At 35.7% G+C, this 144,179-nt stretch overlaps 1 pseudogene; it reads right to left on the bottom strand.

Moving 5' to 3' along the window:
- Positions 1 to 254: 254 nt before the first annotated feature.
- Positions 255 to 81,860, bottom strand: LOC109050621 (annotated as a pseudogene).
- Positions 81,861 to 144,179: the final 62,319 nt, after the last annotated feature.

Genomic DNA, 144,179 nt, shown 5'->3' on the forward strand with positions numbered 1-144,179 from the left:
CACAAGCAGGTTTTTCAGGACATTTGGTCTCTCCTGCACACACACAAGCACCAACACATGCGAGTGTGTGTCTGAGGGGAATCCTGGCCCTGATAAAGGAAACAGATTCGTCCTTATAAATACGCCCCCATCCTTTTTTCCCGCTCTACTCTTGTAATAATTGAATTTTGTGTTGTCTATTTGTAGAACCCTGCCATGCACAGCAGGCCAATTTACCCTTATCCTGCCTTCACTGATAGTTACATTTATTTTCCAGTCATGTTTCCCTCTCTCTGCAGGATAAGTAGTTTATTGAAATGGAGCGGCTCATCTCCAGAGTTTCCCTGACCTGATTCCTCTCGCTGACACGCTTTCATTCAGCCACTGGCTGTCCCGATCAGCCATATTCAAATTCCTCACCTCCCATTGGTCCTGCTGCGTGTGGCTCTTGAGGATGATTTGCCAGTCGTCAGAGTGGGCGTGTGCGCAGTGGTGGAGAGTGAGGATGACGGGACGGGTCAACAGGGCACCCACGGGACCGCAGCTGACCACAGTGCTGAGCACGGCCCTCCCCGTCACTGACCCGCTGGCCCTGAGAGAGACAGACACATTTAAAGGGACAGTTCACTCAACAATTAAAATTCTGTCATTTACTCGCCCTCAAGTTGTTCCAGACTCGTATGAGTTTCTTTCTTGTGTGGAACACAAAAGAAGATATTTTGGGAAGAATGTTGGTAACCAAACAGTTGGACGGCAGCCCATTGACTTCCATTTCATTTTTTCCCCTAATATGGAAGTCAATGGCAACCAGCAGCAACTGTTTTGGATACCAACATTCTTCCAAAATATCTTCTTTTTGTGTTCCACACAAGAAAGAAACTCATACAAGTCTGGAACAATGAACTATCCCTTTAAGACTTTTGCCTACTTTTCCCAATTTCAGCTTCTGTTCTCTCTGAAATCACTGCAGATGTTACAGTAACAGACACAATGAACCAGAACTGCTTGAAATTTTCAAGTTAATAATAAATTACATCAAGTTGAACAATAAAACATTTAAATATTTATGAAGAACAAACCTGTGCTCTACATTTCAACACTCTCAGAAAAAAGGTACAAAAGGTGCTGTCACTGGGGAAGTACGGTACTTTAAAGTACAAAAGCTAAGTACATCTTTGGATCTTATTTACCCCTAAAGTACATTTTAGTACCTTAAACATACCTATTAGTACTTTAAAAGTACATGCTGTATTAGTAACTAAATGGTACATAGTACCTAAATTTACATGAAAAACAATTGCTTTTCTAAGATGCTTCCGCAGAATGTATGTATTTATTTTTTTAAATTGTTTTATTGACATTTTTATTCATGCATATTGTTTATGCAGAGCTGGATAGGTTGCTGAAGTTTTCTTTCCCTATCATATTCATTACTTTTAACAATTTTGTTTTTACCTCATGCTCTCAGTCCTTTGTATGGTCACAAACATCTCATAGACACGACCTTGAGGAATCGCACCAGCTGGAACCAACAAACTCACACCTGAAACACATATTACAGAGAGACTGATTCAGAGACACACCGCACACCTCCTGCTGACTAGTTTCAAGCATCAACTTGATTTTCTGTCCTTACTGAAAACAAAAATGTTGTGAAGCAACAAAATCTCAGCCAACCAGAACATACATAATGTTAAATATGCAATATGGAGCAGGATTTTGGGCCAGTGAGATTCTACTGAGGGCGGGGCCACTCGGCACAACATGAAAAAAGTGATGCCATTACAAGTAGTGGCTTATTAGGACTCAGACTCAAAATTCAGATGAATGTACTTTCATGATAGAAAGAATTAAAATAAAATACCAGAATGAAAGACAACAATAGATAGAATGACAAACAGAACAATATATAGAAAAGGAGAAATGATAGAATGATAGATTAGAATGACGGATGGATGGACAGATAAAAATGATTAGAATGATGAATAGAACGCCAGCCAGAACAACAGTACTACAGATAGAACGATAGAGAATGATAGCTAGCTAGCTAGCAAGATAGATAGATGGTGAATTCATATAATGTCAGTGGAGTGTTATGAGTCATTTTCTGCAGTTTTATGAAGTGGATTACTAGCTTGCCGTCCTCTGGATTCATTCATCACTGTCACTGAAGGTGTTCATTCCTCATCACACGAATGCGAGATTGTGAATGTGACATTTCCATCTCATCTTACTGAAACCCGTTACAGCCATACGCCTTAATTAGACTAATGAAGGACTATCAACACAATCAATTAATCATCATAAATTATATCACACAGCGATTTGTAAATATGCTGGACACTCAGCAAGGACCAGAGTGTGATTGTGCATAAATCATACATAAATAAGTGGTGTGTGTGTGTGTGTGTGTGTGTGTGTGTGTGTGTCCATTCTTACCTGAGTTGGGTATGATTAGATGACCACTGCCCAGGGAATTAAACGACCCTAATGCCGTACACGTGGGGTCTCGTGCGCGTGCCAGTATGTTTGATTGCGCAGGGACCATTGTGTTGCTGTCCAGAAGAAGAGAGTGTGTGACTTTGGGGGACAGGTGGCAGAGAGGTCAGAGGTCACGTCCTCCTGAGGTGTCACCGTGCCAGAGGAGTTGTAGACTTTGATCTTGAGGGTCGGGAAAGCGGCAGCGGCTCCAGCAGAGGGGAGCTGGTCATGGGGATTTTGTCTGAGATGTCATGGAGGGCCATATACTGGACCGCGATATATCGCCGCCGCTGTGGACAGATCAGGGGTTTTGCGGCCAGCAAATCCGCTGCAAACAGACACACATTTGAATAATTATTTTTTTAAATATCACTAATTATATTGGAAATAGATCTGTCAGCTTTTAAATACATTACTGTTTTAAAAGTTTTGGGTCAGTAAGATTATTAATGTATTTAATGTTTTTGAAAGAATCTTTTGTGAAATAAGTTTTGTGGAAACGGATACACTTTTTTTTGATTATTTGATGGTTAGAAGGTTAGAATTTATTTTTTATTTTGATATAGAAATCTTTTGTTAATTTCTTAACGGTCACCTTTAAATCAAGTTAATGCATCCCTTGTTAATGAAAGTACTAATTAAAGTTCTAATTTCAAAATTCATTCAAAATTCATTAAAGAAAAAACGCCAATCAGAGCTCAACAGTGATCCACTAATGATGGTTGATTGTCTCAAAGGTTGATTGACCTGGAACTTTTATACTTGAATACCATTCTTCATATTTAAATCAGCGTACCATTTTTTTGTTTCTTGTTTCTTGTTTCTACCATGGGATATATGTAATATGAATTCTGAGTTTATATTTTGCAATTATATTTTCCACAATGGAATAAAAAATAAAAAAAAGACAAAAAGAATTGCAAAGACAAGAAAGTCAGAATTGTAAGATTTCCTGATAATGCTCAAAGTTCACTTCAAAAGGAGATGTTTTATTTAACAGAAATCACTTTCCAAAAACTACTATGAACGACTCGTTTGGACTACAACGCATATTTTCCGGGATTTGTGATATCACAAATACCGACGAATGGGATGAGAATTGGTTGAGCTGCACTAGAGAGAGCAACGAGTGTTATACAGTATCACTATGTCGGAGACATGCTAGCTTTCCCAAGAAAGACGAACTTAGAGTGGTTACAATCATCCAGGTTTAAATCATGCTCAAATTGATTTGATACTGACACAATATTTACACTGAAGTTTGTAAGGGATCTTAGTCATAGTAAGGGGCATGACATTTCCCAACCAGGCGCCGAGTGCTGCCAATCACAACACACACTGACCCAGCTAACCAATCACAGCACCTTTTGTATTTCAGAAGGTGGGTCTTCATTTTTTACAGGAACTATTCGAGCCGTTCATGCCAGACTGGGGAGAGAGGTGTTGTAATAATGTAAAATATGTGAAAAACAATAAAGACTTTGTAAAAGAGCAACCCCTTTAAGGACCAGTTATCATTATTAACTAGTTGCTTATTAGCATGCATATTACTGGCATATTGGCTGTTTATTAGTAGTTACTGTATAAAGCACATAATAATGTCTTATTCTGCATGACCATGTTTTAGATCCCTTAATCTTACCCCATACCTAAACTTAATACTACCTTACTAACTATTAATAAGATGCAAATTAGGAGTGTGTTAAGGCAAATCTCTAAATCTAATCTCTAATCTAATCTTTTTATTTTTTATCCCATGGTGGAAACAAGCTTCCATAATTTTCATATGAAATAACCAATTTCACAAGAGCATTTCATCTGCACACTCTAAACCACAAATAATTCATTACATTATATAATAATTTCCAGAGAAGTGACAATTTTTAAACATGTGAGATCAAAATGCATAATTTGGCATAATTTGAATGTAAACAGCTAATAAATACCGTTTGTTGCATGTAACAGAGCAGCTTGACGACTCTGTGAAACATTTTTTTTGTGCTCCATAAAGTCATAGGGGTTTAGAACGGCATGAAGGTGGGCAAATGACATTTTTAACTGACCTATTCCTTGTATGTATTTCTGTTGTTTGCTATTTTGAAATGAAATCACTGTGTTTGTGTGTGTGTGAGAGAGAGCTTGTAAAGGACTCTTATAGCCAGCGGCTGGTAATCTCCATACTGATTGCTCATTAACATTCAACTTCCCACAGTGACTAAACAGAGGATTGTCACTTTGCACACCAGCTCTCTTTCTCTCCCCGCTTACTCAGGTGTGAGCATTTCTCACCATGAGCACCGTTCACACTCCTGACACACGTTTAAGCCATTCATCACGCAGCGATCGTTGAGAAAGTGTAAACAGCACTGCATTGCATCACACCTGTAGAAGTAAACGCGTCCAAACCCGGGAGGGATCTTCACCAGAGCAAAACTGACAGATGTGAATGTCTCGCTTTACCATCAAAACATCCCCTACCTCTGTATTTATCAACTCATTCACCGACGCCCTCTGCAGCGTCTCCACACGGTGCTTTCACCCTGACAGGGTGCCATTTACACCTACAGCTCGCTTCATGTTTAATTAAAGAGAAAACGAGCGGGAAAAGAGGAGAAAAGCGAGACAATACGAGAGTGAGCAGAACGACGATTCTTCATTAATGATAACCTGTTCAGGTGGGAGAGTGACAGGCATTCTAAAGTTCCTCAGAGAAAATGTCACCTGTGTCTCTCTCACACACACCTCACAATTTAACACCGGAACACTGCCTTCCACTCCGTTCACCACTTGATTGGAATTTTAATCATTCTTGTGTCTCATGGTGACACACATACAACAACACACTCCCACAGCTCCTCTCTGAAACTGTTGCATTGACTGAGAGCCGCAGTAAGAGAGATTGTGTCTGAATAACGCGTTTGAATGTTTTACCAAAGCAATAATCCACTCCAGGATGTGCGTTATAGTGACTTGCATGATTTCAGTGCCTAAAATCCCTTTCAATCTGGTAAAAACAGCAATATGAAAAATAAAAATATAAAAATACACAGATGTTCAAAATTGGTCACATTTGTTATTAAAGGCAAAGTTCACACAAAAACTGATATTCTGTTATCACTTTGTCACCTTCATGTCATTACAAACTTGTAAAGACTTTTTTTCCTCTGCAAAACATAAAAGAAGATATTTTTAATAACGTTGGGGTCAAAATGAAAATGAACTTCATTGACACATTGCAATATACTGCACTTTGCAGAGGAAAGTAACTCTGCTAATAATTCAGAAATTGAAGTTCCAAATTCTATATAATAAACATGTATGGTTTATTTATGTACAGTACACACATACATTTATTCTGCTCACCAAGGCTACATTTATTTGATCAAAAATACAGTAAAAACAGTAATATTATGAAATTGTATAAAAATTTAAAATAACAATAGGTTACTGTCCATAACCCTGGTTCTCTGAAACATCGAGTGGAGAGATCCACCTATGGTAAGGGCATCCGTGCCTGACCTCTGCAGAAGTGTCCAATTGCACCAAGTCTGGCTTGACAGACAGGAATGTGTGCCCAATGGCAGGTAAGGGACTGCCCCTTCACCGAGTGCATAAAGTCCCAGCACACGCTACCTTTCCACAGTGAGCATATTCGCTTCTCGTGCAGCAAGCGGGGTAAACTTGGTGGATCTCTCCACTTGATGTTTCAGAGAACCGGGGATACAAACAGTAACCTATCGGTCTCTTTCATCATCTCCTGTTTGAGATCCACCTATGGGAGATATGGATAGTCCTGTCAATGTAAACCCGCAGGGCATGAACAGGACACAAAGCATTCAGCCCCTGATCCTCTGTAGAGGAGAATGGAGGAGGGTGAAAAACTAAAAGCTCAAGCACCTCACATGTGAAAGCTGGGAAGCATTTAGGAATAAAGGCCGGGTTAGGCCTGAGAAAAACCTCATCTCCACTGAGAGAGAAATTAGTGCACAAGGGGTGAACAGAGGGTGTGTGCAAATCACAGACACGTTTGGCTGATGCCAAGGCCAGGAGCAGAGCTGTCTGGAAAGACAGAAGCTTCAAGGGAATATTTCCCAGGGGATGGGCTGTTTAGACAAAGCCTCCAGCACCATGGAGAGGTCCCATCCTTGAACTGATTTTCTATTGACTGGAAGAGAGCGCCGGGCGCCCTTCATAAATCTACAAATAAGGGGGCGTCACCCCACCGTAGTGCTATCAAACCCAACATGACATGCAGCGATAGACGCTAAGTAGACCTTAATAGTGGAGAAATATTTACCACCATCGATAAGGTCTTGCAAAAAACCCCAAAATGTCAACAATATGATATGATATCAGCTGACGCCCCTCGCACCACTCCTCAAACACATGCAACTTGCAATTCTAAAGGGAGCATGTAGAGGAGGATCTAGCATTCTACATGGTAGCAACAACAAGAGGTGGGAGCCCTAATGAGTTTAAGTTTTTGCCCTCTCATGGGCCTGGCCCAGAGAGCTACCCTGTCTGGGAGCGGGTGGTATATTTCCCTGTTCGCTTGAGACAGGAGGTACATGTGTAAAGGGAGAGCAATGGCTATGCATACAGAAGAGGAACTATCTCTGCCGGCCATGAAGATATGGGCCACCTGGTTGTGATCAAAATCAGAGTCAGGCTCTGTTCTTTTATCCTGACCAGAGCAGGAGATATCAGGTAGAGCAGAGGCAAAGCGTAGAGCAGCACATTGAGTCATGAAAGGGCCCACCTCATCCCGTAGCGAGTAGAACATAGGAAAATGGGCATTTTGGATTTGAGGACATGAGGATTTATATGCGGCCTAGTGAACTGATGCAAAAAAACAATCCATTTTGTTCAGCAATACCAGCTTTGGAGGGGCGGGCAGCCTGCCCTGGACAGTGCTAAGATGCCTGGCGAACGAGGGGATCTCCCAAGCCCAGCACCACCATATCCTTAACTTCGCGGCCTACAAGACTACAAGACAAGAAGTGTTTCAGGTTAAGTGGATTGCTCCAGTATTGCCTTGTGTGCTTTGCACATGCTGGGAGGATGGGCAAGAGATGTTTCCTCGGGCCGGGAGGGGGTCCCAGCAGCTTCCCGTCATAAATATCCCTCTCCTGGTCAGTGTCGTTCTGTGGAGCCGGCCACTCAATGTCAAAGCTGAGAAGGCCCGCGTCGTCATCATCACTGGAACCGGCTAGTTCATCTGCAAACTGGAGGTAGCCTGCGAAGATATCCTCTTCGGGGAATGCCAGATTGGGCAGGTCGGCCCAGGCGAGATATGTAGTGCCCAGGGAGGCCCCCGGTAGCACGTCGTCATCGCCATCTGAATCGGAAAGTCGAGCTCGATGCACTGGGTCATAGCAACTTTAAGATGGTGCCACAGGAGCTTTTTAGGTAACCTAAGGCAATGACTGCAATTTTCGGGGTTCTCCAAGACCTCTTTGGCATGTTTGAGGCCCCGGCAGACCACACAGAATGGGTGAAGTTCCTTAGAGATGATAAGCATGCCACACGCAGCCGGGCAGGCCTGTGATCCCCAGAATAAGCAGCCGATTTCGAGAGTGACATTCTTGTAAAAAAGTGAGAAAACTCTGTGGCGGGCCGCTGTAGAAACACGAGTAGGCGAGAGGGAAAACAACAATAGGCGGCCAGCCTAAAAACAACAGATAGTGTGGGCGGCTCAGGATGAAACACAACTGACCTACTGGCTGAATAATGACTGTCACGTCTGGCGGAGGTTGATCTGTAGAAATCTCCTCCTGAAGACACGCAAGTAAACAGTGTAAATCCAACCAAGCTATATGTAAGTGGGACTTTTACGTGCTCGGGTGAAGGGGCGGTCCCATACCTGCCATTGGGCACGTGCTCCTGTCTATCAAGCAAGACTTGGTGCAATTGGATGCTTCTGCAGTGGTCAGGCATGGATGCCCATCCCATAGGTGGATCTCAAACACGAGATGATGAATGAGAACTGTTTTCTATTTGAATATAATTTAGGTTTTATTTTATTCCTGTGATGCAAAGCTGAATTTTCGGCATCATTTATAGTGTATTATTTTTATATTGTTCCTTCAGAAAACATTCTAATACGCTGCTGATTGCTGCTCAAGAAACATTTCTTTTTTTAAAACAGTTGTGCTGCTTCATATTTTTTGAGGACATTATTAATATCTTTTGCTGTCACTTTCGGACAATTTAAACTTTATATTGCTAACCAATCAGAGCTCAGCAGTGATCCACTAATGAAGGTTGAGCATCTCACCTGAGCGTGCTTGTTTGATGCTGACAGGCTGGAATCCTCCGTTCAGCACAGACGAGTCAATGATGTCAGAGTGAAAACGCCGATGAGTTCTGCGGTACACGAGCAGTGCCACAATAGAATAGACGATCAGACACATGACCACCGCCATGACGATCCCCACATACAGCGCCACCTCATCTCCACCCGGCGCAGCTGCACGACATACAAACACAGGTTACGGTCAGAATGAAGACTAGCCTATACATACTGCATACTATGTACAATGTTCCCTCTAAGCTGTGCACGTCGCGACTGAAATAATTTGCTGTGCACAGGATAGATGCAAAAAACTGAGTTGGGAAAGCCTAAATTATTAATACTACACTTATTAAACCCAAAACTGAAATAATAAATAAAGCTATAACATAGCTTTTATAAGCTTTATAAAAAATAAAAATAACAAAAAACACAATTAAATAAATAATAAAAAAATAACAATTACATACATACTGATAATTACGTATTAAAATATAAATATTATATAAATAAAAAACTAAAAACTTACTACTACTATTACTACAACATAAACTAAAGTTCAAATGAAAACTAAAAATATAAAAAAGAAAAATAATTCAAAAAAATAATATAATAAATATTCTACAAAAGTATATAAAATTAAAAAACTTAATTACAATTTCTTGCGTAGCAAAAATTAGCATACGGTGCACAGTATACTGTATATACTGTATAGTGCTGAAAAACTAAATATTAGTATGCTAGTACGCTACAACAAACAGCCATACAAGTGCACTTATTTGCCAAGACATTTTTCATTTTTATTTAGTTTCACTTGAAGTACTAAAACAACTAAAACTAACAAAAATGAATAAAAACTCTATATACATACTATAAACATTTTTTTTAAATACAAATTACAAAAACACACGAAATGACTTAAACCTAAAATTTTAAATAACCTCTAAAATCTAAAAATAAATACATAATAAATTAAATCCATTTTAAAAATTAACGAAAACTATAAAATGATACTAAAGTAAAGACTGTTTCACCTACCATTTTTAACACAGCATATACTGCAGTATTCTGATTCAAATGACAAATCATTATAGCAATATGGGTTAAAGGTCACGTCTGAGAATGGCCTTTATAACAATGGCATTAATCAGTATAGAAACCCCCTGCATCAATCATTAGAAGGAGTTTTCACAGTAAGAGAGAGAAAATTAGACTGCCAACTAAAAAAAAAAAAAAAACGCCTGAAAATAGACTACGACGAGAGAAGAGAATCCAGTCCTTTAATTTAATGAGGCTATAAATTATTACATGCCATATTGCTCATCTTCCTGGAAATCAGCCTCATTCTTCACCAGACTGAAGGAAAATAATAGTGACCATGTTCATCCGACCTCTTTTCCTGTGGATTTTCTCTCTCTATACGTGTGTGTGTGTTTCTGAATTTGTGTTTGTATGTGGAGATTAAAAGGGGATCAGGGCCGAAATGATACCGCGGCTCTGAAACATCAAAGAGAGAAGCAGCCAAAATCGTCACAGTCTCTGATGTTTAAAGTGTGTGTGTGAATGTGTGGTTAAATCCCCTCTTCCATATCTATTGGCTGTGTAAAGCACTCGCTGGCGCTCATCACTCATTAGTCGCAGCGAGACCACAACAAAGGTACACAGATTAAAACTGCACTCATGCTTCACACATCTGGACTTATCATCAGGATGACATTAACAGCAGCATGTCTTAAAGACAGACTAGACGCAGGGTTATGAATATTCATTAGGATCCTTCACAGACTAAGCCTATTGGTTAGACCACACTGATCCACCTTACCAGCAGAGGGCGCCAAAATGATGGAAAAAATACTTAGTTGACTTGTATAGTGCTTTTTCACATTGTTTCAAAGCAGTGTTACAGGAAAGAATGATATTAATGTTTATAATACTTCAATATCTTGATGTCTTATAGTTGTATTTAGCAGATTAGAGCTGGGCGATAATATTGTTACATTTTGTGATGATACAAGTAATCAAGCTGTTAAGATTTTAGGTAATATATAATAATATAGGTACTATATAGACTTTTACAATAATATATACGCATGTAACATTTGTTTGCTGACACTGAATATATAACTTAATTATAATATAGATCATATATAATACAGAACTGTAAATTTCTTTTTAGAAATTGGCTGTGCAAAATGTCCAGGTTGTGTTATGTTGTAATGCATTAGCAACTTAACTTAAATTTAAAATAACTAGTCTACCCAGTAAATCCCACAAATCTTTGATAGTGAATCAAAATTATTTTTCTGTGTGTGTTTACAGTCAAAGCAGCCGCTGGAGTCTGTGTCACAGCGGGCGGTTGCACTAAACACAGTGCTGCACACGCAACCTCTCATCATCTCTCATGTCGTTTCCTTGTTTTTCCTCAGTGACCTCAGTATCATCTCTCCTCTGCAGTATTGATTTGCTTACACCTATAATTAATTTACAATTAGTGGTTAAAATTGATCACAGCTGTGTCCTAATGACTAATATTATTCAATTACTGACTGTGACCAAATATGATTGTCATTAGTTATTTCTCTCATTAACCATTAAGCGCTGATCTTTGCGAGTGTGTGTGTGTGTGTGTAATACTGATATGCAATGGACGAATAATACAATGACTTTCACGCAGAGTTGACTTGTTAACTGTCACCCCCGTCCCGTATACAGGGACACCTACGTTTACTTCACTAAATCCTTACCTAATCATGACAAACTATATATCGTTGGAAAGGTCTAAGACTCCTAAATAGATATTTTACCAATGTTTTTGTTAAAAATTATGTAGGAAAAGTAATAGATTAATTTATGACAAGAGTGCACCCTCAAAAATCTACATCATAACAGGAGTTCTGACCTTGTCAAAAAAAAGTCTTCTTCGTTGCCTTTTTCTCTATCACACTTTAGAAATAATCATGATATATGATATATCAACTGAAAACTTAAAATCTCAAAGTTCATCCTTTAAAACCCATTTTAAAATCAGACATTGCATTACCACAAAAATGGTACATCAATATCATGTTATAAAATGTTTTTGTTCATGAATTATAAAAATTTTAGTTTGGAAAGTGCACTTTCAAGTCTATGTTCAAAAATGTGAGTGACAGTTAAGGGGTTAAAGGAATTTCTATACACATAATTATTAATGTAATTTCTAAATTGCCACCCAAATCAGTTAACAAAAGATTTTTAAAAACAAAAACCGAAGTTTACAATAGTTCCACTTGTTAATTACATTAGTTACCATGAACTAATGATGAAAAATACTTTTAAAGCATTTATTAATCATAGTATTAATTTAACCATTTATTAAGATTATTAAACTCAAAAGTTGTATTTCTATTAACTAACGCCAATGAATATTAATAAAAACTGTAACAAATGTATTGTCATTGTTAGTTAATGTTATTAAAGGAATAGTTCACCCCAAAATGAAGATTTGGATTACTTGTGGATTATTGTGATGTTTTTATCAGCTGTTTGGACTCTCATTCTGACGGCACCCATTCACTGCAGAGGATGCATCGGTGAGCAAGTTATGTGATGTTACATTTCTTTAAATTTACATTTAATCATTTAGCAGACGCTTTTATCCAAAGCGACTTACAAATGAAGAGCACTCTTAAACTCTGTTCTGATAAAGAAACAATCTCATTTACATTTTGGATGGTCTGGGAGTGAGTAAATTTTCAGCAAATTAGCATTTAAAAAAAAAAAAAAAAAACTGAAGGACTGATGGACTCTCATTCCGACAGCCACCCATTCACTGCAGAGGATCCAATAGTGAGCAAGTGATGCAATGCTACATTTCTCCAAATCTGTTTTTGATAAAGTGTTATGTTAACATGCTAGAGTCCTGCATTCCAGCCCAGGCCCGTGCTCCATCTTTTTTATGCCCCTCGGGCCGGGCTTCGGGCCAATTTCACGTCATAGTTCAGACGCTGGCCAGGCCTCGGGTCTGTTTAAGGCTTTGGCTTATTTTTATATTTTAGACACCTATCAGTTAGTGATGAAAAAAATTGCCACACTGGTGGAAACCACATGAGACCTTGCTACCACAACTTTCAAGAGCAGCTCGACGGTGTTTAGTGTCCCACAGCAGCAGCAGCAGCATGTAAGGTGCATGCCATCAGCGCAGATGAAGAGTTCTGCACTCAAATGCACGTAATAGGCTAATGCTTGGCTCAAATCATCGGCAAAAGTAATTACCATAAATATGTCTGGGGGAAATAGTAAGGAGATATTTGAATTATTTATATGAAAGAGTTTTTGTTTTTTATTTGTTTTATTTTATTAAGTAGTAATTTAAAGCTTTCTATAGATATATTTATTATGTCTGTGAGGCATGTATTCGCTGAGTTTTGGTTCATTTTTGTGAAGTGCTCCTGTTCAAGACGAGATGGTAGAAAGCGCATCATGACTATTTTCTTTTTTTTATAAAAGCACAACAATTTGTTGATATTGTGAGTGCACACAAATAAAAGACCCTTTACAGTTACGAATGATGTATTACTCTTACCTTTATGAGCAAAAATGGTGGCGTATCCACTGAAAAAAGTCCAAGTGATTGCGCTAGCGCCTTTAATGTCCTGCAAAGCGCACTTTAGCTTCCACTCTCTGCACAATATTGGATATACTGCACATTTATCTAGGTTTAACGTTTAAACATCGTTAAATGCTTGAACTGTTTTATATCTATAGATTTTCTTTTAGGCAAGTCGTGATAATTTGAGAAGTCTAAACTGATCAAACATAGTTTCACTGTCTGCCGCTGGCCGTTTGGTCGTTAATTTAAAGAACAAAAACTTATGTTTAATGAAAAAAAAAAAATGCTCCAAATGTTTTTCTAAATTAACTTGAAACTAAATTGAAAAAAATGAAACTAAATATAATCACTTGTCCATTAAATAAAAAACTGAGCTATTTTAATGGCTGAAACAGTAGTATAAGCTGTTTTGGGAGAAGGGGGAAAAAGACGGGCTCGGGACGGTAATTCTGATAAGCTGTGGGACACGGGGAAGGGTTTGTGATGTTAGGCTTGTCTGGTTATACAACAGTGCTGTGTGAAAGGAACTGGACTGGACAACTTTCTGTGATGTCATACAGTGCGACTTCAGTAGTTTACAAATGTGTGGATATAATCTGTGTGTCAGCTGAAGGTTTTAGATTCAGCCTGTTTTCCATCAGAGGTGCTGCTTCAAAGTCTCAATTTTAAATCTGGGGATGGAAAAACAGTAACCTTATTGCTTAAATGTGATCATTATAGCTACTTTAAATGGCTATGATTTAATTAATCAAACATGAGCATGGCATGTTTCAAAATAAAAACGCAGTTAGCAATCATCAAATAGCTCACATATACGCCAACTTTTGTTTCAATCTACTGATGATGAATAATGAATATATTGCGTAATTTATGGTGTTTAAATCATACCTGTAAACTCACATTTCGGCCAGGAAAGTTCTGATGGCATATTCTTTTCGTATAGTTTATTTTATGTAAAGGCTATAATTCTGCTGTTCCACAAGCGCCACCTTCTGGCAAAGAGTGAATGTGCATATTCACTTACATTCACATTTTACGCAAAACAGTGTTTAAAATGTTAACTAGCATATTAATAATAATAAAAAAAAAAAAAGAAATTTGACATATGTAATTATAAGGAAGCAAAAAATAAAAATAATAAAAATAAAAATGAAAAACAAAAATCTGGGGATAGGGGGGCTACCGTAATGCTGTAGCCCAGGGGCCTCTGGATATCTTAAAGTGCCCCTGGGCCTGAGGGTGAGTAAATTTTCAGCAAATTAACTTTTTTTTGGGGGTGAATTATTCCTTAAATGCATTAACTAATGTTAACCACTAGGGCCTTCTTGTAAAGTGTTTTCATCAAATCTTTGTGTGTCTGAGTGTTTAGACAAATACACGTCCATGTCCGAATATGCATATGTGAGTGTGTGCAGCAGAAGGGTTGTTTCTATGCAGGAGCACGCTTGACTTATAAACACTATTGATTGTATGAAGGAAGTGATTAAAGTGGAAGGACAGTGTGCAGATGCTGAGGGGGGTTAATGAGGGGAAGGAAGTTTGATCGTCTGGCAACCTGTCCAACCTGTGAGTCTGCGAGCGGAAGAGCCTTCTGCTGATCAGATTCCCTCTGCATCAATCCACAGGTGTTTTATTGAGCGCACACACTCAGACTTATAACACACACACACACACACACACACACACACACACACACACACACACACACACACACACACACACACACACACACACACACACAGAAAGTTAAAGTCTCATCTTCTTAGTAGAGCGCAGTATCTCTCATTTGCAACCTTACAAAAAAAGAAAAATTATTATAAAATAAAACATTATTACCCCGGAAAATATTATATATCCATATATTTTGGTATAAACATGTTTGGTGTCAGTAAGATTTTATTTTATTTTTTAAGAAATTAATAATTTTATTACTATTTTTTTCAATTCTTGAGTAGCACATTAGCATGTTATTTCTGAAAGATCAGAAAATTCAGCTTTGATCACAGCAATTGATTATATTTTTTAATATATAATTCAAATATTAAACAAATATTTAAATTGTAATAACATTTAACAATATTAATGTTTTTACTGCATTTTAAATCTTCTTATAGACCCCATACTTTTGATATTAATTGAAATGAATTGAATATTAGAAATTGAAAAAAACTTACTGCTTATTTTTTTTAATCTTTTAATCTGTCAAAAGGACTGAAAGCAATAAATTATCTATAAATGTTTTAAAAAATAATCAGTGATGGATATAAATGCAAAAGCTATTTAGTAATATAAAAACATATTAAATTAGTGATGATATTCCTTTGATGTACACACATTTTTTTTTAGATGAACTGGGTTAACATAATTATATTAATTATTTACATTTACATGTTTTCACTTAGACGCTTTTATTCAAAGTGACTTACAAATGAGTTTTATATAAGCAACTAATTCAAACAGGGAAAAATACTACACTACAGCATTTTAATAAATGCCAGAGTAAAACAACAGAATTATTAGAGTTAACTAAAAACTAAACCCATAAGAAAAATGTTCCCTGGAATAAAAATAAACATTAAATGAAAATAAATATTAAAAAATATGAAATATATTTTATTTCAACTATATACTTGATGAATTAAAATATTTTACAATGAAAAATAATAAATAAATAAAAACGAAAATAGACAAAAACTACAAAAACGTGCAACAAAAATTTCTAAAACTTTCAGTAAATTAATTATGTAAACAAATTAGAAGCTAGTTAGCCAGTCCAGTTCTCCAAGAAGAAATGTGAAATTGAATTATACAGAAATTAATTATAATCAACATTTTTTTTGTGTCATTTTAGATGGAGTCTTGCTTGCTCCATGAACAATACATGAAATACTACCTTACAGTTCGGCCAAAAAAAGTTTTTAGGATCAGCTTTTGTGTCAGAAGCATGGCTACGATGCCTTAAACTGCTGTCTAAAAACCTTAATTTTGCAAGAGTAAAAATAATATTGTTAGCATCTCCAAGACTTTATGAGCAATATGTTTGGATGACTCAGACTGAAAAGGCTCATTTTTAAACCAATGTGCTTTGTAGCACAACATTTCCTGTTGGCTCCGACGTGAAGCACGCCCGCGTTTTATCGGAGCGATCTCCTCTGCGTTTCGTCCCTCTTTAAATCTCGGCATCATATGCCTTGAGTCATTTAACTCAATTCACCCGAGAAACACTCATACAAGCTCAAACACGAGCTTTGATGATAAAAGTGGCAAGCTACTAAACGCAGCCATTAAAATGTGTCTGGAAGATTAAACGTTTTCTTTGAACATGAGCACGAGTGAAAGAGGGAGGGAGAGCGAGATCGTGGCTGCCAACTGCAGAAAATGTTTAATAAATAATACAGCTTCAGGAGAAAAGAGATAACATTGTCCCATCATACACACACACACACACACACACACACACACACACACACACACACACGCACGCACTCACACACACACACACGCAATGACTGAAAAACACACACACACACACACACACACACACACACACACACACAGAGAGCACTAAAGCATCACTGATTGTTCAACAGAAGTACAGGCCTAAAATAAAGTGCCTGAAACATACTCACAAATATGCAAACACCAGAGCTTAGCCAATGCATTGTGTGCACTGTGTACATATTTAACGTGTTTTCGTTATGGTTACACAACAATGCATGATTGTGTAGCTAAAAGTGCTCTTGCATATGTTTCAATCCTCTGAATGAAATTTTCTGTCTATCTGTCTGTCTGTATGTCTGTCTGTCTGTCTGTCTAGGAGGTCCCTCCTCAGGGGGATGTGCCAGGGAGGGGATGTCACGAGCAGCATGAGTTCCGAAAACCAGGTTCGGGTGGGCCAGTAAGGCGTAACCAACAGGACCTGTTTCACGTCCTCCCTGAACTTGCACAGTGTCTGTGCGAGCAGGCTCACTGGACTTGCGTGGAGCCCAAGACCAGCTGTGTGCCAGTGCATCCGTGCCCAGGGGGGCCTGGGTCAGGCAGTGGGAGGACTCGTGGGAAGCAAACAGGACCACCTGACCTTTCCCAAATCGACTCCAGATCAGCTGTACCATCTGGGGATGGAGTCGCCATTCTCCAGGAGAAGTGAGCTGTCATGAGAGCCTGTCGGCTACACGATTGAGCTCCCCCGGAATGTGGACCGGCGAGCAGCGACTTGAGCTGCGTCTGACTCCGGAGGAGGAGATGGCGGGTGAGTTGAGACATGCGCCGTGATCATAGACCACCCTGTTGGTTGAAGTACGAAACACCTGCAGTGTTGTCCGTGTGGACCAACACGTGCTTTTCCAGCAGCAGTGGCTGGAACTCCCGCAAGGCTAGATGCAATGCCAGCAACTCCAGACAGTTGATGTGCCAAAGCAGTCAAGGTCCTGTCCAGGACCCCGAAGTTGCGTGCCCATTGCATGTACACCCCAGCCCGTATTGGAGGCATCTGTCATGACAAAGACATGCCGGGCACTTGTTCTAAGGGCACCCTGGCCCATAGAAAAGCAAGGTCCGTCCAGGGGCTGAATAGGCGGCGACATATCGGTTTGATGGTGACACGATGTGTACCACGGCGCAATACCCATCTCAGGACTCGGGAGTGTAAAAAACCAGTGCTGAAGTGGTCTCATATGAAGCAACTCAAAGCGGCGTGACTGCGGGATGCTATATGCCCCAGGAGCCCTCTGAAAATGTTTCAGTGGTACCACTGTTCTGCCTCTGAAGGAACTTGGGCAGTTCAGCACCTGATATGGGCGAGTTCATTGGTGAGACATGCTGTGTCACCAATGAAGACATACCGAGATAAGAGATCCTCTGCACAGGGGAGAGCTTGATCTTCTTTCGGTTGACCTGAAGTTCCAACTGACTGAGGTGCTGAGAGAAGCACCAGGTCCCTGTGATCGCACAACTCCCTACTCGCGACCTGGCCATGATGAGCGTCGAGAGTTGAGGATCTGGATGCCCACTTCCCATAATGGGGCAAGGGCACCCTCCGGGACTTTCGTAAAGACACGGGGGGGCAGGGAGCACTGAAAAGGGAGGACCTTTTACTGCCATGCCCCACCCTCGAACGCAAACCGTAGGAACGGTCTGTGATGAGGAAGCATCAAGACGTGAAGGTACGCGTCCTTCAGGTCGATCGCTGCAAACCAGTCCTGGGCTTGAATGCATTTGATAATATGTTTCTGCATCAGCATCTTTGAATGGGAGCTTGTGAAGGGCCCGATTCAAGACTCGCAGATCCAAGACAAGCCGAAGGCCACCGCTTTTTCTTGCGTACGATAAAGTTAAGGGCTGTACTGTAAATCCCCTTCCTCATCTTGGCTGGAGGGACCGGCTCGATTGCATCCTTTGCCAACAGGACAGCAATCTCCTCGCGCAAGACAAAGGTGACCGGGACTGCCACCGAAATCTCGAGAACGGCATTGAACTTGGGAGGTCGCCAGGTGAACTGAATCACGTAGCCCAGTCGACGGGACAGGTTGGTCTATGCAAGCCATGCCCCCAAGCTCTGTAACAGTGGCACCAAAGGGACAGCCGACATACCTGCAGTGGTGCAGAATTGTTTTTCTGAGTTTTATTATTGTATGTATTATTTTAAATATTATTTTAATTTATAAAGTTATTTTAATTATTTATATTTTTATAAATGAAATAAAAAATAAGTAAAATAACTTTATAAATTAAAATAATATTTATAATAATCATACTATTTTTGAAAACAAACCATTTCAGTTCTCTAATTATCAACATTACTGTATTTTAAAATAATAATAATAATAATAATAATAATAATAAAACATTTTGGAAACTAAATTTACAACAGAAACATGATGCAATACATGTATATGAGCTACAGTATGATTTCTTCTTGCAAAATAAATTAATAAATAATTACACACAAAAAAATCATTGGCTTTGCTTTTTCCTATTTTTACCAAATGATTGTGCCTTGACATTTCTGTGGTCTCACCCCTGACTGCACAGACTACCTGTACACCTGCTGACGGGTTACTGTCATGACCTTTACACTCTGCTTTAGAAATGAACCTGCAACCGTCATGTTAGCAGCCAGGTTAATAACCACTGGGCCCACTGTTTATCTTCAAACTTGGAGCTGAAAGTACCTTTCATATTCTCAAAAGTAAGGACATCATAATAAAGAGCAGAAAGACAACATAAAAACAAAGCAGATAAAAGGATGGTAAAATATAGTAAAATCACAGACAAGAAGCAGGCTGACTGATGTTATGACTGATGAGTTGTTTTCATGAAGAACAGAGCACTGCGGTGGCTCGTAATGAAAGCCTGAATCATGGTTGTTTGATATTCGCCTGGGTTCATTTCTCAGGGTTTCATGTTCATAAACAAACATTTTGCTTATAATCCATTTTGAAGAATCCCTAGAACAAGTCAAATCTCACATCTGAAGTCAAACATACAGATGCTCTTTAAGGGCAAATGTCTTGAGGAAGACGCCATCACAATCTTCATCAGCGTATTATCTGCAGAACAGATGTTTAAAGCGGACAGGGTACAGTAAAGAACCTTGCAATATCACACGAGAAAACACAAGGTAATCACAGCGTGCTGATATACAGCCATCTCTCATGGCTATGAGTGTGATATTGTGTTTATACTACAGTTTAATGAATACATAAGAAAACAACAACGGAGTGTCTTTAAAAACGCTCTTTTGTGCGGAACTACTTCCTTCTGCCACAGGTTCAAATCTCAGTTTGACAGTTTAACAGCTGAGCTCAAGCCTCCGTTACTAATTCAGAAACGTCCCTTTAGTACTAACGAAGGAACAATGAGTTGCTTCATTAAAAGCTTTTTGTATTAAAGCTCACTGTATTATGTGGAGTCGGGTATTATGAGAGAGAGATGGACTGAGTGAGTGTGATTACCTGCATCTGATACAGCATTCATTCTTCAGCTCCATCTCATAGATAAAACATTAGTCTGAATGTCCGCTGAGGAAAGCCATATCTGTGTCGTACTATCCTTTCATCTGTTCAGGGTGATTTCCGAGGACAGTGCTGCTCACTGCATTTTTTTTAACTGCGTCTTACGAGCCGTTGTTAAAAGTAAAAGTAACTTCATTGTTTACAACATTGTTTCATTCTCTTTCAATATAAAAGTCTTTACTGCCAACTCATAAAAACAGTCTCTTGTCACCATATAATAAATCAGAAAATAAATAAACTAAAATCATAAAATATAATGATGAAATTTTTCCCTTTGCCAAAACTGTTTGCTTTGGAACAAATAATAGATTAATGAGACCAAAGACTGCTTGTTATCTTGTGTTTTTAACCACAATAGAGACATCAGAGCCAGCGGCAAATTCCAGAAGATCTGGGCAAGATCTGCTCTCAGCGGGTTCATTATCGCTGAACGGTTCGAGTTCTGTTATCATTAGAATATTGCACTCCTGGAAAAGGCTCTCTGCCAATCACATTCAAGGACCAAAAAGGAATGTTGTATCAGAGTGAATTTTGATTTTATGTTTTTAATTTAATATATTTAATATATAAAATTTTATATAACAGTTTCATTGATTATTTGAAAAAAATGTAAACGTAAAAATTACAATATATTCTCAGTAATATGATATATTTTAGTGATTTAAAAAACAGTAAATAGAATCACAAATACATAAAATTTATATTTATATTTACAAAAATTACTTACAATACAAACATTTTGCTTGTGTAATGTGTATGCATTTTAGTTCATGTATTTCATTATACAGTACATACTGTAATTATACATATCTTTTATTTTACACAAAGGGAAAGGAACAACACACACACACACACACACACACACACACACACACACACACACACACACACACACACACACACACACACACACACACACACACTAATTTACATATAATTCACACTGCTGTGAAAAAAAAGGCCCTGGAAATTTCTAAAGAACGTAAATGGGTTTAAATTTTTCATTTCACATTGTCGTCTTTAAAGAGAATTACCGAGTTGCTACAGGTCATACTGCTAGACCAGAGAGAGTTCTCTTGTTTCAAACAGCACACAGACTTCAGCCGAGCCTGAATTTACTCCAGAGACATTGTGTGAGTGTGGTAAAGAGTGAGATGGTGGGGAGAAAGAATGTGTGTAAATGTTTTGTTTTTGTTTGGATGTGTGTCAAAAAGATAATAAAGTGATGATAAAGTGATGGAGAAAAAGAAGCAAAACAGCAAATCAAAGGACACTGTGGAACTTTCACTCCCGCAGACGGTGAGGAACAGGGAGCAAGCAGAAGAAGCCGAAGACACTGCGAGACAACAGATACGGAGCCGAAAAACCAAAGCAAGAAAATGAAAGACAAAATAGACACTCACATGTAAACCCCTTCTCTCCTGTTCCTTTAGGCTGAACTGAGAGCTGATATACTAGAACCTTCAGAGAGAGGAAGGGGGTATTAGGCAAAATAATGTGAATGTAAAACAAAAAGAGTGAGATGTGATTTGGTGATGTGAGAACTGAGATTGAGAGACTGAGATAGCAGGAGAAACTGGACATGCAGACTGTAATTCCTGGCTGCATCTAACAAACGGGCTCCCCAGGTCAGATGGTAATCAGATAAATATTTAGTTACCACATTTTGACATTTATTTAGTTTTAGTTTGAAACTGTAACTACAAGCTTCTCATTTTTAAAGTACAGTCAAGTTATTAATGATAAGCTATTTATTTAACTGTATATTAAGCTGATATAATTATTATTTTTTTGCCATATTCAGTCATATGTACACCAGTATACAAAAGTTTGGGGACATAAAGATAAAAAAAGAAAAAGAAATGAATACTTTTATATTCAGCAATGTATTAAATTGATCAAAAGTGACAGTAAAGACATTTATAACATTGCATAAGATTACTATTTCAAATAACTGTTGTTGTTCTTTTGAACATTCTTTTAATCAAAAGATCCTGAAAAACAAATCTATTGTGGTTTCCACAAAAATATTAAAGAGCACCAACTGTTTTTTTTTTTTTTTTTTTGTTTGTTTGTTGATTTTTTGTCAAATGTCAAATGTTTCTTTCACAGCAAATCAGCAAATAAGAATGATTTCTGAAGGATCATGTGACTGAAGTCTGAGTAATGATGCTGAAAATTTAGCTATCCATCACAGGAATAAACTGCATTTTAATATATTTTCAAAAAGAAAACAGTCAGTTTTTTTTTTTTTTATTTTATTTAAGGATATTGCTGTTTTTTTTTTTTTTTTGATTATAATATTTAATAGATGTTGCTCCTTTTTTATCAAAAGAGACTTCTCTTTCAAAAACATTACAAAATCCTACCGGCGCCAGTATTTTATATGGATATTTTATATGATAGAGTATAAATAAATAAATTAGTAGTATTCGTATTAATGAAATCATACAAAATCAATTATTAAAATCAGTTAAAAATGAATTTAACAAAATGTTTCACTTACAAATAAGAACACAAATAAGGATTTGAAATACAATACACTTTTTTCCATCCAAACAAACCAATTTACTGAAATCAGTTGGATTTCCAAACTCTATCTGAGCAATCAAATACATCAAACTACAGATTACTAAAAAAAAGTACTGAAAAGAAGATAAACAACATGTTAATATAAATGAAAATTTGTTTAAAACTAAAATTTTCCCCTAAAATTTTTACGGGATAGATAGCTTGTAACACCGTTTTCTATCTGGTCTCACCCCTGGCAAGGACGTGCTCAAATTTTCCTGCTGTCTAAGCAGGTAGTTACTATTTGAAATAGAGTAAGACAGAGAGCTGAGAGAGTTTAGTTGAGTGGGGTTAAATGGATTGTGCCTGCTCAACTTTTAAGGGGAAGAACTTTTAAAGTTTTAAAGTTAGTGAGGAAGTGCCTGCGGGGAGAGAGAGAAAGAGAGAGAGAGAGAGAGAGAGAGAGAGAGAGAGAGAGAGACAGACAGACATGAGATCCATTACACAACACCAAACAGAGGAGTTTCACATCCACTGCCTGTCTTTCTCTCTCTCTCTTTCTATCACTGCTCGCTGCTCTCAACACCATACAAACAAATTAAACTGCCACGCTGATGGCTTGTGATTACACACATTCATGTCACCTGTCTGTTTCCTAAAGATTCTCACTGTGTCCACTGTGACAGTGATTGAAACACATGAAAGGCCATGTTAATGTGCCTCATTATGTACAGGAGCAATAAAACAAATTATCTAAAAGCTTTATAGTAAACCAGAAACAATATTTGCAATCAATTTAACATTTTAATGTGACATATATCAGAGGTGTCATGTTATATGGTATTAAACTCCCTGCTGCTATGAATAAAATGATGACAACAGAGTTAAAAACCAATAGACCACATGGCATGGGTGACATCAGCTGAAAATGAAATGAAATGAAATAAATATAATAAAAAAAAGAAAAAAAATTGAAATCAAATAAAATCAAATAAGTAGGATTCCAAAAATGCCCCCCCCCCACCCCCCGGTTCATTATTCATTATTAATTTTATTATTCAATTATGAATTATTCACAACAATGTTGTTATTGAAAAACCTAAAACTACAGTATTAAAAATATTTTTAATTGAAATAAAATCTGTTAATTGAAATAAAATTACACTAAACTAAACTAAAATATAAATATTAGAACATAAACTTGAACTTAAACGACGAATTTGAAATGTTTCCTTGTCAACTAACTGTACTAAGTACTAAGATTACGAAAATAAAATTAAAATGATATAATATAATATAAATTAAAGCTAAATAGAATAAAGAAAATCACAAAAAATACATTTACTTAAACTTAACTAAAATAAAATAAAATAAAAACAGAAATAAAAGCTAATTGAAAAATGATAATTACTATAATAATATATAAATAAACAATTAGAATTGCCTTCAACTCAATAAAAAAGTGTTAAAGTACTAAAATCACTGAATCAAAAAGCTAAAATACAAATTAAAGCTTAATAGATTAAAAAATGACAAAAGCACATAACAAAGTTACTAAAGTTACCACAACTTAACTAAAATTCAAATAAAAACTAAAAAAACTAAAAAAAAAAAAAAAAATGTTTCTGTTATTATCTTGTTATTTTAGTATTGTTTATATACTTTCTAGTATATATATATATGTATAATAGTGTATAAAAATAGATAATAACAGAAACACCACACCAGGAACATGTCTTAAGAAAGTAAATAGACTAAAAAAATTCTGACATCATGCTGACTGTAAAGGAATCCAGCCTGACTATGTGTGTGTTTGTGTGTGTATAAGTGTGTGTGTGTGTAAGTGCACACTCACTTTGTAGTGCAGAGTCCATCAGTGCAGTTCTGTGACTGTAGTGTGACTCCGTCACCATCCCCTTCCCTCCATTCTGAGGCGCAGGAGCTTTACACTCTCTCTTCCTCCACTGCGTGCACTCAGTGTTACACGCCGACCACTTGCTCCAGTCAGCCCACACACCGTCAACTAAACACACACACACACACACACACACACACACACTACACACACACACACACACGCACACACGACGACACGCACACACCCACACACACACACACCAGAAACAACGAACGGAAGTTAGAAGAAACAATTAGAAATTTCTTCAGCTGTTATATGATGCCCGATTACTTTTTATTAAAGAGGCTATGATTGTATGAGGTTTTATTTAATTCCGTGTCCATTAATACATTAGTCAAGGTAGTTTTAAAAATGTTAATATTTCACATCATGAATATTACACACAGAATTTAACTGAAAAAATGGTATATAAATAAATAAAAAAAAACTCCATGTGAACTGCGTCATGCATATTGCAATTGAACTGAAATATAAATCAATATTAATGCAACATATTTATAATAAATTATAAATACAAAAATAAAATCCATACAATATAGATCAAATAAATAAGATCATACAATAATAAATAATAAAGTAAAAAACAACAAAACAAAAAAAACTAATACTAAATAAAATGGCATGACTATGGGACAACAAAATGTGAACTGTAAATAAATAAATACATACATAGATACATTACATAAATAAATTAATTAATTACCTAAAAATTCCCCTGCATGAGACTGCCTCATGCCCACATGCACACTGCAAATAATAATAATAATAATAATAATAATATGTTTTATATAATAAAACTAAATAAAATAAAAAAATATCTAATTCAGCTAAATAAAAAACAAAACACATATTAAAAAATGACAATAAAACCCTCCACCATGGACCATTTCATGCCATTTTGCACATAAAAAATAAATAAAATAAAAATTAAAAAACATAAAATAAAATACAAATCAAATAACCATGATAGCAGGGTCCCTTTCTGCTCTGGTCTAGAACGCCTGGTTTCTGTTACGCCTGTCTCGGGGTTCACTCACAGGAGATCGGGAAGGCTCGTAGTATGTGGGTCAGTCATTAGCATGTGAGACGTGGCATCTCACCCCTGCTGCCTGCAGATGCTTTAATCTCACCTGCTGCACAGCAAACTGACTCTCACAGGCAGGATGGGATGGAAATGTCTCGTCCCATTAGGGGCCCCTAGGGGCCAAAAGTATAGGGGAAGTGTCTGGCCGTGAAAGCTGAACTGATGGGGGGGGGCCTGGAATAAGATGCATTTGTCTTGATCGCTATCAAGAGGTGAAGAACTCAAACTGGGACTGGAAAAGTATTTTAAGTTTTATGAAAGGAATTCCCCCTCACTTGTAATTCAATAGTCACACTGGCGAATTTTCCATCATTCTGTTTATTGGAAGAATTCTTCATTTGGAAGTCACTTTGGTTGAAAGTAACTGCCAAATGAATAGCATGTCAATGGAGGAACAAAATCCTGAACACAATACTTTATTGTGTTTCCTTCACGTTTAATAACTGACCGCCCTCACTGTACGTTTACGTAATGTCGGACAATATCGGAATAAGTTTCCAGAGTAGTATCCTGATTACAAACTCAGATCTTTATGAAAACCTCCCATTTGTGATTGAGTGTTTGTTTGTTCATTGCAATGAAAGCTGAAAATAAAATAAATATAAATATTAATTGAAAACTGAAGATTAGAAATGTTGCTCTGGCAACTAAAAGAAATTAAGATGAACTAAAATGACTAAAACTAAATCTAAAATAAAAATAAAGCTAAATAGAAATATATATAAAAAAAAACTAATAAATACAACAAAATCACATAACAAAATTACCAAAACGTAAAATAAAATTAAAGTGAAAACTGAAAACAAAAATATGAAAATAGAAGAGAGATAATTAAATCTAAATGAAAAACGTAAAATAAAAATATGAATAAATACTATATTAGCATATAAATAATACTAAAATAACACTTATGATTATTGTGACTTCATATAAAAATGTAGTGATGTTATATTTTATATATATATATATTTTTTATATTTTTCATACTGTTTGATATGTCACTTTATTATAGCCAATGATATCTGTTGCACATTTTTAGTTTTTATATATTTTCAAAGCTAACACAGGAATGAATTAATGCATGTGATTAAGATGGCATGTTTATTTAAAATAAATCTAAATGTTTTTTTTTTTTACGTCAAAACCCCCAAAGGATAGAATATTCGTATAATGGAATAATCATTATCAATTTAGTTACAATATTTATTAGGGTAATAAATGACAAACAATAAATGAAACTATATTCATGAATTATTAATACATACAATGTAATGTCACATATTACTTTATTAAATACTATTCATTACTATGACGTCATTTAATTTATTTATTTTTAATACGAAATAAATTATTTAAAATGTTTCCAATATTATTGAATAACTATGGACACTATTTATTTATTTCAATATGAGATAAATATTTTTTAATTTATTAAATAATGTTAAATTACTATGACATTATTTTAAACAGAAACAAGACTGTTAGAGATGATTACAATTTCACAACTCACTTATGTCCCAGCTGAATGCTCAACACACAGGTATATGCACTTCTGTCCCTCACAGCTTTGTTTTCATTCACGTCAAATTGTTTTCGTTCTCGTTTATGTTGAATTGGTACTTGTTTATGTTGAGTTGTAGGTGATTTTTTTTGGATGGCCTGTCCGTCAGCACGGCGAGCCCCCCGTTCAGAGGCGGCGGGATTGGTGCATGCTCCGGGTTCTCTTCTGAAGCCCCCGCCCACATTGACTGCTGCAGGTTTGACCACTCTGTCCAGGTGTCAGGTGGACCAGCCGCCGTTCAAAAACACACACAGACCACGATCACATCTCTCACATCATTTCACACTCGCTTTCTTCTCATACAATGATTTCAGCCCAAATCAATATTTCATGTCTATTTACTTTTTTATATGGTAATCAGCCGTGTTATGCCCTGTATTATTACACTGCATATAAACCCATTATTTTGTGATAATGAACAACCGGCTGTACATGATCCTGTACTGATATACAATCAGTCACTGCAGGTAATATTCCAATTACTGCTGATTTCAAAGAGGTTTAATTTAAATTTTTGCAAACAAAGCTTGAGGTTTATCGGGCTATTAATGGCTGGAACACAAACTCTTTCATCTAAAAGCCACTTTCTGTTATTCAGAATGAAGTTTTTCTATACTGTTTTGCACTTTTTGTGTGGTGTTGCGGCAGTGTTAATATTGTTGACTCCATATGATTTGTCGCATACATTTTCATTGAATTATGCATGCTTTCTTGGTTCACCTTGAAAAGCGTTTGCGAAAACGAAATAAATATAAATGTATTAATAATTTTCTGTACTATTTACTACTAGTCAACGAAAGATTTTTCATTTCTCACACATCGCGAGAGTGATGAAGAAAGTTGCTCCCCGGAAAAGATGCAGACAATTATCCCATGCATTTATAATGTAATACACAGACAAACAATAAATAAAAGCTATATTTATGCAACAATATCGTTCAAAAGTTTGGGGTCGGTTAAGAGTTTTTAATATTTTTAAAAGTATTTTATGCTCGCCAAGGCTTGAGCGTTTATTTGTTCTAAAAACGGTTCAGTAAAAACAGTTATATTATGAAATATTATTACAATTTTAAAAATAACTGTTTTCTATTGAAATATATTTTAATGTGTAATTTATTTGGTGTGGAAAAACAAGACAAGATTTTTTTTTTTAAACATAAATGTTTTTATTGTTACCTTTTGATCACATTTAATGTATCCTTGCTGGAGGAAAGTAAAAATCCTTTACGGGACCTGAAACTTTGAACTAGTGCTGGGCAAACGATTAATCGCGATTTATCCTAAATAAAAGTGTTTTGTGTAGCACCATATATGTGAGTGTACTGTGTATATTATGTATATAAAAGACACACACATACAGTATATATTTTTGAAAAATATTTACATGTATATATTTATATTCATATAATTGATATGTAAATATATTTAATATATAAACATAAACATATTTTTCTTAAATATATACAGTGGCATGTGTGTGTATTTATATATACATAATAAGTATATATACAGTACACACACATATATTATGTATGGTCACAATTTTTTTTTATTTTAGATGCGATTAATCTGATTAATCGTTGCGGGCCATAAGCGTTGCACAGCACTACTTTGAACAATAGTGTGTTAATGAATATTATATTATATTATATTATATATAGTATATTATATCTATATTATATTATATTAATTAGAGTATATTATATTATATTCTATATCCATTGTTTTCATATTTTAATACAAAATGTATAACAAATTTCATAAAAAAAATTATGTTAAATACAAATGTTAAGTAATTCCAACGTGGTAAGTAAAATGAGTGTCAGCCATCATGTGATGCTCTTTGTAACATCTCACATCATTCAGGAAAACACGATTATCAGATTTTGTTCATGTATCTCCTGTTTTTCTGTCATTCAAATAAGAGAGATGCAGACCAAATATTGTGAGAGGCAATAAATGGACAAGAGAACTGTGCTGTGAGCAGCTGTGTTTGGTATGTGAGAGTCTATATTCCAGCTGAAGGATCCTTTTACCTTTACCCCCTCACACACACACACACACACACACACACACACACACACACGCACACACACACACACACACACACACACACACACACACACAGCTGAGAGTGTTTAACTTCTTGTGTTGTCGAGAGGTGATGCTTCTTCCCATTTGAGTCTCCGGAGGACATACCACAGGGCTCTTAAACTCTTAAAATGTGTCAATCCCTCTGCTGCTTACTTAACTTACCGCACTCCCCTCACACACTTTCCACAGCTCTGTGTGTGTGTGTGTGTGTGTGTGTGTGTGTGTGTGTGTGTGTGTGTGTGTGTGTCTTTGAGTTCGTGTGAGGGAGTAGATTAGCTATAAGCAGATTCCTCCTTTTCCTTCCCATCTTTCTCATTTCAGAGTTTTTATGGCCATACAGCCAAATAGAACGGGACTCTGTCTCTCGCTCCCTGGTTTCTGACCATGAAAAATCAACCGCAGAATAGATTTTTACATTTTCTGAAGCCATTTGCAAAACTCACCACCAGCACGATGCTATGGTGTTTTAAACTGTTTCTAAATGGTTTCTAAGGTGCTCTGAGTGGTTGCTAGGGCGTTGCTAAGTACCTGTTATGGAAAATTTGGGTGGTTGTTGACAGTGTTGTTATAATTGGATAAACCTAAATAGAAATACAAAACAAAAACTAGTAACCATGACAAAAGGACATCACAAAATTAGAAAACCTAAACCCAAAATTGGAATGATTAAACTGCAGAGTGTTGTTATTGTAAACTAAACTGGAACTCCAAAATATTTAAAAATCAATTTGATAATTAAATGTAAGCTTAGGGGGCTGGAAAAAAAAAAAAAAAGAAAATTATGAATGTTGCCCTGGCAAATAAGTGAAATAAACTAGGTTGAAGTACTAAAATTACTAAAAATAAAACTGAAAATAAAAAGATAAATAAAAATAAAAATAATAAAAATGACAAAATACACTAACTGCTAAAACTAACAAACAATCACACACACAATACCAATACAAAAATTGCCTACCATGCAGGCATGGTTAAAATAATAAAAACTATAAAACAATCAATAAATAGTAAATCACTAAGTTATCTGTGGTTCTTTATAGAATTGAGAAGCAGAATGGCTGCAGGCACAAAAGAGTGTTTATATCTGTTGGTTCTGAATTTTGGGAGTTTAAAGCATAATCCCGATGGCAACATCTGAAATTCAACCTGTAAGGGATGAGAATTATCTAACAGGATAGATTCAACCCTTCTTAACATCTGCTTCTGATAAAGTTCCTCCAGACCTTTCTGCATAGAACCTGTGATGCTGCTGCTCACCTTAATTAACCTTGAAAGGGGAGTTTTTTTTGTTTTACAGTGATGGACCCATACCAGCGACGATTAAGGAGAAAGGTAACAATCGGACTCAACAAAAGACCTTATAAAAAAAGGGTCAACAGGGTCTTATCCACATTAAACATTGCCAGCTTCCTCAGGCAATACAGGCGCTGCTGGCCTTTCTTGCAAAGCAAGATTTGAGTCAAATTGTAAGAGATTGTTACGTGGAAGACAATTACTTCCCAAAGTTGTTTGGGATTTGTTCAAATCCTTAAAAGGATAGTTCACTGTAAAATTAATAAATATATATTCTTTTTGTGTTTCAGAGAAGAAAGAAAGTCAGATTTGGAACAACATGAGAGGGTAAGTAAATGAAAATGCATGAATGTAAATGAGCAAATGACAGAATTTTCATTTTTGGCTCAACTATCCCTTTAAGTAGGCACAACAATGTTTTAGCAAACACCACTAAATACCACACCACTTAAAACCCACAGTAAAATCACTCACACACACACTGACACACTTGTGTTTTGAGCCAAAGCTAACGAAACACCCAGCATTAGCGAGCTGATCTCAAGCGTGACACTCGCTCAGGAAAGACCAAAACCCCAAAACACTGAGTCACTAAATCCACTCTGATGAGGAGGGAGAGGATGACAGGAACAAGCACTGGAGAAAAATGATTTCTTAGGCATCAGATACCATATGACATGCCATCCCCCCCCCCCCCCCCCACACACACACACACGCAGTCCTGCCTTCAGAGACCTTTAAACAGTGAAGATTACCAATGAAAACAGGGCAGGACACCAAAGCAGCCAAAATCCCATGAGGGGTGAAAATGCTCATCTTCACAATAGTCACAGCTCTTTCTCTGATCAATGCACCCTAACTAGGGATTTTGCGTACCCATAGACTAATTGTAAAGGTAAAGGTAAGTCATTTTTTTTATTTTGTCTCAGTGTATCCAATTGAGAATTCCTGTTAAATGCCAAATCAATTTCCTAATCTGAATTTGAAAACCGGACACAGAATTGCAGGAGACAGGTTGCCGACAGAATCCTTGAATGATAGCCTGAAAAGTTCAAAAGATATTTTTGTGTACAATAAAACAAACAAACAAAACTTTATAGGTTTAAAGGGGACGGATAGATAGATAGATAGATAGATAGATAGATAGATAGATAGATAGATAGATAGATAGATAGATAGATAGATAGATAGATATGATGATAGACAGATGATAGATAGATAGATAGATAGAATATATATTATAGTAGGATAGATAGATAGATAGATGGATAGACAGCCACGGACAGACAAGACGGCAGACGGACGGACGGACGGACGGACAGAAAAGACACGATAGACAGATAGATAGATAGATGGATAGACAGACAGACGGACAGACGGACAGACGGACGGACGGACCGACAGATAGATAGATAGATAGATAGATAGATAGATAGATAGATAGATAGATAGACAGATAGATAGATGGATAGATAGATGGATAGACAGACAGACGGATAGACGGACCACGGACGGACGGAACGGACTGGGATAGACAGACAGATAGACAGATAGATAGATGGATGGATGGATGGACGGACGGTCAACAGACGGGACGGACGGACGGACGACGGGACCATTATTTTTTAAAGTTTTAAAATTTTTTAGGTTAAATTTTGGAAATTTAATTGATTCTTTGTTGATTGAAGTTTTTATTTTTAACTTTTTGATTGGGTGGTTGGTGAATAAATAGATGGATGATGAAACAATGGATGGACAAGAAGACAGATAGACAGAACAGATAGATAGATAGATAGATAGATAGATAGATAGATTGATGGATAGACAGCGATCTATGACAGACAGATACATAGAACTATGATCAGATAGATAGATAGATAGATAGATAGATAGATAGATAGATAGATAGATAGATAGATAGACAGACAGATAGATAGATAGATAGATAGATAGATAGATGGATGGATGGATGGATGGATGGATGGATGGATGGATGATGGATTGGATGGACGGACAAATAGATGGACGGACGGACGGACGGACGGACAGATAGATAGATAGATAGATAGATAGATAGATAGATAGATAGATAGATAGATAGATAGATAGAATGACAGAATGACAGAACGATAGATAGAATGATAGATAGAACGATAGATGGGATTAATGGATAGATAGATAGATAGATAGATAGATAGATAGATAGATAGATACATAGATAGATAGATAGATAGATAGCTAGGTAGATGATAGATAGATAGATAGATAGATAGTAGAGATAGATAGATTAGATAGATAGATAGATACATAGATATATAGATAGATAGATAGATAGATAGATAGATAGATAGATAGATAGATATATAGATAGATAGATAGATAGATACATAGATATATAGATAGATAGATAGATAGATAGATAGATAGATAGATAGATAGATAGATAGATAGATAGATAGATAGATAGATAGATAGATAGATAGATAGATAGATAGATAGATAGATAGATAGATCGGATGAATAGATAGAATGACAGAATGACAGAACGATAGATAGAATGATAGATAGAACGATAGATGGGATGAATGGATGGATGGATGGATAGCTTCACTGAACTTTTAAAAGTTTGGAGTAAAACAGATTTCATGCTTTGAGATCTAGGTCAGAAAGAAATTGAGTGGCTCTGCCTTTTCAAATGCAAAAAACAGACCATTTCGATCTTTCAAAAATGATGACAAGCTATTAAAGGTTCAGTGGTGCGGAGAGACGTGCTCGACTCTGGCTCTGACTGAGTGTTTTACAGATGGCAGGAGTAATTGATATGTGTGTGAGTGCAGTGACAACGCATGACAGACGCTAAAAACACAAACACGCATGCACTCACAGAGCTCCTGTCAGAGTGATCATCAGCGGGTGGCAATCACTATTTTTCACATGTAGAAGTTGTTTGCATGTGTGTGGTCTGTGCGATTGTGCTTGTTGAGTTTGAGATACTCTGTAAAACTCCATGATAAGATTGACAGACTGCGTTTGCATTCATTAGCGAGGTAAGATGTAAACTTTTAAAGTGTCATTAAAGAACAAACTTCAGCACAAACAACATCCTGAGAACTTTCTGATTTTTTCAAGGTGAAACTATCTATCTAAAATATGAATAAGAACAATAATTATCAAAAAGTGATGACATTTGTATTGTAAATGTGTATATTTATATATATATAATATATATATATATATATATCTATATATATATATATAGTGTTAATTATTATTAATTAATAATTTATTTTATATCTAATCTATTATACAATTTTAATCTAGCCTTTTGGCAAATCATGCTTTAAGGTTGTACCATAAACTAACGACTTTTGGTAAAAAAAAAAAAAAAAAAAACCACACACACAAACACACACATATATATCTTCTGGGGTTACGCATGTAACAAAAGATTTCTATTTTGAATAAATGCTGTTCTTTTAAACTTTTTATTCATCAAATAATCCTGAAAAAGTATCACCTGTTCCAAAAAAATATGAAGCAGCAAAACAGTTTCCAACATTGATAATAAATCAGCATATTATAATGATTTCTGAAGGATCATGTGACACTAAAGACTGGAGTAATGATGCTGAAAATTCTGAATATATTATATATATATATATATATATATATATATATATATATTTATATAATTTTTTTTTTTTTAATGAATAATGTTCTACCCTGACTTTTTTTTCAATAGGAAATACATTAATGCAAAAAAAGAAATCTGTCAAGGGAGAAATCTGCAGAATTCTGTAAAAGATTTAAAAATATTTTAATACAAATAAAATCATTGAGGAGGCAGGTATGTGTGCAACTTTAATGTGAGCAATGGGTGAAATTCTGAAGGGCTTTTTGCAAAAATTGTGTGCATGAGACGCTATGAGTCACCGCTGTAACACATCTGAACAGACCATACAGCAATTTATCACAGCTGGACCTGGTATTATGAGGGATATTAAGTACGATGGAGAGTACTGAAGGAAACGCTTCCAACGCTGCAAAGAAAAGTGGTGAAAGCACTTTCCACAAATTGGGTACAAATTATGACTTGACTCTTTAAAAAAAGTCAGTTTTGATTCTTTTCTAAACAAAGGGAAAGTGAAAGGAGGTGCTTTACCTTCAGAAAATGGCATTCATATCCACCTCAGGAGGTCAAGCTGCAATTTTTCATGTGCTTTAATTATATACTCAACAGTAAAATTCATGTAAATTGAATGAGATTATTCACTTCCTGACAAGCTGTATAAAGCATCAGAATTATGTTGATTGCTGTGTGTCACAATTTTATGGAATAAAAGTAGTATTTTATGATGTTCATTTTATGTTTGACAGCATTATTTTAGTACTGAGATACTTTTTTAAATATTTTTTAAAAAAATTTTTATTCTGTTTCAGATAATGTTTATTTTATGTAACAGATTTTTTATGATTTTAATTTTAGTTATCTATAATAACACAATAGTTTACCTAACATATGCAATCATCTTCTCCCAAAGACTAAGAGATTTGTTGCGATTACTAATTTCATACCCTATGTTCTAAGTAAAATAACAGTTAGAGAAAAATATAATATGTATAAATCCAATATAGATAATGTAAAAGAGATGTAAACAACAATCAATCAAATTAATAAACAATCAAATTCCAGTACGCAAATGAGGCAAGCACTGTAACAAGCAAGTCAAATGGAAATTTTCCAAATGTATTGCTACAATTCTATTTAAAGTTACAAAATGTCAGTATGTCATACAGTATGAAAAACAAAGCTGGAGAGCACACCTAAGACTAAAATTATCTACAAAAAGCTTTTGAATGGAGTTTGTACAAGCTCTTTTTGTTAAATTAATTGCTTAAAGGTGTTGAAAAGAGTTGAAAAAGAAGTGCTGTAAAAGATGCATTCACACCATGTCGAAATTACCGTAATTATGAGTTTCTAGCTAGTGAATAAAATGGTTCTTTCATGTCCTCCTCAAACTTATAATTACAAGCTGGAAACTTTTTAATGAATTTTATGAAAGCTCTTCTCCCACTTGACTGTGGTCAAGCCTCCCAAAAAAAAAAAAAAAAAAAAAATTTTTAAATGGGCATGAAATTAAAACTGTATCTATTTCCTAAAAGCACATTATAGATCCTATTGTGCATGTGTTTAATTTTTAATTTTAATGGTTAAATTGTTAATCAAAATGTCCTAACCATATCTTTTGGTGACACTGACAGATTCTCTCCTGACGGATGCAGGCATCCTCCAATCATTTAGTCTGCTTTAAACTCTGCCACACCCACATCTCAACATCCAATCAACAACCTACACATAGAACCAAGGCCCTGCCCTACACTTTTTCTCTTTTGATAATCCATACATCACTTTACAGAAGAAAAGATCTGTCACTACTTCAGTTTCATTGTGACTTTAATCCAAGAAACATTTTTACCTTTTCAAAAATGTTTAAAAAGTTTAAACAAACCATACAACAAATGTGATAAACTGATCAATTATTGACAAATTTATCATTCAATTAATCGTTGAATAAACAAATCAAAAAGTGTAAATTCTGAATGGTGTATTTCTACCATAAAAAGTAGATAGTCCAGCAAATGCTCAAAACCATATACATCATAGTATTAAAATGCAAATGTCACAAAAATAACAATATAAAAAATTCTATGTATATTCTATTCTATTATTTATTCAGAAATCACATAACAAAATAAACATTAAAAATCATTCAAGGAGTGTGGCTGAGAATATAAAGTGTGTGAAGTGCATGTTGAAATTTATAGTTAATATTTCAATAATTTAACAACACATTCACTTCACGGTTATCTGGAGTCAGTTACATGAAGGTAAACAAATTAAAAATATTTTTGTTGTTATCAGTTTTTATTGTAAAATTTATTTAAATTTTACAAATGTCAAAATAAAATATTAATGTAATATTATTTTTTATTTTAATATTATTACTATCAATTAATGTAATTATATTATATAATCATATTATATTATATAATTACAATTATTATTAATATTATAGGCTATGTTAATTCAATTTAATATGAACTTACTTTAATTTTAATGTAAATAGGTGAGAAAGTTGCAACAAAGGCCTGCACACTATGAAGCTGGAAAAAAAGCAAATGAAAGAAAAAGAAAAGAAAAGAAAAGATTCCTTCTTCAGTGTCTAATCTTTTTTTTTTTTTTTTTTATCTCCTAATTGTTTTTACCTCATATTTACTTTTTTGTTGTATTTTTTCACCCTCATAGTTTGCAGCCTTCTTAAATTTTTTTCTATTTGTATTGTTATGGCTATGCTTTTTGGACTTTTTTTAGACATGGTTTTTGATTTCATGCTTTTTATTTTATGTAAAATTAATTAATTTTCAACACTCATTTTACATTTTATTTTAATTAATTATTAGATTTCTATTTCATGTCTGCTGAAACCTTCACTGTATCACGGCACATTTTTCCATGAACACAAGTAACACTAAACTCACCATAAACAATCACTGTAGCCGTGGTGCTTCGTCTCTTAGCAACGATGTTCTTAGCGACACAGGTGTAATTAGCGGTGTCAGAAAGCCGAGCCTGTTTGATGATCAGATTATGATCGATAGTGATGTAGAAATTCCGATCGTCTGCAGGATCGATAATCTCTTCGTTCTTCAGCCATTCCACCTGCACAGAGACAGAAAGATGAAATCCATACGGCTACACCTGATGTGCCATTCAGGGACTCGCAATATCAGGACGTCCTCATGCAATCGTTTTAATTAGCTTTAAAGCTAACTCCTCAGGGCAAGACTGACTCAGAGCTTGAGCAGTTTTGTAAAACGATAGCACACATTTTGTAGAAAAAGAACATTGTAGAGACATTAAAAGGAAATTGCATGCAGGCAAAAGACTTGAAGATATTTTTAGACACAGTGTTTAATCAGAAAAAGTGGCCTGCTAATATCTCAAGATAGCATAGAGGAGAAACAGGAAGTGGCTGGTGGATTAGCTTGAAGAGCATCTTGAAGACGTCACAAAATCAAAGGACTTTGAACAGCAGGCAGTTCATTACACAACTGCCTAAAAAACATAACTGACCAATCACATCTCGACCAACCAGCTGTTGCGACTGTCATTTTCTTACACATTTTTTAATGCAAGGAGGATCTGTGTTTTGAAAAGAATTTTACAGAATTTATGAGATATACTGCAGTAAATAAATACACAATTAAAAAGTGAGAAAAAAAAAGATTTTGCCTTTAATTCTGATTAACATTTTTTTAATTAAATTATTCAAAATAATTATAATAAGCACATAAACTTTTCTGTGGATTTTTTTAGCAATGCTATTGCTATTCGAGTGTAATACTGAATGAAACATATATACTGTGTGTGTGTGTGTATACTGTAATGGGGCTGACGAGTCGTGAGACATGCGGATCCATGTGTGAGCTTTTATTACACAGAGACGTGGTCATAACAGGCATGGGTCAAACACTGGCAAACAGGTATATATAGGGGAAGACACCAGAATATTCCTAGGGCAAGCGTGGGTCTTCGATGAACGAACAATATCCAGAGGGCTAAGCAAGAGAGGTGATCCAGTATCCAGAGCAAAGGGGTCAAAACACGAGTAACAGGGCAAGGCAAGAAAAAGACTAAACTATGAAAACTAGAAACTAAGATAAGACTATGAAAACTAGAAACTGAAACAAGACTATGAAAACAAACACGGAATGGCTTCTGTATCGCTAGATAAGGGATATACGCAGAACAATACTCGGCAGTGTGTGAGAGAAAGTCCAATGCTTATAAAGCATGTCTGATGAATGTGCTGTGTGTGTGTAATTGGTGGCAGTTGTGTGTGATAGTCATCAGGTGAATGTGATTGGTGCAGTGGAAGATGGAAAATGTAGTCCAGGGTGTACTGTGGATGATGACCTCTGGTGGTGAATAAACGGAAGTTCAATGACCAGATCATGACATATACATATATTGTATACACACACATAATTAAAATTGACACTTTTATTGATTAAATCAATCAAAAATTAGATTACAGACTTTTACACTGTCACAAAATGTATACTCATCAAAAAATCCAAAAAAAGGACCACGGTTTCCACAAAAATATGAAGTAGCACAACTGTTTTCAACACTGATAAGCAGCAAATCAGAATATTAAAATGATTTCTGAAGGATCATGTGACACTGAAGACTGGAGTAATGATGCTGAAAAATCAGCTTTACATCACAGGAATAAATTCAATTTTAAAATATATTCAATTAGAATACTGATATATGAAATGGTTATTTTATTTGAGAATATAACTGTTCTTACTGTATTTTTGATTAAATAAATGCAGCCTTGATGAGCAGAAGAGACACTATACTTTCTCCTGACAATTTTCTACACTGAGTTAACACCAGTGCATTCTGGGATTGTTTAATGAATGCAGCTCTGCCTCAGAATTGGTCCGAAATGATGTTTCTTACAGGGTGGCATCATTATCCTGCCTACAGTTTGGAACAGCCAAGTCAATGATGCCTTTAAATGCTGCCTAGTTAGGTAGCTCACTAAGTTTACAACAGAGATAGACATGTCTCCACTTACAGAAAATGTTGAGAAGTCTTCAGTGCTGCCGCTCAGCAAGAACATAGCATTCGCATTACAAGCTCCTCGATATACAGTACATCTGATGCATTAACGCAACAGTATATCAATCAGGCGAGCGAGACACAGATGTGTGTGTTTGTGTGTGTAAATGTGTCACAGCAGTGTACCTGAAGGCTGCTGAGAGCTCGTCTGGAGGGAATAGGGTAAAAATATCACCCTCTCATTGGCTCAGCAGGAGGGAAACTCACCCAATCAGCTGCTCATGCTCTCCAGCTGTGACAAACACATTAGCACTCGTGCGTGCATGCACACTTCCCTATACATTTTACCTCATAACATCTAGCAAAGGTAACCCAAATCCCAGCTGTCAAAACCTTCAGATTTCTGTATTGAGAGCTATTGTCACTTCAACATACGTGCACATCTTTCCACAACAGCATTATCAGAAAATGAACGCCTTCACGGCCCCAGGTTCTCTCTCTCTCTCACACACACACACACACACACACACACACACACACACACACACACACACACACACACACACACACACACACACACACACTCTCTCTTGTATGTGATAGCTGTTATCAATATGCTTGTATTATCATCCCGCTGTGCTTGTTAGCGAGCATATTGTTGTATACAACACCTGTTTCAAACATTCATCTGCAACTCCGCCCGATTCAAGCTCTGTAAACAGTGTACACAGTCCTGCAGATGTAAAACATGAGCTCACACGTACAGCAGTGGAAAACAATACTAAGAAAAAAGTTGATGCACGTTAAATGAATGACACATATTTCAGATTCTGATCTATCTATAGATCGCTAATCAAATATACTAGTAAATATACAAAATATACTATAAAGTAAATGAGCAACACTGATCATGTGACTGTTTTTACAGACCGGGGTTATTATTTTTAACTACAGACTAAACTAAAACCAAGTGCTGAGTGAGGCAGCATTTCTCATAATTTGTTTATTTTAAGTTAAATAATAACTAAAACTAAAAATGAAAACTTAATAAAAAAACTTTGCAAACATGACTAAAAGTATGTTTTTCACTATTAAGAACCTTTTCTGGAATAGAAAGGTTCCATGGATTTTAAAGGTTCTTCATGAGAACAAAGATGCAGTAAAGAAACTTCATTTTTGACCGTGTGTAAAGTATGAATTTCTTTACAAAACATGTATTTACTTTGTATTTATTATATAAGACGCACGCATATATGGGAACTCCACATAATTTGGTGTTTGTGGTCAAAAATGACCTGCCTTTTTAAAACTACTAGTAAATTGTGCTACTGTATATTATCACCAAATCTTGGATTCAGTCTTTTTGTCAAATGTATTTATTTTAATAAACACACGTTTTGTATTTTGGATTGAGGTGCAAAGGTGCAGAAATGAGGTGCATACACAACAAGCTGAAAAAAAAAAAGAAACTGAATCCAAGATTTGGCAATAGTTATTTTTTAGGCTGGTCATTTTTGACCAGGACCACCACATGTGTGGATGGTGGGGGAAAATCCCAAAAAAGTAAAAAAAAAAAAAAAGAAATGTTTTTGGTAAGTTGTTATACCCTGCGTCAATACGTTTTATTTACTTTTACTAGTTTTTACTAGAGGGTTAAACTGAAGGAGGGAGCTGAATCTTATTTAGAGACCAGACTTTGCACATGCAAACACCACTCAAAATGTCTTCAAAAGACACAATAATGTAGTTTTGATTACTTTACTACTACTCTAAAATGTGTAAAATAACAAAACTCACTGAGTGAAAAGTGTGTCCAACTTTCGATGAGTTGTGTATACGCTCACCCGTGTGTAAACTGCATGTTTGTAGTGCTCTCTCTATGAGCGTGACTGACATTTGGTCCTTATCTCTCGCAGCCGTGTCTCTGTGAAGCTCACATTCAGCCCAATCATGGCTGTTTCTGGACGGCCTGATTTCTGTCTGCAGGGACTCGTCTGCTGAACAGGATGAAAGAGGCAGAGAGACGCTCTTCACGCACCTGCTCATTTTCTCCTGTTGGTGTTTACCGCCAGAACAGAGTTCCTGTACCCGCCGGGCAAACGCAGAATCAACAACCAAACACACACAAACACACAGGCTGAGAGCAAAACCAATCAGGATGTTTTGTGAAATATTTCAATATCTCTCAGATAACTGGTTTTTCTCCGTGCCAAAATAGATGTGTATTTATGCATCCGTGTGTGTAGGTGATGGATATTTGATTTTTAAAATAAACACCATCAAAGAGAAGTTTTTATTTAGGACGGAATATATTGATCTGAAGGTTGAGAAACTATTGAATGTGTAAATGTGCAAGTGTGTGCATCTGAAGGTTTAAACAACATTAATTGCATTACTTGGAAGTAGGGATGCACCAATACCGAACTGCGCTCCTGTACTCATACTCATTAAAATGCTCTGATACCAAAAAACGAAATGTGCTAGGCTATACGTGTCTCTCTCATTGTGCACACATTGCGCATGTTTTGCTTGCTTGACATTAAATGCATTATATTAGCTTTGGCGTATAAGTCACAAAAAACAAAAAACATAACTTATATTTCAGAAGATATTTCCATTGCTATTACAAGATTTATGTATAACCAGTGGTTACCTGCATTATTACAGGACAACATCTTGTGATTACAGTACTGTGCCGCTGTAATGGAGCAGCTCTAATGTGCACTGAGCTATTAAATTAAAAGATGAAGGTAAAAATGAACAGTGAAAAAAAGCTTGTACAATACATTTTAATGGGCATAATTAAGTGTGAAAATAACTGAAGGAAATTTCTAATTTACTAAATAAAGCCAACTAACATTATTTATATTCTTTTGATTTCTGTACTCAGTATTATTATTATTATTATTATTATTATTATTATTATTATTATTATTACAAATGCAATGAAAATACAGGTACCGGTATTGGCAAGTACCAAAAATAAAAGTATCAGTATTGGACTCATTCTGGAATAAGCGGTATCCGTGCATTGCTACTCAGAGGTAATAGAAACACTGCTGTAGTTTTACTGTTTTAACAAGTCTCATACGACTCATACGAAACAAGAAATATCAAGGCATTGAATTATGAACAATTATGATGAAATATATAAGCTTAATAGAAATGCCCAAGTCTGTCTGTCTGTCTGTCTGTCTATCTATCTATCTATCTATCTATCTATCTATCTATCTGTCTATCTATCTATCTATCTATCTGTCTGTCTGTCTATCTACAGATGGTAGACAACCAAAATGGGTACCGCCACCGCCACCGCCGCCGCCGGGCCGCGGCGTTAACTGCAAGTCAGTCGTGTGTTAAATTCATTCGCGAAACTACCGCCAGGTGGCGCAAAGGGACGGATTGCGAACTGAATGTAATTGTAAAATGAGATAAAAGGAGGAGGTAAAACAACAATAACATTATGATATAACATTGTACCATCTTTAAAAAAAAACATTAAAAAATGTACAGTGAGTTAATTTCAAAATGTAGGATAGTCTTAGGCTACAGTCTACTCATCAAAAATTAAAAGAAGACCTTTACACAAAGGATCTTATGCTTGCTATTGTTATTAAACAGTCATTAAATATAAGGCCTATATATACGGATAAAAAGCTAAATGTTTTCATTTCGGTTCATTCTTGGTTTTAAAAAAAAAATCCTTCAGGTTCCATTTGCAGATAGAAATGAGAACGGTCCAGCATTTAGCAATAATTATGATTAATTCTGTTATTATTCTTGATTTTTCAAACTGCTAACACTTTGCATTTTTGAATTATGCCTTTACTGTGTGACCAAAAATTTAGTATTTTCTGTTTCAGCTGTTTGATCGCGCTGGTGCCTCGGGCACATTCATTGGAAACAGTAACCGTTCACCGTGCCATTCGGCGCGAGCAGCGGTCCACTTTGGCATATTTTTGTTAATTATGATTATTTATTTTTTTTTTTTTCCGTCGATAGTGAAACACGCGTGAACTACAAAGCCTATTTTTTCCTAATGAATAATAGTTGAGCTTGAAATAGGCAACATCACGAATATGGAAACGTTTGGATTTCTCCCGAATGAGAGCCCAACCTTACCTTATGGTTCGCTTTAAATTATTATTCATTTATTTTTTTGTTAGCCTTTTGTTTGTTTATAGTTAAGCCTATATTATTATATACTGCAATTTTATTTATCCATTAGAATTATATATTTGTAATTATTGTTCTGTTCTGATAAATTTGTAACATTTAAAGGATTTGTTGTAGAGTGAAGAGAACTAAAAATATCCTGTTGGCACATTAGGCCAGCCGTTATTATTTCTGAATGTAATAAAATGCAACTATACATGACTTATATATATTTTTTTCCTCTCACAAACTTAATTTATTTTTTAGCCTGTTTTAAAAAATAAATAAATAAATAAATAAAATAACATGCAGCAAACGAAAATAGGCGATTAATCGGTTAAAATTTGTTACTGTGGGGTAATTATAATTATTATATACTTAGGAACAGAGTCTGGGCCTAATCTAGGCTATCCAGGGTTTTTAAATTTTTTTTTTTTTCATTGCATCTGAAAATGACTTTGTGCAGCACATTCACTTCGCACGCTCAACCTGCCTCGCGCGTTGCTCAGCTACGATTTAAAAATGTTTGATATAAAGGTTGCTGTCCCATTTTATACAGGAATTGTTCATTAAAAAAAAAAAAAAAAAATCGACTTATATTGTTAGTTCTAATTATATTGTTAACACAAGTTCATTTAGGCTATTTAACATGCACTGTGACATTTTAACCCTTTTTAACTTATAAACTCCTTGAGATTTTAAAGTCAGTTTAATAGTATTGAAGTTCAAGTTTTTTAAAAAAAGGTTTTAAATGCTTAAATTATTTCTATGAATTAATAATATGTTATCGAGTTTTAATTGCTTAAATTATTTCTATGAATTAATAATATGTTATCATGTTTATTCTTGTAGAAAATAAGTGTTTATTCTTTAAGAAAATAAGGGAAAAAAATGAGGGACGATCCAAATATTATTCATATTTGTTTTGCTTCACCTATTTATGTAAGCTACAATTATTCTAAAAACAGTGTAAAAAAAAACATAATGTAATTAAAGGTGCCATCGGCCTGAGTAAATTTGACCGTTATAGAATTGTGACTTTAAAGGTTAGTGATTTAGGAGGTGAAAATACTGTGAAATTACAAATGTTATGGGATTTTAAAGCATAACAACTGAAGGTCTAGAAACGTTAGCCAATAAAGCATTTTTATAACAATGTTATTTTTAAACAATGGCACTTAAAGTTTTGAACTAAAATATTATTTCAACCATATAGCCTGTGAATAAACAAAATGACTTTTCAATGAAAGAACACTGAGAGTTTTGCTTCTGGTGTTTGGATTTGTACTTCAATAATGAGCTCCAAGTTTAGGAATAGCCAACACGGGTTTTTTTTTTCTTTCTTTCTCTCTCTCGCTCTCTCTCTCTCTCGCCTACACTGTTTTTTTCTTAACTCTCTATTTAACAGCATTAATTTACAATGAAATACGTCTTCCTCCAGGTAGACTGAATGTTTTTCTGTCTTGCTACTTGCGGACTTTGAAGCTGGGTCAGTTAGCGCGAGTCCCGCTCGCTGTGAAGCGGGAGCAGCTGATGGAGGACTCCGCTTGGTCTTAAAGCCTTCCGCAAACGCTACGTTCACAAATAACAATGATTTTCGTAAAATAATGATTAATTATCAATTGATAATTTGTTATTATTATGGTCTTGTGAAAACAATAATATGGGCTGCGGGAAAATAATGAATAAAAAGAGTAGGGCTGCTGTGAGTGCAGGCATGTTTCAGCCCAGTAACATGACAACACACTGTTCCTCACAGCCAACAAACAGTCTGAATTCAGTTCAGCTGGAGGGGGCTGGGGGTAGTTCTGTATCGCTTGTGGGGGTCGAGATAAAGGTGTGAATCTCTTGGTCTTTCATATGGATCGTGTCTTATTAGGGTATCAAACTTTGCAGAACAGGTTTAGATAGAACGATTGCCTCGTCATTTTGGTTTTAGGGCAACTTTGAAGAAAGGTTTTGATCCACTTCAAATGTTGACTAATGTATAGCGCAATATAGTTTATTAGTTATTATAACTTCAGAGGAAGTTGCCTTAACTCAAAAATAAATAAATAAATAAATTCGCAAACTGTTGCGTTTATTTTATTTTGTTTCGTCTAAACAATATTTTTTTTTAGACTATGAAATATAAATTCTCACAGAATGTAGCCTATAACCAATATATTGAACCATCTGTTTATGTTTTTCTAAATCCCAAACATCGATCCAGATGTAGGTATGATCCGTCTATGATGTTTTATAGGCTTTTTTAGATTTGGGAATACACATGCGTTACAGACATGACAAAAAAACATTTTGGAGTTTTTGGAGACATTATTATTATTATTATTATTATTATTATTTTTTTTTTTTTTTTTTTTTTTTTAGTTTAATTTTTTTTTTGTAGCCTATTTACAATGCACAAACCAGAGGCAACAATATCTGCAGAGAAGGAATCAATTTTATTTCAATTTTCGTTTTTTGTGTTTCAGAGGAAAAATCAGTGTTAAGGCATCTCTCCATTAAAGACCGTTCTGGAAGAAGAATTTATGCAAACGCGTATAAAATGCTTTAAAAACTTTAACAGAGATGTCTAGAGGCTATTTAATAGGTCTGCCTCCCATGTAAGATTTTTCTAGTTACTAGTCGTTCATTTGTCATTATTCAACTAATCGCAGGATTATACTACATTTACATCTATAATCCATAATGAGCCTTAATATATTTCGCGCTCAAGCACATGCATTAGCAGAAGTAGCCCAATAATTGTAAAAAAAGGAGACATTTTAATTATTTATTAATAAACAAATGTTTTCTTTTCGGCTGCAAGATGAAATTCACAGTGCTGACTCTCTCCACATGAACGCGCATTTAAAGAGAAATACAAACCTTCACAGATTACATAATGCTTTCGTTCTGAATTGATTTGTTTAAAATACATTTCAAGCTTTCTGTAGATATATTTATCATGTATGTGAGACACCACAATTTTAAGTTAATTCATTATCAGGAAAAAATTCAAGTGATCTAGAGGGCGCCTCCTTGTCCTGCATGCGCATTAATAATTTTCGCACAAACACTTAAATATGAATAATTATTCACATTTTGCATGTGCATTACAACGTAAATTATTTTTTACATGCAATTATCCAAAAATAAAACCAAACAAGATTTGTAATGAATATAAAACAAATAAGAATAAATGCTGCGCATGCACTCAGCATCACTCTTTCACGCAGACATTTTAAATACATGCATTTAAATGCCGCTGCAATTTTATTTTTTTTTAACTTAAATTCTATGTAAGCAAGTAACGGCGGCTCCCTTTAAAATCACTGAAGTTGTCTATTAATGAAGCTCTTTTTTACATCATTTGCAGTTTGGTGATTATAATGAGAGAACTTGAGTTTAATCGTGAGGACGTTTTATTAATCCGTCCATTCTTTAGAATTTCAATGATTTAGCTAAATCGTGCAGGTTTAATTTATTCGTTTCTTGTTTTAATTAGGCCTAAACAATGGGAACGAAATTATACAGTGCCTCACGTTTTACTAAAATAAAGAAAATAATTTTATAAAACACGCAACAATTTCTTACAGACAAATATGTTTTCCCAAGAAGTTGTCTGTCAAAATAAAGGACAAGTAACGAATAACAAAAAAATGCATGTTGTTTTATTAAAAGGAATTTTAAAAATATAAAAATTAAAAATATAGGCCTAATATATGAGAATATTGACATTTTGCATATAGATCCATGTAGCCTAGCTCACTAAAATAGCCACTTTTAATGCTCTGATGCAAAGTAAACCACAATTTCTTTTGAATAATATAAGCACATAATTCATATTATATAAATAATACTGCACACCTATTAAATGTGTCAAATCTAAAATATGGTGTAATACTGTGTAGCTTAGAGAAAATATAAGCACAGGCACAGGCACAGGCTTGACATTTATCCTGCTTGAATTCGTTCTAAGAAATGCACATAACTTCATAATCACCAAACTTTCATCTGTGAATATTAAATATTTTAACTATAGTGTTTTTCTTTCATTTTCCCTGACTGCAGCCGTCAAATGTAACACATCAGAGAGGCAAAACTGACGTCTATTTGCGAAAATGTGCTTTGATGCGCTTGTTTGAAAACTTGTGATTAAAGCGCCACTCAGCGGTCAAAAGCTGCAAATGCACTTTCCAGACGCCGCGGCGGCGGTACGAGCGGCGGTAGAAGTGACGTTTTGGATGTCTACCTACTGTATCTATCACTATATGGACAAAAGTATTGTGACACACGTCTTAATTACTGAATTCAGGTATTTCAATCAGATCCATCACCACAGGTGTTTAAAAATGGGTCATTCAGTTTGTGATATTTCACCCCTGTTAGATATTCCACTGTAAGTGGTGTTATTGGAAAGTAGAAGCGTTTAGGAACAGCAACAGCAGAAGATCATGTAAAGTCACAAAGCAGGTGACCAACGCTCTGCTGATTCCATAGCTGAAGAGTGCCAAACTTCCACTGGCATTCACCTCAACACAAAAACTGTGCTGCGGGAGCTTCATGAATGGGTTTCCAGTTGCATGTAAGCCTTACATCACCAAGTACAATGTCAAAGTTGGATGAAGTTGTGTAAAGGAGCTGACAGTGGACTCTGGAGCAGTGGAAACCTGTTCTGTGGAAGTGACACATCATGTTACCTGCCTGACTGCATTGTGCCAACTATAAAGTTTGGTGGAGGAGGGATAATGGTATGGGCTGTTTTTTTCAGCGGTTGGGCCTGGCCACTTATTTCCAGTGAAGGGAAATCTTAAAACTTCATCATAATAAGATATTTTTGACAGTTTAGGGGAGGCCCTTTTCTATTACAGAATGACTGTGCCCCAGTGCACAAAGCAAGCTCCATAAAGAAATGGGTTGATGAGTTTGGCATGGAAGCCCTGACCTCAACCCCATCCAACACCTTTGGGATGAACTGGAACAGAGATTGCAAGCAAAGCCTTCTCGTCCAACATCAGTGTCTTACCTCAGAAATGCAAAAAAATTTAAAAATCCTACAGAAACACTCCAAATGCTTGTGCACAGAAGAGTGTAAACTGTTACAAGTGCAAAGAGGGATCAACTCCATATGTTTTTAGTATCTAATGGTATTTATTTAGACATTGTACTGTATTTAAATATGTATTAGAATATAGAATCTATGTATTTAGAATCTTTCTGTCTGCCTATTTTCAAAACATTCAAACAGCATTCAATATTTTTAGACCATTTAACTCTAGTTCAAATTACAGTTGAGTATATACTTTGAGTTACACTTTATTTATACATGGAAGGATGGACAGACAGCTAGACAGACAGATTTCATATGATGCAATAAATTAAGCATTTCAGTAAGCTATTTCTCTTTCTGCCATTCCATTTCAGATTCTAATTACCCTCCTTTGTGTCATGGCCAATTCAATTCAAATTCACACAGATGATTCTGTGTGAATTCTGATTCTTTGATTCTAAATTTTGTATCCTGTAGTGAAGGTATTTGAACACTATCAATAAAGTCTAAGGTTGTTTTATTCTCCGGTATAACAACCCACTCTCACACACTGCCTGCAATACTATAGAACACTAATTTAAATATTTGCTGAAGTTCTTCTCAGCAGAACTCCAGGTGTGCGAGGCCCAAAAGCACAATAACAGCTCTAATTCTGTAGCGTTCTAAACCTTTTTAAAACCCACATCTCTTCAGAAAGGAAACCTGCGTCCTTTCATGAGCTCTGAAGATTGTACACAGTCTCGTTGTGGATTCAAGCAAGTGTCGTCGAGTCCTCGCAATCAAGGAACACTCCAAAGGGGAAATAAAGTGGGCGGTTGTAATATATAGGCTTCAGTGAAGGTACATGAGGCTGAGCTCCCAGCAGAGGCTTGTAAGAACTCACCAATGTTGCTGAAGTGCTCTACATCTGTGCTATGTGGGCTATCGTGAATTATGCAGCGTATTCAGTGATCAAACTTATGATCAGCGCGTGCAGCACGGCTACTTTAATCTCACACACCTGTACCCCTTTATTCAGCAATGCTGTGGATGTCTTCATGCAAATGACTCAAGAAACTGATGGAGAGTTTGGGTGTAATGAGAGGAATAATCCACCTTGGCTACAATTTCCACCTAGGTTATGCAAAATGCATGATATTGCCATGCACTCTGCATAGAAGTCCTAGTACAGCAGATGAAATATTAAACATAACTCATAAGTATGGAAAATGCAGGCTTTGTCTGCATCTAAGCTTATGGTCAATCCAAGCAACAGAAGTGCCCAATCAAAACTGAGCACAGTAGTATTAGCATAGGTGTAATGAAAAAAATGCATATTTACTCATTTAATTTAAAATAAAAACAAACAGACAAATCAATTTAATGAATGTTAATTTTGAATGGTTGTGTATATTATCTGCAGACTTGTGCCCAATTTGACATCTGAGTTCACAGCAAACCTGTGTATCTCTCTATAGAATAAACATAGCTACAACTCAACACTGAGAACATCAGTGTACGTCCTGCAGATATCAATAATCAGACTGTATTTCATCAACTAATAACACTCCAGCGGTGGGAGGATTTGAAGTACAACCCGATGCTGTTATTACAGACACCTGGAATTTACTCTCACCTTGAGCTCAAACAAGCACAGAAGATGAAAGTAGACAGAGACACACACACACACAAACACACACACACACACACACACACACACACACACACACACACACACACACACACACACACACACACACACACACAGCTTGTGTTTCAAGGAAGAAAGAAAGTCATACAAGTTGGGAATGACAAGAGGGTGAATAAATGATGACAGAATTTTCATTTTAGTGAAAATGTAACTCTTGTAACTTTTATTTGTGAACTATGCCTTAATGCTGCTCTTAGTTTGATCTGCTATCTCTTCTGAATTTATCATGATTAATCATATTGGACCATCTGGAAATAATGTGTTTCTAACAATCATGCCAGGCCACATTGAGCTGATTTCTTTTGTATCTACAGCGAGATAGAGAGAAAGGTAGTAAAAGTAGAATCACTTTATGTCTCTTTCATCTTTTTGTGATCTGACGCTGCGGCTGACAGCCTCTTCCAGCAGTGTCGTCTGCAGGCAGAGGTGTGTGTGTGTGTGTGTCTCTGTGTGTGTGTGTGACACAGATATTTGAGGAACGCTGTGAAGAGATTTTTCTATTTTCACAGAGAACAGACAGAGAGATCCGCCCTGGAATTCGCTCAGCTGGATGAACTCTTTTCATGAACTTCTTAGAGAAACAAAACATTCATTCAAACATCACTGGGAAATGAAGCCTACTATTACTAAAAAATGACATGCAGAAATATATGAAACGAAAAGTATTTAAATCCAGTATTTTTCTCATAAATCTGGATTATTAATATTTTGCCATAATTGAATATTACTAAATAAATGAGTTCTTTTGATTAATGACCACATTCATTATTTATTGGTTTAATTATATCAATATGAGCACTGTTCAAGCACTTCAAGCTATATTTTGGAACACATGTTAATATAGTGAAATACAGTGGAATATTACAGTTGAAATCAACTGTCTTCTATTGTAACATATTTTAAAATGTATTTTATTCCAGTGTTGCAAAGTTGAGTTTTCAGCGTCATAACTCCAGTCTTCAGCGTCACATAATCCTTCAGAAATCATTCTAATATACTGATTTAATTTGCTACTCTTATTATTATCAATGTTGAAAACATCTCAATCAGCTACCATGTTAAATTTAACTCATATAACTGATAGATGAGTAAACTGTCTAACTAAAGTATGTCTGAGCAGCCAGAACCCTTGAAAACCCAGATTATGAGTGTTATTGGTACAAAAGCTGTCACTGGGGTGGTACCTTTTCAAAAGGTACACTTTTGTACCCATCGGGTTCTAATCTAATATGTACACTTTAAGTACGAATATTTACCTTTAAGGTACCAAAATGGACCCTTAAGGGACAAATATGTACCTTTTGAAAAGATACTGACCCAGTGACAGCTTTTGTACCTTTATTTCTGATAACAGTGGGTACATATTTAACAATTTTGTTGTCTGTTTGTTGATGTTACTATATTTGTAGTTATAAACTTTGTTTCACCACTCTAGGGACTGGTTCAAATAAAAAAGTACATTCAAACAAAATGGCAAAAATAAATAAATAAATAAATACATGGGAAAAAAATAGAGATTCAGTCCAATGTGGTATTTTAAGCAAATAAATTATATATATATATATATATATATATATATATATATATATATATATATATATATATAAATAATGATAATTATATACATATACAGTATATATAAAAAATATATACTGTGTATGTGTGTGTGTATGTGTGTGTTATGATTTTGCTTAATATTCAGCCTTGAAACTAAGAGGACATTCAACAAGGAAAAAAAAAGATTACACACAAAAACCGTCATATTGTTAAAAAGACTGAATCCTATTAATCTGTTATTGTGTTTGCATAATCATCTGTCAGTAGATTACTAGTGTAACAACCACTTAGTACTCTCAAACACACTAAACTGTCATGATAACAACATTACCAACACAGTACACACAGACAGACACACACACATACACATACACACGCGCATGCAAGCACACACACACACACACACACACACACACACACACACACACACACACACACACACACACACACACACACACAGTGTAGCCTGTGTTATTGACTGCTTGGCATTAGCAGTCTCATTAACATAATTGGCACAATTGCTGTTGTTAATTAAGTCAGTGAAACTACCAGCTGACAGACCCCCCCCCCCCCCCCACACACACACTGTATCTGTATCTTACAATGCAATGTGCTTGACATGACCTACTGTTTCTAGTGTGATGGATAAAGCAGGAAAATAATATCAGGAATTTTCCCATGTCATATTCATTATTCGAATCGGATTCAACTTTCAGTTTTTATTTCTAATAATAGCGGCTAACCAAATTAACCCTATAAAGCCTGACGTATTAAAGAATAGTAAGAAAATCAATTTCTTTGAAATGGAGCATTGAACCTTTGACAAAAAATATAGTATGATATAATGAGAAAATGGAGCTCATACTCGATGAAAAAAAAAACACCCCAGTTTTATTCAGAGGCTCAAACTAAGCAAAAATATGCAAATTGCTGCAGTTGCTATTATTTATATTGTAAAAGTAAGATGAATTTCTGATGCTTGTAATGTAAATCAATGAGATCTTTTGAGGCCAATAGAAATTGCATATAAATATCATTTGTCACTCTATATCTCCCAATAATATCTTAGTAAGATAATATTTAAATGCTAAGTTTTATGATCAAAGCTCTGTAGTTTCTAGAAATATAATGCAATGCACAATGACGATTGAGAGATGAACAAATAAACGTTTAAACGTTATTTTACTAAAAATTATGTTTGGATAATCAAGGAAATCTACGTTGCATCAGTCCAGTAAATTATCATCTTGAAATATTAATAACAATATAAAAGTTAAGCTTACTTTATAAAAATCAGTAAAAATCTCACAGCAAAAAGTAGGGCTGGGAATCGTTAGAAATTTTCCGGTTCCGGTTCCGGTTCCGCCTAACTGTTCCGGTTCCGATTCCGGTTCCATTAAAATTGTTAAATAACTATTAAAAAATAGTGGTAAGGAAAACTGCATAATACTTAACTTCTCAATGCTCAATACTGTTTATTACTTACTGTCAACTCAATTTAAGGGTTGGCAATGTCAAAATTCTACATATATTACAGTATACCAATCTTCATAAGTAGGGTTGGGTATTGTTAGAAATTTTCAGATTCCGGTTCAATTTAAATGAACTACAATTATGTTTTTTTTACTATTTTACCTTCATTGAATGTAGTGTTGCTGGAAGGTACAGTAAGTAATGTTGAGTAATGCTAGTCCATCAATCAGCATGTGCTTCAAAGTTGATGTTTTTTACAATATCAATAACATTTTGCTTTTCAAGCAGGAATAAGCTGGTTGGCCAAATAGTCCCTTGAGGGCTAATACACTTGTTCATTTCCCTAAATTAATGAAATATAAACTGGTATACTTATAACCATGTATACACACACTCCCTAAAGCCCCTATTTTACAAATAATAATGCAGTCAATAGATGGTGTGATGCAATGAGTGGTTTCCACATTTTTAAACATTTAAAATGCATGTAAACAAATATTTTCTATCACTTTGTTTATCACTCTTGAAATGACTTGTACACTAAATAATCCAACCCTCATATGGGAGGACACGGGCCCTACACAGAGATTATAGAATCTCACAAATGAGTTAGGTGTCGCCCAGCCCTCAGCTCTATAGATGTCTGTTAGTGAGGCACCATGCGGCAGCGCCCAGGAGGAAGCCACACTTCTAGCTAAGTGAGCTCTCACCCCTAGGGGGCATGGCAGGTCTTGAGTTTGATAAGCCAAGACAATATAGTAGCATCCACTATCCAGTGGGATAACCTCTGCTTGAAGACAGCATTTCCTTTCTGCTGACCTCTGTAACAGACAAAGAGCTGGTCTGAGGTCCTGAAGCAGGTCCTGAGTTCTGTCTATGTAAGTGGGGAGAGCACGTATTGGACAGAGCAGCACCAGGGCTGGGTCTGCCTCATCCGGGGGCAGTGCTTGCAAGTTCACAACCTGATCTCTAAAAGGAGTGGTGGGAACTTTGGGCACATATCCAGTCCGGGGTCACAAGATAATGTGAGAGTTGGCCAGCCCGAATTCCAGGCACGCTTTGTCAACTGAAAATCCCTGCAAGTCCCCGACCCTCTTAACTGAAGCCAAAGCCATCAGGAGTGCAGTTTTTAAAGATGAGAATTTCAGCTCCACTGACAGTAAGGGTTCGAAAGGAGCTATCTGCAGTGCAGATAACAACTGCGAGATCCCAGGTCCGGCCAGTCCAATAAGGCACAACCATGAGGACTTGCTCCTCGTCCTCCATGATCCTGCACAACGTCTGTGCAAGAAGGCTCACTGGGGGAAATACTTGTGCAGGCCCTGCGGCCAGCTGTGTTTCAGAGTGTCCGTGCCAAGGGTACCCTCGGTCAGGGAGTAAAACAACTGGCAGTGGGAATTTTCTGGAGAGGCAAATGGGTCTACCTGAATGTCTCCAAAGCGTTCCCAAATCAGCTGAACCAACTGGGGATGGAGTCTCCAATCCCTATGGGTGAGACTGCTGTCGTGAGAGCTCGTCGGCTGCACAATGGAGCCTGCCTGGGATGTGAATGGCATGAAGCGACCTCAGATGCTTCTGACTCCACAAGAGGAGATGGCGAGCGAGACCGCAGGGGGCGCCCTCGGCGACGAGGAGACTGAGGTGGCCGAGCTGGCGGCAGTGTGAAGGCAGCAGTGGGCCGCCGGGGCAGAGTATGTTTCATGGCCTCAGACTGCTTCTCGTTGAGGAGTATGGTAACAGGCTAACAGGAGTTGAGGAGCTGGGTCCAATCAGACTCCCTCATGTCTGCCAGGTTCAGCCATAGATAGTGCTCCTGGACCACCAAAGTGGACATCACCTGACCCAAGGAGCGTGACATGACCTTTGTCGGTAGCAGTGTGTGCCTCCTGCAAGACCTCTGGGTCAGCACTGCCCTCGTGCAGCTCTTTGCCTTGGGCAGATTTGGCTTGATGGGTGTGGATGGTGTGCATGGCGTGAGAGGCATGGTCGGCATGTCTGTAAGCCTTGGCCACAACGTGGACGAGAACTTACAGGCTTTGGATGGGAGCTTGGGACCACCACACCAGGTGGAGGTGCTCTGAGGACACAATTGCATCGCAACAGAGCGCTCCACTGGGGGTATTCCCCCTTGGCCGCCCCGCCATCGAGGGCAGTGAAGGCAGAGGTAGCACCAGAACGGTTTCAGGCAGTTAAAGGTGCCTTCCACGAACTGGTAACTTCCTGATGCAACTCCGGGAAGAAAGGAACCGGAGGGGTGCACTGGCGATCAGCACGTGTAGCCCCCAGGAACCAATCATCCAGCCTCGAGCTTTCGGGACAGGGTGGAGGATTCCACTCGAGCCTGATGCTTTCAGCTGCCCGGGAAAGCATGGCCGTCAGCTCGGGATCAGACCCGGGCAATGCTGGCACCCCAGAGGGAGGCAACACAGCCGAATCCTCATCACCCAGGACTCAAGCCCGGCTTGTGATGTGGCAATTGACATTTGGTCATCCTCCGGAGCTCAGAATGAGATGCTGGGATCCTGGTAAAAGCGCCCAGCAGACTCAACCGGAAGCTCCACAGCGTTTGTGAGGGGGGTGTGGCCAGAGGAGGCTGTCTCGTCGGGGAAGCCCATACCGTAACCCTTAGATCACCCTGGCCATCAGCAGAAGTAGCCCTCTTATGGGACGAGGAAGTAGATTGGGGTGTGGAGAGGGGACTCGATCTCGAGTCTCGATCTTAACGCCGAGATGGTCATGTCCCAATAATAAGAACATCCATGAACGTAGCCTCAACATGCTGAAAGCCCAGACATGTGACACAGCGATCATGGCCGTCACGAGGAGCCAAATATCGACCGCACCCAGAAATGTACGGGTGGTATGACATCTTTAAAAAGATGCAAACATAACCCGCATACTCTTTTAGAGGAAATAAGCTCTTTCAGAGGTGCTGAAGTGCTCAGGGGAACGAAGGAGCTGGGAAGAAGCAGCAGGAAGCTCTTCACGAACCACTGAACCGCACTGTCACACCAACACCACTGAAGACTCATTTGTAAAAAACTCTGGTGATAAAAGCAGTAAGATGTGCTCGGCTCCGAAGCGAAAGCTTGAATGCGAGTTGCTCACACTGCTCTTTATATACCCACACAGCGGGGCGAAGCTCGCGATGCGAATTCCGCAGACCAAGGTACTCAGCGTACCATTGGCTCGTTCTGTTACCACTTGAAGGTGAATGGGCTCTCGGGAGAGGTGTTTTTCAGCAAAATTTGATCAAAATGATATATTTAAGGGTTAAACATTAAATGTAGTGATGTCATGTAACAACAACAAGGACTTGATAGTTTAAAATGTATACAGCTATATTTTAAAAATAGTATACATTTTTCAGTGTAAACTGTGTAATACGCTGGTATTCTATTGAGAACACAGCCCTCAAATCTCCTTTTTTTGTCATAAACCTCCTTATGTTCTGATCCCAACACTCTGATCTCTGATCAACTTCCTGTTCCTGCTCAGGTTGGAGAGGTGTATGTGAGATCTGAGCACATGTTTCTGAAGAGCAAATAGCTGTGTGAATATTTCAGCAGATAAAGTCGTTCTGTCTGTTTCTTTTGTGTTCCCATCAAAGTTCTGCCACTGACTTAAATAAAGACGCAAGAGTGGAAAAATTCCTCTGCGCAGTTGGGCGGATGGGAAATGTCTCTCTCTCTCTCTCTCTCTCTCCCTCTCTCTCTCTCACACACACACACACACACACACACACACACACAGAATGAGGGAAGGTTGGGGGCCGTTGAACAGACAGAACTGGGCCATCGGAGCATGTCACTGAGTCCCAGAGCTATATATACCTTTCACACACACACACACACACACACACACAGACACACACACATACACACGCGGATGCACACACATACAGACACACACACATACACACACACACCGGTGTTTGCTTAGGCAAGTGTCACTATTCGTTTTTCTTCCAGACATGAATGATTCCTCAAATCACAAATTAATTTCCTAATTTATATGATTAGACTGCTGGACAAAAATAAACATTGAAAAAAAAATCCCACAATTGCACATCGAAATAATCTATCTATCTTTCTATCAATCTATCTATCTATCTATCTATCTATCTATCTATCTATCTATCTATCTATCTATAGATGACTGAAACTGAGAACATTAAAGTCTACTAAAGAACAATGAAAGAGCAACTTTAAAGCAATACTTTTTCATGATCAAATCACAGATACGTTTTCATATCTCTATTATTTCTTAATCAATTCCATGTGATAAAAGGTCTTATTTGTAATAATGAGGTCTCCACTGAATTATGAAATAGCAGCTTTTGAGCAATAAGAAAGAAGAGGAGACCTAAGATGAGAGGAGAACAGAGGAGAAATGAGATGAGGCTGTATTGAGCTGTTGTTGTGCTGTGTCTCGTTCTCTGAGGGGAGAGACGGTCATTAATCACAGCACAGATGCACCGAGAACCTCCAGAGATCACAAACTCCACAGAGACACACACACACACACACACACACGCGCGCACGCGCACACACACACACACACACACACACACACACACACACACACACACACACTCACACACACACACACACACACACACACACACACACACACACACACAAACACACTGCATTACTCCAGCTCTGTGTGTAACCTTTGATATCACCACTCTTTATTTGTTATATTAATTGTCCACAGGCAGTGGCTTTAAGAAAGCATCTGTTAAAACAATGAAATGAACATGAAAAGAAGGCCTATGTATGTAATTTCAGTATTAACCATTCAAAATAAAGCTTTTCTCAGCAGTTATTTATTTAGCACAAATTTATCAAGACACTTAATTAATCAGTCAGTATCTTGTGTAATTAATTTGATTTGATTCATTAATCTGCAGCATTATTTTATGTTATATAATTTAATATTAACGTGAAATGTCCTCATATAGCCTGATCGTATGGCATGGTTGTGTTTATGAATGGATAGAGGGATGAAAAATCAGAAAGGGAGAGTGAAAAAACAGGAAAGCAGGAGAATGAAAGTGTGTTGAGATGAATGACAGCTGCAGACAGCAGGGCCAGATTTTCGGTTACGGGTCATCATGGAGATCAGGTGTGTTTAGCGTGTGCGATTCGTCCCTTGAGTCCTGTATAATGAACACACACTTCCCCACGAACGCCACATGTTAAAGTACTACACTCACTCACTCACACACTCATACACACACACACTGAAACACTTCTTCCTGACCTCTGCACTCACTTGAAAGCTTAAACACACCTCACACACACAGCTTCACCATGCCAACTTTCCCTTAAAAATAAACCTTCTTTAATGCTTCTTTAAAGCACTTTAGGTTTAGCAAAGGATACTGTTCTTGTCAAGAAACATTTTTGCTTCTATCAGTATTGATTCTAAGTGCAAACAATTGAATGAATGTTCCAGTTTATATTATTTCTGCCATAAAAAATAAAATAATAAATGACAAAAATGTGTGTTATTTGATGTGTAAAGCTGTCTAAATTATTGGCGTATTGTTTCGATTATAGTAGTGCAATGCAAGTTTTAAGTAATGATAAAATTCTTAAAACAAGATAGTATTAATATCTTATCAAGAACCATTTCTGGCACTATTAATATTGGTTCTGTGTTCAATCAATTAAATAAATGTTCCAGATTTAGTGTTTATAGTATTTCTTCCATATAAAATGTGGGTTATTTGAGCTGTAAAGTGTTTTTTTTTTTAGTTAAAAGAAGTGGACAAAATGTACTTGCATTAAAGACATACCAAATTCAAAAAGTAAGGAAAAAAAAAAACTTTTTGAACTGAAGTTTTATTCAGCAAGTTAAAACGGGGCATATTGTCATGTGTTTTTTTTTTTTTTTTTTTTTTTTTTACAGTGTAAATCTGCTATTAAACTGGCTAGCATTTTAGCACAAAAAAAAAATATGAATTACAAAATTCATAATGTAACATACAAAAGCAGACTTTTTCTGGGGGCTAACATAAATAAATACTTTTCCATTAATATTTATATTAATTATAAATTCAAAATTATAGATTGCTTAAAACATTTTCTATTTCTGTATATATAGTACAGTATTTAATGTTTTGTTTTTCTTTTTTATATTAGTGTTATATTACATCCCTACTGTGTTATTCCTATGTATGTCTGCACTATGTTTGTACTTCTACACTGGAAGCTCCTGTCGTCAAGTCAAATTCCTTGTGTGTGTCTTGGTAATAAAGCTCTTCTGATTCTGAAAAAAAAAAAAAGTTTCTTGAGCAGCAAATCAGCATATTAGAATGGTTTCTGAAAGATCATGTGACACCGAAGACTGAGGTAATTCAGCTTTGCATCACAGAAATAAATTACATTTCAAAATATATTCAAATAGAAAACAGCTATTTCACAATATTACAGTTTTTACTGTGTTTTTGATAAAAGCAGCCTTGATGGACAGGAGACATCAGGAGACATCTTTCAAAAACATAAAAAGTCTTCTGGTAGCTTATTTTATTTGTTTTCAAGTGAAAATCTGCCAGTGTAGTAAGATAAAAGACACATTCTCTCAAAACAAGTGCAATTATTCAGTGGTAAAACCAGTTTAAAAACGTATTTTTAAATGTAAATGCATTCATATTTATTCATAAATTTATATACCACAGGTTCAAGCCATATTCAGATGCTATTGGTCAATGGACACATGCTTACAGATATTAATTTATGACTTTGACCCGGTGTGTGCGTATGCATACATGTCAGAATCTGCGTGTCAGCACGCATATTGCATTAACTCGGCTCGAACACAATAACTCACTCCATCTCCAGATCCATTTCTGAAATTTACACACGCGCTGACACATTACCAACATACAGAACATCAGCACATTTAATTAATGGCACACCATAAAAGTCTGTTACCATAAACAGTCTCCATCTTCATTAGCATAAAAAACACAGTAAAGTAATTTTGCTCTGAGCTAATGAAGAAGATATTAATTCCTGTAACTGTGAGGCTGCAGGAGCATCAAACACACTGCTGGAAGCTGTTGGCAGCTTTCTGTTGAATGTGTGTGAGAAGTAGTGCTAAGGAGAAGCTAAAACAAGCAGTGTTTCTAACGTAACTACATTTGTCAGTAGCGTGACAGCAGCTTAGCTGTTTTCAAATAGTGCAGCTTTTCTACTAACAAGCTATTTTTCCCAACAAGCAGCGGTGTAAAGCATGCAGTTAAATTTTATATTCACCCACCACACACCCAAAATAAGTCCTAACCACCATCAACACTAGAAAAGCAATTACAAACTCAAAACACTAATATTTTAAACCAGACGAAGTACATTTGGAAAGGGGAGACACCTTTTGCAAGGGGCTAGTTGTCACAACTGTCCAATTACACGAATGTGTGTTTTCTCTAGCAGTGCTTTTGTGTGCTGCTTTAAAACATCAAGATCAAAAAACTTACTGATCTTATTAATACTCAGTCTTACTCAGTCTTTTATACTAATCTTATTCATATAAATTATAATTAAATATACATATATATGGATTTTGCCCTCCAAACTAAGGCTGTCACATTACATAGTGTACACATTTATACATATCACATTTATGCATAGTAATTTCATACAATTTATGACTTGCAATTTATGTTAGCCAAAGCAATGGTCTAATATTTTTGTATGTGACAGTTTTTTATTTCATAAATGTCATTATAATAATTTATATAACGTTATTCTATTCTATTCTATTCTATTCTATTCTATTCTATGATTTTATGTTATTGTGTTCTATTAATTAATTAAAGGATATACTGATTGATTAATTAAAATGATCTTGACAGATATTAATTGCTGAGAAAAATCCTTTATTTGGAACTGTTAGTACTGAAATATATACATCTCAGAGAGAATGGATTATTCAATTAATCTTCTAATTTTGTATTAATGATTCTATTTTTAAACCATTTTCTTTATTATTTTTGTTCTGAAATTATTATTATAAATTGGAGGTTTACATTGTAAAAATTATATAGGTTTCCATATAGTGTGACAACATGCCTCACTATGGCATGTCATAAATAAAGCATATGTTCAATGAACTGTATCTTTTTGTCCTATAGGCAATAACAGTGGAAATGTTCAATAGTTTTTTTTGCAGCCCAGACTTTAATAAGAAAACTGAAATTGACTTTCAAATATACACTTAGCCTGAGAAATATTCACCAGAGTAACAGAAAAAGAAAAGAAAAAAAGTGACAACTAGCTCCAGTCTCTTCTACTAAGAAAATGCATAGAACATTTTAGATAAAAAAAAGACAGTGAAACATGAAATTTATGATAAAAAGAAAAGAAAAAAATCATATTAGAATGATTTCTGAAGTATCATGTGACACTGAAGACTGGAGTAATGATGCTGAAAATTCAGCTTTGCATCACAGGAATAAATTACATTTTAAAATATATTCAAATAGAAAACAGTTATTTTAAATTGTAGTAATATTTCACAATATTACAGATTTTCCTGTATTTCTGACCAAACAAATGCAGCCTTGGTGAGCAGAAGAGACTTTCATTTAAATTTAAAAAATCTTTGAACTGACTAAGTGACTAAGTATCAGTAATTTGTCCTGTTAATTATAGGGGGAAAAAATGGCAGTGTTCCATGAGAATGTGCCATTTACTTATGAAAAGTGCAACGTTGACTGTATAAATGACTTAAACTACTTTAAATTATGAGTATCTGGGAGCTTAGAAAACCACAGTTACAGAGCAGCTTCGACAACATTAGTATGAAATACAGTTTGAGTCTTAGTTTGTGTGTTTATGTGCGTCTCTAGAGTGCTTCAAGTGCATCTGCATGTGTGTTTCCCACCGTGTCCTGATGGTTTCTGCAGATTTTACGGATGTTATGAATAGCACACCATTCATTGTACAAACACAGCTCCCTCAGTACATAAACTCCTGCCACTGTATTACGCTTTACACGTGTATGTGTGTGTCAGAGGGCAAGAATATAATTGTGACTGTATTAAGTAGAGGTCTTTGGTCTCTAACTATGGCTCGCCGGTGTATCCAGGTTAACTTGTATGTATATTATATCCTATCACCATAGAAACAGTGTGATTTTAATGAGGGCTCTGTGATTGGCCAGGTCCCGTCTTTCTGCACTGTTATTTTAGACCGTTCTGGCTCCCTAATGGCTGCGGCTCATGCTGTGGGTGTTCAGAAAATAAGCCCAGTGAACACAGAGGTCATTCGCTTGAATAGTTCAGAAAAAGCAAATGATATTTACATAAAAAATATATATCCTGACCGGGTCACGGTGTTCCCAGCACCCTCCGGGAACATGCAGGGACGGTACGAAGGTTTTTCAGTCTAGACGGAGTCAGAGAGCGGAAAAGAGAGATATTGCAGCACTCGGTGGAATTCACATGGCTCTTCTTTACATCTCAACTTACTCGGCCTGAATGTGTGTGTGTGTGTGTGTGTGTGTGTGTGTGTGTGTGTGTGTGTGTGTGTGTGTGTGTGTGAAGCGTCCTCTGGGAGCTGCAGCTGTCGTTTACGGGTCTTCTGGGAACCCTTGACCTCCGGGTCAAAATCAGGAGCAGAAACTACTCTGACGGCTCTGTACCCACATACTGCACAATGACAGACAAACTCAACATGCACATAAGAGCATACACTACATACACACAACTACAGCATACAGCAGCAGTCTTACGTTTGGACACACCGTCCACATTGTAGAATAATAGGAAAATCATCAAAACTCTGAAATAACACACACACACACACACACACACACACACACACACACACACACACACTTTATATTTTTAATGTGGATATGGTTTTTTTTTTAATTGGGGGAGTGACATGTATACTGGACAGTTGATGACTGATTTTCCTGTACTATCTTGTTCAACTCATTCTTTTCTGTTTACTTTTTAATTATTAAAATGTTGATATTATATATATATATATTATATATATATATATATATATATATATATATATATATATATATATATATATAAGTATAAATTAACTTTTTAATCATAAACGATAAAATACCGTACTCATTTTAAGTATTAATTTTCCTGTACTATCTGGTTCAACTCATCTTCCATTTTTTTAATTATTACAATTATATCAAAATTAAAACAACTAAAAATTACTAAATTAATCAGAAAGTTATAATTGTATTAATTTAATGACTAATTTTCCTGCACTCTCCAGTTCAACTCATCCTTTTGCATTTTCTTATTATTAAAATGATAAAAAAAAGTTTAAATAATTAAAAAGAATAAAATGAATAAAAAAAAAATGTTATTATATGAGCTTGACAACTTATTTTCCAGGTTCAAATATTCCTATTTTGTTTTTTAATTATTAGAGTAATAAAAAAGTGCATTATTAAAAATAATTAAAAATGACTAAATTAAAACATTTATTGTTTTTAATACATTTAACTGTTGTTTTTTTTATTAGCAAAACTATAAAAATTAGAATAATTACAAATTATAAAATCTAATAAAACATATAGAATTATGTATTTATAGGCACTTAAAATAATATTTGTCTACACAATTAATTAAAAAATTTAAGTGTAAGCCTTTATAACTGTTTTTTTTTTTTTTTTTTTTTTTTTTTTTTTTTTTAAGATCATGCAAAACATGTGTCCAAACTGTTAGACAGTAAATCAGTCCGTCAAGTAAGTGTGTTATTCTGTCCTCCACTTATACTTTCACACTTCTTCTCTATTTTTACACAGTTCATGAGACCTTAGAGTTTAGTGAAACTAACATTCCAGAAAGATATGGACTGTCTGTCTACACACAAACAGTGGCACAGAAATGTATTCGGACATTACAGCATTATTAAAAAAAAAATTAAAAAGTGGAATCTGCATTCAAATGATGTGCGAGCTTTTCTCAGAACAAACTTCACATTTCCAAGCCACTTTTTCAATGATATTTAACCAGCTGCTCTCAAGGTCATTTTTCATGGATATACTGTATGAAGTCAGTTCTGCTCAAGTTCACACAGGTGTCCTCGCAGAATAACCAACAGCCTAGTTCATCATATTAACAGACGAACATGGTCCACAAAGCCTGACAACAACAAAGTGTCCAAGTCTTTTCATTTTCATTTTGAAAAATACATTTATAGTTTTAGAGTGATTGTTTTGAACAAGTAACTTAGGTACTATTCAAAACATGTTGCTTTAGTATCTGTATACAATCTTGCCCCTCACACATTTACAACATTTTTAAACAAAACAAAATACTTTACTTTCACTTTCACACAAAATCTGTTGCTCCATCAATGTTCACTAAAAACATATATATCATACATATGGGAGTAGAGAAAAGCATATTTTTATTAAAGTATGCCTTCAGCCCTGTTGTACCCTACTAATTTGAATAAGAGCTGTCAATTTAACATGTTAATTAGTACATTTAATTATAAAACAAAAAATAGTTTGACAGCTGGCAACACAGGAGAGAGCTTGACATTCATTCCTATAGGCAAAGCTGATCAGTAAGACATTGACGTGTGTGTGTGTGTGTGTGTGTGTGTGTGTGTGTGTGTGTGTGTGTGTGTGTGTGTGTGTGTGTGTGTGTGTGTGTGTGTGTGAATTTGTACCTCAGCAGGTGGTATGCCCTCAGGTGGGCGGCACTGCAGCAGCACTTCCTGTTCGAGTGACACCTCCTTCCCCAAGGGTTCCTGCTCAAACGTCTTTCTCAAGACTGTGGAGAATGGAGAGAGAGAGGCGACTCATTTACTTAAACTACATTAGTCACATAGAAACAGTGCAGAATATTTCTCTATTTCACATGGTCATTTTATTTTGAAAATCAGTTTATTTCCAGGTTTAAATGGAAAAATACCAGATGTTCTCTCAGACTTATATAATACGTAACGGAGAATTCATTATCGCAGTGCAGTTCATCTCATTGTGATGTTTTCTGTGTAGCTGACAGTGTGTGATTGGTTTCTTCACACAGGTGAAGAGTACAGCTCACAGGACGTGTGAATAACGCTCATATCTGCCATATTCTCAGGTCAAAGCAAACATTTGTGCTACTTGTTCACTTTGTTATCTCATAATGTTCACATGCGGGTGTAAATATCTGTTTTTCCCTGTTGGTTTCTATGTGTGTGTATGTGTGTGTGTGAGTGTGTGCGTGTGTGAGTGGGTGTCGAACACAGAAGGCCAAACTCATCTCATCTTCAACACATCCTTCTCTCACACCTCATGTGTGAACCTGTGAATTGTAAATGCCGAGAAGTGTGTGAAAAGTTGTGGAGGGGGGTGAATATGTAAATATTAGAAACTCTTGTCTCGCTACCTCTTTCTCTCTGTTGCTTTGTGAGGTTTGTGATATAGTTAAAATGCCCCATTATGGATTTTTGAATGTTGTGTTTAATGCAGTTTTTAGTGAATGAAAACATCCTGCAAAGTTTTAAATCTGAAAGTGCACCGACTGAATCATTGAATGAAAGTCGTTTTTAAAATGAATCCCAAGCCATTTCATGTTGACATCAACATGAAACATTAGCATATAGCCCGCCCAAGTGTTGGTCTTTTCTGATTGGTCTGAATGAAAATTCTAATTCATTCTTTGCCACTAGGTGCCGCTTTTGGAGCAGTAAAAATATCTGTTTCCCCGGTAACGCTGTACACAAAGCAGCACTGCACTCACAAACGCTGCTTTATCAGACATTACAGACATGATGTAATTAAAATGAGACCAATCGGACCAATCACCGCAGATTAGTGTCACGGAAAGGAGAGGTTTGGAAAAAATAATCGTTGAGTGAATCGTTTGGGAGTTGTTGAGCAAGTAAGGTAAAAATAAATGCGTATTATAAGACAATGAAAGTGTTTTTTTGTTTGATATAATGTGTGTGTAAAAGTTTTTTTGGGGTCTCAAAACAAAAACAATATGTGAATTTTTTTTTACATAATAGGGGCACTTTAAGACTTCATATCTGTTCCCTTGTTTGCTGAATGTCATATGCGGAAGCCATCCAGGTGGATGATGTAAGACGTCGACATTGCGTGATTAGTGACGAATGCGGGTCAAAACAAAACAAAATGCTGTTCATGAATTAGAAGCACAAAATGAGGACTTGTAAAGAAAAATGTCGGAGGATTTCGATGTAAGCCAAGAGGAGACTTTGCTAAAGTTGGAGAGGTTTGTTTTTTTTGTTCTTGGATTTTTTTGTTTCCTTTGCTCGTGAATTTTTCGTAGTGGGTCATCTGTCTGATTGGTTTTTGGTTATATGTATCAGTATAAGTGAGAAAAAAATTGTTTATTACGTTTGAAATCTGGATATTTATCTTACAAAAATGCATGGGTTCGCTACAGGAGGCCTTTATTCACCCCCCGAAACCGTGTGATGCACGCACTTTATTTCACGTCTTCTGAACTGTTGACAACCAACACCCGCTTACCCCCATTGAAAGGCTTGGAGGGGCCAGGACAATTTTTATTATATTTTTCTGGTTTATTCTTTTAGAAGAAAGTCACATACACCTAAGATGCTTTGAGGGTGAGTAAAACACAGGTTAATTTTCATTTTTGGGTGAACAGACCCTTTAATAATAATAATACAGATGCAGGGACGGACGGACAGGAAGACAGACAGACAGAGCTGGGTAGATTACTTACAAATTGTAGTCCATTACTGATTACAGATTACATGAGGAAAACCGTAGTTGGTAATGTAATCTATAGGTTACTTATTTTAGGTAATATATTCTGAATACTTTTTAGATCACTTTTTAAAAAAAAAAATCTAACTTGCTTTACACTTACAACTAAACATGCCATATCAATATAAAAGCAAAGAGAAAGAAAATATTTTCAAGTTTTTGATCATAAAGTGCATTAAATATAACATTAAAACAAGGTTTCCCAAACTGGGCTTAATGTAAGAACAGCAGTGGGTTTGTGAGTTGATAAAAAGCTTATAATGAATTAAATCATGAAAGTGTCAAATAAATTATTTAAACACTTGAACACTAAAAATAGAAATATTTTATTTGTTTAACTGCATTTCAATGTGACCATTACCAGACATCAGAGAACTGTACACATGGTAATGGGTTTTTAAATTATTGAAATATTAACTGAGCAAAATTTTTGGGAATCCCTGCATTACATGAACAAAAATTAATAAACATGAAAATAACAATGACAATTTATGCCCAAAGTCTTCCAGGTTTGATTTTTTTTTTGTCCAGACTTCCAGAATCAACGATTCCTGAAGGTTACTGAATATGAGGACAGTGTTTCACAGCTTTACATCACCATTGTTTAGTAACTTGCATAATTATTTGTTTCATACAATTTTTAATTGCCTGAGAGGTGCTTTTTTTCACCCAAATTCAGAAGCACAATTTGCAAATTTATTTGCATTTATTTACACTGACATTTACATGACCATCCTATATTGTGATTATAGTAAAAGTTAAATGGTATGACACAGTAGGATTTTTAGAAATGGAAAAATTTATAAAGAAAATAAGAATTAGGGAGAATCAATAAATTATGAATGTTTTACTGCTATTGTGGGAATAATATGTAATCATGTAATCCATAAAACTGACTGTAATCTGATTATGAGCATTATAAAATGTATTATACTATATTTAAGAGTACTTGATTTTCTGGAATCTGATTACGTAATCCAGGTCACATTTAATCAGTTACAACCCTAGTTTTGGAAATAGACAGACAGACAGATTTCACCTGTGCATTGCGATCGGTTCAATAAATTCTGATTCAATGATTTGTTTGTGTCAATGCTCCAAAAATGTCATGTTCATTCATTAATTCATTTAAGTGTTCTGTCCCTGTGTGTTATTTGGATGACTGAAATTATAAAAAATGATTGAGAACATGACCAATTTGAACTAGATTTTACTTCTTGCATAACATACTGTATCTTCGTCTCAACAATAGCTGATGTGCCTGTAGTTGAATGGATGATTCCCCTGAGCAGTTTCACTCGTCAAAACACTGTAAAATTATTGAGATCAAGAAACATATTTTTTTTTACCTGCTAACCCTGAACCTTCAATTGTCTGCGCTGTGATTTCTCCATTCAACTGGACATAAAACACCTCCCCCCCACACACACAAACACACCCACCCACACACACACACACACACACAAGCGCATAAGGAAAATATTTTCAGCCTGTCAAGCTTTTTACTGCTCTGCTCATTCAGACGCAGTCACACACACACAAACCATATGTGTCTGTTTTCCTTCACATTACTGATGGAGGTAATAGGCAAATAAATCATGTCTCAGAGGAGGTGTGTGTCCGTTTGTGTGCGAGTACGGTAATGCATTCAACTCATAGTTTTAGAGCTCTACATTTCTACAGTAACAAATCTTAAACAGCATTAATATCCTGAACAGAGCTGAAGCCACACACACACACACACACACACACACACACACACACACACACACACACACACACACACACACACACACACACATCTGTAAATCAGCACTCCTATTTCATTCATAATTATAATGTCTGGACTTCAGCAACAAACTGACCACAGTCCCTCAACACATCATGTATAATGTCCAGTGCTAAAGTCACTAAACTAATCAAATATACCATTTATCATTACACACTCCCTAAACTGTAAATTATAAAAACTAATTATATATATATATATATATATATATATATATATATATATATATATATATATATATAGATATATATATATATGGCTTGTCTTATAATTCTAAAATATAACATAAATAACATTCTCTCTACAATACAAAAATTGCATTAACTTTCTGATGCAGAACTGCACTCATACTGACCTGAAGATTCAAGCATCCATCATAATCCAAACAAACCTTCAAAAAAGTGTTGCACTCGGGATCAGTATGAACCCATCATCTCCATTAAACACACACACACACACACACACACACACACACACACACACACACACACACACACACACAGGACAGCGCCTATGTGTTTGAAACTCACATGAATTTATTTGGGCACTAAATTTGTGGTCGGTGGTGAATCAGTGAGATAATCTATCATCTTGTTCAATCTTCCTATCATGGCCGTCTCTCTCTCTTTGTGATAGTGGCTATATGTCTGTGAGTGTGTTTTTGTGCAAGTGTATTTGTATCTTTGTGTGTGTTGGCGTGTGACAGAGAGAGAGTTTCTGCCCTGTTCAATCACCCATAAAAAACCCAGTTGAGAGTTCCCACAATGCCCCTCTGCTCACAATAGTATGACTGAATGAGTCAAAACACACACACACACACACATACACACACCTATGTAAATATATCTAAATATCTGGGGAAATTCCATTCAAAGCCTATTGTTTTGAATATATTGTAAGCTAATTTCTAAGTGAATCACCCTGGACTAACCTGAAACATACAACATTTGGCAGCGCTAGATGAATAAAGACATAATTTAGTTCCTTTATGAAAAAGGGCCATTCACAAAGAATGCATCCTTGCTTTTTAGCCCCTAAGGCTGTGTGTACACTGTGAGGATTAATGGACAGATCCAATGTTTTGGCAGATACCTGATTTGTTTTTTGTCCCATCTGTTTACATTCATCTCAGACATACATTTATATTCATAACATTTAAATTGATCTGCACTGTACTGTTAGTCAGTCATACAAGTAAACATATATCTATCTATCTATCTATCTATCTATCTATCTATCTATCTATCTATCGTTCTATCATTCTATCGTTCTATCATTCTATCTATCGTTCTATCATTCTATCTATCGTTCTATTTGTCTGTCTGTCTATCTATGCATCTATTTCTATCTAACCATCTATCTATAGGCCTATCAATATGTCTCTTTAAGAGTGATTTGAAAGCATGCTCTAGTGCTTGTGGAGTCGTGGTACTTTGATGTCATACAATGATCACTCTGCGCAGCGCCGCTTCAAGGCGAACACACCTATTGACTTGATTGGTGATGAAAATGATGCAGGGCAACAGTTATATGCCCCTAAAATTCAAGAGAATGGGGCAAAAAAAGCCCTGTATGGGTTTTTGTCTCATATTTATATCATATGATATAGTTAAGCAATATCACACGAGCTCCCTTTCAGTCGGTCACTCTCGACGTCACGTCAGTGACCGACGAATTGAGATATCGCTTCGATAGACCAATCTAATTCGGGTGTAAACTAAACAAACCAATGCACATAGGCATGTAATTATTGCATCCAGCTGCTGCTGATCACAGAGTGAGTATAATAAGGCAGCAGGTGCAATGCATACCAGCTTTTTGCTTCGGAGCCGAGCTTTAGTATGGTTCTGCTCAACTCTGTCTGCTGTGAACTAAGAGTTCAGCACGCCTTCAGAAGCTTTGTGTGTCGGTGAGACGGTGCTTCAGCGGTGGTCATTCCCGAGTCGAGTGGGTTGCGCACTTCAGGCTGCACAACCCCCTGTTGTTTGCAAGCGGCCCAATTTTCCCCTGTGCGCCTCAGTACTAAAAGAGCATTTCCTAAAGAGCAAATTTCTCTAAAAGAGCTTCACAGGTGCGTCTTTGTAAAGAGGACAAATCACCCTTATAAGTGATTCAGTTTGCCCGGCATCCTCTTCGGGTGCGTCCATCCCCAAGGTTCTTAACGAAAGTCACGGAGGCGGCTCTTGTTCCCCTCAGGGAACATGGTGTCCGCATCCTCAACTATCTGGATCAGTTGTGCTACCTCAACTACGATCAGTTGTGCAAGGACAGGGACCTGGTGCTCTGGCACCTCACCCTGTTGGGCCTTTGGGTCAACTGGGAAAAGAGCAAACTCTCCCCGACGCAGAGGAACTCTTTTCTCAGTATGGAGTTGGATTCGGTCAAACAGAAAGCGCGCCTCACAGAGGAACGTGCACGGTCGGTGCTAGCCTGCTTGAATACGTTCAAGGGCAGGACAGCGGTCCCACTGAAACTTTTTCAGAGGCTCCTGGGGCATATGGCGGCCGCAGCGGCACTTACACCGCTCAGCCTGTTACATATGAGACCGCTCCAGCACTGGCTTTATGGCCGAGTCCCAAGGTGGGCGTAGAAGCGCGGCACTCACCGGGTTCAAGTTACACCGGCCTGTCACCAAACAATCACTCTGTGGTCAGATCTTGCATTCTTCCGGGCAGGGGCGCCCCTAGATCAGATCTCCAGGCATGCTGTGGTTTACAGGGATGCCTCCACCACTGGCTGGGGGTTAAAGTGGAATGTGAATGCAGTCTCAGGAGTTTGGACGGGACTGCAGCTGCATTAGGCACATCATATTTCCTATAGTTGTTAGCAGTGCGCCTTGCCTTGAACCGTCTCAAAGGGTGCTTACGAGGCAAGAACTTGGAACTTGGAGTCAGAAGTTTTTGAGGTCACTTCGTGCTGTTCACATTCCGGGCCTGCTCAACCATACAGCCGACGAGCTGTCTCAAGCAATGCTCCCAGGAGAATGGCGACTCCATCCCCAGACGGTCCAGCTGATTTGGAGACGTTTTGGAGCTGCTCAGGTAGACCTGTTTGCTTCTCCAGAGACCTCTCACTGCCAGTTGTTCTATGCACTGGCACACAGCTGGCCACGAGGCCTATGCAAAAAATAGCGTTTCCCACAGTGAGCCTGCTCGCACAGACACTGTGCAAAGTCTGGGAGGACGAGGAGCGAATCTTGCTAGTGATGCCATATTGGCCCACTCGGACCTGGTTCCCCGAACTAGTGCTCCTTGCGACAGCCCCTCCTTGGAAGATTCCTCTGAGGAAGGATCTACTGACTCAGAGACGGGCAGAGTTTCTAGATGACCTACACCCCAGGAGGTAGCGAACAGGATCACTTTGGCGAGAGCACCGTTTACAAGACATGCTTACACTTTGAAGTGGAACCTGTTTGTCATTTGGCGAGCTCACTCAACTACAAGTGTTGCATCCTCCTGGGTGCTGGCTCATGGCGCCTCGCTGATAGATATTTGTAGAGCTGCGGGCTGGGCGACCCCTAACACGTTCGCTAGATTCTATAGTCTTCGTGTAGAGCCGATATTCTCCTGTGTTCTCACCTCAAACGGGTAGTGGCGCAGAGAGGCCCCGGTTAGTGTCAGCTTGCTAAAACTGCTCCAGTGTGTCCGTGCTATAGACCCTGTTGAGATCCTCCTTCACCCTCGGCAGCCGGACGTGGCGGAACGTCCAGCGCCAGGCCTTCATGATGAATCCGTTGAAAACCGTGGAAAGGCTGGGTTCCATATTGAGACATAAGTGGTACTCATATGTGTATAGTCAACGGTATAGCCTTGTTTCCCCGGCAGACTTCTGCCTTCCCAAGAGGGTTACAATCACCTCCAATTTCTCCATATACACCTAAACGGATGCTATATGTGTATTTGCTCCCGAAAACTCCTTCGGGAAGGATGGGGCTTCCCAATTCGTCGGTCACCGACGTGACATCTCCGTTCCCTCCTTCAGGGAACAAGGGTTACCATACATAACTGAGAAGTTCTGTTTTTGTCCCAAATAGCGTAAAGGCAAATGTGATATTGATTTTATACAACAGTTCATTAACTGAGAAGCTACTGTGTTATATTTTAGATACAATATTGTATGTTTTTGGTCAGTTTTTATATTACTTATTAAAACCACAGCAGAACTGTTGCGTGTCTCCAAGCAACACACAGTTTCTGAAAGAAACTAATTTTGAACAAATCGGGTGAACCAATGATTTAAGGCCCATTCATAAAGAGAGCTGTTTACTTCATTCCTAAATGAATCAGCAGTTTGAATGAATCGAATGAATGAATGAATTACTCAATGACTTACTCAGTAAAACATTTACCACCACCTACTGGCATTTTAAGTTTCTTATTAATAGAGTATCATTTCATTAAAATTTATTTCATATTTACATTTAAAATAAAAAAAAATCTGAAAATAAAAAAAATCCATATTAACAAAATATTTATTGAAGGGATAGTTCATCCAAAAATTAAAAATTACTGTCTGTCTGTCCTAAAGTAATTGATTTATTTATCTCTGATCCTGAAAGCATCCAGATGAGAGGAAGTTTATTGTGCTGTACTGCCAGTCAGCTTCAGTCTCCATGTCCCCTGGGTCCCTCACACACACACTCAGCCCGAGACGACATAAGGAGAGTGAAGTGCACTTGGGCAGCACCGATAACCTGCTCCCAACTCACACACACTCAAGATGAACTGCAGGAAATTAACAAGATTAATACAACCACAAAGCGATGTCCAGACACTCCCCCGTGTGTGTGTGTGTGCATGCTCCAGACCGCCTCCTGTATGCAGACTTTCTCACAGACCGTGAGTGTGTGTGTGTGTGTGTGTGTGTGTGTGTGTGTGTGTGTGTGTGTGTGTGTGTCAATAAACATGAAGCCAAAGAGAAATCTCCTGCAGTTAGAGCAGAGAGAGCAATGACCCCTCTCATAATAGCACTGTGTGTGTATATGTGTGTGTGTGTGCGTGTGTTTATACTCACATGCGATGCGGACGTGCACCTTGCGGCTCTTGGTGGTTCCTGCAGAGCTCCAGGCGACACATTGGCACCAGTAATCTTCCAAACCAAACAACTCCTCCACCTGCTGCCGGGAGATCTCGATCCGCGCTTCCCTCACCACCAAACCTGCACACACACACAAATCAGACTCACGTCGCCAGAAGTTTGACTATCGGTGCAACATCTGGTTCACACTGATAGACAACAAACACAGAAATAAAAAAAAAATAAAAATAAAAAAATCTGATTTCACATTTTAATTAAATGTTTTTTTTTTTATGTCACCAGGCAATCCGATGAATATCTGATTGATATCTGCATTACAAGTACTTGCAAAGAAAGTGTAGCTGCATGAGTTTTGTGAGAGTCAGAGATCAAAGAATACTAGGCATGGCTATGCTTACTTATCTAAAAAAATATGCCAAGAACACTTTATTTTCATGTTGCTAACTAAACAAGAGACAGGATTTTTGTGTAAACATTCCCATCTCAAAGCGTTCCTGTAGCTCAGTCGGTCATGGGTTCGAATTGAAAAACTGTACAGTTTGAATGCAATTTAAGTCAGATAGGATAAAAGTGTGTGTCAGATGCATTAAACGTTAAACATGCAAACATCAGCCTTACGCCCAATCCTGCTTCGATAACTGGACATCTCTGAATGAGACCACACCTTCAAAAGATACTAGGCTGAATGTAAAAAAAAATAAAAAAAATCATGGTAAAAAAATGGCAGCTGTGGTTGATGGAAAATAAATGGAAATTATAATTAAATAAAACAAATAAATAATAAACAAACAAACAAAAAACATACAAAAATAACTTGATGATAAAATGTAAAAAATTTTTTAAAAAATACACAAATTGCACATTAATGATAGCAAATTGAGAAGAACAAATATGTTAAATATAATCATATGTGTCATGTAGGAACTTCTGGAATTGTTCCTTTAATGTTCCTTTTTTTTTTACCATAAATTGTACAATAATTCATAGTTTTGAATTAAAGCATAATTAATACTATATTTATTTGTCTTTGTAGGGTCACAAAACTCTCTGATGTCCGTTAATGTTCGCATTGACATGGAGGTAAACATATAAAATATTTCATCTTATTTAATTGTTAAGTGCTTAATTTTTATTTTACAATTATTTATTTATTTAAATTTAAGGTTTTCATTAACTCCCTAAAGGTAACGATTTGAAACCACAACTGCAAAAAACAAAAAAACAAACAAGAAAAAGTTACTTGAAACAAAATAAACATTAAATGAAATAACTTATTTTATCTCATTTATTTTTAATTTAGTTTAACTTAAAGTACTAGAATAACTAAAATACAACCAATAAATAACAATTAATAAAAACAAAAACTAATAAAATTACAAAAAAAACAAAAAAAAAACATTAAAAATGAACTTAAATTAAAGTGAAAACAAAAGGCATAAATATAAAATTTAATTCAGAATATTAACAAAAACTATAATAGAATATCAGTTATACTAAAATAACACTTATTCAAGAACATTTCCTCTCATATTGTCCAAATCTGTATGACCGTGTAACTCAGGTCAATACTTCATAATGTTCACACAAAACTGCATAAATCAGGCCTGATAAAGCTTCTTGACATTCTTGTGTACAAAGTTCCTCAGATGCACTGTGAACAGCTTGTGAGTCTACACATCTACCATCACGTCAGTGCCGATCACACCAATGTAGCATGATTCAAGCGAGATGTTTTTATATATATTTTAGTGCTCTGCCAGCATACTTCTGTTGTACATGTATAAATAATGAACCCTTCAATGTCTCCATGAAATATTCCAGGATAGAAATCAATAGTTCACACTTACCCTCTGTGTTTATTTGTTTAGTGCTTTGGGTATTTGTGTTTATGACAGCATTTGGTGCAGAATGCTTGATGTGAACGGCAGAAACCTTTAGCCTTGAACAGAAAGAGTGAGGTGAAAAGACACACTTACACACATGAATGTCTGAACAAACATCACTCAAGCAGCTATAAAAGAGAATAGAGCAGGATTCACACAGGATGAGCTGAAGAATGATGATCTAACTTTATGATTTACACTCAAGAACTCGCTGCAGTGAGTGAAACAAACAGACACACAGACTGCAAGGACTTTGCGTTGTTTTCTTTTAAAATATCCTTACAAGATAAATTTATTTGAGAAGCAAATTTCATGGGCTACAAGACTTGTTTTCAGAGAATATATCTTTAATAAGTTTTTGTTGAACTACTGATAGACAGACAACATAAAAGCAAAAAAAAAAAAAAAAAAAAAAAAAAAAAATACCACACAAACTATATTTAATTAAAACAGATGTTAAAAAAACAAAGAGGAAACTAAAGTTTTTACAAGGCAGCAGAAACAATGCATGGCGGCTAAAGATGGTTAAAAAGATGCTAGAAAGAAATGACCAATTACAAATCAGTATGCAAATAAATGTATTAAGAAGACCAATCACTAAACAGAATGCTAATAAATCACTGTCAATTACATTTTTGTTTGCAAAACATTCTATCATAGTCACTGGGATATTTTGAGGAACTTTTATCTTAAATTTCTTACAAATTATAAAGTGTTCAAAGCACATGAATAGTCGCACAGACTATTTTGGTATGAGGCACAGTTTGTCATTCCATATATGTTTTAAGTCAAAACAAGGTTGCATGCTGTAATAGAAATGTAAAGTCAATCTAAACATGATTTTGTGCAAAGATGCAATATATTTCATCCACAAAATGCTAATCCTGTGAATGAGAATTGCATTTCATTGATGAAAGGGGTTGTTTGGACTGCAAAAATATGTAGACAGAATGCATATCTCATTCACAGAATGAGCATTTTGTGGATGAACTCACAAGTTGTTTTTTTGGTCAAACCCTCAAATCTCTGAGATACTCTGAAGGAAGGACCTCTCTTCAAAAACACACATGATTTGAGGAATCATTCATGTTTGAAGCACAATCACTGCAGGGTGACCCACAGTGAACCTTAACATTTAATGTTAGAGGTTTGTTCAAAGCACTATGAGCACTAGCAGTAATAATACTGCCTTAAAAACACCTCTAACATTGACTGCTGGATGAATATCAATATAGCACAGCCTTGCAAGCATAAAAACGCACAAAGCATGTAAAAGCACACACACATAAACGCAGGCAGAAAATCAATGACAGCAATAATGGGATGGGGTGCGTTTACAATGAGATCTGTTAGCACACACACACACACACACACACACACACACACACACACACACACACACACACACACACACATTTTTGTTTTGGATTATTATATCCAAAACACTGAAAAACTCTGCATGTGAGTATTGTTCACAAACATACTCTACTGTCCTAATATTTTTATTCATCTAGGATGCAACAAATAGATCAAAAGTGACATTTAGACATTAAGTAAATACATTTAGAATCTATAACAACAGATTTCTATTTCAAATAAATACTGTTCTTTTGAAATTTCCTGAACAAAAAGTCCTGAAAAAAAATGTATCATGGTTCCCACAAACAATATTGGGCAGCACAACTGTTTTCAACACTGATAGTGATCATAAATGTTTCTTGAAGAGCAAATCAGCAGATTAGAATGATCTCTGAAAGATCATGTGACACTAAAGACTGGAGTAATGATGCTGAAAATTCAGCTCAGGAATAAAGCTCCGGAATGTAATTTATTCCTGCATCACACAGTTATTTTAAATTGTAATAATATTTCACAATATAACTGTTTTTACTGTATTTTTGATCAAAGAAATGCAGCCTTGCTGAGCAGAAGAGACCTTTTTCAAAAGCATTAAAAAATCTTACCAACCCAACTTTTGAACGATAGTTTATATTTTCAATAAAAGAGCGTCAAGACTGAGATGTTTAAATGCAATCCCATAATTCAAATTCAGTCGCATAAAAGAGTCATTAGAGTCATTTATGTGAATCAGTTCAAACTGTTATTTTCAATGAATCAAGTGATTCAAGGATTCATTTATATGATCACTCAAAAACATTCATGGATGTCCCTGTGCAGCATTTTTCTTACATTAAAAATATTAGATGAATACTTCAACTATTCATTTTCTAATCATGTTATACAGTACATTCAGTTTTTATAAGCTCAAAAGATAAATGATTGGTCTTCTAGAAAACAATGGAAACTTACTTGACATTTTTCTGAATGGTGTTCTGTTGTGTAAATATACTAACACGTCTGTTTAAACGAGGCCCTCTGAGATAAATACTGCAGCAAGAAAGATTTTTTCTGACTGAACCAGATAATGAGACTCAATCTGAATCTTCTGCACAATTTAGACACACAAAAAACTCATCACACACACCATGAGCCGATTACACACCAGCTTTCATGACAAGGAACTTTTTTAACCTTGTTTACTCACAATTGCCAAAACGAACAATGAAATTGATTCATAACGATATTACACCATCCAAAATAGAGATAGATAGCGATGTCAGAGGGAGCTTGTGGCCGGTGAACAAAGACAGAACTAAACCAAACAGTGAGAGTGAAAATCTATGTAAAAGCATAAACTATATCTCCCTCGCTCTTTCTCTCTCTCTCCCTCTCTCTAAATCTCTTTCTCTCTATACGCACTACAATTTTTTATGATAAATGTTACTGTCACACATTAAGCCCCCCTGATAAAGTTCATTGACAGTGTTTAGAGCAGCCGGCCCCGTTTCGACGACCCATAATAACTCTACACTCTGACCCCGAGTAATATCCGAGGTGTGATTATGACAGTAAAGTTTCCACCGCAGAGATATTAGAGCAGAATTACTGGGGCGAGTTGATATCAAAGATCCATTAGAGTCATTAGCTCAGTAGGAGCTTGTTAACCTCTGCGTAATGAATTGAGCTCTTCGCTCGCCCACACCGAGAGCGGCTCGTGTTGGTTTCTCCTGCGGTGAGGTGATTGTGCTTCAGCTTCAGCCAATATGTGCTATTTTTGCTCTGAATGATCGAACATTAGTGGAGGGCTGCTAACTTCACCTTAAAATGCATGGCAGTGTTTCTGTCTTCTACAGCAAATGTTAGGCCTAAAACATATGCAAATATGTGAGCGCAAAAGCTTGGTTTCATTTTAAGATTGCTGCATTCTTAGTGTTATAGGTGAAACATTCACCTAAAACGTCTTATTCTATAGCTAGATTTCAGTCTGGGGTCAGTAATTATTACTGTTATTCAGCAAGGATGCATTAAATTGATCAAAAGTAATTTCTGAAGAATCTTGTGACACTGAAGACTGGAGTAATGATGCTAAAAATTACACTTTGCATCACAGGAATAAATTGCATTTTACAAAATATTACAATAGAAAACAGTCATTTTAAATTGTAATAGTATTTCACAATTTTACTGATTTTACTGCGTATTTAACAAATAAATGCAGCCTTGGTGAGCAGAAGAGACTTCTTTAAACATTAAACAGTCTTATAATCCCCACACTTCTGAACTTCATTAGCATTCATTCATCTTCTTCATACCAGTACAGTAACCAGTAATACCAATATGCCAATACACATCTGCTCTGCACTCATGGTTTTTATGTCACTGCAAGTTTCCTTGTATAAAACATTTTGAAAGTGAAAAAGAATTGACTATGACATATTAGCATCTGACTATCACCAAAAGTGGACCTGGATCACTGTTCTTGGCCTTTACTCTGTATTCCATTGTCGTATTTTCCATGTGAAAAGACATTTATGCATTTGGCAGATGCTCTGACTTTGCATTGCATTTGTAACATGAGTTCATGCATTCCCTGGGAATTGAATCCATGACCTTGGCACTGCTGATTTTATGCGATGCAGTTTGAGCTACAGAATCGTGACAGGAAAAGACAACAGACACTGTGATTTGCTCACCTGATTAAATCAACAACACTCTTAAAAACAGAACAATGCCACAGAACAAAATTTTTTTGCTCTGTTAAAGGTTCTTCATGAAACCATAAAACACCTTTATTATTGAGAGTGCATACCTTATTTATTTAATTATTTCACTCGGAATCTATAGTATCTTCTGTTTTAATTACAATAAGTAATTAAAGAATAATGTTATCGATTTAACTGCACTGACACTATTGGAGGAGGACAAAATCTGAACTGAACTGAGCTGGATGCCACTAACTTTGCAACATTGACACTGTTACTGAACTGAATTGAATCAACATTGAACTTACTTGAGGTAAATATAATGAACTCTATTGTAGATTACTTTTTGTAGCTACTTAGGCTACATTCACACTGCAGGCAAATGTGGCCCAAATCAGATTTTTTTTGCTCACATGTGACTCAGATCTGTTTTTGTCAAGACAGTGTGAACAGCACAAACCGCATGGAATCTGATCTTTTTAAATTCTGATTTTGTGGTACTAAACTGGAAGTGTGATGTGTCAGAATGTATTACAGTGACAACTCTACAAGCGAAACATGAGGGCTCGTATCATAAAAGTTTCAAAACTGCTTTCTTTTGTCACATCATTGTCTTTATTTTTTCATATTGTCTGTGCATAATTTTGCTGGCTTCTGCAGCAGATCACACTATAAATAAACGCATAATCGCTTACTTTATATCCTCTGTGTTTATTTCCGTATGACGGCGCATTGTGAAAGGGTTGCAAAATCCACATTTTCCCCGTGGAATTGGGCTACTTTTTCCTCTGTAGCTGTGGAATGTTTTTTCAACTCCGTGGGTTGACGCGACCCAACTAACACAATGTTTACCTACCTGAACATGATTTGGCTAGTTTTGGACTAGTTTTGAGAAAGAATTGGGAGGCATGGCAGAGTCTTAACTTTGATAAAGAATGTCTCTTTGGTTTTGAGACTTTAGTCTTTGCAACTTCAGGGATCTTATATCTTATATATCAGCTTGTAACACTCAAAAGAGAAAGGAAAACTTGAAATCGCATCATATCACATATCATTACAGTAGAAAGACTGAAGAAGTATTTTCTTGTAAAATGTACTCCAATGTTTTATTTACAAAAAAAAAAAAAAATGATCGTGTGGCTGAATTATAAACGTTTCATAATTGATGAACTTTGCAACACTGACAGTTTTTGAACTGAATTTAATCAACATTGAACTAAATTGTTCTGAATTCATAACTGCGAAATAAAAACATAAAATTGCAGCATATAAATGCAGAATTGCAAGATATACACTTGCAATTCTGAGAAAAATATCAGAATTGTGCATTATACTGTAAATCACAATTGTTAGAAAAAGAAGTCAGAATTGCTATAAACTCCCTGTGTCCATAGCAGCCATATAAAATAACCATCATAAAATAGCTCTCATAACATCACATAAATAATACACAAACCTGTACATGTCAGGAAGGGGTTTATCTATCTCTCTAGCAGCACCTTTAGCAATGAAAAGCATCGATAAAGCAGAGCTATCACATTTTTATTGCACCTCAGAAAAGGCCGTAATGTTTCCGACCCATAAAGGAGAGTGATGGTGGATATGTGTGTGTGACTGACCCGACGTCTCGTCCACCCGCTCCTCTATGGTGTGTTCTCTTTGATGGACCCACTCGCCGTTGCATTTGAAGTAGATCTGAGCAGCAGGCGTGGCAGTGCAGAAGAGATTGACAGCTTTGTTCTTGATGATGTAAGCGTCCTCCGGCTCCAGCAGGAAGTGTGGGAGGGGCTCAGGAGGGTCGCTGGGGAAGGTCTCCGGCAGCTCACCCAACCCCAGCAGGAAGTCATCTTCACCTTGTAAAAAAAAAGACAGACAACATGAAGCATAAGGAAGTGAGTGGGAAATGTAGAGTAGCATACTGCTTTTGATGCATTTCAAAATTTCCATTGGATGATGGCCTTGCGAATCATCAATTCCAGCACATCTGCCATTAAAAAGTCTGGGGTCAGTAAGATTTTTGAAAGAAATTAATACTTTAATTTAGCAAAGATGTATGAGGGTGATCATTTTAATTTACTTTTTGAAATATATTACAATATAAAACAGTTATTTTAAATTGTAATAATAATAATAATAATATTGCTAATCAAACATGATATTTTTATTTATTTTGTAAAATATATTACAATATATAAAAGATACTAGTTTGTAATCATATTTCACAATAATAATAACAATAATACAACAATAATTACAATATTACTATTACAATAGAAAACTGTTATTTTAAATTGTAAGAATATTTCACAGTATTACTTTTAACAGTTATATTAAACTGCAATAAAATTGCATTACATTACTAATCAGAAGTGACCATTTTAATTGACATTTTTAAATATATTACAATATAAAACAGTCATTTTAAATTGTAGTAACATTTCACAATATTACTATGCTTTTGAACAGTGGTGTACAATTACAACAAAATGAGTATAAATTAGGTTTAGAATGCATAACACATATCTCAATATCTCAGAATAAACTTTTGCAACAAAAATCCCCATTACGCCAATTTATTCACAAATGTCAGTTTTCTCAGAGCCTCTTGTACTGTAATTTGCGTCTGCTGAGCTCGTTTGGGGTCTGTAGAGGCTTCACACGCAGAAACTGGTGCAGGCCTGTATGTGGGTCTCATTATGAAACAGGATCTCACAGTCGTCTCTAACTGATCCCTGGTTTATGGAGTAACTACTGCTTATTTTTAGCTCAAGTTCAAATAAACATGACATTGTGAGATCTCTGACGTTCTCTTTTACACTCCCTCACCATTCCTACTCTTTGCTTTGAATGAATAAAATAATAAATTAATGAACAGATGGATAAATAAATGGACAGACAAACAAACTGATACTTGAATAAATTTACGAACTAATGAACAAACGTGAATGGATGAATGGATTAACAAACAAATCAATGAACATATGAATGAACAAACAAATGAACATGACGGAATAAATTAATGAACAAACAGACAAAAGAACAAACGTATTATTACAAAATTATTAACGTGAATCAACTAAGTTGAGATGAATGTTTGAATAGACGAATAATCAGATAAAATAAACATTTATCTATGAACAAATGAACAAAGAAGAATGTATGTATTAATAAACTGATGAACGAATTAATGAATATGAGACAGTACAAAAATCACTGAACATAGGAATGAACAGAAGAATCATTCAAACTAATGAATGAAAGAACAGAAATAAGCAAAAAGAACAGTGTAAATAAAACTAGAATGAACAAATAAACATGAATTAATAAATGAATAAACAGACCAAAGAACAAACATTTTATACATTTATGAACATATGAATGATAATGCAAGAATGAATGAATCAATCAACAAACAAATGAGCAAACAAGAACCTATGAATGAACTCATTAAAAACATACTTATAAATATGTGAATTAATAAATGTCAGTGAACATATAAATGAATTCATGAATCAAACAAAAGCTAATGAATGAAAGAACACAAATAAACAGATGAACAAATAAGCTAATGAATGAACAAATTAACATGACAGAACAAATTGATGAACAGACAAAAGAGCGAGCATGAATTAATAAAGTAATGCATGAATAAATGAACTAATAAATTAATAAACTAATGAAGGAATAATTTAATTATCTAATAACTTACAGTTTATTTCAATTGCTTACATCCCTTTGTCCAATCTGTAGTCACATTTTCAACACACAATTAGCACAATATTGGTCTGTTGTGATCATACCATTAACACAATGTGTTGTTTTCACACAATATTCAGTCAGTTAACATGTTTCTAAAATGCTTACATTTTCTTTTCACACAAGCTTACCCCATATCAAAATCATGGATCTTTCTTATCTTTTTATTTATTTATTTATTTATTTATTTATTTATTTATTTATTTATTTATTTATTTTTACAAATGCTTGAACACAGCATGACAGAAATTAAGATCTAATGTTCCAAACTTTAAATATCTACTTTAAATATCTAAATCCTCTACTTCTGCAACAACAGCAGCTCAAAAGTATTCGGAAAAAAAAACTCTCTATATAAAATATTGTAACAACTGATAAGCATTTTTAAGAAACAGATCACTGAAATATTTAGAAATAACTGATTCCAGTCTCAGTTGGAGGAATAGTCAGGCATTGATGCTCTTTCCATTATATCAACAGAGAGTGAAAAAAAGACCACTTTGAATTGGTTGTGTTGATGCAGAACAACACAAAGAATCAGAGAGAGTAAAATAATGCCTGGGAGAGGGAGAAGAAAAGTTGTAGAAGGGAGAGGAGTAGTTGAATCAGAATAAAAGAGAAGAAGAGGTAGGGGAGAGGACTAAGCTGGAATCTTTTCCCCCTATATACATGTGGAACCTATGAAAGCTTATTTCTGCCATGGAATATAAAAGCTAAAGGGTAAATTAGACTTTTTTTCTTGTGATTGTGAATTTAGTATCTCACAATTCTGTTATAGTCTGAATTGCAAGATTAAAAATTAAACTCGCAATTCCAAGAAGAGAAGTCCAAATTGTGAGATAAAAAGGTCACAATTACCGTTTTTACTTTTTTATTCTGTGATGGAAACAAGCTTGCATAGTAACCAAAGGTCATGTATGTTGGGATTGTTGTTGATTACTGGCATCAGCCACCATCCACATCCAACCCCCACCCATTGGAAAGCAATTTAAATCAAGGTTTCAATTGAAATTCTGCATTGGGGACCCTATTTATTTATTTATTTTTTTCTATTGTACATTCTATAAAGTAATGACTCATTCAGTTTTAGACGGTGTGTTGCCAAGAATGAACACATTCAATACTTAAAAATATAAAATATGTTTCAGTTGAAGGTAAATAAAAAAAAAAAAAAAATAAATAAAAAAAAACAATAGATGGTTATATTGTCTATATGCAGGTAGAACTGAAACATGACAGGTAATGCAGTTTTTGTAAAGCCATCAACTGTTTGTATTTTGACAGTCACTGTGCTATGATTGACTATATGTTCCTGTTGGATTGAAAAGTAGCGCTAATGTTTTGACTGAACAAAAAATAATCGAACATGAATCGATGAATCAATCAACAAACTGAAGAATAAAAAACATACAAAGAACAATGTAAAAAATGAATGAATGAACAGATGAACATGATTGATATAATGAATGAACAGACAAGAGAACACACATATGAATTACAGTAATGAATGATTTGATTAACTAATTAAATAAAACATAAATTAACAAACTAATAAACTAATGAACAAAACCTATGAACTATGAATGAATCAATTAACAAACCAATGAACCAAAGAGAAAAGAAATGGACAAAGGAACAGACCAACAAAGAAACTAATGAATGAACAAATGAACATGAATGAATAAATTAATGAAGAGACAAAAGAAATCAATGAACAAGAATGAACAAATCACAGAATAAATGAACAAATTAACTAATAACTGTGAATGAATGAAAAACCAACAAACATACGAATGTATAAATCAAACTAATGAATCCAAGAACACAGAAAAAAGAAAAATGAGCAGAACAACAAATAAGCTAATGAATGAACAAACGGACATGACTGAATAGACAAAAGAACAACATGAATCAAAGTAATGAATGAATATATGAACAAACTAATGAAAGAATGAACAAACAAATGGTTAAATTTCAATTCAAGTTTTCAATTCAATTCAAGTTTATTTGCATAGCGCTTTTCACGATGCAAATTGCTGCTAAGCAGCTTTACAGAAAATTAAAGTTTCTACATTATATTTAGTAATTAGAATTGATGGACAGATCAGTTAAAAACTCTCCTGTTCATGTCTGTAACACAATTTCACTGCCAGCACAAATGCAGAGATCTTCAATATTACACACACACACACACACACACACACACATACACATACACTCATGCACATAATGGATGGATCGTAACCCAGAACACATCGATCCCTGGAGTCATCAATACATACACCGGATACTACCATTACACTAACACACACACACACACACACACACACACACACACACACACACACACACACACACACACACACACACAGTAAAAAGACATGGCATGAGCATCAGATTATTATTGAATGCCTCTATTAGATGCTCGCTGACCCGTCTGATGGCACGCAGTCCGGATCATAACTCTTCTCTGACTGTCTCACACACACACTGAGCTGCTTTCACCCCAAATTAACACTCTGTAGGGTACATTACCTTCCATTAACGGGTCACGGCACAGTCATGCTATCTAATGATGGGCCGAGGGCTGCGTCTGTTTTGTTTGGGTCTGTGTTATGTTTGCAAATGCTATTATGAGACAAATGAGATGAGATGATTCATTTATTTAATTCCCAGATTAATCTTATACACACAAACAGTCTCACTGTTATCTACTCTATTAAAACACACAAACAAACCTGATACTCTTCAAATAAAAGGCCTAAACTGAAAAACGAGTAAAGGGTTGGGGGGGGGGGCACCTCACAATTCAGTGTGACTCAATTCTGGGAATCATGATTCAATCCTAAATGGGTTTATTGAATACCAAATTTAAAATATTAAAATTTTTACTTATATGTACTTAATAAATTAGCTAACTAACTAAATAGCTTCAAAACATAAAAGCAAACACACTTTTCGAACAAGAATGGATAAATATGTGAATTAACAAAAATCAATGAACATATGAATAAACAGATGAATCATTCAAAAGGTCATGAATGAAAGAACACCGTAATAGACACATGAACACAACAGCGAATAAACTAACAAGTGAACACGACTGAATAAATGAGTAAAAAGAAAAAGAGAAAACATATTACGAATTCTAAAATAATTCATGAATTTATGAATGAATGAATGAATAGACAAACAAACACAAATTAAACATGAAGGGATGAATCCACAAACCAATGAACAAACAAAAATGAAGTAATGACTCTAAGAACAAATGAATAAACAAGAAGGAATAAGTCTACAAATGAATGAACAAACAAGAATGAAGGAAATAAACTACAATCCAATGAACACACAAGAATGAATGATTCTGCGAATGAGAGAACAAAAACAACGACTGAATGAATCTAACAATAAGAATGAAGTTAGAATGAATCTAACAATAATGAACAAATAAGAATGAAGAAATGAATCTAAGAACAAACGAACAAGCAAGAATGAATGAATGTACAAACTAACGAGAATTAATAAATCTATGAATGAACAAACAAACAACAGTGAAGGAATGAATCTACAAACAAATGAGCAAACAAGCATGAAGGAATGAATCTATGATCACATGAACAAACTATGAACAAACAAGAATGAAGGAATGAACCTATGAATAAATGAATGAGCAAAGGAATTAATCTATGAACGAACAAATTAATGAAGAAATGAAATTAAATAATGTGTGTATGTGTGTTTATTTACAAAAAGAATTAATTTGGAGATTAAAAGAGTTAAGGTTAATAGTTTTTAAGATCTCGTTTTTCAATTAATTTTTTATGATGTTTTTAATCTATTTCTTCTTTTCTTCCACCCAAAAATAAAGTACATTTAGGTCAGAAAGACGGTGGAAAATCATCATGGAAAACTGAATTGTTATAAGAAAACTTGACTAATGTTATAAGAAAAAAATGAAATGCTCCTGAAGTATAGAATATGTCCTTTGAAAGCTTTCTCTTTCTCTGGCTGTTCTCCAGTGCTCTTCTCATCGTCTCTCCTCTCAGGTGCCAAAGGGTCCGGTGGCGGTTCAGATGATTAACTCTCTTAATAATGGGGCTTAAAGACCAAGCTGGGACCTTTCACACAACGAGTGAGAGTGAGAGGGGTCACGTTTATTAGCTTAACCTTCCGGAGCGTGAGTGTGAGTATATTATTGATGAACAGTGAACGGTCCAGTACTGCAGGAATATTCCAGGTTAAATACAGCTTAACCTCTATCGATGGCATCTAAGACACGCCGTCAGCTACTACAGAAAATAATCCCTCCATTTCTAAACACGAGCAGAAATAATGTTTACAGTAATGAATTTCTAATGGACGTCTATGGGCCAAGACATTCTGGAGGGAATCAGTTTTAATGTCTCTATCACACATGGCTGGCTTTGATATTGTCCATTATTATTTAGACAAGCTGCTGCTTCATTAAATGGACTATCCAAATAATAATAATAATAATAATAATAATAATAATAATTGTATATTGTAATTGTATAATATATATAATTGAGAATAAAAAATAAAAATACTATGAAAATTAATAATAATAATAATCTGGGTGTCAGATTATTAAATAAATAAAATAAATAGAAACAATGAAGAAATTAAGTACTGAAGCAATAGCATGAGAAAAAGAATGTCAAATAGATACCGATATTGTTATCAATCAAATTAACTAACATTAATTATATTAATCATTTGCAAATATTTGGTCTCTTTACCCTTACAAAAAGCATCATGAATGTCTGATTTTTAAATAAATCAATGAAAGACAAAAACAACAACAACAAGGGTCTCAAGTACTGATGAGAAAAAGAATGCAAATTTGATACTTCCACATCAGTATATAATTGTTCAAAATCAAATGAATTGTGTAAAGGATATTATTATATTATTATTTAATAATTCAGAACTTATTTATGCAACATCATAAAGAAAAAAGCCTGAATAAATGAACGTATCATATAATTAATAAATTAATATATTGACATTGTATTGTACGTATTGATGCAAAATCATGAAAAAATAAAGAAGAACCAATGTCAATAATATTATCATTAATAATCAGATGAATTAACATTCATTGCATTACAATAATTATTTACAAATATTCTCTTTACTCTTACAGAAAGTACCACAACAAACAAACAAACAAATAAATTAAACTGCATCATTATCGTATCCCTGCTAGACTTCCACTGTTAGATTATACAAGCATAAGGACAAGTCAAAATCCATGTCTGTCAGACTTGAGAGCAAGCCACAGGTGCTGTCCATAAACATTACATCAAAAAATAACCCAGAATATTCTTTAAAGAGCAGGTCATATGGGTTTTTGAAAAATCTCTCTTTTGCAGTTTATAACGTAGCTATCCTTAAATGAAAGCAATCTGCAAAGTTGTTAATCAAAAAAGTGCATGATAAATAAAGATATTGTCTCTCAAAAGAGAGAATCGGTTCTGAATCGCCGTAACGAGTCGTTATATTTTCGACTATTTTGCCTGTTACCGGTGTACGTCACTGGGTACACATTTGCATAATGCCCGCGAAATACGAACAGAGTCTGTTCTGACCACAAATACTTTTGCTATTAGTGCGTTTACATCATGTTGAGAAGACGCGGTGTTCAAGGATACCACAGAAATACAATTCGATCCCTTTTGTTGTGTGCTTGTCATTTTTATCAAGAACTGCTTCTCTAATCTGGGCTTTTATCTTCGTTGGCTTCTAATCTTCTTAATTTGGACTAACAAGCTCTCTGAACCACGACCTGTAAGTAGTACGATTGATACGTTTAGGTGTACATTTTCAATTGAGTGCTCAAAATATAATTTTTTTTGTGCCAATATGTGATGTATACCTTGTGCAGCTTTAGGTTTCCAGGTAAAGCACGATATTACTGTCTTACTGAAGTAGTTTTAAAAATTCGCAGTGAACCTAAGAATATGTCGATTATTGGTAGACTGACGTTGTTCTAATTACTTTGTTTAATAATAAAGAATGTAGTGTAGCACACAGACTTTATAATAATTGTGAAACTGCTGTTTATTGTGCTGCACTGGCAGTTACAGGGTTAATGCGGGAGAGATGAGTGCTCCTGTGATACAACTGTTCTGCGTTCTGATTAAAAGTTAAGACCAAGCGTCTTTTGTCTTTCGTTTTTCAAACATTACTGTAGACATATTTTGGTTTACAAACTGTATTGTTTAATCAGTTAGTCACGTTAGCACTCGGCTAGCGTATCCACCTAGTGTTCACAGTTTAGCAGCTAAACTTTAGCTGTGGGCACGATTCACTTGCATAAGTGTTTTTTTTTTATTTTATGTCATTATAAGAATGGATTGACTATATTATTGTTTTATGTAAAGGTGCTTTGTCAATGGTAGCGCTGGCTAACTGGCTCAAGGACTCATCTCTGTGCCAATCACAATAGGTTTGGCCAGCTGACCAATCAGAGCAGAGTAGGCTTGAGGAAGGGAGGGGCTTGCTCCGAACTTGCTTGAAACGAATCATTTCCTAATCATTGGCAAATGACTCTAATATTAAATGTATATTCTGAGAAAATTACAATGTTTTCTGACCTTAGATACATTTAAACCTGATATAGGGGACTCCAATACAATATTGGGACACTTTAAAATACCATATGACCTGCTCTTTAATAAGAGCAGAGGTAATTAATGTGATCATAGATCAAACATAAACGACACACGGCACTCCATCAGCACTCCAGCAATCCACGTCCTGTGTGTGTGTGTGTGACAGTGTATTAGACACAAAGTCAAGGAGAGGCAATGCAGCGTGGATGAGCTCTTATAATCAACAGTGTTTATCACTCGTCCCCAGACTCATCATTTACACTGCACACTATGATAAACATCATGTTTAATTACTGACCCAGCATGAGGACACACACCGCCAAGAGCAGCCGGCACTTCAAAGCTATCAGGAGAAACCAGACTGAGCCGCATATATGTGTGTGTGTGTGTGTGTGTGTGTGTGTGTGTGTGTGTGTGTGTGTGTGTGTGTGTGTGTGTGTGTGTGTGTGTTCAATATCAGCCCAACACATGCTCATTTAAATACAGACAATAGCTGTGTTTGTTCACTCATGTGAACACTCATCCATCATACACATGATACACACACACACACACACACACACACACACAACTAAAGCTCAGCTGGACTCTGTCTGACACACACTATTTATATATTTTTTATTTTGGCAGACTTGGCATTCCTTATTATAATTACTATAGACTAAACCAAACCATAAAATACTCATGGACATTTAAAACAATAAATGTATAGATATTTTAAAATCTGTAAAATTGAATTAATAATAATAATAATCATACCATGCACAATTAATTAATATAATATTCATTATAATTTTAAAATAAATTATTATGTATGTGCAATTAAACATTATATTTTATTCATATTTAGATTTTTTATGCTTTACTTTTCATTTATATTTTTGTTTAGTTTTAGTAATTTGTTGTGTATTTTTGTCTTTGTATTATTATTATTATTTATTTATTTAAATATTTTGATATACTTATTTTTATTTTTAGTTATTTTAGTATGTTAAGTCAAACTAAATAAAAATGTTTCCTTAGAAACTAGCTGAAATAAAATAAGTTTATTTTTTTATTTATTTTAAATTTCAGTGTATTTTATTTTAGGTAACTTTAATTTCTTTATTTTATTATTATTATTTTTATTTTCTTTTTATGGTTTATTTAACTATAATAACTCTGATCTGGGTTTGGCTGTGTGATGCCAGTGCAGGGCCTCGTTCCTCATTCAAAAAAAAGATGAACATTAACTGTTGCATTGAATTTAATATGACAACTTACATGCAAATAGTTTTTATGAATGTTTCGCACAGAAATGTGTTCTGCTTGCATTTCATGAATGATATTATAGAGGCTGTTAAATGCAAACAGTGACACTCGAGCTATTAAAACTGCCTCTCTCTGTGTCTGTGTGTACATAACATTCATATGTTTAGGAAAAGTCTGCGCAGTGTAATTGAGTAACTGCAGATTAAACTGGGACCAGATGCAGTGTATACCAACACACACACAGAAGACGCAGTGACAGAGGGCTGTTTTCCGTCCTCATTATCTGTGACTACAAAAACGGCTGTCAGCACCAACTCCACGCTCTCAAAACATGAACATGATTACAGACAAAGATGAACTCCTTCATTTCATCAGACAACAAACTCACAGAGCTTCAAAGTTTACCGTTCCTCTGAAAAACCCATTACAGTCTGAGCATTATGAGCGAATGCTCAACAAAAGCAATAACAGATGCAGAGAATGGAAGTGAGCAAAAGAACTTCACAGTAAATGTTGCATGTCACGCTTCAGATTTTAACAAAAGCCTTCAGTGTTACCTAGATGACGAGAAACAGATGGCATTGTGGGTAAACCGTCAAATTGCAGAGTTTAAAAATTAAGCATGAAGGAATATGATTTTTATAAACAAAATATAGACTTCTCATGTCGTTCCAAACCCATATGTATGGAAGCCTGTTTAAGCCACGGAATAAAAAATAAACAAGGTCATTATTTTATAATTTAGAAAAAAAAAATCTGCAATGTAAACTCAGAATTTTGCGAAAAAGTCAGAATTGCAAGATAAAAAATTAGAATCACAAGATATAAACTTGTAATTCTGTCAAAAGTCAGAATTATGATATATAAACTCAATTACAGGTTTACATCTTGTGATTTTGACTTTTTCTCAATTCTTATTTCATATCTCACAATGATATTTTTTCTCATAATTCTGATTTAATATCTTGCTACACAGAATTCTAAATTTATATCTCTCGGTTCTGACTTTTTTTTTTCTCAGTATATATTTTGCAATTCTTGTTTTTTTTTCTGCCATGGAGTAAAAAAATAAAGATAATTACATCTTTTTATCTCACAATTTTAGCTTTTTGTCTCAAAATTGCAAGTTTAAATCTCAGAATTCTCATAATTCTGAGAAAAATTCATCATAATTACTGTATTTTTTTTTTTTTTTAACCCTGTGGCAGATCTTCTTGGACAGAACACAAAAGAAGATATTTTTTGATGATATTTCAACAGAATGTTGTTAAAAACAACCCTGTTGACTTCAATTGTGCGGACAAAAAACAAACAAACAGTGTTTTAGGTGAACTACCCCTTTAAGATCAACAAAAATATGTAATGCACAGTGGAAACAATGACAAAAAGGCTCAGCTGAGCTCATTGATTTACAGATCAGCACAGTTACTGTGCAACCTCTTGAAAGTTTCATTTGCTACAGATTTTAAGGAACATTAACTAGTAACTATGATATTTTGGCTGAAATATCAGTTGCCATGGAAAATGTTTGCAAAGCATAGCTTTATTCTGGCATGAAACTCTCAAAGGTCATTCTAGAACATGATTTGTGTGTCTCCAATACCACAGCACTACACGGATACTCATTTTAAAACTCATTCAATCTTTAAAAAGCATTTAGGCTGCTGGTATCATAACATCTGATCAACAAACCAACCGGGGAGCTGAATTTATAAAACACACAAGTGCTTTGCATTACAAATTTGACTTTCATCTGTGTGTGATATTAAAAGATATTAAATATTCAAGAAACACACAGAGATTAGACCAGGAAATCACAAATCCAGCCCAATATAAACTCCAGGGTTCAATAAATAGTCACATTTATGAGCAATAAAGTAAAAAAAAAAAAAGCTAATGTTTCAGTCATATATATATATATATATATGTATTTTTTTTTTTTTTTTTTTTTTTTTTCATTTACATTATATTCCTAAAAAAAAAATACCATTGAAAGTGCATTTGCTGATTGCTGAGAAGGAGGATGACACATTTGACACCTGTCAATCATACTCTCTTTAGGGAGGAATACAGTTACAGTAGATGAATTTATGACAGATGAGGTGTCATGCTTTTTGTGTTTACATCTGCAGATTTTATTGCATATTCAATCAAATAAATCACATTTTTGACTTGAAAGCATGCAGAGATACCATATATACTGTGTGTGTTAAAAATATATATATTATATTCCAGCTTCTATTATATAGTATTTCATATATAATACATCTTTCCGCAAAAGCAAGAACTCTCACTCTTTCCTGTAGTTTCTTTCACTCTTTCTTCCTCTTATTGAAAGACTGAGTGTCATATGCAAACCCCAGCTGAACTCAAAACTCAAATGAATAAGTCCTACATTTTTCCATCAATACTACAGACTGAGAACATCCACCAGTACTCCCATCTGCTTCAGCAAACACAGCCAGACGTTATTAAGGGTATTTTTTTATTGTTATTTTTATTCCCATTTATAAATCCACTTACAGTGTTAGTCAAGGTGTCGTTTTCATTAATTTCTTCCATCCTGTCTTTGATCTATGTGGCTGAAAAGGTAGCTTTTGTTACTGTACCTTCTGTTAAGTTTGTATGAATGAGACATTTTTACAGCTTAGATTCTGTTTAGACTGTCGAGCAAGCTTTTCTAGACAGTACATTGAACTGTTTATTTCAAAAGTGTTAGGTAGTTCAAATTGGTTCATAACGTGACCTGTTTGTAGATGATAATGTAGATGTTTCTGGAATAGTTGTGTGTATGTTTGTGTGTGTGTATGTGTGTGTGTGTGTGTGTGTGTGTGTGTGTGTGTGCGTGTGCGTGTGTGTGTGTAGTAAGGCATCACATGTTCTAATTCCTGATGTGAAGCCTATTTCAAACGTTAGCCAACCTATTTATGCTGCAGTCTAAAATATCAATTTCGACAAAATTTTACAACAGCACCACAAAAAATATATCTCAACATCTTGCCTTCTTTTTCAGAAACCCACAAAAAAACTTTGGAATTCACTGCAAAACCCATAATTATAAAACCCCAATCATAATTACTATAAATATAATTCATTAAAAACTGAAAATGATCATTTAAAACTAGTTTAAAACCTTAAAAACAGTATTTTGCCAAACATTTGTGAGCTTCATACTGAAAAAAATAAAATTCTAAAAATCAGCTTAAAATGGTTTGCTGGTCTTAGCTGGTAGCTGGTAGTTTTGTGTGTGTGGGACATGAAATGCTGTAAACTGCGAAAATTAAGTCTCAAAATCCAAATGAAATGACCAAGATCGACTCGAACTAGACGTCAATTAATGCACACGTCAACTGATCCACATATGCATGGATTCATTTTTGCATGAGCAATTTATGATATATTAATGCAGAACAGAATATTTTTATTCGCAAACATGTCTGTATTTGTACAAATCGCTGTTCAATCATTTAATCCCGAATTCCACAGACTAGAATTGATAGGATTTAAAGGCATGTTAGTAAGATACATGTATAAAATGTATGCAGTACTTGGATAATTTTGAGTGCATCTATTAATCATTTTGAGTCTAATTTTATCCCATAACATTACAACTCTAAAATTCATGGCTGTCAATTTCTTCATTTTCAGCATTAAACCATCAAACCTTTATTTTATCACAGCCTTTATTAAATCACATCTGTTGCAATTTGGTAATCACACTAAGCCATATTGCAATTCTGGTTTTATTTTAATTAATTCTGCAGTCCAACTGGGAGACCATCTTAAGACCACCATCCGTCATAAGATGGCTTAAGAAGGTTTTTCCTGCAGGGCTATACTTATGCTTAATGTATCATAAAGTATATTTGTGAGTCGAGTTCCATGTGCCTTTGGTACAAGTTGTTGCCAATGTAGCATGTTCTAAATCACTCACTTGTGAGTTCAATATCAGCTGCAGTAGGCAGCTCTCTAGGTTTTGGAACACAGCCTCAAGTCTCCATATGCTGAGCGATATGATATGACTGAATTAAAAACAGACAAACCGTGTGACTCACTGCAAATTGAGTCTGAGGGCAGCGGTGTGTGTGAATGTGGGCCGTGACAGAGTTTGGATGATGATGATGAAGTATTTCCGCCCTGACTTTCTCGCCTGTCAGTGTAGCATTAGTGCCTGTGGTAACATGTCCTCAGAGCAGAAAGAGCTTCCCTGGAGTGGATGCTGGCAACTAGACATCACACACACACACAGTTCCACACGAATGGACACACTGCAGTATGACACAATAACACGCATGACTGGGATTCACCGAGAGAGAGACAGAGATGAGAACAGAACTGCAAGTTTTCCTGCGCCATCGCTGATCAAACCCGTGAGCTCTGAAAAAGAAACCCCCCATTGAGTTACTGTCAATCACTTTCTTGAACTTACACTCTTGGAGAAACATGCCACACTAATAAGGCCTGCAGCATCTCAATAAATCCATCACAGTGTCGACACGACACACACACACACACACACTCACTGGAGCTGAAATCAACCTTAAAGAAATCATACTGTACACTTTTAGCTAAGGATACAGTTTTTATCCACTTTTTTATGGTTTCTGTCTCATTAAACTGACTATTTTTGCTACTGTGCCTTTAAGACTTGCATTAACTTTCTACATGTGCATGTGAAAGTAGTGAATGCACTGATATGTAAATGTGGACAGTTTTATGCTAATGTAATCATTAATGTGATATCATAACAGTGATATATTACCCATCACACTTATTCAATCACAATATTTTAGCTGTATGATGTCATGTAGCATTATCACACCGCTCATAATTTGCTTTATCAGCACTCATGTGAGTGTAGGATCCACTGGATGCACAACCCCATTGAAAGGGATAGTTCACCCCCCAAAAACGTTAATTTCTGTCATCATTTACTTGTTCTTTGTGCATATTTTGAGGAATGCTGGGGCCTAAACAACATTGGACTCCCCTGACTTTCATTATAATGATAAAAAAGACATTTGGAATTGGTTTAGACTATGACAGTGAGTAAACCACAACAGCACTTTCATTTTTAGGCTGGATTATCCCTCTAAGCTATGCTTCACTGGCAGATACACTCTCAGAAAAAAAGGTGCAAAAGTTGTCACTGTGGTGGTACATTTTCAAAAGGCACAACTTTGTACCTAAAGAGTCCATGTTGGTACCTTAAAGGTTCATATAAGTACCTAAAGTGTACATTTTAGTAACTAAAGTGAGATATAAGAATTTTTTTTTGTTGAGTGTGTGTTTTTGTATATTTTTTTTATTGGAGTGTATATTTAAGAGCACTACTAGTTGCTGGAATGATGTTTTTTTTGTTATGATGACATGCTGCATAGGGAATCTATGAATGTATCATAATCACTATTTTGAAGAACATAAAACATGCACAAAATATTTTAGTACAATATTTTGACAAATTAAGTAGTAACTGATCTTTATAACTGAACTTCTTACATTTTTTATTATACATTGTTCATTCAGAGATTCAGTGAGTAATACTTTAGACTGATTCCAAGTTTATGAGTCATTTTGACATAAAAAAATGGCACACAGGAGTTATTCGTTATGAATCAGATGACACTGATCACTATGGAAGCTTAAGGGATACAAACTCATAATTGTGAGATATATATTCAGAATTGCTATATATAAAGTCACATTTCTGATTAAAAAAAAATAAATGTCAGAATTGTGAGATAAAAAGTCATCATTACTGTTTTTATTTTTTTTATTCTGTGGCGGGGGGAAACAGGATTGCAAGATGTAAACTCAGAATTGAGTTATAAACTCAGAATTGCAAGAAACAAAGTCTGAAATGTGAGATATAGTCTCAGAATTGCAAGATTTTGTCCTGTTTTTGAGTTCTCAAGTTAATGAAAAGATAAATAAAACTGAAAAATGTAAAATTAAAATAACTTTAAAATAACATAATCAAAACACTGACTAAATAGATTACATATGTTTAACTTAATTTTGTGTTATCTGTTTTGTCTGTTTTTTGATTGTTATTTTGAAGTTATTTTAATTTGACATTTTTCAGTTTTATTTACTTAACTTGTTTAATGTCATTACTTGAATTAATTAATGTAACTAGCCACCCCAGAGAATCCTAAATGTGTGGTTAAATGATTACAATTTTAAATTCAAATCTCAGTGGGTACTGAACAAAAATAAAATAAATAAAAAATAAAGTGCAACGAAAAAATGAAACTGCATTGTTCACCAAACCTCAACCTACATGTCAAACAGATGTGCTGGCTTTGTTTTATTTTGCTGTAAAATCTAAACGCATTCAATTCAGCAGCAAACAGCAAACTCGGATAAACAACTGAGGTAAAATATCATTTCTTTTTCCATAACGCTGCACCGCAGGAAAACACAGTTATACTGAACTCTTACTCTCAGAGCCAAGGAAACCTGGTTTCCACAATATGACCCCTTTAAAACCCGGTCAAGTGTTTTGATTTCACTCATACTATCAGATACACACATACAGAGGTCAGCGGCACAAACTAGCGCCACATCCCGATAAAAATCACACAATTTTACGCTAAACTCACACGCCGTCGGTCCATTCATCATCTCTGCAGGCTACTTCCCAATTCTGTCAGCGGGTTCGAGGTTCGGGTTATCATCGTCATCATGAGTCTGCTATATACAGGATATGGGTCAGCCGAGAGTGAAGCACAAAATAAACCTAGCCAGCTTTGATGGAGAGACTGCCGAAGGTTTTTAAAGGGACACCAGTGATTTGGACTTGCTGTGAAAGCTTAGAGGAGTCAGGCTCTAGTGGCCTTGTAGAAATGGAGAAGGTTTTCTGAGCTTCTTCTGCCAGAGAGAAATAGAGGTTACACATCAGAGACACTACAGTACTGCCTGAGGGATTTAAGGACAAGCTCGATAACCTCTGATAACTTGTAAAAGTCCCTCTTCTGAGATCTGAGTTACCTTGAAGGAGAGAGGTTAAAAGTGCACACTATAAAGTGTGTGTGTATCAGCGGCAACTTTGTATCTGGCTTTAATGGCACGGCTGCAGCTGCACACGGCGGATGAAATCCCACATCACTTGTGGAGAAAACTCTCCAAACAACTTAACTCCAAAACTTTCCAGATAAAAGCCTCTTTCCCCTTTCTTTTGCCCTCATACTTCAGGATGCAAGACTTTTTGGGAGGAAAAAACAGTACAGAAGGTTTCTTAGTGGAAGGTCCTCCTTGCCCTCAAAGATGCTTTTCTGCACAACCTCTCAAAAGCATCGGTTTCACTGATATATGATCGGCATTACAAACAACTATAAATGATTAATTGCTAACCAACACATCTATAAATTATGGATGGCTTATTTAATTTTTCATGAATGTTTCATTGGCCCTGTAGACGTCTGCTAAGTCTGACTTGCACCTGTTTAGTCACGCTCTGAATAATTCACAAATGTGTGTTTTTATTCGGTAATCTTATTTTATTTTGTTTTATGCTAACTTATGTTACTCAGCAGACATTTAGAAATAAATTAGCATTTTACGCAATCAGCCATTTCATGTCAACTACAAGTACTACAATTTAGAGTTTGTTCTGTAGCCTTCTGAAGACAAAAACAGGACGAGTTTGTGTTCAAAACTGACTAGATGGATTCCAACGAAGTTTTAATTTGACAGTGTATCTTAAAATTGAAATGCTTATGAAAAAAAGGGAAGATGCAACAAAATTAATCAACAAGTATGCATTAAATGAATCAATAGGAACTGTAAAGACATTTATAATGTTCAAATAAATGATGTTCTTCTGAACTTTCTATTCATCAAAGAATCATAACACAACATACACAAATCTACCTCCATTATAAAATGACGACTCAAAGTACGCTACACTTCAAAAAAAAAATTTTTTTAACTCAGTATTTTTGTCTTGTTTTCCAGTATAAATATCTAAATATTCTTAAATCAAGATACACTTACCAGAGAAGCAAAATTACAAGATATTAAGTTGTTTTCTGAATAGTTTTGTCAAAGTAAGTGATTGTTGCCAGATTTCTGCCAAATTTTCTCTTTGAATTATGTGTTTTTCTGACCCCTTTGCCACAAATTACCTCTTGTTTAAAGCTTAAACTCACTTAATTTTGACACATAATGTCAAATCACCTCTTATATTTATGAGTACCATCCTTTTATCAATTTATTTTATAGAAACTGCTCAAAAAGAAATGAAAACAGAAAGATCAGAATTGGTATTGCTATCAGCAGTACCAGCCTTGTTAGAACTTGAATAGAAAACAAGTATCATCATTTCCTATTTTACCTAGAAGCTATCATGAACACTGTCCCAAGCCCATTTTACCTCCATAAACAGATTGTATATCTGGGTAAAAACAGGATACTGAAGAGAAAAAATGTAGGGAAGGACCTGATTTTATGCATCAGAAACTGATTGGATGGTGAAAAACGTCTCTATATGACAGGTAGTTGGAGGCAAGTAGGTTCAAATTTGACTATTTTGTCTTGATCCGACCCTTAGAATCACACTCACTGGTGAAAACAAATGCAGACAGATCAATTCAGACTTATTATATAATTTCTTTAACTTGAATAAAATATTATATCTGAAGCGTCCGAGCTGAGAGCTATACTATCTGTTTGTGTCTGTTCCTCACATAAAGCTTTCATAAGACTCCAGAAGGCTTGGAATGTAGTGCACAAGCTATATGAACTACTTTATGGGGGCGCTTTGTCATTTTTGGCCTTGACAGTATGCATCACCATTCACTTCCATTACACTGAAAAAAGAAGCTCAGACATTCTCCTCAACATCATCGTCGATGTAAGAATAAAAGTTTGGGTGAGTAGTGCCTGATAAAACCATTTTATTTTACAGTCTGAATATAAATAAACCACATGCCTTGTTACTTTTATTTAAGCTAGTTACAGTTACTACTACTAACCAGTGTTGTAACAGTTAACTAAAACTACTAAAACATAACTGAACTAAAGTTGAAATAAAATAAAATAAAATAAAATAAAATATTAGATTAAAAACCAAATGAAAACTATAAATGTTGCATTGGCAAATATTAAAATAAAAATGAAAAATATAAAATAAAAGCTAATTATAAATATTTATAAATACTGTAAATGTTGCATTGGCAATTCATTTAAATAAATACACGCTTATAAGGACTCAAATTACTAGAACTAAAAAAAATGAAATAAAATAATCTAAATAGAAGTATTAAAAAAAATAATAAATATGACAAAAACCCATTAGAAGTATTAAAAATCTAACTATTAAAATTACTGTAAATGTTGCATTGGCAATAAAAAAATAAATTCTAAAGTAAATCTAAATAGAAGTATTAAAAAAAATAATAAATATGACAAAAACCCATTATACTTAAATTACTAAAACTGAAATTGATATATATATAAAAAAATTTTTTTTTTTTTTATGTAATTTAAATTACTAAAACTGAGCATAACAAAAGAACAATGAAATTATTAAAATTTACACTAATATAAAATTAAAAGCGAATTCTAAATATTAAACAACACTGGGGCTCGAGCCCCTGCCCCTTTGAGGTCCGACGCTAAAGTGCCCTTGGGGTCCGGTCTGCGATTTCTGCCGATGGTAGGATATTAATACTTTTGATCGTGGACGATAAAAATGTCTCCACGATCTGTTTTTGAAGAAATATCGTTGTATTGTGCTGCAGCGCACATTCTATCAGCTGAAGTTCTGGCGTTTGCGGGATGAATATGTTTAGTGATACATTAATCATCATTGTTGTTTAATCGGGGGGGTTGTTATTATGGGGGATGCTGTTATTATTTTCTATAGGAAATGTTTTTGCATCTGCTTTAAAGCCTTACTGGATATTTAAACGCTGCATTACAATATGCTATTCTGTGACATTAGCGATGTATTTTACACTATTTACTTTAATGAATTTTAATGAGAAACAGCGAGAAACAGGTGAATAAAGACTGACAGACAGTGTTTAGTCAGTTTAATGTTTAGAAATTATGATTTCAAGACATGTAAAGCATTTTTTCTCATTTATGTAGGTCCTCCCAAGCATTGATTGAAATGTGTTCATTGTCAAATTCTAAAATCAAATTATTTTTAATTCTTAAAAAATGGCATTATTTTTTTTTATTTTTTTTTTTATTTTATTAACAAAATATTTTAGTTTGTCAAGTATATTTTTTCATTTTTTGATCTGATATTTTTTTATGTTGTATTGTAATGTTATAATGTTCTCCTTAGGTTTTTGATTGTATCTGATCTTTGGTGCTTGTTTTTATACTTGATTTTTTTTGTTTGTTGATAAAAAAAAATGTAAACACTGTAATTATGAAACAAAGCGACATATTAATACTAGACAAGTGTAAAATTACTGTGGATAATTTTTTTTTTTATTCTGAGCCCCGTGTGGATGTACACAAACTGAGAAAGTCAAAAAGTGTTACTTTGTGCCCCGCTCTCCCCTAAACAACTGAAAGAAACTGATGCATGTCTGTATATGAGATGCGTGCAGGTCTTAAAGGGACAGTATGCTACATGCTGCTGTGTTGTTTATTGGGGTGGTTGTTCATAATATTTTTTTTTTTTTATCGTTTATTCACTCACATGTTGTCCCAAACCTATATTAACTTCTTTCTTGTGCTGAAAACAAAAGAAGATATTTTGAAGAATCTGTGTAACCAAACAGTTGCTGGTCCACATTGACTTTGATAGTAGGAAAAAAATACTATGGATGTCACTGTGAACCAGCAACTGTTTGGTTTTCCACCTTCTTCAAAATAGCATTTATGTTTAGCAGAAGAAGGAAACTCAGGTTTAAAACAACTTTTGAGTGAGTACATGAAGGTATATAAAAAATAAAACACTATTTTAATTTTTGGGTCAATTATTCCTTTAATGTTAATAAAACACCAAACACACAGAGAAAAATCACTCAATACTCTTGACTAAAAAACTTTAATACAGTTGCTTTAATAGGAATCAATGTATATAGTGTTTTATTTTTATATTTGTTCATTAATTTTTTTTAATGCTTCTGTTAAATACACCTAAAAACACTTTATTTTATTTGTATAATATCTGTATTTGTAATGTGTATCTTTGTTCTCATTTTTTAATAACAAAGATAAAATAATGACAAAGATTTCTATCTTTACCCATGCCCTTTGGCCTAAATATCCACCATACTTTTTCATATTTTGTTACCTTAAAAGGCTTTATAATAGGGAAATTAGTTTGGCTGTGATGCTCAAACAGCTTGCAAAATAGAAAAACCAACATGACAAAAAAACGTGATAAAATCATGATATAAAAAAAAAAATGGTTATATTTTTATCATATCGCCCACCCCTAGCTGAGGGGGAACAGACTCCGAGCCCCCGCCCCGGGTTCGCAATTGTGCCCTTGTAACGCCATTTCGCCCCTGCCCCTCGGGAGTACCACTAAAACCCAAACAGAAAATACTATTTTCACTCACAAATGTGATTTTGTTGCCAATTTCAGATGTTTTCCAGAACATTTTTATCCCAAAACTATAGTTACGTGAGAAACACACACACACATTGTCTCTGAGGACCTGTATTGTGATGTGTGTGAAAGCTGAAGTGGTTCTTTATGTGTAACTCAGCAGCTGTGAAGCCGACACTGAGATTCCACAGCGAGAGAGATAGCGAGACAACAGACACACCGTCCAGAGCAGCAGACCCCCCTCATCTTCATCCTGAACGTGATGAATGACTCCAACCCAGAGTCCAGCTGCCAACACACACACGTATGGTGATGAGGCTGAAGGAACGCAGACAGGAGCCGAAAAACAGGAGATCTGCTCTGTTAATGAGGTTAAACTCTCTTCATCTGTCTGAAACACAACACACACTAAACACACACAAATATGTACTTTTTTATCTTTAAACTAAAGCTATGGTTCACCATTCCCATTTATATCATCACATTTCTTAAGAATAGTTAAGTAGCTCTTACAATATATGGCGGTTCATGATAATAGTTTCAGGATTATTTGATGAATAGAAAGTTCACTTTTGAATTTAATGCATCCTTGCTGAATAAAATCATTATTTTTTTATCTTACTGTTTTTAAGATTGTTGTTGTATTTATTGTATTTTTTTATTTTATTTTATCCTTGCTGAATAAAATCATTATTTTTTTATCTTACTGACTTAAAGCTTGTGTAATATTAATTATATTATATTATATTATATTATATTATATTATATTATATTATATTATATTATATATTATATAGGAATTTTTATTTATATTAAATTATACCAAAATCCTGGAATTTTAATTTCCACAAACAAGGTTTAAATAAAAGTATTATTATTTTTATTTATTTTAATTTATCCCTGTTAAGGACCACTCAGACATTTGCTTTTAACATAGGGTTATGCGATATCCGTTTTCTGATGGTGAATGGTTAAAATGTCTCCATGATCTGCTTTTGAAGAAATATCGACGTATCATGCTTCAGCACACATTCTATCAGTTGCAGTTCTGGTGCATTAATATACTGTGCATCGTTACATGCATTCACTTCAAATGTTCACTCAGTGGTAGAGTTACAGTCATGGGACACTGCACTTATTTGCAATAGCAAAAGCACATTATTTGCATGTGCTTTAAAGCCTTCCCATTTAAACATTTCATTTGCGTGCTGTTCTGACATGCACTTTTTCTGAGCACATACACCTGCGCATGCACACACTAAAAAGCCTGTCAAACAGCACCTGATTACTGGACTAAGTTATCTTTCAGGTCTGATTGTGCTAATACTCTCAGAAACACTCAAGGTTTACATATAAACACAGTTGTTTATGTCTAAAGTGAAAATAATCAGTTGAGAGAAAAACGGATGTGTGTAAGTCTTAAAGTGACAGCAGACTAATAGTACTAAACATGCTGCCATTTGTCATTAAAGGGATAGTTCACCCCAAAATCTGTAATTTTTTACTCGCTCACATGTTGTCCCAAACCTGTATTAATTTCTTTCTTGTGCTGAACACAAAAGAAGATATTTTGAAGAACGTGGGTAACCAAACAGTTGCTGGTCCCCATTGACTTTGATAGTAGGAAAAAAAATACTATGGAAATCACTGGGGACCAGCAAATGTTTTGTTTCCCACATCAATGTATAATTTATACAGTGAAGTGTACATAGTGTTTTATTTTTATAAAAGTTCATTCATTTTCTTGAACGCTGCTGCCGCTAAATACACCTACTGTACCTGAAAAATAATCAGAATGATATTGTAAGATCTAGTGTAAGATTCTCTGGTGCTTTAATGATGCTGTATCATGGTTTTCTTCCTCTATGACCTCTATGTTGCAAATGCAATGTGATGAAGTCATCCTCAACAGTGAAACAGCATAAAGTCTGGTGCATGTTACAGCTGGTCATGAACTGCTCGCTAAGACAGCACGGTGTTTTGACATTTCAGTCAGCGCTTGTCATTTCTATGTGCAGAATGCATCATGTGGTCAGTAAACAGACCGTGGGCAGTCCGAGGTCATGCCGTCTGAGCCTCACGCTAATAATACTCTCGCTGTTATACTGAAAATGCAGCCGTCATGTAGTTTAGAGCAATTATCATCTCCATGACACAAACATATCTGCTTACTGTAAGTGCTAGTGTAATTCAGTTCCCTGCTTTTAGTGGTGTTAGTAATAAATAGTCACATTTCAAAACCTACAAGATCTCTTTTTAGACATTCACAAATAAACATGGGAATTTGCATGAGCGTAAACAGGAATCCACAAGCAAGACAAATGTATTCCTATGTTTATTTGGAAATTTCTTGAATGTGATCTTGAAGCCATACGCAATATATGTACATATATTACATTTCCATATATTAAATATATTGTCATCTGAAGTAAAACATATATGAAACCCATTAAAATGTGGAAAAACTTCATTAATTAACATATTTATCTCTTTCAACAGCCATTAATCACATTCAGGACCACTGCTGGCCAAATTTCAACAGCCATTAATCAAATTTTGTGGAAGTGATGGTCAAATTTGAAAAAAAGAAAAAAAACATAAAAAAACACGTTATGTCAACAGCCAAAAAAGTTTCACGGTATTATGAACGTGCCTGAAAGTGATGCACAGGCTTCGTTTTCACCTTTATTTATTTCTTTTTCTTTTCTCTGCACCGGATTGCTGATGTCTTTTCACGGGCATAGATGTCCATCCATCAATTATGATCATTTTCATTCAGCCTCAAACATGAGGTGTGAGCGGTTGCAAGTGCAGATGGGGGAATGGCATGTTTTTTTTTTTTTTTTTTTTTTTGAGCAACTGGGATGGTGCCCCCCTAGGAGTTCGTGCCCTACGCAAACTGCGTACTCTGCGTATAGGGAGCGGCGGTACTGATTTATCTAGCCCAAACAAATATGTATGTTTATGTACTGTATGTGTAATACATTTTTGGATATATATGTCATGTACATGTATATCCATCCTAAAACCTGTCAATACATGTTGATATTTTATAAGCAATTATAAATTAAAGACATCCAAAAGCATACAGTATATAAACATACAGATTTTTCTATACACTGTACAGGTATGTTGCTTTAAATACGCATATATAAATAAAATATATACTGCTGACATTTGTGGTTTCTACATATAGAAACCCCCTCATATGATTTTTAAGCACTTTGGGTGTACAGCAATAGACAATAAAGCTCTATATAAATGCCTCATTCATTCATTCATTCATTCATTCATTCATATAATACTGTATAAAAAATCATTATATATATATATGTTTACATATATACATATATAAATTTTAAACTTTATCTAACCAAAGAATGTGCATATGTGAAAATTATATAGTGGTTTATATGTAATATATAACAATTTCACTCTTGATATAATGCAATATGTGTCATATATTACATTCTATGGGCAGACTTAATTTTGGCATTGAAATATGACTATTTGACTAAATATTTGTTTATTATGATCAAAGAACAAGGATAAAAATAAAAATGCCTAAAACTATATATAAAAAAGTCATCAATTGGAATAAATAAACATTAATTATTAAAATTATTAATTATTAAAACATTTTATTTCAGCTAGACATTTCTCATTTTCATATAGTTTTTATTACTTGATGTAATAAAATAATTAAAACTTAAAAGGAAATGAATTAAAATAAATAATAGAAACTATATAGAAATATTAAAAAAGATAAGTAATAAAAAATAAAAAATACTAAAACTTTAACTAAATTTTTTTACAAATAAATAAATAACACTGATTACACACTTCTCTGCACATAAGCATGTGCTGCTGCCTTACAATTTGGTCAAAAGTAGGTTTTATTAGGCAGCAAGACATGGCTGGAACAGTTTCACATCCAGAGCATGTCTAGGGTGCATTTAAATGCTGTCTAAGTAGACTGCACACTAGTGTTGTAGTGTACAGTGCCAAAAGAGTGTCTAAAGTGAAACTTCTTCTGATACGACCCAGAAGAGAACAGACTGTTCAATCACAGCTGGTGATCACATCAACAGCACACCTACAATCAGATGAGCTCTAGTCAAGCTATTCCTAGAAGAAAGGTTTTTTTTACACTATAGTCTAGTCTTGTGGACTTCTTTGAAAGAGGAATGACTCACATGCACTAAACTTACAGAATACCTGACAAGCAACAAGTCATAATAAATTATCCTGACAGAGAGAGATAGCAAACTACAGAAGAGAGAGAGAGAGAGAAGGAGAGCAACCATTTATCTGTGCTTTTGTGAGAATAAATTGTGACCTGCTCTTCACAAACACAGAACTGAACAGACTGAAGGGTTAACGTTGCCTTTTCACATTAAAACACTGCCATCTTGCATATTTGACCGGGTGTATGATATTAACATATGTTGTGTTGAAAGCTTCAAGCACACACAGAGAGAGAGAGAGAGAGAGAGAGAGAGAGAGAGAGAAAGAGAGAGAGGAGAGAAGAGGAGAGAGAGAGGAGCACAGAGAGAGAGAGAGAGAGAGAGAGAGAGAGAGAGAAACCTTTAAAGGCACAATCCCACAGAAAACACACACTAATGAAATGTTCAGCTCGGCTGCACTGTATATTGCTTGGGATAAAAATATCTGCCAAATGCATAATGTAAATAGAGTTTTTAAACCCATTCAAATGTGTAGTTATATATGTGTGTGTGTCTCATGTATATCAACATTTACTAATATGAATAATTTTACATAATTGGTGCAGTCGAGTAAAGCATTGAGTAGATTACAAAAAAGCCCCTAGGATTCATTATATTGATTGTTTTAGACTAAAAGGGATACTCCACCATTCATTACAGTTGAATCACTGATGGCAGATGATGATTCTGATGATGCTTTTCATACTTTCCTGTACCTTGACAGTGTTACTTATTTGGTAGTCTATGGGACAGTCTCAAGCCTCCAGGTTTTCATCCAAAATATCTTAAATTGTGTTTGATGGTGGTTTGAAGCTTTTACAATGGGTTTGGAACGACATGGGGGTAAGTGATTAATGACAGAATTTTGGGGTGGAGTATCCCTTTAAAATACTGCAAATAGATGGATACATAGATGGCATTTCAAAAGTTTGGAATAATGAACATTTTTTTAATGTTTTTCAAAGAAGTCTCTTCTGCTCATCAATGTTTGCATTTTATTGGCATTTATTTTATCAAAAATGCAGTAAAACAGTAATGTTGTCACAATATTATTATTTTTACCGCTTTTTGTGATCCAATAATTAGCCTTAATGAGCAGAAGAGACTTCTTTCAAAAATCTTAATTATTCCAAACCTTTGATTGGTAGTGCAAGACTAAAAGTTTCCACAAAATGTTAAAGTTAATTATTAATAGATTTCAGAAAGCTGTAACAAAAAAAAGGATAAAAGACTCAGAAAACACTGTAAATGCTAAATAAATTCCAACCTCCACTGAGCTCTGGATACACGTCATGCTGGATGACCTTGAGGCAATGCCACATCTGACCCCTACCCAGCATGCTCAGCAACACAGAGAGAAAGAACTGTTTGCCCCTTAAACACACACAAGGACTAAAGGTGCCATCAGACCCCCAAGAGACTCTAGCATGTAGAAGAGATTTATACCACGAGACAGAGAGAAAAACAACAAAAATAAGAAGAAAAAGATATGAGGAGGAAGTGAAGGATGGAATGGAGAACTCTGAGAACCACTGACGCTTTAACAGCACAGTGGGAAGCAGCAGTTTCTGTGGGATGATGTCATAACTGGAACAAAAGAATCTGTTCCAGAAACCAGCAGCACTCATTCAGAAAACGCTATCATCCGCTTGTAATAGTTCACATACCCGAAACTAACTATCAGAATATCAGTTTGTTTGCATTTCCAAACTGCATGAAATTTTAATACAGTAAAAAATCACTGAATTTTAGCCAATGTTGTGTTAAATATTGTTTTTGTGTGTGTGTGTGTGTGTGTGTGTGTGTGTGTGTGTGTGTGTGTGTGTGTGTGTGTGTGTGTGTCTTTGTAAATTATTTCTCAAAGAAGTATCATGAAAAAAAGTAAGGAATCTATTTAAATGAAAATATTCTTTCACAATTTACCCTGAAAAACACTTTGCAGAAGAAAAAAAAATCACTCAGTAAAGACTGTAAATTTCACAACTACAAAGAAATATATTAAATTAAACAAAAATTGTCTTTGTTACTGCAATTTCTGTTCAATATTGATATATTGAGATATCTCCACATTTAAAATAATGGTTTGATATTTTATTTTATTTTTTTCTTACAATCCTTATTGCCATTTCATTATAGTTATGGTACATAAAGCTCAATATTATAACTTAACTGTAATCATAGTGATTTTTACATAAAATTATTGCTGTACTGCAAAAGCACAAGAATATTGACTCAATATCCATGTCATGATTTAGATCAATAATCAGGGAATGGAGTAATACTATTTTCTAAATATAATATTCAGCAATAAATCATAAAATAACAGGGTTGAAGATCATGTGTTCATTCAAAAGTTGGGGGTTCATAAGCTTTATTTAGAAAGAAATTAAATTGATCAAAAGTGAAAACAAAGACATTTATAAATGTTACAAAAGATTTACATTTCAAATAATTGCTGTTCTTTTGAACTTTCCATTCAGTTTCACAACTGTTTACAACATTGATAATAATTAGAAATATTTCTATAAGAATGATTTCTGAAGAGTAAACATTGAAATAAATGGATGTAGAGTCAGATCAGTAAATCAATGGCTAGATGGAAACAGTGATGCACAAGAACGTGTGTGTTTGTCTTGTCTGGATTGATTGGTTGCTGTGCTGCATCAGTCTTTGGCCCCTGAGCATCTGTGCGTGCGCTATTTGTCAGCTTTCATTATTGCATTACAGTGCAAACTCATTTGTTTTGCTGCCAATCGTTTAGCAAAGGTTAGTGTGCTGACTGACAGCCGCTCTAAACAATGTAATTTAACTAATGCTGTGTGTGTGTGTGTGTGTGTGTGTGTGTGTGTGTGTGTGTGTGTGTGTGTGTGTGTGTGTGTGTGTGTGCTGAGAGTGAATTAGGCTCTCAGTGAATGTACTGGTGATCTATAGGTCTGATTCATAACTGTCTCTTTCTCTCCAGCATCCCTTCACACAGAACAGATACTGATTCCTTCTAAGAACCACAAAAAACACTGTCAAATAAAGTGACTGGACAAAAAATACTGCAGACTGAAACAATTTTACATTCAGAAATAAATACAAAGATATGGCAAGTAACACACTGAATTAAACATGACTTTTTAGAAAGACATAAATAGTGTTTTCTTGTAAAACATACTCTAATAATCTTATTTTTCTACAGTACGGTCTATATTGACCACAGCATTAAGTCTAGTCCTTATTGCCACTTATTCTGATGAATAATCACCCAAACATACAGGAAGAGACACTTTTTATGCAACATTTAGAAGTGGGTAAATGTAAAATAGGCATGAGTGAGTGTGAAAAATTAAATATTTAAGATAAATTCTTATTATTAAACGTATTTTATTTTACTTATTCAGCTTAAAAAAATAACTAAAACTAATTAATAAAAATAATATTTACAAAAAAAGAATAAATGACAAAACAACAAACTTTAAAATTAAATGTGAAAACATATCATTCCGATTCAAAATGAAAGAAAATATCTAATTCTGAATATTAAAAAGTATAATACTGCTAAAATAACATTGGATAAAATGGCTTAATAAACATTTTTCATGTCAGATTTCAATTAAACATCATTCATTTACATTCGTTCACATACATTCATATTCATTTCTATTAATTCATTTCTTTAATTTAGTGGCAGAAAAAAGAAAACATTATTCATTTACATTCGTTCACATACATTCATATTCATCCACACCCCCCAGAAAAGAAAAAGAAAAAGAAAAAGAAAAAAAGAAAAGAAAAAGAAAAGAAAGGGGAAAAGAAAGAAAGAAAAAGGAAAAGCAAATAAATGAAATAGAAAAATAAAAAGAAAAAGAAAAACTAAAGCACAATGTCAGATACTAAATCTCTCAAACAAAACTCTGAATATCTTGCAAATTTCCTGCCAAGAACCACAACAAACACTGTCAGATCCAGTGACTAGTTTATCCTCATCGCAGCAGCCTGGAAAGTGTCAAGCGCTGCAGTCATTCTACAATTCTATCGACTTCTGCTGTACCATTATAACAGCTGATCAATAATTATATTGTTTCAATCTCTTGCAGACTGAGATTTAATGTTTATCGAGTCTGCTGCACATTTTAAGCATCTGCAATTTATGCACCACTAGCATTGTAAAAAATAATGGTTATTCCTGTATCTCAAACAGAAAAGCACGGCGCTAGCAACATCGAGTTCATGGGTTCAATTCCCAGAGAATGTATGAAATAATAAAATGTGTACCATGAATGCAATGTAAATCACTCAGGATAAAAGCATCTGCCAAAATGCATAAATGCAAATACATAAAAATGATGGTTATGTTAGAAATAGAATAACATAATGCAGTTTTCAAACTACAGTACGATGCATTGTTTAAATGCAATTTTGCATAAAAATCTCTTTACTTTTGGCAGTCTGATTATTATTGTTATTATTATTATTATTATTGACCAGAAGGCAAAAAGATAATTTTATACATACAATTTTATATATACAGTATACATACTATATAGTGCAGGAATACTATGTAAGTATAACATTTGAGACAGATTTGATGTCAGCACAGTGTTTACAGTTTTCAGAAAGTCAAGGTCTCACATCTAAATGTCTGCACATCACATAACACACACATATTTTCACACACACAAACATAGAGACACATGTAATGCCGAGGGTTGTGGATTTCCACTGCGTTTCTGACAACATGGTAGTAATTTTAAACATTTTCGAGTGTGATATACTGTAAAGGTGTTGAGTCCTTATGAATAAATCATGACATGGAGAAGTTCATGGCTTTTTCAGCTGCTGTGTGTGTGTGTGTGTCTACCCTCTAAATCAGTGCGACTGTCAGACCGCCCATGTATCACTGTCTCTGAGAGGAAGAAAACGTCTCTTTCACCGCTACATCTGTCCACAAACCACTCAATAAAGTCCACCCATAGAGTAATAAACATCTCTTGACTCACATTCTGCACTTTTTATGCATCACTTTTTTCACCTCAAATATATATATATTTATAAAATAAGCACATAAAATTACTACAATTTAAATAAAATAAAAGCTAAAAGCTATACAGAAATACAAAAATGACAAGCACAAGCACAACAAAATTACTAAAACTAAAACTGAAATAAAATTAAAGCAATTTAGAAATATTAGAAAAATAAGCACAAAACTAAAATAAAATTACTTCAAGCTACATAGATTTAAAAAAATAAAAAATAAAAATTACATAAGCCAAGTTACAAATTACTAAAAAAAAATCTACTAAAAAAAAAAATTTAGGGCTCTCAGTGAATGTACTGGTGATCTATAGGTCTGATTCATAACTGTCTCTTTCTCTCCAGCATCCCTTCACACAGAACAGATACTGATTCCTTCTAAGAACCACAAAAAACACTGTCAAATAAAGTGACTGGACAAAAAATACTGCAGACTGAAACAATTTTACATTCAGAACTTGCTAGTAGGTATATTTCCGAAACAAATACGAAAGATATGGCAAAGTAACACATTGATTAAACATGACTTTTTAGAAAGACATAAAGTGTTTTCTTGTAAAACATACTCTAATAATCTTTTTTTCTACAGTACGGTCTAAAAAGACCACAGCATTAAGTCTAGTCCATATTGCCACTTATTCTGATGAATAATCACCCAAACATACAGGAAGAGACACTTTTTATGCAACATTTAGAAGTGGGTAAATGTAAAATAGGGATGTGTGAGTGTGAAAAATTACATATGTAAGCTAAACCTCTATTATTATAATCAAACAGTATTATTATTTTACTTATTCAGCTTAAAAAAAATAACTAAAACTAATTAATAAAAATAATATTTAAAACTGAAAACTGAACTAATTAATAAAAATAATATTTAAAACTGAAAAAAATAAAGCTATATAGAAAAAAATTAAAGCTATTAAACTCATTAAAGCTATATAGAAAAATTAAAATAAAAGCTAATTCATAATATAAATAAATACTTACAATAATACTAATACTACACAGAGGTCAACTTCTGATTGCTTACTGTCTAAAAATGGGTCTGCGTGGAGCGACGACGGAGATCTGAGCACTGAATGTTAGCGTATATCTAAATATACTGCAGGAGATGGCCACTTAAAAGTAACTAAACACTCTGTATAATTTAAAATGTTTTATTCTCTGAGGTGTTTTGTAATATAGAAACGTTATTTTAATGGTTGAGATTTGGCAATCCTCACCGGCTTGTTTGACCCATTTTTAAGTGGTGATGCTAACTTCTGTTTGCGTGTAATTCAATCAACACACACACTTGTACCTCGTCTAACAGCGGTTTTAGTAATTGTTTTTCAGCTGTTATCAGTAGCCTGTTCTGGTGTAAAGTGTGTAAAAGTCGGATGAAGACCAGCAATGCGTTCCAGATGTTGTTTGTGTGTGTGTGTGTGAGTGTGTGTGTGTGTGTGTGTGTGTGTGTGTGGTGTGTGTGTGTGTGTGTGTGTGTGTGTGTGTGCATGTCTTCATTACTCTTGGTGTGCTGACAGCAATGAGGGGAAACTTCACTCGAGACACGCTAAAACACGCCAGGACAGTAAGAGGCACGCTAAAGCCCCTCTCTTCCCTCCTCCCGCCCTCAGACTGGGTATCTGATCCGTCCATCCTATCCCTCTTGCTCTCCATCAGCCGCAGTCGCCAGACACCACACAATCCAGCCTTCATTCTCACACATATCCTCAGAGTCTCACTGCTTCTTATTGTTGCATCCGGCTCCGAAAATCAACCTCATGAGCACAAACTCTGAACAAGCACCAGAAACCATCCGACCTCTGAGACACCGCTGCCATAAAACACCCCGCCGTCCCACTGCCTCCAAAACAGCCTGACCCCAAATACTCCAGAGCTTGCAAAAGAGCAGTTTATTATCTCTCCATAGCATTCTGTTCTATTCCCTTCCCATCATTCCTAGCAATTGCTAGTAAATTTCAACAATAGTTACAAAAGAAATGGCACGTAACAATACCTTGTATGTTATAAGTTGCAATGAGTAAAAATCACAGCAAGATAAAACAAAGCATCAAAATGTGATTATTTTAAAGGAAAGTGATTCTTTTCCATACCCACTGTGTGTGTGTGTGTGTGCGTGTGTGTGTGCGTGTGTGTGTGTGTGTGTGTGTGTATATATAATTGTATTATTTGTGCTATTTAATTTTATTCTACTTGTTTATATTTTTTATTGTTCTATTCTTTGTTCTGTGTTATCTCCTGTTGTATTCTAAACTTTATTTACTACTTCCTATTCATCTGTCCATTTGTTCTACTCTACTTTTCGTAATACAGGGTTTTTTATATTTTTGTCTCTACTTGATTATATTTTAATATATATACTACCATTCACAAAGCTTTGGGCCGGAAAGATTTTTTTAATGTTTTACAATAATAAAAACAGACATATTGTGAAATATTATTACAATTCAAAAAAAAATAGCTGTTTTTCTACTTGAATATATTTTAAATGCAATTTTATTCCTGTGATGCAAAGATGAATTTTCATCATCATTACTCCAAGTCGTTCAGTGTCACAGGATACTTTATAAATCATTCTAAACTGATGACTTTCCCTGCTCAAGAAATATTTCTTAATATTATCAATGATGAAAACAGCTGTGCTGCTTCATATTTTTTTTTGGAAATGCATACATTTTAAAGATGCATAGGAAAAGAACAGCAGGTTTATTTGAAATAGAAAATCTTTAGAAACATTATAAATGTCTTTACTGTCACTTCTGATCAATTCAGTGCACCCTTGCTGAATAAAAGTATTCATTTCTTTCACAAAAAAAAAAACATTAACCCTAAAATTTTTAATGGTTAGTGTATTACTATAAAATTTGTGATATCTGACAGATGGTATGTGTACTATTCCAATATATTTTGTTTTATTACAGTCCTTATTTTACTTTGTTCTATTTTATTTTTGATTCTATTTTATTCAATTTTACTTTGTGTTTTATTTTGATATGCTACTTTTCTTTCTTCCTTTTGTTCTATTCTGTTCTAACAAAAATTCAACTTTTTTTTTGATTAAACAACATGCGTGTGTTGAACAACACACAACACACACACAACACACACACACACACACACAATAAAAGACACGCACACACACACATACTCAAGTGCCTCTTGCTTTTTTATTTCTTAATAACAAAAAAAAAAAAAAACCTGCTTTGAAACAGAATGAGGATTTTTCTTATTATTTTAATTGCTATGAAAGCTGTTTGTAATTCGAGTGTTTTTTTGAACGAAATTATCATAGTTTAAATTTCACAGTATAATCAACTTACCCTGGTCAGTAAGTGAGAGAGAGAGAGAAAGAGAGAGAGAGAGAGAGAGAGAGAGAGAGATCGTCTTACGCAGTCATGTCCACCTCTTTCCACCACGCAACGACTCTTCTGTCAATGTCCAATGCACCACAACAAAAGCTATGATCTGTCCTGTAATAAGAAGTGTAATAAGGCTTTGAGTTAAATAAAATTGGTGGCTAAAAGAGGAAAAACTGCCTTTGTTAAGTAAATAAAACAGAGAAAAAAGAAAAACAGCTAAATGATCCAAATCACAGAGGGATAAGACATTCTGTAAAATAAAAATGAATGCAAAACAGTCTAATTGACTAAGAAATATTGCTGTCTTTAAAATTTTCTAAAATCACCCGCCAGTGGCTTCAGTGTGAAAACAAGTTCATTTTAGATTAAAAGGAAATTGAATTTCTAATTTATACAGTGACAAAGCTTGTTATTTGTGTCAGAACCTATTATAAATAATAATAAAAAAACAACAACAACAACAACAAAAAAAAACATTAAAAATGGATGTTATAAAAAAACTAAATTATAATGCAAAAAGAGTAAGAGGGAAAATAGGAAAAAGGATGAAAAACTGGCTTTGGTGAATAAATAAAACGGAGAAAATGGAAAAACATCTTAATAATCCCAATAAAATGGAAAACATTTTTTTTTTTTAACAGAAATAATGCAAAATGCAATTTAACAGCCACACAGGAAATATTGCTGGCCTTGAACTTTCCTTAATTCACCCACCATTGGCTGTAGAGTGGGCAACAAGTTAATTTCAGATGTACATCAAAAGATAAATAACCTTCTGTATAGACTATTAATTCTGTCTAATTCATATGGTGTACAGTGATCTTCAGGACCTATTATTTAAAATAACATTAAAAAAATTAATTTAAACCAAAATTATCACTCCCCAAGAGCCAAATGACAGAAAAAAATAACTTTAGTGAGTAAATAAAACAAAGAAAAAGGAAAAATAGCTAAATAATCCCAATCACAGAAGGATATTTTTATAAAAATAATGAAAAAAACAGTCTAATGGAAAATAAGAAATTTTCTCAACTTATCTGGAACTGGCATTGACTTCTGTTTAATTCATACATGTAAATCAATGCAAAGTTTGTTTTTGTGTCAGGACGTAATTTTTTTAATAACATTTAAAATGCATGTTATAAAAACCAAAATTAACACTGAAAAACTGACTTTTGCAAGTACATAAAAAGAATAAAAATAATAAAGAAATAATAATGCAAAACAATCTAATAAGAAATATTGCTTTTTTATTTTTTTTTAAATATAGCTTATTTTTATTCATTACAAAAATATTAAAAATGCATGTTACAAAAGCCAAAATTATCTGGCCAAGAGACAAATGTGTTAAAAATGACTTTGGTGAGTAAATAAACATTACTTGCTGAGTGTTACTTGAAGTTGCCCAGTAACTGTGTTGAGAAATGCAACATTTACATGGTTTACATCAAATTCAAATAAATTCGTGCATCTTCTAACAACGTTGACCATAGTGGAAAATTTACTATTAGAGGTTTATCCAGTATTTTTTCCCTCCATAACTCAATGTGGCGACACATGTAGAATATTCCTCACATGAAGCCACCAAAAATAATAGAAACAAAATTATATGCTCTTCATCACATTTTTGTGACAAGTTTCACAGAGACAGACTGACTCATCTCATCGAAATCATGATGCTGTGAGTGACTCATTGACCTGTCTGTCACAAACATGCATGAATAAACAGCTAAATAATCTCCCAGTCACTATTTATTTGTTTGCTCACAATGGCATGAACAAAATAAAATCACATCCATGCAAGTGCAATAGTGCACTTATAAGAGCCTGACACATGAGTATTACTGCAAAATATAGATGTTTAAAAGGCCTTATTTGTCTTTCAAGACTAAACTTTGCGTCAGCTGCTGCAGTAAACTGAGCTGTGGCTATTCACCCGTGAATCAATTAATGAAACTACAGAGAACTAATTACCACATATTAAGATGTAGTGTGTTACACTGAGTTCTGCTTCCCACTGATAGCAGTAATACAGTTTAATACAGTTCAAAGTACTATTTTTGTTTCCCGAAAGTTCAGTTTCAAAGTGGCCCACGCAAATGAGATCTCTTTAAAAAGACCTCATTGAAGTCTCAAAACTGAGCCGGCGATCTCAGTACGAATTTCTCATCAAAAAATGCTCCTGAGGACCAAATAACCTGCCCCAACTTGAATTTTACAGCTCTTTACTCTAACTGTATGACAACTACAATATGAAAATGCTCAATAATAAAACAAGTCTCAAAAGTCTCTGACATCTAGTACATCTGAGCAATACAATTATCCTCTTTTGGACTTGCACATTAAGTGATACTGAACACTATCTGTAGATAAGTTTTTTTTGATTCAATCATTATGCTCTCCACCCCCAGAGAAAAGACCACTAACAGTGACGTTCACTTGAGCGTTGTGCTGAATTCATTGCAGAGAGCTTGCATTAACCCAAGTTATGTGCCAAATTCTCCATTAGCCCCTGTTGCAGAGTAGGCATGACAAGTCGAATGGACAATCTCTTCATCTTCTTAATTAGCATACATCGAGCACTCCTAATTTCCCACTGATGTCATTGGCTGCATAATTAAAGTGGAACTGCACATTTGTGTTTCAGACTTTGAAGGGGTTAGAAAAAAAAGAAATTAGGCAAATGTGTTTAAATTAGCATGCAGAAAAATTTGGAGTGATACTGATAACCATCATAATCAATATTACTTAGCCAAATATTTTTTCAGTTTATTTGCATTATTTTCTTCAAGTCATGGGAGCATTATCACTTTAGAGTCTGCATTAGTTTTAAAAAAGGTTATAAAATCCAACATCGAAACATTTTAATGCCCAACAGAAAGATTGTAAGATTAAAGGTTTATTATTTGAAATGTAACAAATAACAACAACACTGACTGACACTTTCTGCATGCAAACAGGATTGCCACAATTAATTTTGACCAATGAATTTCCATGATTTTTCCAATTTATTTATTTATTTATTTATTTATTTATTGCTATTACTGGATACAAAGTGTTGATTTAATCATTCAAAAGTCTGATTATAATATTCTCAATCAAGTTTTTATTTAAATGGTTAGTTCACCCAAAAGTGAAAATTCTGTCATTAATTACTCACCCTCATGTCATTTCAAACCCGTAAGACCACAAATCAAGATATTTTTGTTGAAATCCGAGAGCTGTCTAACCCTGCATTGCCAGCAACGCAACTGTAAATGTTCCCAAGTCCGGAAAACATAGCAAGGAGATCTGTAAAATAATCCATGTGACATCAGTGGTTCATCCACATTATACAAAGCTACGAGAATAGTTTTTGTGTGTAAAAGCAAAAAAAAAAAACATTTATTCAACAATTTGTCTCCTCCGCATCACCCTGGTGCCCTTTTGGAGAATATCCGCTGGACGTATGATGTCACATGGATTATTATTTTAGACCCAGCCATCTCTCAGATTCCATCAAAAATAATCGTAAATTTGTGGTTCCGAAGTCGAATGAAGGTTTTACGGGTTTGAAACGACATGAGGGTGAGTATACTGACAGAATTTTCATTTTTGGGTGTGAACTTACCCTTTAATGGTCAATTTCTATGACTTTGTAAGAATTTATTTATTTATTTCCAGATATTCAATGACTGTGAGAGCGAGCTATTAAAATATTATTTTAAATATAATAATGAATGAATGACTAATACTGGCTGATACCAATATAGTCACCAACATATTCTGCATCTTTGGTATTTTATTGAAATATTTCCCTTAAGGTATTTTATTTCTTTTAATTTTATTTAAAAAGCTGACAAATACAAGAAAGCGGTTGGGTCTTAATATTTTTTTAAATTTAAAAAGCAATGTTTGTGGTCATGTGTAAAATAAACAATCCTTATCAGCCTCTTTTTCCATAAATCTCAGTGTGGTTGCTCTGAAGTATGTGTGAGAGGCCGGCTGTAAACAGTGTGTGAAGATAAAAACACAGAGCTACACCATTCAAGACAAAATCCGCAAAATTAATAAACACAATTAGCCTTTTCAAGTTAGAGAGAAAACATAATATTACAGAAATGCATGTGCATTTAATATATCTGTTCATGAAAAAAACAAAACACTTCAATGCACTCAAAGATTGCAGGGGCTTAATTCAATCTGTGCTAATTTAATTAAGAGATTGCATAAACATCTCAATTAGGCATGACAACATGCATTTGCAGATATAAATTCACATATATCTATCTATCTGTAACAAGGCTGCTTTAGGCAGGGATTAAACCTGGGTCCCTAGTGCTCTAAGAGTATGAAATTACTAACTGAGCTAACTCCCAGATGGGTTTAAACTCAATAACAAAAGAGCAAAAAGAGCCAAGGGACTTGAGTCTTCAAAAAAAAATAAAAATAATCTTTTACTAGAAAAACAAACAGATACAAAGTACAACTTAAACAAGGAGAGCAGCGCTATCATCAAACAGAGGAAACAAAAAAAAAACGACACTAGGGTCCAAAAAATAAAAGAACAATCAGATTTAACTTGAGGACAGGTAACTGGATACATGGGAAAAATAGGCTCAAGACTGAAAACATGGCTGCATCTGAAAACTGAAAAATGCTGCCTTCAGAGGACGCATTCCAAGGTAGGAAGGCATCAAGGCACGTCCGAATTCAATGTTAGCTTCAGTTCCTGTCTCCTGAGATGCCTTCATCTGGCCAATTTTTTGAAGGCGCATAGATGTATCCTTCAACTGCCTTTGATATCCCCACAATCCTGGGGGGGTGCATTCCATTCTGTTGACATTTAAGCCAAAAAATAAAGATGGCATCTGTAAGTTGCGGTCGGTGGTCAGTTTGTGTGTAAATGTATGTTTTTGATCAACGTTTTCCACTTTTTATGTCATTTCTAGCGAGAAATTAATATTGCAGTAATGAAATATACACTTTGGTTATCACCAAATCTCTCTATATTTTTGCTGTAGATCATTAAACCATTACTCTGCCTCAAAGGCCTGTCCAAATTAGTTTCATGACGTGCCTTTGTTGCAAATCGCTGCCTGCAAAGTCATTGCCTAATTTTTTTTTACGGCAGCGAGGTCACTGCCTAAGTTTTTGGATGCAGCCTATGGCAAGGAACAAACAGACAAAGGGTCAAACACAGGTGTGGGGAATTAAAGCTGATGAGCAGGACACTGAACATGGTACGGGACGATGGAGCCATCTGCAGGAGCAGAGAGACTAGAGTTCATGATGCAAGTGTCATCTACATTTCTGGATGGGGAACATGACATAAAGGGTACACACGGAGCAGGCAGAGACAAAGGTCCGAACGTCTCGCCTGTAACTATGGTCACAAGCCTACTTCCTCTGAACCAGCTTGGAGGATCGTTAGTAGTTTCCCGGCTGTCCGGAGGGGGAGGGAAGCATGTGCCCACTGCAAGACCTCATAGTGCATATGGTTAGGGACAAAGAGATGCCCTATAGGGCCATTATTTGGATCAGGCTGTTGTTTGCTGTTGGGCTCTCTTGACAGCTTTCCGGACAGGACTCCCTCTCAGGTTGCTCAAACTGCCTTGAGAGTGCATCTGGCTTGATATTTTTGGAACCTGGGTGATAAGAGAGAATTAAATTGAACCGGTTAATAAAGAGGGCCCAACGGGCTTGTCGTGAGCTTAACCTCTTGTCAACCCGAATGTGGTTGAGAATTCGATGGTTCGTCCAGATGAGAAAGAGGTATTTAGCCCCTTCAAGCCAGGGCCTCCACTCCTCCAGTGCCAGCAGCTCCCGGTTCCCAATGTCATAATTTCTCTGTGTAGGTGTAAAACGGCGAGAGAAAAATGCACAGGGATGAAGCCTGTAATCACTCTTATTCTTTTGTGACAAGAGGGAGAATATCAGAATATTATCCAAGTAAACAAAAACAAATACATTAATCATCTCTCATATAAAGGCCTGGAAGCCAGCAGGGGCATTACCAGGCTGAATGGCATTACTGGTACTCATAGTGGCCTGCCCAGGGTATTAAACACCGTCTTCCATTCATACCTCCTCCTGGATCCTGACAAGATGATATGCATAGGATAATGGATAAGAACATGTCAACTAACTGGATAGTCCATGTCGCTGGCCCTTGGGTAATTGTGGCCTGGATCAGTAAGCCTGAGGTCGCCGAGCAGGGGATGGGTCCTATTCTCGCCCAGGCCTCCCCTACTACCAGGCCCAGACGTGGCTTTTCCTGAAAGCTCATGACAATCAGCACGAAAATGGCCTGGCATGCCACAGTAAAGGCAGTATCTCTCTCTCTCATCCACCAATTGCATTCAGCTGGGATAATCCATAGTTCCTCCCAGCTGCATGGGTTTGCATCTCTCTTCTCATCCACCAAATTGCATTCGGCCTGCGGATATACAAGTTCCTTCCGCCGCATGGTTCCTCCATGTCACCAAGGGGAGGAGGAGGTTATTTAAAAGGAGCGGCAGCCTCAAGTAAGGCTGGTCTCGCCCCGCTTCCACTCCAGTGGAAGGTTGCTCTAGCACTCTTTGATATACATCCATCTCAGTCATGAGGGTATGAAACTTCTCTGGCAAACTCAGCTGTGCTCTGGGTCCCTTGAGAGAGATTCAGCAGGTGTTGATCCACATCTCCCCCACTGTCATGATGTTGGAATAATTCTTTACATCTCCATTGTGAAGTCTTGACTGTTTGTGGGAAGTGGAGACTTCTGGTCCCACAAAGATGAGGCCCAGTCAAGCACCTTGTCCAGTCATGGAGGGTAATGATGTAGGCCACCCTTACTTGCTCTCCGTGGAAAACTACTGGCTTGAAGTGAAATGACGGAGTCAGATTAGGTAGGTCTACATTCTCTGCATCTCTCAGAGGCTTCCATCAAACCGCTCTGGGGTTGCGTAATCCTGGGCTCAGAAGGGAGTGTCCACCAGGATCTAGGTTGAGGGGATTAAGAGATTGTTTGAAATTCTCAGTGAGGTGAGAGACGTTTAGGATTGGAGGCTCGTAAAGTTGGAGGATCTGAGACAGCACTTGTCATGTCATTGAATGGTTATGACTTGCTTGGAGAGCTAACCCAATACTCAGAAGAGCAAAAAGAGCCAAGGTTGAAACTTGAGTCTTCAAAAAAATCTAAATAATCTTTACTAGAAAAAAAACAAACAGATACGAAGTACAAAATAAACAAGGAGAGCTAAGCTTCCATCAAACAGAGGAAACAAAAAGCAGACACAAGGGTCCAAAAAATTCAAGAACAATCCAGACTTAACTTGAGGACAAGCAACTGGATACATGAAAAGACATAGGGCTCAAGAACTGAACACAATGGCAGGGAACATGACTTATTAAATGGAACCATCCTGCTAGTAGCGGAGAGACTAGAGTTAATGATCGTCAGTCGTCAGTTTGCATTTCTAGAGGGAACATGACATAAAGGGCTCAGGAAGAGCGACACTTGCCTGCTAGGATGAAGACAGCAATCCAGAAATGAGCGCCATTGTATATCTATCCTATCTAATCTATCTATCTATCTATCTATCTATCTATCTATCTATCTGCCTTTCTTTTAATGGAAATTCTGTCACATATCACAGAACTCTAGAACAGGGTGAAAGATTGATTTTTTTTTTTTTTTTTTTTTTTAAAGGGAAATGAAAGAAAAAACAACAGGGATCTACAGATTCCTTTGGTTGTTTTCTGTCTCTTTTAAAAAGCTCCTTGTGTGTAGATTACATTTTAAAAAGACAAAGACATCAGAAAGAGTCAGGAATCTTTTGAGACGTTCAAAGTCCAAAAAATTATTTGTTTTCTCCAGCTTTGCACAACCAAACATTCCCCTAGGAGAGACAGACAGAGAGGAGAGGACACAGTGTGTGCAGAATCACATAAAGACAATCTCGTGTTCCCCCACTGAGAATTTCTGAAACCTCAAACACAAGTTTCTCCACACAAGCAAGCCTGCTGCTGTTAATTTAGACAACTACCGCACTGCATCTCTCCCTTAACGCAATCACTATTCCTTATCATATCCTTCATGCTCGGCCAATGAGAAAACAACTGCACGAAGGTCAGAACAGAATCACACATCCAAGTTGAAATTACAACAGATACCATTCACAACCTCATCAAATATCAGGTTCAGTCAGGTACTGACATGCACACCACATGCAAGCAGCATGCAAATCTTTCCTCTGTGCGGCATCTTTGGAGTTTGGTATTGCGCAGGGATGAATTTTTCATTCAGTTAAAGAGTGGATAAGAACATCGAAAACAATGAATGAGAAGGCAGAGAACTGGGGATGAACGGAGGTGGGGGGGGGGGTCCTCACAGTAAGAGAGCAGATAAGCCAAAGAGCTTCCAATACCAGGCCAAACAAATTGTTACTGTGTTACCCTACATCTTGCATCTGCTTCCAGTCAAAGCACAGAGCCTGTGCGAATACAGACCTGGGAGGTTTGGATCACAATTAATGGATGCTTTTACAGACCCCATCAAATTCAAACTGTGGAGTTTTGTGGCTTTTAGATTTTTGTCTATCAATATGCTAGCTTCTCTTAAAAGTTGACACCATTTTAGCAGACATATGCATTTAAAAATTTACAGTCTTTCTCTGTCTGGGAAATGGGCTACAGTATGTTCAGAATGGAATAATACTTACGTTATACTGTGCAGTTCATTCGGTAACACTTTACAATAAGGGTACATGAACTATTAATGTTACTTAATGCCTTAACTTAATACTTTATTTCATAATATTACTAATGATTATTAAATGTGTTTAACTAATCATGACCTACTGAAGAGCTAATTCTTAACAAACGACGCTGGAGTCATATGGGATTCATGCATATGGAATAACAGTCAGCCTTAACCTACATGTTAGTACAGTTTTTGATGAGTTAATGCATTAATTAACATTTGATGGAGTAAATTACAACAAACAGCCCTCTTTACGAAGGAATACAAAAATACTCTGGCTTTGAAATTGACGTTTAAATAGATTTAATATTATAGATTTGATTCCCCCTGTTTCAAACATCTTCAGGCATTGTCATAATCTTACTGGTTGGCGAAGGATTGATAACAAAAATATTAGTTATAGTTATTAGTTTGGTTTTCAACAGTTTACATTTAATGGATCTGTCTAATTAATGGTCACTAATACTGGTCAAACGAACAGTAATTGGATCATTTTGAATCCAACGGGAAGCTACAGTATGTAAGGGTTTGTTTCTGGTTGGGACACTCATTAGTTCAAAAAAACATCAAAAACAGAAATATTGTTAAATATTATTACTATTTCAAGTAACTGTTTTCTATTTAAATATATTGTAAAATGTAATTTATTCCTGTGATGCGAAACTGAATTTTCAGCATCATCACTCCAGTCTTCAGTGTCACATGATCCTTCAGAAAGATCCTATTATGCTGATTTGCTGCTCAAGAAATGCTTTTCTTGCTGCTTTCTTACTATTTAATTATGATTTTTGCTCAAGAAATGCTTTTCTTGCTGCTTTCTTACTATTTAATTATGATTTTTATTTTTGTTGATATAAGAGAGAGAGAGAGAGAGAGAGAGATATCTATATATCTATATAGATAGATATAGTTTTATTGTTATTTATATTGTATATTTTATTTTTTTATATTTGATTAATATTATTAATTTTTTTGTATTATTTAAGTTTATTTTACATAAGTAATTTATTATGATTGTCATTTTCATTCATTTTTTTTCTTATTTCTATTTTTGTATTTGCATTTTTGTAGTAATTTTAGTACTTCAAAAATTATTTTCACTTTTATGTAGTAATTTTAGTACTTCAAAAATTATTTTCACTTTTAACTAAGAAATTAACTTAAGTTTAGTTTTTAAGTTTAAGTTCTTCATCTGATATTTATATTAATTAATATTTATTTAAATGAATGAAAATAATTTTTAATAGTTTTAGTTAATGATAACAACACTGAACAACTACCCTTGCTGCAGTTTAGGGTCAGATTTTTATGCAGTGATGTACAGTATGTCTATTTACACATATAGTGTATCAGTGTTCATATATAAGTTGTTCATAAGATGTTCATTAATGGCCTGAAAACTTCCTGACGCTCCCTTTTACAACACATGCTAAAGCTCTGTCCCCCCTCTATGCCGCCTGAGGCTGCTTGTGATTGGCTGATTGAAGCTGTCCAGGTCTGTGAAGTGCCTCAGGTAATATACGGCACCACCCACAGATGTAGTCCTTTAACCGGAAGGGTGTAATTTTTTATTGACTATAATTACCTGAAGCACAGAAAAACTTGACACGAACAGAGTGCAGCTTCAGGCGACGATCAATTTTTAGATTTATCATGAGTTGCTAAGAATAGCATCGGCAACACAGCAGAAACACCACCCTTCTGCTAATGCTGACTACTGACGAACACAGGCCCCACGATCAACTGGCCTGGGTAAAACACATGTCACATCATTGTAAGCTTAAGCGGGCGCTTCTCCTGTTGGCCCCGGTTTTTTCCCTCCAAAAAACTTCTTGACCATACAGAAGTTGCATTTCGCAAAGACTTTTGGTCTCTCGACACACTATCCATCTTACTGAGACACTCACAAATGCTTTTAATGTGTGCGAATGGCCACTGCGGTGCTGATGGAGTTCTGCGGTGGTAATTGTGTGCTTGGGTGGTGTGCCATCAGCTACCGTGGGCTGTGCTCAGCTACTTGTGTTTGTGCGACTTCGGTGCGAGAGCTCAGAGGTAGAATATAACCATCATCAATCACAGTTCATTACAGTCTCTGATGAGCACACTGACCCTGATCTGAAGAGTCTGAAAAAGAGAGATTGAGATGGAGAGAGTTTTCACATTCAACATCCAAATCCATGTGGGACTCCTACAGTAGCTACTTCATTCCTGCTGTCTCTGGCCATGTACCAACTAGAGATTGGGACACAGTGGTTGACCAGTTGAACTAAGGGTTTCTTGTCTTTAACATTCAGCTCATAATATTCACTGCTGCAGCCAATACACATTTAAACAGTACATAATCGGAATATATGTTACTTCTCAGGACTTTTTTTGAGTGGTCACAACTAGAAGAACTGCATTTTTAAAATGGTGTGCCAAGCCATTATTAGTGTAAATGTGCACGAAATTTGAGAGTGTTAATGATGGTCAAATAGGTTTAAGTGTTTTAATTTTTAGTTTTTGCTTTTTTTAAAAAAGTTAAACTTTAATAACAATAAAAAAAACTTATGGTTGTTTTTATAAGGTTTTGAGTCATTTTATAGAATCTAATCTGTCCCATTTCAATAAATTCAATCTCAGATTCAAAGATTCTTTTTCTTATCAACTCAGAAAATATTCACAAATGTCCTTGCATTGTTTTATCAAAACCACCATAGATAAAATGATTGCTATTTATTTTTAAACTGGGTGCTCATAGAAATAAAAAATTATTTTTAACATTGCTGCCTTGGCAACAAACTTAAGTAAAATAAGTTGAAGTACTAAAATTACTAAATTTAAAACTGAAATAAAAATAAGTAAAATATTTTAAATCTAAAAACAACAAAAAAAAAAAAAATAAAAAAAACGACAAAAGCTCTAATTTAAAAAAAATTGTTTTAATTAAAAATAAATAAATAAATAAATAACTATATTGGTTAAATTTATCAATATAGTGATAACTTTAACAAAATTTTGCTGTATTTTTATTTCTCATATTAAAACATTTTGAATCTTAATTAGCTACAGTACATTGTTGTTATTGTTAACTATTAAATGGCTTTAGTAAATTTAAATAAAGCTAGAAAATGTTTTTTTTTTTAAAAAATATAAGAAATTAAAAATTAATGAAACACGTAAGCTTTATTACAAAACCATATTAGAAATACTACCATGGCCACTAACTGAAATAAAATAAGTGGAAGTTGATTACAAATCACTAAAACAGAAATAAAACTAAACCAATGAAAATATTTTAAATATAAAAATAAAAAAAATAATACTACAACTTAAACTAAAATTAAAATGAAAACTGATCATATAAAAATAAAAGCTAATTCAATATATTAGTAAATACTTAAATTAGGTACATGAAAAAAATCTAAAAAAAAATTTTTTTTTTTTGAAAATATAAACCTTAAAATATTTTAAAAGGGATAGTTCACAACAACACAAAAAACCATCATCATTTACTCACCCTGAATTTGTTCCAAACCTCCGTTCCACAGCAGGGGAAAAAAAATATTATAGAAGTCAATGGCTACCAGTGACTCCGTTGTTACACAAATTTTTCAAATATCTTGTGTTCAAAGAAAGAAGAAAAGAAACTCCAAAAATGGCGTGGAACAAGCTTGATGTGGGAGTAAATGCTGACATACTTGCTCTTTTTTTGGGCGGGAGGGGTGGGGGCCTCAAATTTAAGCAATTTTGCCAAGGGAACTACACAAGAACTATACTGGAAATTGATTTCTATACCCAATACTCTTATTGTTTTAGCTACATTTTCCAGCACGACGACCAAAACCTTGTGAAATCGACTCGGTTCCTTGACGCAATCTGCAGTGCGTCTTTTTCATTTTCGGTCAGCGCGTACAAAGCAGCACATGACACTTGTTGGTGCAAGAAGCATGTGTAAAAGCCTTTAAATGTTCACACACACATTATCTCTACTAGTCCCTTTGTGTTGCAGTGAAACTAAACAGGTTTGTGTTACATTCACCAAAGTAAACGAGAACATAGAAAACAAAGAACAGCAAAAAACAAAAAGCCCTTCCGTGACGCACACACCTCCTCTGTATTCAGCACGACTCTTGAAAAAGATCACACTCGCATTAAACTCATTCATCTTCTTCACACAGCGAGAGTGCAGGGCTACACTCTCTGCCCTTCAGTGTCCGCAGTTTTAATGTCGGTCCATCTGCTTCCTCATCTCCTACTGGCTGAAAGCCCTCACTGCAAAGGATCATGGGCATTTTTCCCCGAAGCATGACACACTTTCTATTCATATTCTTTTATCTGCTAATTAATTACGAATGAGGGTAAGATACTCAGTTTGACATTAGAGAAAATGTCTTAAAGTATGAATGTCAGCAGTCATTTTTTGACCACAACTTGACTTTAAAAAATCACATGATGACCAAATAAATTTAAATAGCTGTGGTGGTGGTTAAGGGCATATATCTCCAACTACCCTTGCCATCTGGCATCCTTCCATTCCATACTGTTAATTATCTGGGGCTTCATTTTCAATGGGCTTGTGCTCAGAAAACAACACAAATATTATAAGAAAGAGCGTAAGCGCGAGACACACTTTCCTTACCCGCCTTGCTAAATGTGCTCTGCATCCCTGATGTTATACTTGAAAACTAACCGGGCAATTAAAAATGGTTCTGCTCTATAAATATGCATGTGGGTTATGGCCCCCCCCCCCCCTCCAAAAAAAAAAAAAAAAAAGCCAAACAATCCAAAAAAAAAAATGTAAATGTAACTTCCCCATGGGCAGCCTCCTCATCTATAGGATTCAGATAAGTAGGGCATGCCATTTTTTGTCACTTTCAGAGTGTTTTGCATGATGAAAATATGTGCAATGAATCGAATGTATCTGCACTGCAAAAAAATGCTTTTCTTAGTTTGTTTGTCTTCTGGTTCCGGTCAAAATATCTAAAGATTCTTAAATCAAGATACGCATTTAGTCAGTGTTAGGATATTTAGTATTTTAAGTGTATTTTTCTTATTTTGCAAATTATCTGCCAATGGGGTAAGAAAAATAATCTTGTTCCCATTTGCATTAATATAATTTTTCTTGTTTTAAGTAAAATGCGCTTAATTTAGATTTCAAAATACTCATCGTAGGAAATGCATTCTTTGCACGCGTGAATGAATGAATTAGAGTATGTTTGATATTCATCGCGTGACACGTTGAAAAAGGGGGAGGAAGACCGGCAGAAAGCACAAAGAAACCAAGGAAAACCTACTTCCCGCCCAAGTTAGGGGAGGGGTTCAAAAGGTCAGTTACCTTGGGTGTACGGGGGGTCTTCTTTCAGAAATAGGGCTTTTGCCTTAACCTGGCTTTCTCAGTTTGACAAACCTTCCATTCTGAAACAACAAAAAACCCAGAGTTGCCCGCAGTCCATTCAAGGTTAACAAATCGCAAAGGTTTTCACTTAATAACCTCCTTTCTGAAACGGAGCCTCTGACTTTCGCACTGAGAAAGCAATTATTACAGATAGGGCACTTGTTTACAGTTAAAAACATCTTAATGATATATTTTGTTTCTTACAAACATGCATCTTTTGATGTTGACGGATGGCCTGGAGTGGGGTGGTATTACTGGAGGATTACTGTGATGTTTTTAGCAGCTGTTTTAACTCTCATTCTCACAGCCCCTCCTTTACTGCAGAGCGATGTCAATTGATGACTAGTTTATGAAGTAATGCTACATTTACTCCAAATCTGTTCTGATGAAGAAACAAAATTCTACAATCTTAAATGGACTGAGGATGAGTACATTTTACAGCAAATGTTTGTTGAAGCAAAATTATTAATTTTTTTTGAGTGCACTAATTCCTTCATACGTAGGGGAAACGAGTTCTGATCACCCATGCAAGAACTTTTGCGCCCCATATTCGAGAGCATGGGCTGTTCTGCGAGGGGCCAATACAAATAAAATTCGCACCGGTAATTACAGTTGCAGTCAGCGGAGTTTGTTTTGCCCTATGCAAACCACCACGCAGGGAAATTCCCCTCTTTCATTCAGCAGTAAACCGCCCATCTACAGTCTGCTATAGATCCGAATGGCAGGGCAGCCTGTTGCTGGGAGAAAAAAGGAAAACAATTAAACCTTGATTTCTAGTCAGACCCATACGTCACTATTCATGAAGACAGGCGAGGTTAAGAACTGTGCCGTGAACTCTCGGCATTGTCTCAAAGATCCTCTCTTACACGTTTGTGCACTCCGAACAAAAACACACAACACTCACTGGTCTCTGTTGAGAAAAGTGTGCGTGCTGTGTGAAAAAATGAGGCTGACAGGCTGAACTGTACGAGATAAATCCATCAAAGCAGCATTCCAGGGATCACAGCTAAAATTGGGTATCTTCACCAAGAAAATGTGGTTTCCCACGAAAATCGATCAACTGCCAGATCAAACTGTTTTCAACGCATCGTAATCATATAGCAATAGTTTCTTGAGCAGGGGAAAGCCGCATATTAGAATGATTTACTGAACGATGCATGGGAACACTGAAGACCGTAGTAATGAGGGCTGAAAAGTGCAGGCTATTGATCACAGGACTAAACATACAGTTTTAAAATAAATTCAAAATATAACCACAGTATTGTATTTAAATGTTTTAAAATTTTCATTTCACAAATTACTGTTTTTACCTGTATTTTTTGTTGGAAACCATTGCAAGCCTTGGTGAGGCATAATAGACGTCTGATTTCAACACACACACGGCAAACACGTGCAAAAAAATTATATATTATAAATATATATATATAATATTATATATATCTATACCTACTTACCGCCCTTCACTGTATTTGGATTTAAAATGTGGGTCAGGGCTTTATTTTCTACATTTTGAACTGACCTGGAATCATGAAACATGTACAGAGTGGGCAACATATATAAACACAACCTAGGACACGGGATCATAACATAGAATCGATAAGCATCACTTGCAGAGGACCCATATATAGCACGAGAACATAAATGAGGTTAATTTTCAGCCTTCGGTTGCTGGTCCCCATTGAGCTTTCAGTATTATTATGAAAAACACTACCAATGTTTAAGGGGGACCAGTCACTGAAGGTTGAAACTTATCCTCTTTAAGAGTGTGGGCCACACCTAGACTTCCGATTTTCTTTCTTAAATCTTACAGCCCTGACACTCTCACACTCTCCTCTGCTCTGCCCTGCGTGTTTGTTTGACACACAACCCAAACTCGGCAGCAAGAGAGAAATCGGGGCTTTATCTAATTGGCTTTTTAATGGGCTGTCTGGGTTTCTTGTGTCTCCGAGCTGATGGCCACCACTTACTCTAAGCACATCACACACACGTGGCATGCAAACAGAGCATTCCCACTTGTGTCTTGTCCTCCTTTAAAGTGACTTTAGAAACCTCACTCCACTAACAATACGTCCTGCTCTTCAGCAGACTGGAGAGTCACATATGAACCCTGATTCCATTCGGACTCATAAAAACACTCTGCAAAGACCGAGACACAAGACAGACCCATCTAATTTTGTAGACTACAAGCATTAAGCACACACTCACACACAGAAGAAAATGGGATAATATGCTTTGCATCATTATAATAGAGTGATTTGAATGCAAAATTTAGAACCCGATCTTCCTGTATAATCTTCAAATGAGAGCCAAAGTTGCATTATCTCAAACCTAAAAGAGAAAGATAAAATGCAGAGGAAAGGATAGGAATAGTTTTCTCCTTCACTCATCAGCATTTCGAACATATAGTCAACTTTTCTTTATTCCATGCAACCTGTAGTCTCTTTCGCTGCTATTCTCCATACATTGGGAAATGTATGATTTAATTGCTGTCATACCTCAGTTTTATCTGGTAAACACCTCCAAAACTGAAGTTGTTGTTTAATGAAATGTTTCATCCTCCACCATCAGCTCTCAATTTCCATTTGTGGGCTTGTTACTGTTCAGACTTGGCAACATATCAAGGATGGCATTGGCAGAGGATCGTGTGTGTGCCATGGAAGAGAGTCATAGGTTTTGAGGAACGACATGAGGGTGATGAAAATTATGAAAGAATATTCATTTTGAGGGCACTACAACAATCATCTTGACTGGCTCAATGAAATAAAAAACCTATTATAAAAATAAGCACACACATAGTTAAAATAATACCTTCAAGCAAAGTAGGGTTTTTCAATGTAAACTGAAATATTTTAATATACCTGTAAATTATTAAAATTATTTTAAATGATCGCTAGTGTTTTCAGTCAGATCCATAATGGGACAATACCATGGCGAAACACTTCAGTAGCATGCTGTCAATAATTATAGCATTTTTTACGAATACTTTTTGTAAATGAAACCATAGCTTCAATTAGACGGTTAGTTTAACTGGTGCTCGAGACGTAATCTCGACCGAGTTCACAGGCGGCCACAACAACTAACAAAAAAAACAAAAAATATCAACGAATCAAAAGTCAATGAATAATTTGTGGCCCTGGCATTTAAAACTTTAAATTTAATAACTAATCTCCCCCAAAATATCAATTCTGACAGCAGACCGATGAGTAAAACAACTTTTAACCAAACATGAATAGCCTAATATAAAAAATGAAACCAGAAAAAAAATACAGAAAAAATGAAAATCCTTACATAGCCTAGTAAATGGTCCGGGGTTAGGCTACGTCCTAAGGCATTTACTGTGGCTTTGCAGGTCTCAAGACCTTCTCTGACAAGATCAGATCTCAATTTCAATTTCAGGGACTGTCAAGTTCATCAGTCGAATACTGTTTTTGGGCATATAAAATGGACGAAGGCATCAACACGCACTAAAAAGCGGCGACAAAAAAAGAGAACTCAAATAACATTGTTCTATAAGCGTTCCTGTGCATTGAATAAATTATAATCGGCAATATATAACAGATGAATTCAATTCAATAAAATAAACTTTTCAGCAAGACATTAAATTAACCTCCTTTAACTGGAAAAGTGGTCTTAGCTTGCGTCGTCAACTATTTCGAGCAGAACCGCACAAAAACAGAAGCACTAATCCCAGTCTAAATCTCGGACGTCCCGTGTTTCCCCATGACTTCGGAGTTTGGAACCTGTAACTCCTTCAGCGCAGAATAATTCGTTTCCTTCTTCCGTTCCGCTTTCGGCCGTTTTGATTTAGCTGCTTGTCGTGGTGGTGAACGGGAGGAGCCGCGACCCGTATACGTCCCAATCCCCCCTTTCTGCGTGTGGCTCCTAACGGAGAGATCAGGAGCAGGTCCCGGGACTGGAGGCGGTAACGGAGGTGCGGAGCTATGCGCCGCCGCCCTCTATCTCTCATATAACCGCGCTCTCCAAAGACGCGCTCACGCTCCTCTGCATGAGTTGGTCATTAGTTGAGAACGCGCACTCATTCACTGTATGGCGCGATGCTGTGTTTGTGCTTGCTTTTTCTCTCTCTGGATGCGTTTCAGAGGAGCTGAGAAATCTGGTTTTCAGCATCCAAGCATCCAGCTGTATGCATGTGCGCTCGGCGCTCGCCGAATATGAGCAGTGAGTCCCGTTTCTCGGTTTAACCCGCATGCAGCTGCCCGCCTCTGCCCTCCACCGCTGCTGCGAACACTAGGACCAGGATTCAATGACGGATCTTCTTCTTCGGAATAGACCATTTTGCGATCTGGATGATACCAACTAAAGTGTAAAAAGTGAAAATCACCTGATCTGTCCACTACACATGATTTCGTTTGCTATAGCTTAATGTTGTCAGGTTGAGACATGTTAAATCATCAATTTTACTAATAAATATTTTTACTAATAATAAAACAAGTCAGAGTTTAGATGTTATCACGTGGTACATTGTTACATGCAATTACTAAAATACGGAACATTACCAAAGAATTTTACATTTGCACATAAAATAATAAAATATAAATAATAATAATAATAATAATAATAATAAAAAGATGAATTAAAAAAAAAAAAAACAACTTCCATAAACGTTCAGTCCATAATCAAAGTTGCACTCAGTGATCCACAGCAAACCGGAAAAAAATTAATTTTCGAGTGAGAGCTTTTTAGTAAACCTGCAATACCCAAATTATTTTGCAAACGGAAAAGTGACCTACAGTAAATAAACAGTAAAAAACCCTACAGTAAAAAAAAAAAAAAAAAGATTAAATGCTGCTACATTAGTGATTCATGCACCGGTGCATGCTGGGTAGAAACAGGGTCAATGGGACTGAAATTAAAAAACTTTTTTTTTTTTTTTTAAAATCTAGGCCTATTTTTTGTGAAACTTAAATAATAATATTCAAAAAAATGCATAAATCCACTTACCTGCTGTGTTTGTTTGGTTCGACTTTAAAAATCCTACTGAGTATATTGCAGCAGAAATGAATGTGTTCAACCTGTGGTCATGAAGAGTTCGGAAAACACCACACACATATACAGTGTATAATAGAATTTGACCTAAGAATCATTTTAACATTGTGATATGAATTTAAGAAAGATGTTTCATACAAAAAAAATAGTTAAATATTATTGTTGTAGTATTCTTATTTCCAGTATATTACAGTATATTATATTTATCTTCTGAGCTTTAGAAAGAGGCATAAATAATAATTACTATCTGTTGTTGTTGTAACAATTATTTTGATTGCAATATTATAGAATTTTTTGACTGTATTATTCTTTATAATTCTATTGCAAAAATAGAAACAAGGGAAACAATTAAAACCATACATAGGATAGAGTGCACGGAATATGTCGATGTACTCTTGGTCATGTTAAATTTGCTCATGCTCAATAAACAGAAAGGTGTGCATTGATTCCACTGGAGAAATCATTTCCAGCCAATGAAAACACTGATCTCACTTGTGGCATCACACTCCAAAATCCAGTAGTGATGAGTAGTAATATGAAGGCAAACACACATGCACACAGGACGAATACATAATCTTCAGATAGCCCACTGTACCAGTGATTATCTGTTGTTTATTCTATTCATCATGGCCATAACTGAGTCAGTGCCGCTATTTGGAGATAATTCAGTTATGGTAGCGATATGATCGCAGCACGTTTACCCTCAGGTAAGACACGAGTCTATCCTGGCATCCATAAACCCAGCAGATACCAAAAAATTTGCTATACACACCTCACGGGTTACAGAAGCAAGTATGCATCATAGTATTTGTATAGCAGGTGAGATTGGGGTCCTCTCTCCTACGGTTTGGTCGAAATCACTCTGCGGCGAAAAACTCCTCGCTCGCGTGACAGGCACTCAGCACTGGGTGATTGGCATCCTGTCTGCTGTATCTGTGTGTTGCAGCACTGCACTCTGTATGAGAGAGCGTGTGTGGCTGAGTTGAGATTTTTTTTTTACAGTGGGTATCAGTTTGTACATTTAGCTTCAATATATATAAGAACTGAGTCACCTTGAAGGAAAATTACCTCCATAAAATGAGTTTGTGATTGGATTCACCCCATCACAAGCTCACATACATACACATCAATACACTCAGAGTAACAGACATGGCAACGAGATATCAACAAACAGAGCAAAACTGCTTCCGGGCTTTCACTCACCCGAGGGTCACTTCATCAGCATGACAGATCTGTCATTTTAATGAAGCCTTGAGCTGAGTCAGGAGCAGAGTCACCTGCACACGCTTGGATGATAATCAAGTGTGTACGAATTTCACATCCTCAAATCTTTACAGTTAAAGGGGTCATATGTATGTGATTTCAAAGTTTTCCTTTCTCTTTGGGAGTGTTACAAGCTGTTTTGTGAATAGATAAGATCTGTAAAGTTGCACAGACTAAAGTCTTAAACCCAAAGAGATATTCTTTATAAAATTTAAGACTTGTCCACGCCCTCCTAAAACGGCTCGTTTATTTTGATCTGTGCAGCACATTTTATGGAGGACTGTTTCCTGATCCTGGGAGAGAAGACTACAATACCGGTGCTTCTGACTCGCAGTCTGTAATTACCTTTACATATGTAAAGGATTTGGCCACTGATAATTCAAATTCTAGTTCTGAGCAGTGTGCAGTGGTTCTCTATTGTAGTCGTCGCACCCCTGTTCTGTGCATTTTTTGTGTTTTTCTTTTGTGTTTTGATGTTTGTTCTATTTAAACGCAAGTGCCCTGCGAAATGGACATCACAGGATATTCCGCCATGATTTCAGTTTGAAGCAAAGAATGTATATGTTCCATATCAAAGTGCTTTAAGTGTGCGAGATGTGAATTTTAAATTGTATTTATTTACAGAGGTATATGATGTCACACATGTCCTTCAGTGAAGACGTTGCGCTGTGCAAATCTGTGAATGAATGTTCCGAAGTGAGGTAAACTTCAACAGATTTCCCCTGCTCAGGGAGTAGGGGAGCAATGTACACTGTGTAGGGACCCATGTCAATGGGAACACAGTTCCTGCACGGAGCTCACTTCTAATGAGCTGATTATCTGAATCAGGTGTGTTAACAAAGAGAGACATGCAAAATATGCAGAGCTGGGGGACGCGAGGACTGGAATTGGTGTAGAGTAGAGCTTGTTTGTTTGTCGGTCTCTCCAATCACAAATGCACACATTGGTTTTTGTTTACGTGGTGCAATGGCAAACGCAATGTGTAAAAAACACAGTATAAGTCATTATAATCCGTAATTATGTCCCCACTGGATGCAACAAATAGCTAATTTGTAATGGGTTTTTTATTGATTTTGTCTGGTCGTGCCAGGAGACAGCGTCACAGTATGGTGAGGGGCGTAACATTTCCATCCACATGGTGAGCATTCGGCCAATCACAATGCACTGGATTTTTGGCCAATCAGAGCACACCTCGCTTTTCAGACTGAGGACCTTTGTAAATAAAACTACATCTTTCAGAAAGGCGGGGCATGGAGGAGAAACAATAATGAACAGTATGTGGAAAATAATGAGTTTTTTGAAACTTAAACTGCATAAACACATTTCATCACACCAAATACACAAAATAATGTTCTTTTTAACAACATCATATGACCCCATTAAAGTGCCAATATATTTGTCCTTGACCCTGCAATGACTGTACAATGACTTTTGCTCAAACTACGCCTAAAATTATGTACAGTGCACATTAGCTAACTTGTTTGTCCAAGTGTGGCTTTTCAATGTATTGTGCTAAATACTGAAAGTTTGTCCAAGCGTGGCTTTTATAAAACAGGCATTTTGTCTCACATTTGTAAGAAGTCACATATGCCATTTTGACAAGTTTTATCGTGTCCTGGTAATCCGCTCTCCCTGATAGGATGTAAATAGGAGGTTGACAGTGCAGTGTACAGCTTCACTGATTATGGCAAAACAAGATCGCGATGAACTTAGACACTTTGTATGATTTCTTGGCTATGATTAATTCAGAAATTGAATATATTCACTCATGGATTCATTCTTGAAACTGCAATGAATGACTGCAATAACCATTAATACAGGATTGCCACTGCCATTGTGTAGCATTCTTGTGTTTTCTACAGCATTTATTTCTCCTAGCTGAGTGAAAGTGGTGCGATTGTGAGAGGTTGGGGACTATTTTGCATATTCACAGGTCCGCGTATAGACCTTTTGATGTTTGCAAACAGCGATGATGTTTTTGTGGGCAGAGCAAACCTGGTGGCAAAAAAGACAGTTCCCTTTTCAGTCATCACTTTGACGTTGTGTTGAAGTTTCTGACACTAGGGGGTCACTCTTGGGAGCCCCAGACACCTCTAACAATATTGAGAAAAGGCAAAATGAAATTGGCAAGCAAAATTTGCATAGCTGGCCACATCCCGACATCCGGGTATAAATAGGCCAGTGTATCATTTGCTCACTCGTTCTGTTTTTGAGAACACAGAATGCATCTTTGTGAGAATTGAGATGCGCTAGGTCCCAGCATGTTATAAGGAGCGAGACAGCAGCACGCAATGCACAATATATAACACATAACATCACAAACAAATGACAAATGTTTAAAAACATTTATTTCATATTATTATAGACAATATTTTCTATTATTTAATAGCTTTTTATTTACCACATGTATTTTGTGAAAATTATTAGGACATTCTTTGCCAATGTCATTTTTTTAATATGCCAATAAAAAGTATGTCAGTCTTCATTAAAATTATGCAAACAAAACAACAAATGTTTACTTTCATGAGCCGTCACATATTTGCTAACTTGCAGCGGGAATCTCTTAAGCGAGAATGAGAAGTTTAAAGGCTTACAGGCTTCAGTACATTGTACACCCGCAGCATCTTCTGGGATTTCTAATGGTTTGATTCTCTTAAGTCTGCATTTAATGCATCCTCGATATCAAAAATGCATCCGGGCACTTCCAGGCCAAGGTGTTGAAAAAACTGCACAAGGGTGGTCCCCAACCCAGAGGTTTTGCAGGAACTGCACTCGGCTTTCCGACTATGCCCTCTGGGCTACAGAGGTCATGGCGCAGCTAACTCTGGGCAGGGCGCTGTCCATGCTAGTGGTCCAGGAGCGCCACCTGTTGCTCAACCTGGCTGAAATGCGGGATGCCAAGAAAGTACACTTTCTTGATGCTCCCATTTCCCAGGTTGTTTTCTTTGGTGACACCATGGAAGAGGAATTTACACAGCAGTTCTCCTTGGTTAAGCAGCAAACAGAGGCCATCAAACACATCCCCGCCTCGGCATGGGTCACGGCCCTTGTCCTGCACCCTCAAAGCAGCAGCCTTTGTCTGTTTGTTGGTGGTAAAGAGCCCCTTGACGGGGACTGCTGAGGCTGGCAGTCAAGCCTGAACAACGACCCTCCACTCGCAGAAAGGTGGAACTGTCAACTCATCGTCAGGGCACTAAGAACCCCAGGAAGGCTTAGAGCATACCTGAGACAGGCGACCCAGGGAGGAGAGACCATCTGACCAGCCTAGCACCACTCCCGCCAGGGGGACAGGGGGTGGAATTCAGCTTTGCTTTTTTTTTTTGCTGCTCGGCGGACCACCAAATGGTCAATTAAAGAGCAATTTTCTTCTTCCCTGGGTCACACACTCACATCCGACATCTCTGGCCCTCCCATCTGTGATGGCCAGACACTGAGATTAGGCATCAGGGCCTGTTTGGACACACGTTTTGATGCAACAGGTCTGTCACCAAGCCAGTGGATTGGATATTGGGGACCCCCTGTTCCCTCATTCATCAGTGGCTCATTTGACAGACCTGACAGACAAGGCACGGTGTGCCCTAAAGGAGGTTTCACCTCCTGCTACTTTGCCTTTTGTTCCACTAAGCTGCAGGAACCCTGCCCTAGATACGTCGAACATTGTTCCTGTTAGAGCATTGGCGAGGTGTCTGGATGCAAGGCTAAGCCTCCCCAACTCTTCCCGCTGGTTTCTTAGAACCGTTTGGCTTGGCTATGTGATTCAGTTCATCAGGTGTCTGCCGAAGTTCAGTGGCATTTTATTTACCTCAGTGCGAGGCAAGAATGCTGCTGTTCATCGAGAAGGGGTTTTACAGCCCCAACTCATTGTACCCGAGAAGGTGGGGGGCTCAGACCAATCTTGGATCTGAGCGTATTGAACCAGACACTTCACAAGCTCCTGTTCAGAATGTCGCCCCTCAAACACATGCTAACATGTGTCAGAGATCAAGACTGGTTTGTGGCAATAGACCTGAAGGACGAGTACTTTCATGTCTCGATCCTTCCGAGGCACAGGCAGTTTCTTCAGTTTGCCTTCAAAGGGAGGGCATATCAGTACAGGATTATGAGGGCTTCCACTGGGGAAATGGATGCTTTCCCAGGGTTAACTACTGGGACTTTCAGCTGTTACTTATTCTTTTTTCCTAACAAAATGAGAAAAAGCTCCAGCTAAGGTGACCACTGCCTTCTTGGCAGCTCTCCCGGATGTTAGAAAGTGAGCTCATAAGTCTTCGACGTTGGAAGGTTACGAGGAGGAAAGGTGCATTTAGTTGTGACATGCTGGTTTGTCAACATCTGCACCCTGTGGTCTCGTAACAATTCAATAGCTGTGGCATTCTGTATTGGGACCCCTAGTATCGGAAACTTCGTCAGAATGTGGGAAAGTTCCTGTAACATATGGTAACCCTCATTCCCTGATGGAGGAAACGGAGATGTTGTGTCCCTTATGCCACAACTCTGAACTGCCTCTGAGTGGTTTGAGATGCTTTTCGACTCCTCAGAAAAGAACGAGTGAACAAATGATATGCTGGCCTATTTATACCCGGATGTCTGGGGTGTGGCCAGCTATGCAAAAAAAATTTGATAGCCAATTTCATTGGCTTTTTCTCAATGATGTCATAGGTGTCTAGGCTCCTAAGAGCATCCCCTAGTGTCAGAAACTTCAACATATCTCTGTTCCCTCCATCAGCAAATACTTTTCAGCTGGGTTTAAATTTAAGGTATCTGGCTTTGTGGATATGATATTTACCCATCATACAAATAAAATTTAAGACATCATCTGACTCCTTATTGTCAAAAACATCAGAATGGAAAAGAGCTTTATTTATGGAGATATAACACAGCTGGTGGAACACAGGAAGAAGGGAAGCTGATATCTGAAGCCAGAATTGTTTAGAATTAGAACAAAAGTAGAATAAATGTGAAATAGATTCCTCTTCCTCTTGGCAGAAAGAGCAGAGTAAAGAAATATTATAGGTTAAACTGACTTAATACAGGTTTCATCAGTCCATTCTATGGCTTACAACCGTAAACATCAATGTTTAGCTTCATAGGGCGTATTTGATGATGGTATTTTTTGCATTCCGATTCTGAAATCCAAAGGAAGCAAGAAACAAAAATGTTTTCTCTTATTCTATGAATTTTGCTCATTTCCCTCCACTTATTACTACTGATTTTCTGCCATCTCAAGGCAGAAGTGGAAGTGACATAAGTGCGATGTCTGCTCACAAACGGTCAATGAGGTAAAGGGTGTAGGGTTACATTCAAGCCATTTTAAGACATGAGGGTTTTTTTTTATATTAATATAAAAAATCTATATTTTAAGAATTTTAAGTAAAATATTTAATAGTTTAAGTCATACTGCTTCTTAATGGAATAGTTCACCCAAAAATGAAAATTCCCCTCATCATTTACTCACCCTCCAAACCAGTAACCAAACATTTGCTGGTAGCCATTGATTTCCAAGTAATTATTCTGAGAAATAAATCTTGACTTACAAGTACATTATAAGTGGACTTGTGGGAAAAGCACAATGCTTACATGTAGAATACATCCTCTTTAAAGCAGAATTGAGTATAATCAGTGTGCTACCAGTGGCATCAGATCTGCTTAAGAATTTGCTGTTTGTGTCAGAGTTGCTGGATTTAATGAGACGTCGGTCTCTGGGAGAACAGAAAAAGCACACACATACGCCAACGCACACACACATTTGCCTGAAACATCAGTGAATGATCAAAAGAAAACCTTGTTCCTTATGCTCATTTATTTTCTCATTTGCTTGTATTTCTCTCTATCTCTTATCTTTCTTTCCATGTGCATGTATAAGTGCTTCTGTTCACTCCACGTGTTGTCCTGTCAATAACAAGCTGGTTTTCCTATCGACAATAGCCAGGTCTTTAAATGTCAAAACGACTGCAAGATAACAGTTTAATGCTTTAGCAATACTGTGAACAAACATGCTTATAAAGATCAATCACAGACTGATTGAAATTGAATTGGGATTTAGAGCAGAAGGTGAATAATAAGAGCAAAATTAATACATTTATTGAGGAAAGATGCATTTAACTGATCAAAAGTTAAGGACATTCATAATGTTATAATAAAAGAAAAATTAATTATATATATATATATATATTTTAAGCAAATGTTCTGCTGAATTTTGGATCATTGTTGCAATATGTTAAAAAACTAACTTTTGAACAGCAGTATATGTATAAATGTCCACATACAGAATGACAATGTCAAATAAAAATAAGAGAATTAGAAATAACCAAGAATGAGTTAGATAAAATAAAAATAAAATAGAAATAAAACTTGAGGGCAGAGTATTAAATCTGCTAAACTGTTTGAGGAAGAACCTTGCATTTCCCAGCCATTTTAGGTTCAAGCTGGATAATTCGAGTGGAGTTTATTTAGTTGATGAGTGTAACATGAATTTAGAAAAATCATGTTCAGATGTGAGTATCAAATGTGAGTGTTTATTTGTTCATCTCTCAATAATCGCCGTATTTCATTGCATTATATGAAACTATAGAGCTTTGATCATAAAACTAAGCATTTAAATATCATCTTACTAAGACATTATTGGCAGATATAGGGTGACAACTGATTTTTATATCATTTTATGTAAGTAGTCTGTTACATTGTTATAAAGATCTCATTGATTTACATTACAAGCATCAGAATTTCATCTTACTTTTGGCCATATAAATAAAAGTCTGAATAAAACTGAGGGGTTTTTCCTCCATATTCTCACTATATCATATTATATGAGCCTATAAAATTATCTATGAAATATGAAAAACATGCAAACTTCATTTTTACTTTTAGAGACAAGTTCAATAAACTGTTCCATTTCTTTAAGCGTCCAAATGGTGCCAGTGTAATGGCACTTTCAAAATGCAAAATGCACCAATTTCCAATTAGCTAAATGTAAAATGTTCCCCAAGGCCAGATTATTAATAAACTGAAACAGTGCAGTATTAGTATGTCTATTTTGTCCTGAATTATAAATACATTTGCACCAGGGGTCACGGTCAGGGTCACAAATCACGGACAGAATAGACAATAAAATCACCATGGAAATTAGATTCTGTAACCTTGCATGAACTTCAAAAGTGATCAGCCCGAAGGTGTTTTTTTTTCTCCAAATGTAACTTTTACTGTTTTGAGGTTATTTACATTTACATCCACAGCAGCCAAAGGTTAAATCTGAAACTCCCACTTTTTGTGGGTGAAATGTGAAAGATAAAGAGAACTTTCAAAGAACATTTTCCACTCTGAGCAATAACTAAATCCTTTAAACCGATTCCACCAATGAGGAACCCAAGTCATGTGACAGATTATTACATTATTTACATAAACATTCCGAATGTGACATTGTTGGGCTTTGAGGTCGAAGTCATTATGAGGAAATCAACACAACACAAAACACCTCATATCTTCAGCAATTGAACATATACAGAAACAGAAATACAATATATATATAAAGAGCAGATGATAACAGGAGAACTCAACTGATTTAAGATGTTTAACATGTTCCTGCACCATGTGAGCCTCAGCACACAAGCACACCGACTATGTTGATGATTGGAAATACATCTGATTGTGACCTTTTTGACTTACCTTACATCTGGGGAGAGAAAACACACAGTGACCCACGGCCTCAATCTGTCACATTCTATTACTGCACGCACGTACACACACACACACACACACACACACACACACACACACACACACTAACACACAAAAGGAAAGAAAAACCACAAATGAGATCTCTTTAATATCTCAGTTGTGTCTTCTAGACTGAGAATAAATGGTGGCCTTTGATCAAGGTCTTCTTCATCTGCGAAAACGACCCCAGTAATCTAACATTTGTCCCATCCCTAGCATTTCAAGAGATCTGAACACTCTCAAACTGTGCTCAGATTTGCCAGGATACTAAATCTGCAATCAAAAGTCAGAATATCAAACTGAACTCAGTTTGAAACATTTCTCATCAGTTTTTTTCCATGACCAAATGATCTGAGCAGCTCCAAATTCATTTATATCTCTAAAATCTTACTGTATGACAACTATTTGACATTTTATTGATTTATAATTAAATCAACAAATATAAAGAA

Source organism: Cyprinus carpio, chromosome A5 (assembly GCF_018340385.1).
Source record: "Cyprinus carpio isolate SPL01 chromosome A5, ASM1834038v1, whole genome shotgun sequence".
Taxonomy (NCBI): Eukaryota; Metazoa; Chordata; class Actinopteri; order Cypriniformes; family Cyprinidae; genus Cyprinus; species Cyprinus carpio.